Source organism: Oncorhynchus nerka, linkage group LG27 (assembly GCF_034236695.1).
Source record: "Oncorhynchus nerka isolate Pitt River linkage group LG27, Oner_Uvic_2.0, whole genome shotgun sequence".
Lineage (NCBI taxonomy): Eukaryota > Metazoa > Chordata > Actinopteri > Salmoniformes > Salmonidae > Oncorhynchus > Oncorhynchus nerka.
In genome coordinates, this window is record NC_088422.1 from 100,143,299 (window position 1) to 100,287,477 (window position 144,179).

At 43.8% G+C, this 144,179-nt stretch overlaps 9 protein-coding genes and 1 long non-coding RNA gene across 12 annotated transcripts in view; 4 read left to right on the forward strand and 6 right to left on the reverse strand.

The window, feature by feature from the left end:
• LOC135565422 (C-C motif chemokine 13-like) overlaps positions 1-12,455 on the reverse strand; it is a 13,669-nt gene extending 1,214 nt beyond the window's left edge. Inside the window, exons 1-4 of one of the 2 annotated variants that reach the window (XR_010461620.1) lie at positions 12,237-12,455; positions 11,337-11,454; positions 10,799-11,092; positions 1-815 (exon numbers count right to left, since the gene is read on the reverse strand). The exon at positions 1-815 is cut by the window's left edge and continues 1,214 nt beyond it. Coding sequence is in view for 1 of the 2 variants with exons in the window: in XM_065012461.1 (XP_064868533.1) it covers positions 10,999-11,092; positions 11,337-11,454; positions 12,237-12,300 (276 nt within the window). In the remaining variant the exon portion in view is untranslated. Of the gene's footprint in view, positions 816-9,915; positions 11,093-11,336; positions 11,455-12,236 lie in introns of those variants that run through there. The other variant, XM_065012461.1, reaches the window with a different exon arrangement.
• LOC135565421 (C-C motif chemokine 13-like) lies at positions 823-3,903 on the reverse strand. Its single transcript, XM_065012460.1, has 3 exons — positions 1,617-3,903; positions 1,303-1,420; positions 823-1,058 (listed from the first exon to the last, which is right to left on the reverse strand). Exons 1-3 carry the CDS (start codon positions 1,681-1,683, stop codon positions 965-967), a joined length of 279 nt encoding a protein of 92 aa, XP_064868532.1. The 5' UTR covers positions 1,684-3,903; the 3' UTR covers positions 823-964.
• LOC135565423 (uncharacterized) lies at positions 8,846-13,822 on the forward strand. Its single transcript, XR_010461621.1, has 2 exons — positions 8,846-9,576; positions 13,342-13,822. It is a non-coding gene; the product is annotated as an uncharacterized LOC135565423 (long non-coding RNA).
• A 7,784-nt stretch (positions 13,823-21,606) lies between these two features.
• LOC135565425 (C-C motif chemokine 13-like) lies at positions 21,607-24,343 on the reverse strand. The gene is made up of 3 exons (XM_065012463.1): positions 23,818-24,343; positions 23,486-23,603; positions 21,607-23,241 (listed from the first exon to the last, which is right to left on the reverse strand). Exons 1-3 carry the CDS (start codon positions 23,882-23,884, stop codon positions 23,148-23,150), a joined length of 279 nt encoding a protein of 92 aa, XP_064868535.1. The 5' UTR covers positions 23,885-24,343; the 3' UTR covers positions 21,607-23,147.
• Positions 21,607-39,382, reverse strand: LOC135565424 (C-C motif chemokine 13-like). Of its 2 annotated transcripts, none has more exons than XR_010461622.1 (4): positions 38,983-39,380; positions 38,752-38,869; positions 38,213-38,507; positions 21,607-22,998 (listed from the first exon to the last, which is right to left on the reverse strand). XR_010461622.1 is itself a non-coding variant. In XM_065012462.1 (4 exons), exons 1-3 carry the CDS (start codon positions 39,047-39,049, stop codon positions 38,414-38,416), a joined length of 279 nt encoding a protein of 92 aa, XP_064868534.1. In that variant the 5' UTR covers positions 39,050-39,382; the 3' UTR covers positions 37,101-37,318; position 38,413. The 2 variants fall into 2 exon arrangements, 1 of the variants encoding a protein (XP_064868534.1); XM_065012462.1 differs by lacking the exon at positions 21,607-22,998 and adding an exon at positions 37,101-37,318 and having other exon boundaries at positions 38,413-38,507; positions 38,983-39,382.
• Positions 39,383-52,615: 13,233 nt separating this feature from the next.
• Positions 52,616-53,788, forward strand: LOC135565426 (C-C motif chemokine 3-like 1). The gene is made up of 3 exons (XM_065012464.1): positions 52,616-53,045; positions 53,212-53,338; positions 53,481-53,788. Exons 1-3 carry the CDS (start codon positions 52,979-52,981, stop codon positions 53,590-53,592), a joined length of 306 nt encoding a protein of 101 aa, XP_064868536.1. The 5' UTR covers positions 52,616-52,978; the 3' UTR covers positions 53,593-53,788.
• A 4,536-nt stretch (positions 53,789-58,324) lies between these two features.
• Positions 58,325-73,368, forward strand: kiaa0895l. Its single transcript, XM_065012465.1, has 7 exons — positions 58,325-58,512; positions 59,320-60,911; positions 65,527-65,670; positions 69,476-69,608; positions 70,064-70,369; positions 70,667-70,764; positions 71,020-73,368. Exons 2-7 carry the CDS (start codon positions 59,364-59,366, stop codon positions 71,179-71,181), a joined length of 2,391 nt encoding a protein of 796 aa, XP_064868537.1. The 5' UTR covers positions 58,325-58,512; positions 59,320-59,363; the 3' UTR covers positions 71,182-73,368.
• Positions 73,369-92,836: 19,468 nt separating this feature from the next.
• On the reverse strand, positions 92,837-113,566 carry LOC135565144 (casein kinase II subunit alpha'-like). The gene is given in 12 exon segments (XM_065011205.1): positions 92,837-93,314; positions 93,627-93,711; positions 95,713-95,852; positions 96,698-96,794; positions 97,559-97,589; positions 100,334-100,444; positions 108,057-108,140; positions 108,311-108,370; positions 110,125-110,175; positions 111,065-111,166; positions 112,004-112,115; positions 112,502-113,566. Coding segments are annotated over 11 exon segments (963 nt in total). The 5' UTR covers positions 112,606-113,566; the 3' UTR covers positions 92,837-93,314; positions 93,627-93,640.
• A 2,473-nt stretch (positions 113,567-116,039) lies between these two features.
• Positions 116,040-122,726, reverse strand: LOC115120297 (zinc finger protein 319-like). Its single transcript, XM_065012466.1, has 2 exons — positions 122,147-122,726; positions 116,040-119,786 (listed from the first exon to the last, which is right to left on the reverse strand). Exon 2 carries the CDS (start codon positions 119,598-119,600, stop codon positions 117,801-117,803), a length of 1,800 nt encoding a protein of 599 aa, XP_064868538.1. The 5' UTR covers positions 119,601-119,786; positions 122,147-122,726; the 3' UTR covers positions 116,040-117,800.
• Positions 122,727-132,618: 9,892 nt separating this feature from the next.
• On the forward strand, positions 132,619-139,611 carry LOC135565427 (uncharacterized). Its single transcript, XM_065012467.1, has 5 exons — positions 132,619-132,750; positions 132,927-133,032; positions 134,932-134,976; positions 135,273-135,399; positions 138,400-139,611. The coding sequence occupies exons 1-5, from the start codon at positions 132,684-132,686 to the stop codon at positions 139,609-139,611; spliced, it is 1,557 nt and encodes a 518-aa protein (XP_064868539.1). The 5' UTR covers positions 132,619-132,683.
• The last annotated feature ends 4,568 nt before the right edge of the window (positions 139,612-144,179 follow it).

A 144,179-nucleotide genomic window follows, 5' to 3' on the forward strand; every position in this document is an offset into this window, starting at 1 on the left:
CTAGTTACAACCCATCAATATCTATATCAGTATAGTAGACCTAGTTACAACCCATTAATATCTATATCAGTATAGTAGAATAGACCTAGTTACAACCCATTAATATCTATATCAGTAGAATAGACCTAGTTACAACCCATTAATATCTATATCAGTAGAATAGACCTAGTTACAACCCATTAATATCTATATCAGTATAGTAGAATAGACCTAGTTACAACCCATTAATATCTATATCAGTATAGTAGAATAGACCTAGTTACAACCCATTAATATCTATATCAGTAGAATAGACCTAGTTACAACCCATTAATATCTATATCAGTAGAATAGACCTAGTTACAACCACCAATATATATATCAGTAGATTAGACCTAGTTACAACCCATATATATCCATTAATACATGAATTGAATCATATTAACCACTCTTTCACAGGATATTTGAAATTTTAACGGCTTTACAAAATATAAAATATTAAATAGGTTACTGAATAGTTACATGTCAAATATGTTTTACAGTTATTGAAAAATAAACAATTAGTATATCCTAGACCTAGTACATTACATTGAACCTCCTCTATACCAATCTCAGATAGCATATTAACCTAGTACATTACATTGAACCTCCTCTATACCAGTCTCAGATAGCATATTAACCTAGTACATTACATTGAACCTAATCCATACCAATCTCAGATAGGATATTAACCTAGTACATTACATTGAACCTAATCCATACCAATCTCAGATAGGATATTAACCTAGTACATTACATTGAACCTCCTCTATACCAATCTCAGATAGGATATTAACCTAGTACATTACATTGAACCTAATCCATACCAATCTCAGATAGGGTATTGACATGCATGACAAGGTTTGCGTCACTAATGGCAACCTATTCCCTTTATAGTTCACCAACAAGGGGTTGGAGTGTTAGGGGGTGATGGTGGTTGATGACATCATTGTGGTCTGCTCTCAATCTTGGTCACATGACTCTGGACCCAGGCTTCAGAAGGGTCAACACAAAATGTCTTCCCTTTCTTTGTGGTGAAACTGCAACAGATACACAACACATTGTCTCTCAGAACATCCAGTCTGTAATATGAACGGCTCCGTCTTGTCTTGTACAGTGTAGCCTGGATGTAGCCTGGTTCCAGGTGTGTTTGTGCTATCATACCAACTCCTTGTCACTCCTGGTCGTGTTTGGCATGACAAGGAGTTGACGTGAAGTCACAAACAGATCTGGGACCAGGCTAGCCCAGATGTTTACAGTTTACAGTAGACTATGCTTACTTACATCAGTGCTTTGCGAGGGCAGCTACTGGAGGTTGTTCTGAGAGAAACCACTTGTTGAAGAGGGATCCTCGCGCTGAATTTCATACAGCAGTCAGTTGACGTTTCCAACGCGATGACACCTGCAAACAAATGATCATAAACCACAGTTAACATAAAGATCACCAGGTGTGTCTCCAACAGTGTATTACACAGCATTGCTACACACACACACACACACACACACACACACACACACACACACACACACACACACACACACACACACACACACACACACACACACACACACACACACACACACACACACGCACGTACCCTGTGCAGACGTCATATGCAGGGAGCAGAGCAGTCCCAGGAGGAGTAGAGCAGTCAGGGTCTTCATGGTTCAGAGATGGTTGAGATGCTGAAGATTGTATTGTCTGAGATGTTTTCTGATGCTGTGGTCTCTGATGTTGTGGTCTCTGATGTTGTGGTCTCTGATGTTGTGGTCTCTGATGTTCTGGTCTCTGATGCTCTGGTCTCTGATGTTCTGGTCTCTGATGTTCTGGTCTCTGATGTTCTGGTCTCTGATGTTCTGGTCTCTGATGTTCTGGTCTCTTATGCTCTGGTCTCTGATGCTCTGGTCTGGTTCTGTGTCAGAAGTCTAGCTGATGCTCTGGTTCTATGTCTGAGGTCTGGTTCCTCTTCCTCAATTCTCTGTAACTCTGTTTCCTCCAGGATGTTCAGCAGCGCTGCTATTTTCTGAAATACTCAGAATACATTTACTGGAGAATTGCATATCAATGGAAGGATATTAAAGTGGACTATATACTATATGATACATTACATCAAATACAAGAACAATTAAGATTAAATTAAATTCTCTACATCATAACCAACTAGTTTGTAAGTCATTCGTGAAATCAACTATGTGTCTTTCAACTTTTAAATGCAGATTTTAGGATGTGTGTATTTTGATTTAAAACCTGTAGCATACTGTTAACCTTTACATCATAGTGAAATTAAATCATAGAGTCTTTTTATATCAATTCATCTCAGATGTAGTGTGGTGTGGTTTGTGTCTTCCCTCAGTTTGGAAGGTTGGTGGTTTGATCCCTGGTCGAGTCATAACAAAAACATTCTACAGTTGCTATATCCATTATTGGACTAATAAATTAATGATATACACGCATTGATTCTTGAAGAATATAACTTCTAAATGCTTCTTGAGTTTAGTTGAACTGTCATAGGCTTATTTTACTATAATTTAAAACATAGGAAATGTAAACACCCACTGTATATCCTGAGAACATGGTTAAAACTATCATGTTGACATCATGGATGGTCAGTCCTTCCATCCGTAGCTCTGTCTATGAATGTGAGAGTGGTTACATTTATCCAAACCCATCCCTGGCTTTTCACAAAACAAGGACAGGAAATGTTTTGTTATACTATGGGCAGACTACTGTACTCTCCCTACACTCACACCAACTTCACTAGACTACTGTAGACTCAGTATCTCTCCCCACACTCACACCAACTTCACTAGAGTACTGTAGACTCAGTATCTCTCCCCACACTCACACCAACTTCACTAGACTACTGTAGACTCAGTATCTCTCCCTACACTCACACCAACTTCACTAGACTACTGTAGACTCAGTATCTCTCCCCACACTCACACCAACTTCACTAGAGTACTGTAGACTCAGTATCTCTCCCCACACTCACACCAACTTCACTAGACTACTGTAGACTCAGTATCTCTCCCTACACTCACACCAACTTCACTAGACTACTGTAGACTCAGTATCTCTCCCCACACTCACACCAACTTCACTAGACTACTGTAGACTCAGTATCTCTCCCCACACTCACACCAACTTCACTAGACTACTGTAGACTCAGTATCTCTCCCTACACTCACACCAACTTCACTAGACTACTGTAGACTCAGTATCTCTCCCTACACTCACACCAACTTCACTAGACTACCGTACTCTCCCCACACTCACACCAACTTCACTAGACTACTGTACTCTCCCTACACTCACACCAACTTCACTAGACTACTGTACTCTCTCCACACTCACACCAACTTCACTAGACTACTGTACTCTCCCTACACTCACACCAACTTCACTAGACTACTGTAGACTCAGTATCTCTCCCTACACTCACACCAACTTCACTAGACTACTGTACTCTCTCCACACTCACACCAAATTCACTAGACTACTGTAGACTCTGTATCTCTCCCCACACTCACACCAACTTCACTAGACTACAGTAGACTCTGTATCTCTCCCCACACTCACACCAACTTCACTAGACTACTGTAGACTCTATCTCTCTACTCTATCTCTACCCACACTCACACTCACTCTCGCTTCACACTGAGCAGAAACAGCCTTTCACTGTAAAATATAATTTCAAGAAATTCTAGAAAAATGATTCCATTATATGTTCTGTATTCAAAATGACAGAAGACTTCCTGTAGGCCTGATATGTAATCATACTGACTGACCCATCTGTCTATACAATCATACTGACTGACCCATCTGTTATACAATCATACTGACTGACCCATCTGTTATACAATCATACTGACTGACCCATCTGTCTATACAATCATACTGACTGACCCATCTGTCTATACAATCATACTGACTGACCCATCTGTTATACAATCATACTGACTGACCCATCTGTTATACAATCATACTGACTGACCCATCTGTCTATACAATCATACTGACTGACCCATCTGGCTCTACAATCATACTGACTGACCCATCTGTCTCTACAATCATACTGACTGACCCATCTGTCTATACAATCATACTGACTGACCCATCTGTTATACAATCATACTGACTGACCCATCTGTCTCTACAATCATACTGACTGACCCATCTGTCTCTACAATCATACTGACTGACCCATCTGGTATACAATCATACTGACTGACCCATCTGGCTCTACAATCATACTGACTGACCCATCTGTTATACAATCATACTGACTGACCCATCTGTCTATACAATCATACTGACTGACCCATCTGTTATACAATCATACTGACTGACCCATCTGTCTCTACAATCATACTGACTGACCCATCTGTCTCTACAATCATACTGACTGACCCATCTGGTATACAATCATACTGACTGACCCATCTGGCTCTACAATCATACTGACTGACCCATCTGTTATACAATCATACTGACTGACCCATCTGTCTATACAATCATACTGACTGACCCATCTGTTATACAATCATACTGACTGACCCATCTGTCTCTACAATCATACTGACTGACCCATCTGGTATACAATCATACTGACTGACCCATCTGGCTCTACAATCATACTGACTGACCCATCTGTTATACAATCATACTGACTGACCCATCTGGCTCTACAATCATACTGACTGACCCATCTGTTATACAATCATACTGACTGACCCATCTGGCTCTACAATCATACTGACTGACCCATCTGTTATACAATCATACTGACTGACCCATCTGTCTCTACAATCATACTGACTGACCCATCTGTCTCTACAATCATACTGACTGACCCATCTGTTATACAATCATACTGACTGACCCATCTGTTATACAATCATACTGACTGACCCATTTGTTATACAATCATACTGACTGACCCATCTGTTATACAATCATACTGACTGACCCATCTGTTATCTTTCTAGGGAGTTTTTCCTAGCCACCGTGCTTTTACACCTGCATTGTTTGCTGTTTGGGGTTTTAGGCTGGGTTTCTGTACAGCACTTTGAGATATCAGCTGATGTACGAAGGGCTATATAAATAAAATTTATTTGATTATACAATCATACTGACTGACCCATCTGTTATACAATCATACTGACTGACCCATCTGTCTCTACAATCATACTGACTGACCCATCTGTTATACAATCATACTGACTGACCCATCTGTCTCTACAATCATACTGACTGACCCATCTGTTATACAATCATACTGACTGACCCATCTGTTATACAATCATACTGACTGACCCATCTGTTATACAATCATACTGACTGACCCATCTGTCTCTACAATCATACTGACAGACCCATCTGTCTATATAATCATACTGACTGACCCATCTGTTATACAATCATACTGACTGACCCATCTGTCTCTACAATCATACTGACTGACCCATCTGTTATACAATCATACTGATTGACTCATCTGTCTCTACAATCATACTGACTGACCCATCTGTTATACAATCATACTGACTGACCCATCTGTTATACAATCATACTGACTGACCCATCTGTTATACAATCATACTGACTGACCCATCTGTCTCTACAATCATACTGACAGACCCATCTGTCTATATAATCATACTGACAGACCCATCTGTCTATACAATCATACTGACTGACCCATCTGGCTCTACAATCATACTGACTGACCCATCTGTCTCTACAATCATACTGACTGACCCATCTGGCTCTACAATCATACTGACTGACCCATCTGGCTCTACAATCATACTGACTGACCCATCTGTCTCTACAATCATACTGACTGACCCATCTGTTATACAATCATACTGACTGACCCATCTGTCTATACAATCATACTGACTGACCCATCTGGCTCTACAATCATACTGACTGACCCATCTGTCTATATAATTGTACTGACTGACCCATGTCTCTCTATCTATATAATTAATTAGGGTTCAGTAGAAGATAGATATTTAGCTGACACACGCACTGAACCAAGTATCCTGTTTCAGTTCAGATCAGAAAGATTCAAGTAAAGAGAGACGTCTCTTTTTAATATAACTCTCACTTCCCCGTTCTGTCACCAGAACTTCGTATGATGCAAATGACTGCGGCTTTTCTAAGAACAAACACTGCAGCGCTCTTCGCTCATTGTTATTCTCAAAATGTTTGTAATAACTTGAAGCCAGAGTTCACAGTACTGCACAGAGTTACTGGTGGAAACAGGGAGGGACTGACAGTAACTGAACTGGCACGCAAATAACAAACATATTCATTAAGAAACAGGGTATTTTATAATGTGCTTTGACCATTTCTTTGTGTGCAACCGTTTCTGAGAGTGTCGTTCCAGTTGTAGTGTTCTGTTGTGTGATGTCATAATAGTGTTCTGTTGTGTGATGTCATAATAGTGTTCTGTTGCGTGATGTCATAATAGTGTTCTGTTGTGTGATGTCATAATAGTGTTATCTTGTACACTGCCAGTATGAAGTCTTTAAATGATCTGCAGCATCTGACATGGGAGAAACATAACTATTTCTCTTGTTAAAAAATATATTTATGATAGTAACAACTTGGTTGACTTTCTGTTACAATGTAACATGTTTGCTGAATAACTTTGAGGCTTGATTGTGACGGCTGTCGTGGGAAGAAGGTGAGGACCAATGCGCAGCACCTGTTCATCTTTTTAATAAAGTAAACTGAACACTGAATAACAAAACAACAAAGAAACAACCGAAACAGTTCTGTCTGGTGCAGAAACACAAAGACTGAAAACAGAAATAAACACCCACAAAACCCAGGTGGAAACAGGCTACCTAAGTATGATTCTCAATCAGAGACAACTAACATTTACATACATTTACATTTAAGTCATTTAGCAGACGCTCTTATCCAGAGCGACTTACAAATTGGTGCGTTCACCTTAAGACATCCAGTGGAACAGCCACTTTACAATAGTGCATCTAAATCTTTTAAAGGGGGTGAGAAGGAGAGAGAAGGTGAGAAGGATTACTTTATCCTATCCTAGGTATTCCTGAAAGAGGTGGGGTTTCAGGTGTCTCCGGAAGGTGGTGATTGACTCCGCTGTCCTGGCGTCGTGAGGGAGTTTGTTCCACCATTGGGGGGCCAGAGCAGCGAACAGTTTTGACTGGGCTGCGCGGGAACTGTACTTCCTCAGTGGTAGGGAGGCGAGCAGGCCAGAGGTGGATGAACGCAGTGCCCTTGTTTGGGTGTAGGGCCTGATCAGAGCCTGGAGGTACTGAGGTGCCGTTCCCCTCACAGCTCCGTAGGCAAGCACCATGGTCTTGTAGCGGATGCGAGCTTCAACTGGAAGCCAGTGGAGAGAGCGGAGGAGCGGGGTGACGTGAGAGAACTTGGGAAGGTTGAACACCAGACGGGCAGCGGCGTTCTGGATGAGTTGTAGGGGTTTAATGGCACAGGCAGGGAGCCCAGCCAACAGCGAGTTGCAGTAATCCAGACGGGAGATGACAAGTGCCTGGATTAGGACCTGCGCTGCTTCCTGTGTGAGGCAGTGTCGTACTCTGCGGATGTTGTAGAGCATGAACCTACAAGAACGGGCCACCGCCTTGATGTTAGTTGAGAACGACAGGGTGTTGTCCAGGATCACGCCAAGGTTCTTAGCGCTCTGGGAGGAGGACACAATGACGACACCTGCCTCTGATTGAGAACCATACCAGGGCAAACTCAAAAACCAACATAGAAACCCAGGTGGAAACAGGCTACCTAAGTATGATTCTCAATCAGAGACAACTAACGACACCTGCCTCTGATTGAGAACCATACCAGGGCAAACACAAAAACCAACAGTGAAACCCAGGTGGAAACAGGCTACCAAAGTATGATTCTCAATCAGAGACAACTAACGACACCTGCCTCTGATTGAGAACCATACCAGGGCAAACTCAAAAACCAACAGTGAAACCCAGGTGGAAACAGGCTACCTAAGTATGATTCTCAATCAGAGACAACTAACGACACCTGCCTCTGATTGAGAACCATACCAGGCCAAAACTCAAACCAACATAGAAAAACAAACATAGACTGCCCACCCCAACTCACGCCCTGACCAACTAAAACAAAGACAAAGGTCAGGAACTAAGGTCAGAACGTGACATTGAAAATGATACAATGTATCTCTCTCTCTGTAATGGGTGTCGTGGGAAGAAGGTGAAGACCAAGGTGCAGCGTGGTGATACGTGTTCATGTGATTTATTCTGACTGAACACTGAATACAAAATAACAAAAGAATAGCCGAAACAGTTCTGACAGGTGCAACAAACACTCAACAGAATATAACCACCCACAACTAACAGTGGGAAAACAGGCTGCCTAAGTATGGTTCTCAATCAGAGACAACGATAGACAGCTAGCTGCCTCTGATTGAGAACCACACCCGGCCAAACACACAGAAATCCCAAACATAGAAAATGAACATAGAATGCCCACCTTAGTCACACCCTGGCCTAACCAAGGGAGTGACTCTCTCTCTCTCTCTCTCTCTCTCTCTCTCTCTCTCTCTCTCTCTCTCTCTCTCTCTCTCCTCTCCCGGAATTAAATTCATTTCAAAGGGCTTTGTTGGACTTTATTTGACTAATTATGTGACTTCTGAAGGTAATTGGTTTCATCAGATCTTATTTAGGGGATAAATAGCAACAGGGGTGGATATATATGCACGCACCAGAATTCTGTTTTTTATTTTTGGGAAAAACTTGAAAGAAGTTATTTTTGGACTATTTTGTGTACGTCCATTACATGAAATCCAAATTAAAATCTATTTAAATTACATGTTGTAATGCAACAAAATAGGAAAAATGCCAAGGGGGATGAGGGGGATGAATACTTTTGCAAGAACCTGTACTTCTCCATAGTCAGTTGAACTTGTTGTTTTTATGTTTCTGTGTCCAGTATGAAGGAAGTTAGAGGAAGTTTCGCGAGCCAATGCTAACTAGCATTAGCACAATGACTGGAAGTCTATGGGTATCTGCTAGCATGCCTGCAGTAGAGAAAGGACATCATTGCAAAAATCCCGAAGTATCCCTTTAAGCCCTTATTCATCTGACTGTAACAGAACTTTATTGCAGAAATCTCTCACTGTCCCTTTAAACGTTGATCTGTACTGATGAAGAGTGAATCTCTCACTGTCCCTTTAAACTTGATCTGTACTGATGAAGAGTGAATCTCTCACTGTCCCTTTAAACTTTGATCTGTACTGATGAAGAGTGAATCTCTCACTGTCCCTTTAAACTTGACCTGTACTGATGAAGAGTGAATCTCTCACTGTCCCTTTAAACTTGACCTGTACTGATGAAGAGTGAATCTCTCACTGTCCCTTTAAACTTGACCTGTACTGATGAAGAGTGAATTGGAAAGAGATGGTCTCCTGACTACCATGTTCTGTGTCCCTCAGATCCAGTGCTGAATGAACAGACCATCTCCAACACAGACACCAAGGCAATAAGTGGATCCAATGCAACATGATGGACAGAGAGGAGGTAACATACAGACACACAGAGTTCTCCCCCAAAGAATGTTCGAGCGGCGCCACCTGGTGGACTGACAGCACCATTATGTAAAATAAAATACTTCAATATTTATTTATTTGTCGTGAAGAAGGCACCACAACGCCTCCACATGTTGACTCCAATGCTTCCCACAGTTGTGTCAAGTTGGCTGGATGTCCTTTGTGTAGTCGACCATTCATGATACACACAGGAAACTGAAAATCCAGTAGAGTGGCAGTTCTTGACGCACTCTAACCGGTGCGCTTGGCACCCTCTATCATACCCCATTTAGAGGCACTAAAATCAAATGTTAAAATTAATATCAGAGAATTCTTCAGAAGCCGTCATTTATTAATAAAACGACAGAACGGTTGAAAGTATCATAGAAAAATACAATATCTGTGTTAGTAGAATAGACCTAGTTACAACCCATCAATATCTATATCAGTATAGTATTATAGACCTAGTTACAACCCATTAATATCTATATCAGTAGAATAGACCTAGTTACAACCCATTAATATCTATATCAGTAGAATAGACCTAGTTACAACCCATTAATATCTATATCAGTAGAATAGACCTAGTTACAACCCATCAATATCTATATCAGTATAGTAGAATAGACCTAGTTACAACCCATTAATATATATATCAGTAGAATAGACCTAGTTACAACCCATTAATATCTATATCAGTAGAATAGACCTAGTTACAACCCATTAATATCTATATCAGTAGAATAGACCTAGTTACAACCCATTAATATCTATATCAGTAGAATAGACCTAGTTACAACCCATCAATATCTATATCAGTATAGTAGAATAGACCTAGTTACAATCCATTAATATCTATATCAGTATAGTAGAATAGACCTAGTTACAACCCATTAATATCTATATCAGTAGAATAGACCTAGTTACAACCCATTAATATCTATATAAGTATAGTAGAATAGACCTAGTTACAACCCATCAATATCTATATCAGTATAGTAGAATAGACCTAGTTACAACCCATCAATATATATATCAGTATAGTAGAATAGACCTAGTTACAACCCATTAATATCTATATCAGTATAAAATATCTAGTTACAAAAAATGAATATCTGTAAATTCATTAATTGAATAACATGAACCACTCTTTCACAGGATATATCAAATTTGTTTACAGTTATTGAAAAATAAACAATTAGTTTAATCTAGACCTAGTACATTACATTGAACCTCCTCTATACCAATCTCAGATAGGATATTAACCTAGTACATTACATTGAATCTAATCCATACCAATCTCAGATAGGATATTGACATGCATGACAAGGTCTGCATCACTAATGGCAACCTATTCCCTTTAAAGTGCACCAACAAGGGTTGAGGTGTTAGGGGGTGATGGTGGTTGATTACATCATTGTGGTCTGCTCTCAATCTTGGTCACATGACTCTGGACCCAGGCTTCAGAAGGGTCAACACAAAATGTCTTCCCTTTCTTTGTGGTGAAACTGCAACAGATACACAACACATTGTCTCTCAGAACATCCAGTCTGTAATATGAACGGCTCCGTCTTGTCTTGTACAGTGTAGCCTGGATGTAGCCTGGTTCCAGGTGTGTTTGTGCTATCATACCAACTCCTTGTCACTCCTGGTCGTGTTTGGCATGACAAGGAGTTGACGTGAAGTCACAAACAGATCTGGGACCAGGCTAGCCCAGATGTTTACAGTTTAGAGTAGACTATGCTTACTTACATCAGTGCTTTGCGAGGGCAGCTACTGGAGGTTGTTCTAAAAGAAACCACTTGTTGAAGAGGGATCCTCGCGCTGAACTTTATACAGCATTCAGTTGACTTTTCCAATTTAATGACACCTGTAAACAAATGATCATAAACCACAGTTAACATAAAGAGCTCCAGCGTATTACACAATATGGGTAGTCATCCACTCCCCAACACACACACACACACACACACACACACACACACACACACACACACACACACACACACACACACACACACACACACACACACACACACACACACACACACACACACACACACACACACACACACACACACACACACACACACACACACACACACACACACACACACACACACACACACACACACACACACACACACACACACACACACACACACACACACACACACACACACACACACACACACACACACACACACACACACACACCCACACACACACACACACACACACACACACACACACACACACACACACACACACACACACACACACACACACACACCCAACACACACACACACACACACACACACACACACACACACACACACACACACACACACACACACACACACACACACACACACACACACACACACACACACACACACCACACACACACACACACACACACACACACACACACACACACACACACACACACACACACACACACACACACACACACCCTTCACACACACACACCCCTTCACACACACACACACACACACACACACACACACACACACACACACACACACACACACACACACACACACACACACACACACACACACACACACACACACACACACACACACACACACACACACACACACACACACACACACACACACACACACCTGCAGACGTCATATGCAGGGAGCAGAGCAGTCCCAGGAGGAGTAGAGCAGTCAGGGTCTTCATGGTTCAGAGTTGGTTGAGATGCTGAAGATTGTATTGTCTGAGATGTTCTCTGAGATGTTCTCTGATGTTGTGGTCTCTGATGTTCTGGTCTCTGATGTTGTGGTCTCTGATGTTCTGGTCTCTGATGTTGTGGTCTTCTATGTCTGAGTTCTGTTCTGATCTCTCATTATATATGAACAGCTATTACATAACAACTCAACCATGAAAAGCCCATCCCTCAATTTCTGTTCCTCTTCTCTGGTCAAAAGTAGGACTCACTTCTTCATTGCTGACAATAACAACTTGTGTAGAATTGCTTGCTCAGCATTCATATGTACATTATGCATTGGTTCTGACATTCTTGAAAGGAATCAAAATAAGTTGTTGGTTAAATCTCAGAGTTATAGTCCTGTTAGGTTGTTGGTTAAATCTCACAGAGTTATAGACCTGTTAGGTTGTTGGTTAATGTTAAGAGTTACTGACATGTTAGGTGGTTGGTTAATGTTCAGAGATATTTTACCTTTATTTAACTAGGCAAGTCAGTTAAGAACAAATTCTTATTTTCAATGACGGCCTAGGAACACTGGGTTAACTGCCTGTTCAGGGGTAGAACAGCTCGGGGATATGAACTTGCAACCTTTCGGTTACTAGTCCAACGCTCTAACCACTAGGCTACCCTGCTGCCCCCTGTTAGGTTGTTGGTTAAGTTCAGAGTTATAGACCTGTTAGGTTGTTGGTTACAGTTCACAGAGTTATAGACCTTTTAGTTCGTGGGCTAAAGATCACAGCTTTTGGTCCGTTAGGTGTCAGAGGAAGGCCCATTATGTAAAATAACATTCTTAAATATTTATGAGTAGATTGCAGGAAATGTCAGTTACAGGTGTGGAAAACACCTGCTCAGCTGCACCACCTTGATAAATAATCCTGGGGAGAACCCTGACATGTACACATTCTCACACCTGTCCACACACACACACCTGCACTCGCACAGAAACACCCAGATTGTAACAAGCCCAGACTTCCATTCTTTTGATCGTGTCTCTATTCCTTCTTGCCGTCCAGGAAAACCTTTGTTACCTCAACTTGTGACCCTTTCGTGGCAGAAACGATCTGCCTCCAAGTCTACAGCCATACTGGAGCAAGAAGTCAACTTGCAACACACACAACACTCTTGGATTAAACCTAAATCTTTCACAACGTGGGTTCTAGCGTTGCTTGGCCCCAGTCACACACAACGTCTCGGATCCAAGCTATGAGGTGTGATATTGCCTCCTAGAACTGCCCCCCCCCGAAATCCCTGCCCGCTCCCCACCCCACCCAGCTCAACTCCCCTGTTTTCAAATAAGCTGATGTCAGATGTGATACAGAGACTGACTCCAGGTCAGTTTGGCACTGGTGTTGTGCTGTGAGATGTGTGTTGGTCAGTATGGAGCTGCACTGGCCTGGGGTCAGATCTATAATAGCACTGAGTGGCATGGAGGCTCTTTTCTGCTATGGATAGAACAAATACTATATTAAAGAGAATAAACCATTTTTATTTAAATGTTTTTGTTCATGTTTGTTGTTGATGTATTGATTTCTGATTGATTGATCTGTAGAAATATAAATACCTAAATATCAAAATATGAACACTTCTCAAATCAGTATCTAATAAATCAAATCAAATCAAATCAAATGTATTTATATAGCCCTTCGTACATCAGCTGATATCTCAAAGTGCTGTACAGAAACCCAGCCTAAAACCCCAAACAGCAAGCAACGCAGGAGTAGAAGCACGGTGGCTAGGAAAAACTCCCTAGAAAGGCCAAAACCTAGGAAGAAACCTAGAGAGGAACCAGGCTATGTGGGGTGGCCAGTCCTCTTCTGGCTGTGCCGTGTGGAGATTATAACAGAACATGGCCAAGATGTTCAAATGTTCATAAATGACCAGCATGGTCGAATAATAGTAAGGCAGAACAGTTGAAACTGGAGCAGCAGCATGGCCAGGTGGACTGGGGACAGCAAGGAGTCATCATGTCAGGTAGTCCTGGGGCATGGTCCTAGGGCTCAGGTCCTCCGAGAGAGAGAAAGAAAGAGAGAAGGAGAGAATTAGAGAACGCACACTTAGATTCACACAGGACACCGAATAGGACAGGAGAAGTACTCCAGATATAACAAACTGACCTTAGCCCCCCGACACATAAACTACTGCAGCATAAATACTAGAGGCTGAGACAGGAGGGGTCAGGAGACACTGTGGCCCCATCCGATGATACCCCCGGACAGGGCCAAACAGGAAGGATATAACCCCACCCACTTTGCCAAAGCACAGCCCCCACACCACTAAATGTAAATTATAGAAAGTTATAGACCTCAGTTTTAATGTCTGGAATCCCAGATTATTTCCAGAACATACATTGTTCAACATTCATGCAATACAAATGATAAAAGAGTAATGATTAAAATGCAGTCTACAGAAGTCTAACTTCAGCAGGGCTGTGTTCAGCAGGTAGAAACGCTTTGAATAGAGCTGACACAATTCCACGACGTAGTGTCCTACTGAACGCAACCCAGGTGAGTTCTAATCTAAACCCATCCATGGTAGCATATTATCTCAGCGGCCTGTCCCTTTACATAAGGGTGTGTTCCTCTGCCCAGACGTTGGACCAGTTGTGTGCCCCCCTACGGGACTCCCAATCACGGCCGGTTGTGATACAGCCTGGAAGATACATTTCTATCTGTTCTGACTGGTCTGAACATCCATTGGCACTTGGTAGTTTCAGCTTCTTTAGATTCTTAGTGTTCTTTACCTGGGTTCTGGAATAGAACTGAGTTCTCCTTGGTGTTCTTTACCTGTGTTCTGGAATAGAACTGAGTGCTCCTTGTGTTCTGGAATAGAACTGAGTGCTCCTTGTTCTTTACTGTGTTCTGGTTCTTTACTTGGGTTCTGGAATAGAACTGAGTGCTCCTTGGTGTTCTTTACGTGTGTTCTGAAATAGAACTGAGTTCTCCTTGGTGTTCTTTAACTGAGTTCTGGATTAGAACTGAGTGCTCCTTGGTGTTATTTACCTGTGTTCTTTACGTGTGTTCTGGAATAGAACTGAGTGTCTCCTTGGTGTTCTTTAACTGTGTTCTGGATTAGAACTGAGGTCTCCTTGGTGTTCTTTAACTGTGTTCTTTAACTGAGTGCTCTGGTGTGTTCTTAGAACTGAGGTCTCCTTGGTGTTTTTTACCTGTGTTCTGGAATAGAACTGAGTGCTCCTTGGTGTTCTTTACCTGGGTTCTGGATTAGAACTGAGTGCTCCTTGGTGTTCTTTAACTGAGTTCTGGATTAGAACTGAGTGCTCCTTGGTGTTCTTTACGTGTGTTCTGGAATAGAACTGAGGTCTCCTTGGTGTTCTTTAACTGAGTTCTGGATTAGAACTGAGGTCTCCTTGGTGTTCTTTAACTGAGTTCTGGATTAGAACTGAGGTCTCCTTGGTGTTCTTTAACTGAGTTCTGGATTAGAACTGAGTCCTCATTAGTGTTCTTTAACTGAGTTCTGGAATAGAACTGAGTGCTCCTTAGTGTTCTTTACGTGTGTTCTGGAATAGAACTGAGTGCTCCTTGGTGTTCTTTACCTGTGTTCTGGAATAGAACTGAGTGCTCCTTAGTGTTCTTTACGTGTGTTCTGGAATAGAACTGAGTGCTCCTTGGTGTTCTTTACGTGGGTTCTGGAATAGAACTGAGTGCTCCTGGTGTTCTTTACATGGGTTCTTGAGTAGAACTGAGTGCTCCCTGGTGTTCTTTACCTGTGTTCTGGAATAGAACTGAGTGCTCCTTGGTGATCTTTACATGGGTTCTGGAATAGAACTGAGTGCTCCTTAGTGTTCTTTACGTGTGTTCTGGAATAGAACTGAGTGCTCCTTGGTGTTCTTTACATGGGTTCTGGAATAGAACTGAGTGCTCCTTGGTGTTCTTTACCTGTGTTCTGGAATAGAACTGAGTGCTCCTTGGTGTTCTTTACCTGTGTTCTGGAATAGAACTGAGTGCTCCTTGGTGTTCTTTACCTGGGTTCTGGATTAGAACTGAGTGCTCCTTGGTGTTCTTTAACTGAGTTCTGGATTAGAACTGAGTGCTCCTTGGTGTTCTTGGTGTTTTACTGTGTTCTGGTGTGTTCTGGAATAGAACTGAGGTCTCCTTGGTGTTCTTTAACTGAGTTCTGGATTAGAACTGAGGTCTCCTTGGTGTTCTTTAACTGAGTTCTGGATTAGAACTGAGGTCTCCTTGGTGTTCTTTAACTGAGTTCTGGATTAGAACTGAGGTCTCCTTGGTGTTTTTTACGTGTGTTCTGGAATAGAACTGAGTGCTCCTTAGTGTTCTTTACGTGTGTTCTGGAATAGAACTGAGTGCTCCTTGGTGTTCTTTACATGGGTTCTGGAATAGAACTGAGTGCTCCTTGGTGTTCTTTACCTGTGTTCTGGAATAGAACTGAGTGCTCCTTGGTGTTCTTTACCTGTGTTCTGGAATAGAACTGAGTGCTCCTTGGTGTTCTTTACCTGGGTTCTGGATTAGAACTGAGTGCTCCTTGGTGTTCTTTACATGGGTTCTGGAATAGAACTGAGTGCTCCTTGGTGTTCTTTACCTGTGTTCTGGAATAGAACTGAGTGCTCCTTGGTGTTCTTTACCTGTGTTCTGGAATAGAACTGAGTGCTCCTTGGTGTTCTTTACCTGGGTTCTGGATTAGAACTGAGTGCTCCTTGGTGTTCTTTAACTGAGTTCTGGATTAGAACTGAGTGCTCCTTGGTGTTCTTTACGTGTGTTCTGGAATAGAACTGAGGTCTCCTTGGTGTTCTTTAACTGAGTTCTGGATTAGAACTGAGGTCTCCTTGGTGTTCTTTAACTGAGTTCTGGATTAGAACTGAGGTCTCCTTGGTGTTTTTTACCTGTGTTCTGGAATAGAACTGAGTGCTCCTTGGTGTTCTTTACCTGGGTTCTGGATTAGAACTGAGTGCTCCTTGGTGTTCTTTAACTGAGTTCTGGATTAGAACTGAGTGCTCCTTGGTGTTCTTTACGTGTGTTCTGGAATAGAACTGAGGTCTCCTTGGTGTTCTTTAACTGAGTTCTGGATTAGAACTGAGGTCTCCTTGGTGTTCTTTAACTGAGTTCTGGATTAGAACTGAGGTCTCCTTGGTGTTCTTTACGTGTGTTCTGGAATAGAACTGAGTGCTCCTTGGTGTTCTTTACGTGTGTTCTGGAATAGAACTGAGTGCTCCTTGGTGTTCTTTACCTGTGTTCTGGAATAGAACTGAGTGCTCCTTAGTGTTCTTTACGTGTGTTCTGGAATAGAACTGAGTTCTCCTTGGTGTTCTTTACGTGGGTTCTGGAATAGAACTGAGTGCTCCTTAGTGTTCTTTACGTGTGTTCTGGAATAGAACTGAGTTCTCCTTGGTGTTCTTTACGTGGGTTCTGGAATAGAACTGAGTGCTCCTGGTGTTCTTTACCTGTGTTCTGGAATAGAACTGAGTGCTCCTTGGTGTTCTTTACCTGTGTTCTGGAATAGAACTGAGTGCTCCTTGGTGTTCTTTACCTGGGTTCTGGATTAGAACTGAGTGCTCCTTGGTGTTCTTTAACTGAGTTCTGGATTAGAACTGAGTGCTCCTTGGTGTTCTTTACGTGTGTTCTGGAATAGAACTGAGGTCTCCTTGGTGTTCTTTAACTGAGTTCTGGATTAGAACTGAGGTCTCCTTGGTGTTCTTTAACTGAGTTCTGGATTAGAACTGAGGTCTCCTTGGTGTTTTTTAACTGAGTTCTGGATTAGAACTGAGTCCTCATTAGTGTTCTTTAACTGAGTTCTGGAATAGAACTGAGTGCTCCTTAGTGTTCTTTACGTGTGTTCTGGAATAGAACTGAGTGCTCCTTGGTGTTCTTTACCTGTGTTCTGGAATAGAACTGAGTGCTCCTTAGTGTTCTTTACGTGTGTTCTGGAATAGAACTGAGGTCTCCTTGGTGTTCTTTACGTGGGTTCTGGAATAGAACTGAGTGCTCCTGGTGTTCTTTACATGGGTTCTTGAGTAGAACTGAGTGCTCCCTGGTGTTCTTTACCTGTGTTCTGGAATAGAACTGAGTGCTCCTTGGTGATCTTTACATGGGTTCTGGAATAGAACTGAGTGCTCCTTAGTGTTCTTTACGTGTGTTCTGGAATAGAACTGAGTTCTGGTTCTTTACCTGGGTTCTGGAATAGAACTGAGTGCTCCTTGGTGTTCTTTACATGGGTTCTGGAATAGAACTGAGTGCTCCTTGGTGTTCTTTACCTGTGTTCTGGAATAGAACTGAGTGCTCCTTGGTGTTCTTTACATGGGTTCTGGAATAGAACTGAGTGCTCCTTGGTGTTCTTTACCTGTGTTCTGGAATAGAACTGAGTGCTCCTTGGTGTTCTTTACCTGTGTTCTGGAATAGAACTGAGTGCTCCTTGGTGTTCTTTACCTGGGTTCTGGATTAGAACTGAGTGCTCCTTGGTGTTCTTTAACTGAGTTCTGGATTAGAACTGAGTGCTCCTTGGTGTTCTTTACGTGTGTTCTGGAATAGAACTGAGGTCTCCTTGGTGTTCTTTAACTGAGTTCTGGATTAGAACTGAGGTCTCCTTGGTGTTCTTTAACTGAGTTCTGGATTAGAACTGAGGTCTCCTTGGTGTTCTTTAACTGAGTTCTGGATTAGAACTGAGTCCTCATTAGTGTTCTTTAACTGAGTTCTGGAATAGAACTGAGTTCTCCTTAGTGTTCTTTACGTGTGTTCTGGAATAGAACTGAGGTCTCCTTGGTGTTCTTTAACTGAGTTCTGGATTAGAACTGAGGTCTCCTTGGTGTTCTTTAACTGAGTTCTGGATTAGAACTGAGGTCTCCTTGGTGTTCTTTAACTGAGTTCTGGATTAGAACTGAGTCCTCCTTAGTGTTCTTTACGTGTGTTCTGGAATAGAACTGAGGTCTCCTTGGTGTTCTTTAACTGAGTTCTGGATTAGAACTGAGGTCTCCTTGGTGTTCTTTAACTGAGTTCTGGAATAGAACTGAGTTCTCCTTAGTGTTCTTTAACTGAGTTCTGGAATAGAACTGAGTGCTCCTTGGTGTTCTTTACCTGTGTTCTGGAATAGAACTGAGTGCTCCTTGGTGTTCTTTACCTGTGTTCTGGAATAGAACTGAGTGCTCCTTGGTGTTCTTTACCTGGGTTCTGGATTAGAACTGAGTGCTCCTTGGTGTTCTTTACGTGTGTTCTGGAATAGAACTGAGGTCTCCTTGGTGTTCTTTACGTGTGTTCTGGAATAGAACTGAGGTCTCCTTGGTGTTCTTTAACTGAGTTCTGGATTAGAACCGAGGTCTCCTTAGTGTTCTTTAACTGAGTTCTGGATTAGAACTGAGGTCTCCTTGGTGTTCTTTAACTGAGTTCTGGATTAGAACTGAGGTCTCCTTGGTGTTCTTTAACTGAGTTCTGGAATAGAACTGAGTTCTCCTTAGTGTTCTTTAACTGAGTTCTGGAATAGAACTGAGTTCTCCTTAGTGTTCTTTAACTGAGTTCTGGAATAGAACTGAGTTCTCCTTAGTGTTCTTTAACTGAGTTCTGGAATAGAACTGAGTTCTCCTTAGTGTTCTTTAACTGAGTTCTGGAATAGAACTGAGTTCTCCTTAGTGTTCTTTAACTGAGTTCTGGAATAGAACTGAGTTCTCCTTAGTGTTCTTTACCTGTGTTCTGGAATAGAACTGAGTCCTCATTAGTGTTCTTTAACTGAGTTCTGGAATAGAACTGAGTTCTCCTTAGTGTTCTTTTTGGCAAAGTTGAACAATGTAAAGTTTCAAACAATGATCTCCACAAAAAGGAGACACACTGAGTGTCAAAACATTAAGAACACCTCTCTAATACTGTACTCCCTTCAGAACAGCCTCACCATGAACACTAGGTGTCCATAGCTTCCCACAGGGATACTGGCCCATGATGACTCTTATGCTTCCCACAGGGATACTGGCCCATGTTGACTGTTGTGCTTCCCACAGGGATACTGGCCCATGTTGACTGTTGTGCTTCCCACAGGGATACTGGCCCATGTTGACTGTTGTGCTTCCCACAGGGATACTGGCCCATGTTGACTGTTGTGCTTCCCACAGGGATACTGGCCCATGTTGACTGTTGTGCTTCCCACAGGGATACTGGCCCATGTTGACTGTTGTGCTTCCCACAGGGATACTGGCCCATGTTGACTGTTGTGCTTCCCACAGGGATACTGGCCCATGTTGACTGTTGTGCTTCCCACAGGGATACTGGCCCATGTTGACTCTTATGCTTCCCACAGGGATACTGGCCCATGTTGACTGTTGTGCTTCCCACAGGGATACTGGCCCATGTTGACTCTTATGCTTCCCACAGGGATACTGGTCCATGTTGACTCCTATGCTTCCCACAGGGATACTGGTCCATGTTGACTCCTATGCTTCCCACAGGGATACTGGTCCATGTTGACTCCTATGTTTCCCACAGGGATACTGGTCCATGTTGACTCCTATGCTTCCCACAGGGATACTGGTCCATGTTGACTCCTATGCTTCCCACAGGGATACTGGTCCATGTTGACTCCTATGTTTCCCACAAAGATACTGGCCCATGTTGACTGTTGTGCTTCCCACAGGGATACTGGCCCATGTTGACTCTTATGCTTCCCACAGGGATACTGGTCCATGTTGACTCCTATGTTTCCCACAGGGATACTGGCCCATGTTGACTCTTATGCTTCCCACAGGGATACTGGCCCATGTTGACTCTTGTGCTTCCCACAGGGATACTGGCCCATGTTGACTCTTATGCTTCCCACAGGGATACTGGCCCATGTTGACTCTTGTGCTTCCCACAGGGATACTGGTCCATGTTGACTCTTATGCTTCCCACAGGGATACTGGCCCATGTTGACTCTTCTGCTTCCCACAGGGATACTGGTCCATGTTGACTCTTATGCTTCCCAGAGGGATACTGGTCCATGTTGACTCCTATGTTTCCCACAGTTGTGTGATTTGGATGGTGGACCATTGTTGATACACACAGGAAACTGTTGAGGATGAAAATCCCAGCAGTGTTGGAGATTATTGTGGAACGGATTGAGGAAAACATTGTGTTGAAAGCGTTCCACATGTTGACTCCAATTTTTCCCACAGTTGTGTGAAGTTGTCTGGATGTTCGTTGGACCATTCATGATACACACAGGAAACCTTTGAGGAAGGAATATCCAACAGCGTGGCAGTCCTTGACAAAGTCAGACCGGTGCCCTTGACACCTACTACCGTACCCCGTTTAAAGGCACTTAAATCTAACACTGGAATGAATATCATAGAATTCTTCAGAAGGCTTCATTTATTTAAAAAACAACAGATGCACAACAGTTGACAGTATAGTAGAAAAATACAATATCTACATCAGTTGAATAGACCTAGTTACAACCCATTAATATCTACATCAGTAGAATAGACCTAGTTACAACCCATTAATATCTACATCAGTAGAATAGACCTAGTTACAACCCATCAATATCTATATCAGTAGAATAGACCTAGTTACAACCCATTAATATCTATATCAGTATAGTAGAATAGACCTAGTTACAACCCATTAATATCTATATCAGTAGAATAGACCTAGTTACAACCCATCAATATCTATATCAGTAGAATAGACCTAGTTACAACCCATCAATATCTATATCAGTAGAATAGACCTAGTTATAACCCATCAATATCTATATCAGTATAGTAGAATAGACCTAGTTACAACCCATTAATAGCTATATCAGTAGAATAGACCTAGTTACAACCCATTAATAGCTATATCAGTAGAATAGACCTAGTTACAACCCATCAATATCTATATCAGTATAGTAGAATAGACCTAGTTACAACCCATTAATATATATATCAGTAGAATAGACCTAGTTACAACCCATCAATATCTATATCAGTATAGTAGAATAGACCTAGTTACAACCCATTAATATCTATATCAGTAGAATAGACCTAGTTACAACCCATTAATATCTATATCAGTAGAATAGACCTAGTTACAACCCATTAATATCTATATCAGTATAGTAGAATAGACCTAGTTACAACCCATTAATATCTATATCAGTAGAATAGACCTAGTTACAACCCATTAATATCTATATCAGTAGAATAGACCTAGTTACAACCCATTAATATCTATATCAGTATAGTAGAATAGACCTAGTTACAACCCATTAATATCTATATCAGTATAATAGACCTAGTTACAACCCATTAATATCTATATCAGTAGAATAGACCTAGTTACAACCACCAATATATATATCAGTAGATTAGACCTAGTTACAACCCATATATATCCATTAATACATGAATTGAATCATATTAACCACTCTTTCACAGGATGTTTGAAATTTTAACGGCTTTACAAAATATAAAATATTAAATAGGTTACTGAATAGTTACATGTCAAGTATATTTTACAGTTATTGAAAAATAAACAATTAGTATATCCTAGACCTAGTACATTACATTGAACCTCCTCTATACCAATCTCAGATAGGATATTAACCTAGTACATTACATTGAACCTAATCCATACCAATCTCAGATAGGATATTAACCTAGTACATTACATTGAACCTAATCCATACCAATCTCAGATAGCATATTAACCTAGTACATTACATTGAACCTCCTCTATACCAATCTCAGATAGGATATTAACCTAGTACATTACATTGAACCTAATCCATACCAATCTCAGATAGGGTATTGACATGCATGACAAGGTTTGCGTCACTAATGGCAACCTATTCCCTTTATAGTTCACCAACAAGGGGTTGGAGTGTTAGGGGGTGATGGTGGTTGATGACATCATTGTGGTCTGCTCTCAATCTTGGTCACATGACTCTGGACCCAGGCTTCAGAAGGGTCAACACAAAATGTCTTCCCTTTCTTTGTGGTGAAACTGCAACAGATACACAACACATTGTCTCTCAGAACATCCAGTCTGTAATATGAACGGCTCCGTCTTGTCTTGTACAGTGTAGCCTGGATGTAGCCTGGTTCCAGGTGTGTTTGTGCTATCATACCAACTCCTTGTCACTCCTGGTCGTGTTTGGCATGACAAGGAGTTGACGTGAAGTCACAAACAGATCTGGGACCAGGCTAGCCCAGATGTTTACAGTTTACAGTAGACTATGCTTACTTACATCAGTGCTTTGCGAGGGCAGCTACTGGAGGTTGTTCTGAGAGAAACCACTTGTTGAAGAGGGATCCTCGCGCTGAATTTCATACAGCAGTCAGTTGACGTTTCCAACGCGATGACACCTGCAAACAAATGATCATAAACCACAGTTAACATAAAGATCACCAGGTGTGTCTCCAACAGTGTATTACACAGCATTGCTACACACACACACACACACACACACACACACACACACACACACACACACACACACACACACACACACACACACACACACACACACACACACACACACACACACACACACACACACACACACACACACACACGTACCCTGTGCAGACGTCATATGCAGGGAGCAGAGCAGTCCCAGGAGGAGTAGAGCAGTCAGGGTCTTCATGGTTCAGAGATGGTTGAGATGCTGAAGATTGTATTGTCTGAGATGTTCTCTGATGTTGTGGTCTCTGATGTTGTGGTCTCTGATGTTCTGGTCTCTGATGTTCTATTCTCTGATGTTGTTGTCTCTGATGTTGTGGTCTCTGATGTTGTGGTCTCTGATGTTCTGGTCTCTGATGCTCTGGTCTCTGATGTTCTGGTCTCTGATGTTCTGGTCTCTGATGTTCTGGTCTCTGATGTTCTGGTCTCTTATGCTCTGGTCTCTGATGCTCTGGTCTGGTTCTGTGTCAGAAGTCTAGCTGATGCTCTGGTTCTATGTCTGAGGTCTGGTTCCTCTTCCTCAATTCTCTGTAACTCTGTTTCCTCCAGGATGTTCAGCAGCGCTGCTATTTTCTGAAATACTCAGAATACATTTACTGGAGAATTGCATATCAATGGAAGGATATTAAAGTGGACTATATACTATATGATACATTACATCAAATACAAGAACAATTAAGATTAAATTAAGTTCTCTACATCATAACCAACTAGTTTGTAAGTCATTCGTGAAATCAACTATGTGTCTTTCAACATTTAATTGCAGATTTTAGGATGTGTGTATTTTGATTTAAAACCTGTAGCATACTGTTCATCTTTACATCATAGTGAAATTAAATCATAGAGTCTTTTTATATCAATTCATCTCAGATGTAGTGGGGTGTGGTTTGTGTCTTCCCTCAGTTGGGAAGGTTGGTGGTTTGATCCCTGGTCGAGTCATAACAAAAACATTCTACAGTTGCTATATCCATTATTGGACTAATAAATTAATGATATACACGCATTGATTCTTGAAGAATATAACTTATAAATGCTTCTTGAGTTTAGTTGAACTGTCATACCCCCATCAGAACCCAGAATATAGGCTTATTTTACTATAATTTAAAACATAGGAAATGTAAACACCCACTGTATATCCTGAGAACATGGTTAAAACTATCATGTTGACATCATGGATGGTCAGTCCTTCCATCCGTAGCTCTGTCTATGAATGTGAGAGTGGTTACATTTATCCAAACCCATCCCTGGCTTTTCACAAAACAAGGACAGGAAATGTTTTGTTATACTATGGGCAGACTACTGTACTCTTCCTACACTCACACCAACTTCACTAGACTACTGTAGACTCTGTATCTCTCCCCACACTCACACCAACTTCACTAGACTACAGTACTCTCCCTACACTCACACCAACTTCACTAGACTACTGTAGACTCAGTATCTCTCCCCACACTCACACCAACTTCACTAGACTACTGTAGACTCTGTATCTCTCCCCACACTCACACCAACTTCACTAGACTATTGTAGACTCAGTATCTCTCCCCACAATGACATCAACTTCACTAGACTACTGTAGACTCAGTATCTCTCCCCACACTCACACCAACTTCACTAGACTAATGTAGACTCAGTATCTCTCGCCACACTCACACCAACTTCACTAGACTACTGTAGACTCAGTATCTCTCCCCACACTCACACCAACTTCAATAGACTACAGTATACTCTGTATCTCTCCCTACACTCACACCAACTTCACTAGACTACAGTAGACTCTGTATCTCTCCCTACACTCACACCAACTTCACTAGACTACAGTAGACTCTGTATCTCTCCCTACACTCACACCAACTTCACTAGACTACAGTAGACTCTGTATCTCTCCCTACACTCACACCAACTTCACTAGACTACTGTACTCTCCCCACACTCACACCAACTTCACTAGACTACTGTAGACTACTGTATCTCTCCCCACACTCACACCAACTTCACTAGACTACTGTACTCTCCCTACACTCACACCAACTTCAATAGACTACAGTATACTCTGTATCTCTCCCCACACTCACACCAACTTCACTGGACTACTGTATCTCTCCCCACACTCACACCAACTTCACTAGACTACTGTAGACTCTGTATCTCTCTCCACACTCACACCAACTTCACTAGACTACTGTAGACTCTGTATCTCTCCCCACACTCACACCAACTTCACTAGACTACTGTACTCTCCCCACACTCACACCAACTTCACTAGACTACTGTAGACTCTGTATCTCTCCCCACACTCACACCAACTTAACTAGACTACTGTACTCTCCCTACACTCACACCAACTTCACTAGACTACAGTATACTCTGTATCTCTCCCCACACTCACACCAACTTCACTAGACTACTGTACTCTCCCCACACTCACACCAACTTCACTAGACTACTGTAGACTACTGTATCTCTCCCCACACTCACACCAACTTCACTAGACTATTGTAGACTCAGTATCTCTCCCCACAATCACATCAACTTCACTAGACTACTGTAGACTCAGTATCTCTCCCCACACTCACACCAACTTCACTAGACTAATGTAGACTCAGTATCTCTCGCCACACTCACACCAACTTCACTAGACTACTGTAGACTCAGTATCTCTCCCCACACTCACACCAATTTCACTAGACTACTGTACTCTCCCTACACTCACACAAACTTCAATAGACTACAGTATACTCTGTATCTCTCCCTACACTCACACCAACTTCACTAGACTACAGTAGACTCTGTATCTCTCCCTACACTCACACCAACTTCACTAGACTACTGTACTCTCCCCACACTCACACCAACTTCACTAGACTACTGTAGACTACTGTATCTCTCCCCACACTCACACCAACTTCACTAGACTACTGTACTCTCCCTACACTCACACCAACTTCAATAGACTACAGTATACTCTGTATCTCTCCCCACACTCACACCAACTTCACTAGACTACTGTATCTCTCCCCACACTCACACCAACTTCACTGGACTACTGTATCTCTCCCCACACTCACACCAACTTCACTAGACTACTGTAGACTCTGTATCTCTCTCCACACTCACACCAACTTCACTAGACTACTGTAGACTCTGTATCTCTCTCCACACTCACACCAACTTCACTAGACTACTGTAGACTCTGTATCTCTCCCCAAACTCACACCAACTTCACTAGACTACTGTACTCTCCCCACACTCACACCAACTTCACTAGACTACTGTAGACTCTGTATCTCTCCCCACACTCACACCAACTTAACTAGACTACTGTACTCTCCCTACACTCACACCAACTTCACTAGACTACAGTATACTCTGTATCTCTCCCCACACTCACACCAACTTCACTAGACTACTGTACTCTCCCCACACTCACACCAACTTCACTAGACTACTGTAGACTACTGTATCTCTCTCCACACTCACACCAACTTCACTAGACTATTGTAGACTCAGTATCTCTCGCCACACTCACACCAACTTCACTAGACTACTGTAGACTCAGTATCTCTCCCCACACTCACACCAACTTCACTAGACTACTGTACTCTCCCTACACTCACACAAACTTCAATAGACTACAGTATACTCTGTATCTCTCCCTACACTCACACCAACTTCACTAGACTACAGTAGACTCTGTATCTCTCCCTACACTCACACCAACTTCACTAGACTACTGTAGACTACTGTATCTCTCCCCACACTCACACCAACTTCACTAGACTACTGTACTCTCCCTACACTCACACCAACTTCACTAGACTACAGTATACTCAGTATCTCTCGCCACACTCACACCAACTTCACTAGACTACTGTAGACTCAGTATCTCTCCCCACACTCACACCAACTTCACTAGACTACTGTACTCTCCCTACACTCACACAAACTTCAATAGACTACAGTATACTCTGTATCTCTCCCTACACTCACACCAACTTCACTAGACTACAGTAGACTCTGTATCTCTCCCTACACTCACACCAACTTCAATAGACTACAGTATACTCTGTATCTCTCCCCACACTCACACCAACTTCACTAGACTACTGTATCTCTCCCCACACTCTACTGTACTCTCCCCCACACTCGTACACCAACTTCACTGGACTACTGTATCTCTCCCCACACTCACACCAACTTCACTAGACTACTGTAGACTCTGTATCTACTGTATCTCTCCCACACTCACACCAACTTCACTAGACTACTGTAGACTCTGTATCTCTCCCCACACTCACACCAACTTCACTAGACTACTGTACTCTCCCCACACTCACACCAACTTCACTAGACTACTGTAGACTCTGTATCTCTCCCCACACTCACACCAACTTAACTAGACTACTGTACTCTCCCTACACTCACACCAACTTCACTAGACTACAGTATACTCTGTGTCTCTCCCCACACTCACACCAACTTCACTAGACTACTGTACTCTCCCCACACTCACACCAACTTCACTAGACTACTGTAGACTACTGTATCTCTCCCCACACTCACACCAACTTCACTAGACTACTGTACTCTCCCTACACTCACACCAACTTCACTAGACTACAGTATACTCTGTGTCTCTCCCCACACTCACACCAACTTCACTAGTACTCTCCACACTCACACCAACTAGACTACTGTACTCTCCCCACACTCACACCAACTTCACTAGACTACAGTATACTCTGTGTCTCTCCCCACACTCACACCAACTTCACTAGACTACTGTACTCTCCCCACACTCACACCAACTTCACTAGACTACTGTAGACTCTGTATCTCTCCCCACACTCACACCAACTTCACTAGACTACTGTACTCTCCCTACACTCACACCAACTTCACTAGACTACAGTATACTCTGTATGTCTCCCCACACTCACACCAACTTCACTAGACTACTGTATCTCTCCCCACACTCACACCAACTTCACTAGACTACTGTACTCTCCCTACACTCACACCAACTTCAATAGACTACAGTATACTCTGTATCTCTCCCCACACTCACACCAACTTCACTAGACTACTGTATCTCTCCCCACACTCACACCAACTTCACTGGACTACTGTATCTCTCCCCACACTCACACCAACTTAACTAGACTACTGTACTCTCCCTACACTCACACCAACTTCACTAGACTACTGTATCTCTCCCCACACTCACACCAACTTCACTAGACTACTGTACTCTCCCTACACTCACACCAACTTCAATAGACTACAGTATACTCTGTATGTCTCCCCACACTCACACCAACTTCACTAGACTACTGTATCTCTCCCCACACTCACACCAACTTCACTAGACTACTGTACTCTCCCTACACTCACACCAACTTCAATAGACTACAGTATACTCTGTATCTCTCCCCACACTCACACCAACTTCACTAGACTACTGTATCTCTCCCCACACTCACACCAACTTCACTGGACTACTGTATCTCTCCCCACACTCACACCAACTTCACTAGACTACAGTAGACTCTGTATCTCTCCCTACACTCACACCAACTTCACTAGACTACTGTACTCTCCCCACACTCACACCAACTTCACTAGACTACTGTAGACTAATGTATCTCTCCCCACACTCACACCAACTTCACTAGACTACTGTATCTCTCCCCACACTCACACCAACTTCACTGGACTACTGTATCTCTCCCCACACTCACACCAACTTAACTAGACTACTGTACTCTCCCTACACTCACACCAACTTCACTAGACTACAGTATACTCTGTATGTCTCCCCACACTCACACCACCTTCACTAGACTACTGTACTCTCCCCACACTCACACCAACTTCACTAGACTCCTGTACTCTCCCCACACTCACACCAACTTCACTAGACTACTGTATCTCTCCCCACACTCACACCAACTTCACTGGACTACTGTATCTCTCCCCACACTCACACCAACTTCACTAGACTACTGTAGACTCTGTATCTCTCTCCACACTCACACCAACTTCACTAGACTACTGTAGACTCTGTATCTCTCCCCACACTCACACCAACTTCACTAGACTACTGTACTCTCCCCACACTCACACCAACTTCACTAGACTACTGTAGACTCTGTATCTCTCCCCACACTCACACCAACTTAACTAGACTACTGTACTCTCCCTACACTCACACCAACTTCACTAGACTACAGTATACTCTGTATCTCTCCCCACACTCACACCAACTTCACTAGACTACTGTACTCTCCCCACACTCACACCAACTTCACTAGACTACTGTAGACTACTGTATCTCTCCCCACCCTCACACCAACTTCACTAGACTACTGTACTCTCCCTACACTCACACCAACTTCAATAGACTACAGTATACTCTGTATCTCTCCCCACACTCACACCAACTTCACTAGACTACTGTATCTCTCCCCACACTCACACCAACTTCACTGGACTACTGTATCTCTCCCCACACTCACACCAACTTAACTAGACTACTGTACTCTCCCTACACTCACACCAACTTCACTAGACTACAGTATACTCTGTATGTCTCCCCACACTGACACCAACTTCACTAGACTACTGTACTCTCCCCACACTCACACCAACTTCACTAGACTACTGTACTCTCCCTACATTCACACCAACTTCACTAGACTACTGCACTCTCTCTACACTCACACCAACTTCACTAGACTACTGTACTCTCCCCACACTCACACCAACTTCACTAGACTACTGTACTCTCCCTACACTCACACCAACTTCACTAGACTACTGTACTCTCCCTACACTCACACCAACTTCACTAAACTACTGTACTCTCCCCACACTCACACCAACTTCACTAGACTACTGTACTCTCCCTACACTCACACCAACTTCACTAGACTACTGTACTCTCCCTACACTCACACCAACTTCACTAAACTACTGTACTCTCCCCACACTCACACCAACTTCACTAGACTACTGTACTCTCCCCACACTCACACCAACTTCAATAGACTACAGTATACTCTGTATCTCTCCCCACACTCACACCAACTTCACTAGACTACTGTAGACTCTGTATCTCTCCCCACACTCACACCAACTTCACTAGACTACTGTACTCTCCCTACACTCACACCAACTTCACTAGACTACTGTATACTCTATCTCTCTACTCTATCTCTACCCACACTCACACTCACTCTCGCTTCACACTCAGCAGAAACAGCATTTTACTGTAAAATATTTCAAAATAATATTCAAGATATTTCAAGAAATTCTAGAAATATTATTCCATTATGTTCTGTATTCAAAATGACAGAAGACTTCCTGTAGGCCTGATATGTAATCATACTGACTGACCCATCTGTCTATACAATCATACTGACTGACCCATCTGTTATACAATCATACTGACTGACCCATCTGTCTATACAATCATACTGACTGACCCATCTGGCTCTCCAATCATACTGACTGACCCATCTGTTATACAATCATACTGACAGACCCATCTGTTATACAATCATACTGACTGACCCATCTGTTATACAATCATACTGACTGACCCATCTGTTTTACAATCATACTGACTGACCCATCTGTCTCTCCAATCATACTGACTGACCCATCTGTTATACAATCATACTGACTGACCCATCTGTTATACAATCATACTGACTGACCCATCTGTCTATACAATCATACTGACTGACCCATCTGGCTCTCCAATCATACTGACTGACCCATCTGTCTATACAATCATACTGACTGACCCATCTGGCTCTCCAATCATACTGACTGACCCATCTGTTATACAATCATACTGACAGACCCATCTGTTATACAATCATACTGACTGACCCATCTGTCTATACAATCATACTGACTGACCCATCTGGCTCTCCAATCATACTGACTGACCCATCTGTCTCTACAATCATACTGACAGACCCATCTGTCTATCTAATTGTACTGACTGATCCATCTGGCTCTCCAATCATACTGACTGACCCATCTGGCTCTCCAATCATACTGACTGACCCATCTGTCTCTACAATCATACTGACTGACCCATCTGTCTCTACAATCATACTGACTGACCCATCTGTCTCTACAATCATACTGACTGACCCATCTGTCTCTACAATCATACTGACTGACCCATCTGTCTATATAATTGTACTGACTGACCCATGTCTCTCTATCTATATAATTAATTAGGGTTCAGTAGAAGATAGATATTTAGCGGACACACGCACTGAACCAAGTATCCTGTTTCAGTTCAGATCAGAAAGATTCAAGTAAAGAGAGACGTCTCTTTTTAAATTAACTCTCACTTCCCCGTTCTGTCACCAGAACTTCGTATGATGCAAATGACTGCAGCTTTTCTAAGAACAAACACTGCAGCGCTCTTCTCTCATTGTTATTCTCAAAATGTTTGTAATAACTTGAAGCCAGAGTTCACAGTACTGCACAGAGTTACTGGTGGAAAAAGGGAGGGACTGACAGTAACTGAACTGGCACGCAAATAACAAACATGTTCATTAAGAAACAGGGTATTGCGGACCAAACTGGATTTATTAGAGACAGATACTCTTCTGATAACATTTGCCGTCTTTTTGATATTATTGATCAAGTAAACGCACAAAAGACCCCTGTCCTGCTGGCTTCACTGGATGCTGAGAAGGCGTTTGACAGGATGGAGTGGAGCTTTCTGTTTTCAGTCTTAGAAAAGTTCAATATGGGCCCAAATTTTATTAAATGGATCAAATCACTATACTCTCATCCAAATGCCATGGTGACTACTAATGGACTGAACTCTGACAGATTCCCTCTGGAGCGGGGCACAAGACAAGGGTGCTCGCTGTCCCCGCTGCTCTACTTGTTGGGGGCGGAGCCTCTGGCAGAGCTGATAAGGAGCAATCCAAGTATTATGGGTGTTTCTGCAGGCGGCCTGCAGCACAAGATTTCGCTTTACGCGGATGATGTCTTGCTCTACATATCCAACCCTGAGAAATCCCTCCCTCTCATTTTAGACACAATTGCCCAGTATGGCAAGTTCTCAGGTTATAAGATCAATTTTAACAAATCCACTGTCTGCCCTCTCAATATTACACTCACCAGCTCTATGAAGACACTTTGTCCTTTCCAATGGAAAACACAGGGGTTTCAATACCTCGGGATCTTCATAACACCAGATCTGAATAGCCTTTTTAAGGAAAATTATCTTCCACTCCTGGATCGAATCAAGACCAATCTCCAAACCTGGATCTCCCTCCCAATTAGCTTAGTAGGAAGAATTAATGTAATCCGTATGAACGTCCTCCCTAGACTGAACTACTTATTTCAGATGCTCCCATGCTATCTCCCAGTTTCCTTCTTCAAAACAACTAACCAAAGCATCACCAAATTTATATGGGGCAATAAAAAACCTAGGATCAAGTTTTCCACTTTATCAAAACCCGAATCTAAAGGTGGCCTTGCCCTTCCCTCCCTTCAATTGTACTACTGGTCTGCCCAAATCAGCAACATGCTAACATGGATCACAAACAGACAAGAGTCAACGTGGATTCAGATAGAAGCCCAATCCTGTGGTTGATTGCCCTTAAGCTCAATTATATTCATTAATAACTTTAGTGAAGTGGGCAACATAGCCAAAACCTTTGTGATTTACAGCACCCTACTAGCGTGGAGGGACTGTAAGAAATACCTGGGCATTTCCTCCCAAATATGTTCTCACTCACCTATAGTAGGCAACCCAGACTTGCCAAAAGCCCTGAGGGATGCCAACTTTAATCTTTGGCATACTCTAGGAATCAGGACCTTTTCAGACCTATTTCATCAGAAAACCACTACACTGAAATCCTTTCAAGAGCTCTGCAGTGAATTCGACGTGCCAAGATCCCATTTTTTTTAAATATCTTCAAATTAGACATGTAATTTCCTCATTTACCTCCAAGAGGAGGTTTAGAACTCAGTTGAACGAAGTTGAAACCCTTCTTGTCACAGCACAATCCATTAAAGGCAAAATATCTTGCATCTATAGACTCCTTTCTGAGAAAGGAAGCTCCTCCTTTACTCCTTTGAAAATAATCTGGGAAAAGGACCTTGGTCTGACTATTAGTGATGAGTTATGGGCGGAGGTTTGCGACAAGGTATACTGCTCCTCTACCAGTGTAAAAATGAAAGAATCTAATTACAAATTTTTGTACAAATTTTATTATACTCCTTTGAGACTCCATAGAATGAAAACAGATATGTCTCCTAACTGTAAAAGATGTACCTCTGAATGTGGAACCTATATGCATGTATTTTGGAGCTGTAGGGAGATTGCCAGATTCTGGCAATCTGTACATACCGCTGCACAGAAAATACTAGAGGTACAGTTTGATATGACCCCATGTATCTATCTTCTTAATGCCCAGCAGGACTTTGTTCTTGATCCTGACAGAGAAAATTTGCTTATGACTATTACATACTTTGCTAAGAAATGTATTCTTCTATTGTGGGCCTCTAATACCCCCCCTACATTTAAAATGTGGATTGACCAGATTGTTGACTTCCTTCCTCTTGAAAAGCTCACTTATGACCTCCACAAGAGACAGCCCAAGTTTGATAGACTCTGGTCCCCACTATTCAACTATATTTCAAACTGGACAGAGTGAACGGGGTGACTAGGGAAATGCGCAGATACATTTTGTGTAAGGTACTGTAAAACCTAAAAACGAATTATTGGCCCATCGTCTCAGCGAATGCTTGAAATAGCTGATAAGAACCTTGATAGTGCTGCTGCAAGTGGTATGTTGTTTTTGTTTGTTGTGTGTGTGTTTTTATTTTAATTTAGTTTTTGAGTACGTGTGCGTATGTGTGTGTGTGTATGTATGTATGTATGTATGTATGTATGTATGTATGTGTGTGTGTATGTGTGTGTGTATGTGTGTGTGTATGTATGTATGTATGTATGTATGTGTGTGTGTATGTATGTATGTATGTATGTATGTATGTATGTATGTGTGTATGTATGTCTATGTATGTATGTATGTATGTATGTGTGTATGTATGTATGTATGTATGTATGTATGTATGTATATATGTATGTGTGTATGTATGTATGTATGTATGTATATATGTATGTGTGTATGTATGTATGTATGTATGTATGTATATATGTATGTGTGTATGTATGTATGTATGTATGTATGTATGTATGTATGTATGTATATATGTATGTATGTATATGTATGTATGTATGTATGTATGTATGTATGTATGTATGTATGTATGTATGTCTATGTATGTATGTATGTATGTATGTCTATGTATGTATGTATGTATGTATGTATGTATGTATGTATGTATGTATGTATGTATGTATGTATGTATGTATGTGTGTGTGTATGTGTGTGTGTATGTGTGTGTGTATGTATGTATGTATGTCTATGTATGTATGTATGTATGTATGTCTATGTATGTATGTATGTATGTATGTATATATGTATGTGTGTATGTATGTATGTATGTATGTATGTATGTATGTATGTATGTATGTATGTATGTATACAGGTACCAAGGAAAATATATAGATTAAGAAAAATAAATGCTTTTATTTGACTTTATCATTCATTTTAATTGTATTTAAATTTTTTCAAATGTATTATTATTTTTTTACTTTTTCTTTTTTTAAAGCCTGTCACATCTGTGAATGTGGAATGTGTTTTGTTGGTTGATTGAAAAACAAGAACTTAATAAAACTTTAAATTGAAAAAAAAAAAAGAAACAGGGTATTTTAAAATGTGGTTTGACCATTTCTTTGTGTGCAACCGTTTCTGAGATTGTCGTTCCAGTTGTAGTGTTCTGTTGTGTGATGTCATAATAGTGTTCTGTTGTGTGATGTCATAATAGTGTTATCTTGTACGCTGCCAGTATGAAGTCTTTAAATGATCTGCGGCATCTGACATGGGAGAAACATAACTATTTCTCTTGTTAAAAAATATATTTATGATAGTAACAACTTGGTTGACTTTCTGTTATAATGTAACATGTTTTCTGAATAACTTTAAGGCATTATAATGATACAATTTCTCTCTCTCTCTCTCTCTCTCTCTCTCTCTCTCTCTCTCTCTCTCTCTCTCTCTCTCTCTCTCTCTCTCCCTCTCAATTCAATTTTTCAATTCAAGGGCTTTATTGGCATGGGAAACATGTGTTAACATTGCCAAAGCAAGTGATACAATTTCTCTCTCTCTCCCTCTCTCTCTCTCTCTCTCTCTCTCTCTCTCTCTCTCTCTCTCTCTCTCTCTCTCTCTCTCTCTCTCTCTCTCAATTCTCAATTCTCAATTCAAGGGCTTTATTGGCATGGGAAACATGTGTTAACATTGCCAAAGCTAGTGAGGTAGATAATCTCTCTCTCTCTCTCTCTCTCTCTCTGAATTAAATTCATTTCAAAGGGCTTTATTGGACATTATTTGACTGATTATGTGACTTCTGAAGGTAATTGGTTGCATCAGATCTTATTTAGGGGATAAATAGTAACAGGGGTGAATATATATGCACGCACCAGAATCCTGTTTTTGTATTTTTTGGAAAAACTTGAAACAAGTTATTTTTGAACTATTTTGTGTACGTCCATTACATGAAATCCAACTAAAAATCAATTTAAATGACATGTTGTAATGCAACAAAATAGGAAAAACGCCAAGGGGGATGAATACTTTTCCAAGGCACTGTACATCTCCATAGTCAGTTGAACTTGTAGATACTATTTTTATGTTTCTGTGTCCAGTATGAAGGAAGTTAGAGGAAGTTTCGCGAGCCAATGCTAACTAGCATTAGCACAATGACTGGAAGTCTATGGGTATCTGCTAGCATGCCTGCAGTAGATAAAGGACATCATTGCAAAAATCCCGAAGGATCCCTTTAAGCCCTTATTCATCTGACTGTAACAGAACTTTATTGCAGAAATCTCTCACTGTCCCTTTAAACTTGATCTGTACTGATGAAGAGTGAATCTCTCACTGTCCCTTTAAACTTTGACCTGTACTGATGAAGAGTGAATCTCTCACTGTCCCTTTAAATTTTGACCTGTACTGATGAAGAGTGAATCTCTCACTGTCCCTTTAAACTTGACCTGTACTGATGAAGAGTGAATTGGAAAGAGATGGTCTCCTGACTACCATGTTCTGTGTCCCTCAGATCCAGTGCTGAATGAACAGACCATCTCCAACACAGACACCAAGGCAATAAGTGGATCCAATGCAACATGATGGACAGAGAGGAGGTAACATACAGACACACAGAGTTCTCCCCCAAAGAATGTTCGAGCGGCGCCACCTGGTGGACTGACAGCACCATTATGTAAAATAAAATACTTCAATATTTATTTATTTGTCGTGAAGAAGGCACCACAACGCCTCCACATGTTGACTCCAATGCTTCCCACAGTTGTGTCAAGTTGGCTGGATGTCCTTTGTGTAGTGGACCATTCATGATACACACAGGAAACTGAAAATCCAGTAGAGTGGCAGTTCTTGACGCACTCTAACCGGTGCGCTTGGCACCCTCTATCATACCCCATTTAGAGGCACTAAAATCAAATGTTAAAATGAATATCAGAGAATTCTTCAGAAGCCGTCATTTATTAATAAAACGACAGAACGGTTGAAAGTATCGTAGAAAAATACAATATCTGTGTTAGTAGAATAGACCTAGTTATAACCCATTAATATCTATATCAGTAGAATAGACCTAGTTACAACCCATCAATATCTATATCAGTATAGTAGAATAGACCTAGTTACAACCCATTAATATCTATATCAGTAGAATAGACCTAGTTACAACCCATTAATATCTATATCAGTAGAATAGACCTAGTTACAACCCATTAATATATATATCAGTAGAATAGACCTAGTTACAACCCATTAATATCTATATCAGTAGAATAGACCTAGTTACAACCCATCAATATCTATATCAGTAGAATAGACCTAGTTACAACCCATCAATATATATATCAGTATAGTAGAATAGACCTAGTTACAACCCATTAATATATATCAGTAGAATAGACCTAGTTACAACCCATTAATATCTATATCAGTATAGTAGAATAGACCTAGTTACAACCCATTAATATCTATATCAGTAGAATAGACCTAGTTACAACCCATCAATATCTATATCAGTAGAATAGACCTAGTTACAACCCATTAATATATATATCAGTAGAATAGACCTAGTTACAACCCATTAATATATATATCAGTAGAATAGACCTAGTTACAACCCATTAATATATATCAGTAGATTAGACCTAGTTACAACCCATATATATCCATTAATACATTAATTGAATCATATTTACCACTCTTTCACAGGCTTTACAAAATATAAAATATTAAATAGGTTACTGAATAGTTACATGTCAAATATTTTTTACAGTTATTGAAAAATAAACAATTAGTATATCCTAGACCTAGTACATTACATTGAACCTCCTCTATACCAATCTCAGATAGGATATTAACCTAGTACATTACATTGAACCTAATCCATACCAATCTCAGATAGGATATTGACATGCATGACAAGGTCTACGGCACTAATGGCAACCTATTCCCTTTATAGTGCACCAACAAGGGGTTGGGGTGTTAGGGGGTGATGGTGGTTGATGACATCATTGTGGTCTGCTCTCAATCTTGGTCACATGACTCTGGACCCAGGCTTCAGAAGGGTCAACACAAAATGTCTTCCCTTTCTTTGTGGTGAAACTGCAACAGATACACAACACATTGTCTCTCAGAACATCCAGTCTGTAATATGAACGGCTCCATCTTGTCTTGTACAGTGTAGCCTGGATGTAGCCTGGTTCCAGGTGTGTTTGTGCTATCATACCAACTCCTTGTCACTCCTGGTCGTGTTTGGCATGACAAGGAGTTGACGTGAAGTCACAAACAGATCTGGGACCAGGCTAGCCCAGATGTTTACAGTTTACAGTAGACTATGCTTACTTACATCAGTGCTTTGCGAGGGCAGCTACTGGAGGTTGTTCTGAGAGAAACTACTTGTTGAAGAGGGATCCTCGCGCTGAATTTCATACAGCAGTCAGTTGACGTTTCCAACGCGATGACACCTGCAAACAAATGATCATAAACCACAGTTAACATAAAGATCACCAGGTGTGTCTCCAACAGCGTATTACACAGCATTGCTACACACACACACAACACACACACACACACGTACCCTGTGCAGACGTCGTATGCAGGGAGCAGAGCAGTCCCAGGAGGAGTAGAGCAGTCAGGGTCTTCATGGTTCAGAGATGGTTGAGATGCTGAAGATTGTATTGTCTGAGATGTTCTCTGATGTTCTGGTTTCTTATGCTCTGGTCTCTGATGCTCTAGTCTGGTTCTGTGTCAGAAGTCTAGCTGATGCTCTGGTCTCTGATGTTGTGGTCTCTGATGTTCTGGTCTCTGATGTTCTGGTTTCTTATGCTCTGGTCTCTGATGCTCTGGTCTGGTTCTGTGTCAGAAGTCTAGCTGATGCTCTGGTTCTATGTCTGAGGTCTGATCTGACCTGTCTTTTATACAGAGAGCTGGTCCATCAGACCCATTGACACTTGATGGGGGAATCTCCCCTCTATTCCTTCATTCACTCTGAATATCTTTCTAAGAACCAACATGCTGCCCTTCAGGTTCCTCTTCCTCAATTCTCTGTAACTCTGTTTCCTCCAGGATGTTCAGCAGCGCTGCTATTTTCTGAAATACTCAGAATACATTTACTGGAGAATTGCATATCAAAGGAAGGATATTAAAGTGGACTATATACTATATGATACATTACATCAAATACAACTGTATTTGTATTTAACCCTAACCCTACAACTGTTCAGATTAAATTAAATTCTCTACATCATAACCAACTCGTTTATTTACACTTAAAACCTCTTAGGGAAGCTGCGAATTTTCGCAGCTTTTTGTTAAAAATCGCGCAACATTTCAGCGCCCTGCTATTCATGCCAAGAATATAGTATATGCATATGATTAGTATGTGTGGATAGAAAACGCTCAGACGTTTCTAAAACTGGTTAAATCACGGCTGTGACTATAACAGAACGTGCGTTTCATCGAAAAGTGCAGGAAAATCTGATCACTGAAAATGGAAAAAAATATCCATGCGCCACGTCCAAGAATTGTTAAAGGTGACCCAGATTAAATGAGGTCGAGGTTGCAATACCTACAGCTTCCACACGATGTCTAGAGTCTTGTCATTTGCTTCAGCTTTGTTTCTTGGTCAAACCGAAACAAGGGAGCCGATTTCCTCCGGTCTCCGACAGGATGTTTTGGTTGAGATTTATCCGGACATTATTTCCAGACGGACACCTATAGAATTTACATCGCCTCGTGATCAGTTTTATCGCTGATTAACGTGTACTAATACCTAAAGTTGCATTACAAAAGTATTTCGAAGTGTTTTGTGAAAGTTTATCGTCGACTTTTGAATTTTAAAAAATGACGTTACGTTAGAAAACGCTATTTTTTTTCCGTTGTTCACACAGTCTTCATAGATCGATATATAGGCTATATATGGACCGATTTAATCGAAAAAAGACCCAAAATGATAGGAGTGCCAAGAAAGAAGCTCGTCAAAGGTAATGAATGTTTTATATTTTATTTCTGCGTTTTGAGTAGCCCCCGGCTATCGCAAAATCTGTCGTTAGGTGACGTTGCAGTATTTTGGGGGATTTTGGGGGATACATGCTATCAGATAATAGCTTCTCATGCTTTTGCCGAAAAGCATTTTACAAATCTGACTTGGTGGATAGATTCACAACGAGTGTAGCTTTAATTCAGTACATTGTATGTGCATTTTCATGAAAGTTTGAGTTTTATCAACAACTATAGGTGGCGCTCTTGAACATTTCCGCTGATTGATGTTCCCACCACGGGACCACGGCCTATGTCTCTTTCAACTTTAAAATGCAGATATAAGGATGTGTCCATGTTGATAAGAACAATACCTGTATTGCTGTTCTCACTCAGGAGTCTTTCTAAGATCCCGTCTCGTCAGATCTCTCCTCCTCATCTTTCTTTTCAATGCCTCACTGTTGCAGCAAAATCCCTCCGACATATTACTGCTTATTATACATATTACTGCTTATTATACATATTACTGCTTATTATACATATTACTGCTTATTATACATATTACTACTTATTATACATATTACTGCTTATTATACATATTACTGCTTATTATACATATTACTACTTATTATACATATTACTGCTTATTATACATATTACAGCTTATTATACATATTACTGCTTATTATACATATTACTACTTATTATACATATTACTGCTTATTATACATATTACTACTTATTAAATCCATACACAGACTGTGGGTATTATTTCCAATTCATTCAGATATATAAAAAATGAATTTTTATTTAGAAGAATTATAAATAATGAAGGCTACAATAATTGGTCCCTGTAGGCTGCCCACATTCGGCAAACAAGCAATTTGCTCATCGGCTCCACGATGGTCCTCAAGGCAAGTGGCCCCAAGGCAGGTGAGGAGAAGAACTGTGTGCAAACCATGCCCCAAAATATTCTAATGAGCCCCCGCCTCAACACTATGAAGTAGCTGGCACTGGATGTGGACTAACCCGTTGGGTTGGTGTGGGCTTGGTGTGGATTAGCCCGTTGGGTTGGTGTGGGCTTGGTGTGGATTAGCCCGTTGGGTTGGTGTGGGTTTGGTGTGGATTAGCCCGTTGGGTTGGTGTGGGCTTGGTGTGGATTAGCCCGTTGGGTTGGTGTGGGCTTGGTGTGGATTAGCCCGTTGGGTTGGTGTGGGCTTGGTGTGGATTAGCCTGTTGGGTTGGTGTGGGCTTGGTGTGGATTAGCTCGTTGGGTTGGTGTGGGCTTGGTGTGGATTAGCCCGTTGGGTTGGTGTGGGCTTGGTGTGGATTAGCCCGTTGGGTTGGTGTGGGCTTGGTGTGGATTAGCCCGTTGGGTTGGCGTGGGCTTGGTGTGGATTAGCCCGTTGGGATGGTGTGGGCTTGGTGTGGATTAGCCCGTTGGGTTGGTGTGGGCTTGGTGTGGATTAGCCCGTTGGGTTGGCGTGGGCTTGGTGTGGATTAGCCCGTTGGGATGGTGTGGGCTTGGTGTGGATTAGCCCGTTGGGTTGGTGTGGGCTTGGTGTGGATTAGCCCGTTGGGTTGGTGTGGGCTTGGTGTGGATTAGCCCGTTGGGTTGGCGTGGGCTTGGTGTGGATTAGCCCATTGGGATGGTGTGGGCTTGGTGTGGATTAGCCCGTTGGGATGGCGTGGGCTTGGTGTGGATTAGCCCGTTGGGTTGGTGTGGGCTTGGTGTGGATTAGCCCGTTGGGATGGTGTGGGCTTGGTGTGGATTAGCCCGTTGGGTTGGTGTGGGCTTGGTGTGGATTAGCTCGTTGGGTTGGTGTGGGCTTGGTGTGGATTAGCCCGTTGGGTTGGTGTGGGCTTGGTGTGGATTAGCCCGTTGGGTTGGTGTGGGCTTGGTGTGGATTAGCCCGTTGGGTTGGCGTGGGCCTGGTGTGGATTAGCCCGTTGGGATGGTGTGGGCTTGGTGTGGATTAGCCCGTTGGGTTGGTGTGGGTTTGGTGTGGATTAGCCCGTTGGGTTGGCGTGGGCTTGGTGTGGATTAGCCCGTTGGGATGGTGTGGGTTTGGTGTGGATTAGCCCGTTGGGTTGGTGTGGGCTTGGTGTGGATTAGCCCGTTGGGTTGGCGTGGGCTTGGTGTGGATTAGCCCGTTGGGATGGTGTGGGCTTGGTGTGGATTAGCCCGTTGGGATGGCGTGGGCTTGGTGTGGATTAGCCCGTTGGGTTGGTGTGGGCTTGGTGTGGATTAGCCCGTTGGGATGGTGTGGGCTTGGTGTGGATTAGCCCGTTGGGTTGGTGTGGGCTTGGTGTGGATTAGCCCGTTGGGTTGGTGTGGGCTTGGTGTGGATTAGCTCGTTGGGTTGGTGTGGGCTTGGTGTGGATTAGCCCGTTGGGTTGGCGTGGGCTTGGTGTGGATTAGCCCGTTGGGATGGTGTGGGCTTGGTGTGGATTAGCCCGTTGGGATGGCGTGGGCTTGGTGTGGATTAGCCCGTTGGGTTGGTGTGGGCTTGGTGTGGATTAGTCCGTTGGGATGGTGTGGGCTTGGTGTGGATTAGCCCGTTGGGTTGGTGTGGGCTTGGTGTGGATTAGCCCGTTTGGATGGTGTGGGCTTGGTGTGGACTAGCCCGTTGGGATGGTGTGCTCTTCATGTGGTCTTGGTGTGGACTAGCCCGTTGGGATGGTGTGCTCTTTATGTGGTCTTGGTGTGGACTAGCCCGTTGGGATGGTGTGCTCTTCATGTGGTCTTGGTGTGGTCTAGCCCGTTGGGATGGTGTGCTCTTCATGTGGTCTTGGTGTGGACTAGCCCGTTGGGATGGTGTGCTCTTCATGTGGTCTTGGTGTGGACTAGCCCGTTGGGATGGTGTGCTCTTCATGTGGTCTTGGTGTGGACTAGCCCGTTGGGATGGTGTGCTCTTTATGTGGTCTTGGTGTGGACTAGCCCGTTGGGATGGTGTGCTCTTCATGTGGTCTTGGTGTGGACTAGCCCGTTGGGATGGTGTGCTCTTCATGTGGTCTTGGTGTGGACTAGCCCGTTGGGATGGTGTGCTCTTTATTTGTTCTTGGTGTGGACTAGCCCGTTGGGATGGTGTGGGCTTGGTGTGGACTAACCCATTGGGTTGGTGTGGGCTTGGTGTGGACTAGCCCGTTGGGATGGTGTGGGCTTGGTGTGGATTAGCCTGTTGGGATGGTGTGGGCTTGGTGTGGACTAGCCCGTTGGGATGGTGTGCTCTTTATGTGGTCTTGGTGTGGACCAGCCCATTGGAATGGTGTGGGCTTGGTGTGGACTAGCCCGTTGGGATGGTGTGCTCTTCATGTGGTCTTGGTGTGGACTAGCCCGTTGGGATGGTGTGCTCTTTATGTGTTCTTGGTGTGGACTAGCCCGTTGGGATGGTGTGGGCTTGGTGTGGACTAACCCATTGGGTTGGTGTGGGCTTGGTGTGGACTAGCCCGTTGGGATGGTGTGGGCTTGGTGTGGATTAGCCTGTTGGGATGGTGTGGGCTTGGTGTGGACTAGCCCGTTGGGATGGTGTGCTCTTTATGTGGTCTTGGTGTGGACCAGCCCATTGGAATGGTGTGGGCTTGGTGTGGACTAGCCCGTGCCCACATGGGGCAAATGGGGTCATGTTTGCTGGGTGGTAACTGTAGTTTGTTTCAATTCATTTATTCATAAATTCATTCATTTGTTAATTTATTTATTCCTTCATTCACTTCTCTGAGCAGGCATTTAAAAGTTATTCTGTATTTTAATGAAAATGTTTGTTATTTGCATGCCAGTTCAGTTACTGTCAGTCCCTCCCTGTTTCCACCAGTAACTATGTGCAGTACTGTGAACTCTGGCTTCAAGTTATTACAAACATTTTGAGAATGACAATGAGCGAAGAGTGCTGCAGTGTTTGTTCTTAGAAAAGCCGCAGTCATTTGCATCATACGAAGTTCTGGTGACAGAACAGGGAAGTGAGAGTTATTTTAAAAAGTGACGTCTCTCTTTACTTGAGTCTTTCTGAACTGAACAAAAATAGGATACTTGGTTCAGTGCGTGTGTCAGCAAAATATGCATTTTCACTTGAAACTTATTTACGTCACACCCTGATCTGTTTCACCTGTCCTTGTGATTGTCTCCACCCCCCTCCAGGTGTCGCCCATCTTCCCCATTATCCCCTGGGTATTTATACCTGTGTTCTCTGTTTGTCTGTTGCCAGTTTGTCTTGTTTGTCAAGTCAACCAGCGGTTTTGTGTCAGCTCAGCTCTTCCCTCGTCCTCCTGGTTTTTAACCCCTGCCTGTCCTGACGCTGTACCCACCTGTCAGACCACTCTGCCTGCCCCTGAGCCTGCATGCCGTCCTGTACCTTTGCCCCTTTTGCTGCTATAAACATTGTTACTGCGACACGGTCTGCATCTGGGTCTTACCTTGATCCCTGATAATTTAATGATATAGAAAGAGAGCCATCAGTCAGTATGATTGTATAGACAGATGGGTCAGTCAGTATGATTGTATAGACAGATGGGTCAGTCAGTATGATTGAATAACAGATGGGTGAGTCAGTATGATTGTATAACAGATGGGTCAGTCAGTGTGATTGTAGAGCCAGATGGGTCAGTCAGTATGATTGTAGATACAGATGGGTCAGTCAGTATGATTGTATAACAGATGGGTCAGTCAGTATGATTGTATAACAGATGCGTCAGTCAGTATGATTGTAGAGCCAGATGGGTCAGTCAGTATGATTGTAGAGACAGATGGGTCAGTCAGTATGATTGTATAGACAGATGGGTCAGTCAGTATGATTGTATAACAGATGGGTCAGTCAGTATGATTGTAGAGCCAGATGGGTCAGTCAGTATGATTGTAGAGCCAGATGGGTCAGTCAGTATGATTGTAGAGCCAGATGGGTCAGTCTGTATGATTGTATAGACAGATGGGTCAGTCAGTATGATTGTAGAGCCAGATGGGTCAGTCTGTATGATTGTATAGACAGATGGGTCAGTCAGTATGATTGTAGAGCCAGATGGGTCAGTCAGTATGATTGTATAACAGATGGGTCAGTCAGTATGATTGTAGAGCCAGATGGGTCAGTCAGTATGATTGTAGAGCCAGATGGGTCAGTCAGTATGATTGTAGAGACAGATGGGTCAGTCAGTATGATTGTATAACAGATGGGTCAGTCAGTATGATTGTAGAGCCAGATGGGTCAGTCAGTATGATTGTAGAGTCAGATGGGTCAGTCAGTATGATTGTATAACAGATGGGTCAGTCAGTATGATTGTATAACAGATGGGTCAGTCAGTATGATTACATATCAGGCCTACAGGAAGTCTTCTGTCATTTTGAATACAGAACATAATGGAATTATGGAAACATTTTTCTAGAATTTCTTGAAAATCAATTATACAGTTAAATTCTGTTTCTGCTGAGTGTGAAGTTTGTGTCAGTGTGGAGATTGTTACAGAGTCTACAGTAGTCTAGTGAAGTTGGTGTGAGTGTGGGGAGAGTACAGTAGTCTAGTGAAGTTGGTGTGAGTGTGGGGAGAGTACAGTAGTCTAGTGAAGTTGGTGTGAGTGTGGGGAGAGTACAGTAGTCTAGTGGAGTTGGTGTGAGTGTGGGGAGAGTACAGTAGTCTAGTGGAGTTGGTGTGAGTGTAGGGAGAGTACAGTAGTCTAGTGAAGTTGGTGTGAGTGTGGGGAGAGATACAGAGTCTAGTGAAGTTGGTGTGAGGGTGGGGAGAGTACAGTAGTCTAGTGGAGTTGGTGTGAGTGTGGGGAGAGTACAGTAGTCTAGTGAAGTTGGTGTGAGTGTGGGGAGAGATACAGAGTCTACAGTAGTCTAGTGAAGTTGGTGTGAGTGTGGGGAGAGATACAGAGTCTACAGGAGTCTAGTGAAGTTGGTGTGAGTGTAGGGAGAGATACATAGTCTACAGTAGTCTAGTGAAGTTGGTGTGAGTGTGGGGAGAGATACAGAGTCTACTGTAGTCTAGTGAAGTTGGTGTGAGTGTGGGGAGAGTACAGTAGTCTAGTGAAGTTGGTGTGAGTGTGGGGAGAGATACAGGAGTCTAGTGGAGTTTGTGTGAGTGTGGGGAGAGTACAGGAGTCTAGTGAAGTTGGTGTGAGTGTGGGGAGAGTACAGTAGTCTAGTGAAGTTGGTGTGAGTGTGGGGAGAGTACAGTAGTCTAGTGAAGTTGGTGTGAGTGTGGGGAGAGTACAGTAGTCTAGTGGAGTTGGTGTGAGTGTGGGGAGAGTACAGTAGTCTAGTGGAGTTGGTGTGAGTGTGGGGAGAGTACAGTAGTCTAGTGGAGTTGGTGTGAGTGTAGGGAGAGTACAGTAGTCTAGTGAAGTTGGTGTGAGTGTGGGGAGAGATACAGAGTCTAGTGAAGTTGGTGTGAGGGTGGGGAGAGTACAGTAGTCTAGTGGAGTTGGTGTGAGTGTGGGGAGAGTACAGTAGTCTAGTGGAGTTGGTGTGAGTGTGGGGAGAGATACAGAGTCTACAGGAGTCTAGTGAAGTTGGTGTGAGTGTAGGGAGAGATACAGAGTCTACAGTAGTCTAGTGAAGTTGGTGTGAGTATGGGGAGAGATACAGAGTCTACTGTAGTCTAGTGAAGTTGGTGTGAGTGTGGGGAGAGTACAGTAGTCTAGTGAAGTTGGTGTGAGTGTGGGGAGAGTACAGGAGTCTAGTGAAGTTGGTGTGAGTGTGGGGAGAGTACAGGAGTCTAGTGAAGTTGGTGTGAGTGTGGGGAGAGATACAGAGTATACAGTAGTCTAGTGAAGTTGGTGTGAGTGTGGGGAGAGTACAGGAGTCTAGTGAAGTTGGTGTGAGTGTGGGGAGAGATACAGAGTCTACAGGAGTCTAGTGAAGTTGTTGTGAGTGTGGGGAGAGATACAGAGTCTACAGTAGTCTAGTGAAGTTGGTGTGAGTGTGGGGAGAGTACAGTAGTCTAGTGAAGTTGGTGTGAGTGTGGGGAGAGTACAGTAGTCTAGTGAAGTTGGTGTCAGTGTGGGGAGAGATACAGAGTCTACTGTAGTGTAGTGAAGTTGGTGTGAGTGTAGGGAGAGATACAGAGTCTACAGTAGTTTAGTGAAGTTGGTGTGAGTGTGGGGAGGGTACAGTAGTCTAGTGAAGTTGGTGTGAGTGTGGAGAGAGATACAGAGTCTACTGTAGTGTAGTGAAGTTGGTGTGAGTGTAGGGAGAGATACAGAGTCTACTGTAGTGTAGTGAAGTTGGTGTGAGTGTAGGGAGAGATACAGAGTCTACAGTAGTCTAGTGAAGTTGGTGTGAGTATGGGGAGAGATACAGAGTCTACAGTAGTCTAGTGAAGTTGGTGTGAGTGTGGGGAGAGATACAGAGTCTACAGTAGTCTAGTGAAGTTGGTGTGAGTGTGGGGAGAGTACAGTAGTCTTGTGAAGTTGGTGTGAGTGTGGGGAGAGTACAGTAGTCTAGTGAAGTTGGTGTGAGTATGGGGAGAGATACAGAGTCTACAGTAGTCTAGTGAAGTTGGTGTGAGTGTGGGGAGAGATACAGAGTCTACAGTAGTTTAGTGAAGTTGGTGTGAGTGTGGGGAGGGTACAGTAGTCTAGTGAAGTTGGTGTGAGTGTGGAGAGAGATACAGAGTCTACTGTAGTGTAGTGAAGTTGGTGTGAGTGTAGGAGAGATACAGAGTCTACTGTAGTGTAGTGAAGTTGGTGTGAGTGTAGGGAGAGATACAGAGTCTACAGTAGTCTAGTGAAGTTGGTGTGAGTATGGGGAGAGATACAGAGTCTACAGTAGTCTAGTGAAGTTGGTGTGAGTGTGGGGAGAGATACAGAGTCTACAGTAGTCTAGTGAAGTTGGTGTGAGTGTGGAGAGAGATACAGAGTCTACTGTAGTGTAGTGAAGTTGGTGTGAGTGTAGGGAGAGATACAGAGTCTACTGTAGTGTAGTGAAGTTGGTGTGAGTGTAGGGAGAGATACAGAGTCTACAGTAGTCTAGTGAAGTTGGTGTGAGTATGGGGAGAGATACAGAGTCTACAGTAGTCTAGTGAAGTTGGTGTGAGTGTGGGGAGAGATACAGAGTCTACAGTAGTCTAGTGAAGTTGGTGTGAGTGTGGGGAGAGTACAGTAGTCTTGTGAAGTTGGTGTGAGTGTGGGGAGAGTACAGTAGTCTAGTGAAGTTGGTGTGAGTATGGGGAGAGATACAGAGTCTACAGTAGTCTAGTGAAGTTGGTGTGAGTGTGGGGAGAGATACAGAGTCTACAGTAGTCTAGTGAAGTTGGTGTGAGTGTGGGGAGAGTACAGTAGTCTTGTGAAGTTGGTGTGAGTGTGGGGAGAGTACAGTAGTCTAGTGCAGTTGGTGTGAGTGTGGGGAGAGATACAGAGTCTACAGTAGTCTAGTGGAGTTGGTGTGAGTGTGGGGAGAGATACAGAGTCTACAGTAGTCTAGTCCAGTCCAAAACTGCCCGTAGCGTTTGTTAACTTGTTTCTAGAGCATGAGCGCACAATTGGCCCAGCGTCGTTCGGGTTCGGCCGGTGTAGTCCGTCATTATAGATACGAATATCCCTTTTACTGACCTGCCTAGTTAAATAAAGGTTCAATTTACTTTGTTCACAAGCATTTGAGTCAAATAAGCTTATATTCACAGTTGAACGTAGCTCATGAAGCATTTACAGTTGAAGTCGGAAGTTTATATACACTTAGGTTGGAGTCATTTAAACTCGTTTTTCAACCACTCCACACATTTCTTTGTTAACAAACAATAGTTTTGGCAAGTCAGTTAGGACATCTACTTTGTGCATAACACAAATAATTTTTTCAACAATTGTTTACAGACAGATTATTTCAGTTATAATTCACTGTATCACAATTCTAGGTGGTCAGAAGTTTACATACATTAAGTTGACTGTGCCTTTAAAAAGCTTAGAGTATTCCAGAATATTATGTCATGGCTTTAGAAGCTTCTGATAGGCTAATTGACATCATTTGAGTCAATTGGAGGTGTACCTGTGTATGTGTTTCAAGGCCTACCTTCAAACTCAGTGCCTCTTTTGCTTGACATCATGGGAAAATCAAAAGAAAACAGCCAAGATCTCAGAAAAAAACATTGTAGACCTCCACAAGTCTGGTTCATCCTTGGGAGCAATTTCCAAACGTCTGAAGGTACCATGTTCATCTGTACAAACAATAGTATGCAAGTATAAACACCATGGGACCACGTAGCCATCATACTGCTCAGGAAGGAGACGCGTTCTGTCTCCTAGAGATGAACGTACTTTGGTGCGAATAGTGCAAATCAATCCCAGAACAACAGCAAAGGACCTTGTTAAGATGCTGGAGGAAACAGGTACAGAAGTATCTATATATAGAGTAAAACAAGTCCTATATCAACATAATCTGAAAGGCCACTCAGCAAGGAAGAAGCCACTGCTCCAAAACCGCCATAAAAAAGCCAGACTACGCTTTGCAGCTGCACATGGGGACAAGGATCATACTTTTTGGAGAAATGTCCTCTGGTCTGATGAAACTGTTTGGCCATAATGACCATCGTTATGTTTGGAGGAAAAAGGGGGAGGCTTGCAAGCCGAAGAACACCTTCCCAATCATGAAGCACGGGGTCATGTTGTGGGGGTGCTTTGCTGCAGGAGGGACTGGTGCACTTCACAAAATAGATGGCATCATGAGGTAGGGAAATTATGTGGATATACTGAAGCAACATCTCAAGACATCAGTCAGGAAGTTTAATCTTGGTCGCAAATGGATCTTCCAAATGTACAATGACCCCAAGCATACTTCCAAAGTTGTGGCACAATGGCTTAAGGACAACAAAGTCAAGGTATTGGAGTGGCCATCACAAAGCCCTGACCTCAATCCTATAGAAAATGTGTTTACAGAACTGAAAGAACATGTGCGAGCAAGGAGCCCTACCAACCTGACTTAGTTACACCAGCTCTGTCTGGAGGAATGGACCAAAATTCACCCAACTTATTGTGGGAAGCTTGTGGAAGGCTATCCTAAACATTTGACCCGAATTAAACAATTTAAAGGCAATGCTACCAAATACCAATTGAGTGTATGTAAACTTTTGACCCACTGGGAATTTGATGAAAGAAATAAAAGCTTAAATATATAATTCTCTACTATTATTCTGACATTTCACATTCTTAAAATAAAAGTGGTGATCCTAACTGACCTAAAACAGGGAATTTTACTAGGATTACATGTCAGGAATTGTGAAAAACTGAGTTTACATTTATTTAGCCACGGTGTACGTAATCTGAGTTTACATTTATTTAGCCACGGTGTACGTAATCTGAGTTTACATTTATTTAGCCACGGTGTACGTAATCTGAGTTTACATTTATTTAGCCACGGTGTACGTAATCTGAGTTTACATTTATTTAGCCACGGTGTACGTAATCTGAGTTTACATTTATTTAGCTACGGTGTACGTAATCTGAGTTTACATTTATTTAGCCACGGTGTACGTAATCTGAGTTTACATTTATTTAGCCACGGTGTACGTAATCTGAGTTTACATTTATTTAGCCACGGTGTACGTAATCTGAGTTTACATTTATTTAGCCACGGTGTACGTAATCTGAGTTTACATTTATTTAGCCACGGTGTACGTAATCTGAGTTTACATTTATTTAGCCACGGTGTACGTAATCTGAGTTTACATTTATTTAGCCACGGTGTACGTAATCTTCCGACATCAACTGTATAAGTTATATTCCTCAAGTATCAATGCGTGTTTATAACTATTTTGTTCATCCAAAAATGGAATTCACAGATTGCTTGGCACTCAGCATTAAAGGGGCAAAGAGGCTTTGGGCCCCATTTTTGGGGCTTTTGTTATGACTCGACCTGGGAACGAACCACCAACCTTCCTTCCACCAACCTTACTGGGAATGAACCACCAACCTTCCTGGGAACGAACCACCAACCTTCCTGGGAACGAACCACCAACCTTCCTTCCACCAACCTTACTGGGAACGAACCACCAACCTTCCTGGGAACGAACCACCAACCTTCCTTCCACCAACCTTACTGGGAACGAACCACCAACCTTCCTTCCACCAACCTTACTGGGAACGAACCACCAACCTTCCTTCCACCAACCTTACTGGGAACGAACCACCAACCTTCCTTCCACCAACCTTCCTGGGAACGAACCACCAACCTTCCTGGGAACGAACCACCAACATTCCTTCCACCAACCTTACTGGGAACGAACCACCAACCTTCCTTCCACCAACCTTACTGGGAACGAACCACCAACCTTCCTGGGAACGAACCACCAACCTTCCTTCCACCAACCTTCCTGGGAACGAACCACCAACCTTCCTTCCACCAACCTTCCTGGGAACAAACCACCAACCTTCCTGGGAACGAACAACCAACCTTCCTTCCACCAACCTTCCTGGGAACGAACCACCAACCTTCCTTCCACCAACCTTCCTGGGAACGAACCACCAACCTTCCTGGGAACGAACCACCAACCTTCCTTCCACCAACCTTCCTGGGAACGAACCACCAACCTTCCTTCCACCAACCTTCCTGGGAACGAACCACCAACCTTCCTTCCACCAACCTTCCTGGGAACAAACCACCAACCTTCCTTCCACCAACCTTCCTGGGAACGAACCACCAACCTTCCTGGGAACGAACCACCAACCTTCCTTCCACCAACCTTCCTGGGAACGAACCACCAACCTTCCTTCCACCAACCTTCCTGGGAACGAACCACCAACCTTCCAAACTGAGGGAAGACACAAATCACACCACACTAAATCTGAGATGAATTGATATAAAAAGACTCTATGATTAATTTCACTATGATGTAAAGGTTAACAGTATGCTACAGGTTTTAAATCAAAATACACACATCCTAAAATCTGCAATTAAATATTGAAAGACACATAGTTGATTTCAAGTATTACTTACAAACTAGTTGGTTATGATGTAGAGAACTTATTTTCATTTGAATTGTTCTTGTATTTGATGTAATGTATCATATAGTATATAGTCCACTTTAATATCCTTCCTTTGATATGCAATTCTCCAGTAAATGTATTCTGAGTATTTCAGAAAATAGCAACGCTGCTGAACATCCTGGAGGAAACAGAGTTACAGAGAATTGAAGAAGAGGAACCTGAAGGGCAGCATGTTGGTTCTTAGAAAGATATTCAGAGTAAATGAAGGAATAGAGGGGAGATTCCCCCATCAATTGTCAATGGGTCTGATGGACCAGCTCTCTGTATAAAAGACAGGTCAGATCAGACCTCAGACATAGAACCAGAGCATCAGCTAGACTTCTGACACAGAACCAGACCAGAGCATCAGAGACCAGAGCATAAGAGACCAGAACATCAGAGACCAGAACATCAGAGACCAGAACATCAGAGACCACAACATCAGGGACCAGAGCATCAGCTAGACTTCTGACACTGAACCAGACCAGAGGTTCAGCTAGACCTCTGACATAAAACCAGACTAGAGCATCAGACACTAGAGCATCAGACACTAGAGCATCAGACACTAGAGCATCAGAGACTAGAGCATCAGAGACCAGAACATCAGAGAACATCTCAGACAATACAATCTTCAGCATCTCAACCATCTCTGAACCATGAAGACTCTGACTGCTCTACTCCTCCTGGGACTGCTCTGCTCCCTGCATACGACGTCTGCAGTGTGTGTGTGTGTGTGTGTGTGTGTGTGTGTGTGTGTGTGTGTGTGTGTGTGTGTTTGTGTACAGTGTGTGTACAGTGTGTGTGTACAGTATGCATATGAGTGTATAGGAAGAAGCACCACAGGAGATGCCTGTGTTGACCAGTGAGTGTGATCATTCTTGGTTTCCAGCTGTCATGGGGATTTCAGCAATGACTGCCAGAGACTGCTGTGTGAAGTTCTCCCAGAGGAGGATCCCTCTTGGTGCAGTGGTTTCAGTTTCTAGAACCCCTAGTAGCTGCCCTCGCCAAGCACTGGTGTAAGTTAACCACCACACACACACACACACACACACACACACACACACACACACACACACACACACACACACACACACACACAGAGACACCACTAGGCTACCCTGCCGCCCCTAATATATGTGTGTTGTTTATTGGTTGCAGGTTTACAACAAAGAAAGGGAATAGATTTTGTGTCGACCAATCTCAGGCCTGGGTCCAGAGTCATGTGACCAAGATTAAGAGCAGATCCTTGTCTCTGCCAGGACAACGATGATGTCATCAACCACCGCCACCACAAACTCACTGCAATAACTGTCAAGAAAAAATATATTATATTTTTTGTTGTACATACAGTAATATTATTTCATTCTTATTTATTTACACTACTGTGAAGTAACTGTATTTTAAAATTGTTTTATCAACATTTTTTTTCTTCTTTTCAGCAATAAAGCTAAATAATTTTAACATTTTAATAACGAAGTTAATTGTATTCTTATTGTGGTATTCATACTTTGATTACAAAAGCTTCACATTTTGTGAGTGCGAGTTCTTCACAACTACTTGAGCCGTGCTGCCAGTTACATGGACAGATATCAACTATTTCCATAGACTAGAGACCAGCAGATTCAGCATGTTGGTTGTGTCTTCTTTCAGGAAACAGTTCATGTGTTAGAACTCATGGAACTACAGAGAACTCTGTTTCCAAGACAACAGAGGTCAACAGTCAGGAACACAGAAACAGAATAAACTGTTCAACTCAACTCCAACAAAACTCTTAGATATATGTTTAACTGTCACATACTCCAGATTGGTGAAATGTGCTGTCTTTCACTTTCCCTTCCTCATTGCCAAGTTGTGAAATTTAAATCACAACCTAACAGGTCTATAACTCTGAACATTAACCAACAACCTAACAGGTCTATAACTCTGAACATTAACCAACAACCTAACAGGTCTATAACTCTGAACATTAACCAACAACCTAACAGGTCTATAACTCTGAACATTAACCAACAACCTAACAGGTCTATAACTCTGAACATTAACCAACAACCTAACAGGTCTGTAACTCTGAACATTAACCAACAACCTAACAGGTCTATAACTCTGAACATTAACCAACAACCTAACAGGTCTATAACTCTGTGAACATTAACCAACAACCTAACAGGTCTATAACTCTGTGAACATTAACCAACAACCTAACAGGTCTATAACTCTGTGAACATTAACCAACAACCTAACAGGTCTATAACTCTGAACATTAACCAACAACCTAACAGGTCTATAACTCTGAACATTAACCAACAACCTAACAGGTCTATAACTCTGAACATTAACCAACAACCTAACAGGTCTATAACTCTGAACATTAACCAACAACCTAACAGGTCTATAACTCTGAACATTAACCAACAACCTAACAGGTCTATAACTCTGAACATTAACCAACAACCTAACAGGTCTATAACTCTGAACATTAACCAACAACCTAACAGGTCTATAACTCTGAACATTAACCAACAACCTAACAGGTCTATAACTCTGAACATTAACCAACAACCTAACAGGTCTATAACTCTGAACATTAACCAACAACCTAACAGGTCTATAATTCTGTGAACTTTAACCAACAACCTAACAGGTCTGTAACTCTGAACATGAACCAACAACCTAACAGGTCTGTAACTCTGAACATGAACCAACAACCTAACAGGTCTGTAACTCTGAACATTAACCAACAACCTAACAGGTCTGTAACTCTGAACATTAACCAACAACCTAACAGGTCTATAACTCTGAACATTAACCAACAACCTAACAGGTCTATAACTCTGAACATTAAACAACAACCTAACATGTCTATAACTCTGAACATTAACCAACAACCTAACAGGTCTATAACTCTGTTTGACAACCTAACAGGTCTGTAACTCTGTTTGACAACCTAACAGGTCTGTAACTCTGTTTGACAACCTATTGTAAGATCTTGTGAGAATGTTAGAACCAATGCATAATGTACATATGAATGCTCAGCAAGCAATTCTACACAAGTTGTTATTGTCAGCAGTGCTGAAGTGAGTCCTACTTTTGACCAGAGAAGAGGAACAGAAATTGAGGGATGGGCTTTTCATGGTTGAGTTGTTATGTAATAGCTGTTTATATATAATGAGAGAACAGAACTCAGACATAGAACGCGACTAGAACATCAGATACCAGATCAGACAATACAATCTTCAGCATCTCAACCATCTCTGAACCATGAAGACCCAGACTGCTCTGCTCCCTCCATATGACGTGTGTGTGTGTGTGTGTGTGTGTGTGTGTGTGTGTGTGTGTGTGTGTGTGTGTGTGTGTGTGTGTGTGTGTGTGTGTGTGTGTGTGTGTGTGTGTGTGTGTGTGTGTGTGTGTGTGTGTGTGTATATCTTGATTTTTTTGGTCTTCACCAATTCATTTTTATTTGTTTTCTGAGGTCAAGCGGCAGATTCATGATCTATTGTCTGAATGATCTGCTTTCTACCATTTAGCGAGAGGCAGGACCTGTTTCTATAGAAGAAAAGTCCATTTTAATTCTCAGCTTCTCAGCTAACTCATCAATGTGTTTTATAAAAGACAGCTTTTCATCTATCCAGATGCCCAGGTATTTGTGAGCAGGTACACGATCAATATGAAGAACCATCCAAAGTACATATGCTGAAATCATCGTAGTTGTTTTTATGTGCTCTAGAGAACAACATGTATTTCGTTTTTTACTTGCGTTCAATACTAATTTCAGGTCAATTGAGAGTTGTTCTGTAAGACAATGAAGGCAGACTGTGGTTCAGATAGAGGTCAACGTTGGGGTCAATAGCATACACAACACTATCAACGGCATACAAGTGTAGGTTACAGTTTGTTTTACAGACAAGTCAATATTTTTGATACAAACAGTAAAGAGTACAGGACCCAGAATCGACCCCTGTGGGACACCTTTCTTAATATCAAGGAAACCCGATTTAGCATCATCCGTAGATACACATTGAGCTCTATCTGTCAAGTAATTGTTTAAACCAGTTACATGCAGCCTGGTCTAGGCCAACTGAGGAAATTAGCAATGAGTGATCAATAGTATCAAATATTCTACTAATCTATACTAGCCTACTTATATTGATTAATCGTTACATGAAATTAAATTAACCAAAATGTGAAATCATACACGAACCAATGTTATTTTATAAACTTACCTCTGAAATAAAACTCATTTTGAGGATCTTTCTATCCTATGCAGAGTGATTGTAGTAAGTAACATAGCTTACATTTGGTTGATTAAATTATTATGCTGTTAAAAGGGGCAGTACAGTGAAAAACGTGATTGTCCTATTTATTTTTTAAATTATATTTCCACTCTATGAGGTCGAAATAACACTGAAATTGTGAACATTACGATAATGCCTTTTTAGTGTCATCTTTTTGGAGAGAGAGAAGAAAAAAAAAATTGCCTGGAATTTCATTCTGTTTTGGCGGGATGGAGTTATTGGCTCACAGCAATGACATCACAATCAGATTATTATGACCAATGACCAGTCATCTTTTATTTGCATATGTCTCCTCCTACCTTGAAGGGGTCGGCTCTAGACCAGAGCCTGGAGGATCCTATTCTCCAGCATATTAACATGTGTATCGGCGGAGACATACAATCACATTGAGCATTTCAATGGCAAAAGGAATCTCAGGAAAATAAATGATAAATAAATAAAATATATGAAATAAACACACAATGATATATTAGACAAAGTTATTTAAACATTGAATTAAAAAGACTGCATGGGGGCTTAATTGAAGACCTTTGGATTGGAAGGCTTCTGGGGACCGTTTAACCATAGGTCTATTGACTGATAGATAGAAACACCCAGAGCCTTACAGTGATTTCGGAAAGTATTCAGACCCCTTGACTTTTTCCACATTTTGTCACGTTACAGCCATTTTGTAAAATTCATTAAATTGTTTTGTTTTTTCCCCTCATCAATCTACACACAATACTTCATAATGACATCACAATACCCCATAATGACATCACAATACCCCATAATGACAAAGCAAAAACAGGTTTAGAATTTGTTTTCTCATTTATAAAAAAATATATCAAATTTACATAAGTATTCAGACCCTTTACTCAGTACTTTGTTGAAGAATTATTTTGCTGCGATTACGGAGTCTCTGGGTATGACGCTACAACCTTCTCCCCCGATGGCTCAGTTTGGCCAGGCGGTCAGCTCTAGGAAGAGTTTTGGTGGTTCCAAACTTCTTCCATTTAAGAATGATGGAGGCCAGCTGTGTTCTTGGGGACCTTCAATGTTGCAGAAGGTTTTTGTACCCTTCGCCAGATCTGTGCCTCAACACAATCCTGTCTCTGAGCTCTACGGACAATTCCTTCGACCTCATGGCTTGGTTTTTGCTCTGACATGCACTGTCAACTGTGGGACCTTATATAGACAGGTGTGTGACTTTCCAAATCATGTCCAATCAATTGAATTTACCACAGGTGGACTCCAATGGATGATCAATGGAAACAGGATGCACCTGAGCTCAATTTACAGTCTCATAGCAAAGGGTCTGAATACTTATGTAAATAAGGTATTTCTGTTTTTTGATACATTTGCAAAGATTTGTTTTTAACGGTTCTTGATTTGTCATGCGGTATTGTGTGTATGTAGATTGCTGAGATTTAGTTGTTGTTGTCATTTAATCCATTTTATACGTAAAAAAAATCTAGAAAAAGTCATGGGGTCTGAATACTTTCCGAAGGCACTGTATATCTCAATATATGGATTTCACTATGAAGACTCTAACCGTTATATTTATGTGGGGCTTATGTGAACCTCCGGGAACGTAGCCTACGTGCTCCTCATTGCTCCGTTGCCTCCGAGAGATGCCACGTGCGTAAGGACGCAGAATAGCGGCACGCACTGCGCATGGCACTTTCGAGTTCATCAGCTGTGCCGCCGCGTCATATCTTCCAACACAGTCCGAATTTCCTCGCGTGCCTCTCCGGGCGGCCCAACCACTATAGCTGCTCATATCCAATGAGCATTTTTCACCGGGCGCCACCGGAAACCTCCCCGCGGCTCAGTGTGGAGAGAACAAGCAGAGTTGGGCGTCATGAATTAAAGAAAAGCCTGCATTTACAAATCTGATCACCAAACCCCGCTGCAAGGTAAAAACATTTATGAATACGATTATTGGAGTTTCGGTTATTGTCTTGTTTCATTCATCCTCGATTTATTATCTGATTCTGAAGATCAGATCAGAAGAAAACTACACATGTTGATAGAAAACCGTTATTTTTTGTCGATTCATCCTTTACTGTCATTGAATACAATATATTGACAATTATGGCTATTGGCATGACTATAATAATAACACGGTGTCATAAAAACGTGTTGCTGTACTCTACAACAGACTATTTGTTCCATTACATTACGACAATGTCACAATAACGGAGAGATATCCTGCAAATGTGTATGCAATACACTGGTCCGAATGGATCATTAAACCTCAATACAATACACAGCAGAAGTCGCGATCGCCTTGTGTAAATACAGGCTACATATGTAGTAGGCTAAAACATCTATATGATTCGGATCTTTAGTTTTTTTGTTTTGAAGTCATTACTAGTCCCATATATGGGATGACTGGAGCCCGTCCCGCCGTCCCGACCACCTAGTTTCGTATTCAGCAGCACAGAAACCCCGCCCCTGACTGAGCCCTGTCTATGTTGCAGGGCAGGCCGATTCAAATCGGAGGTATACTTGCGCAATCAGACCGTTGGACATGTGTGTCCCTGTCCAGATGGCTCCTAGGCCAGTAATGGATTCATGTAATCCAGTTAAAGCAATGGCACAAATGTTTTTCAACTTGTTGTCACCTGTTCCTGACACAAGCACTGACTGCATTAAAAAGGTCATACCAATCAATGGGTAATTTGTGACAGACCCTAAAGCTGAGCGTCTTGTGTTTGCAGTGTGGTGTGGTTGGACCATCGGCAGCAGAGCTGTTGCAGTGGAGATGGTTTTGGACCCGGGTGAGGACTGTATGGATCGGACGGGCGTCGACGGGGTCGGAGGGAGCAGCAGCACCACAGACCTGACGGGTCCAGAACCAAGACCGGACCCTCGCAAAACCACCACAACCGACAGCACCGGACTAGAAAACACCAGTCCAGAGCCTCCCAAAACCACCACCAACAACAGCACCGGACTAGAAAACACCAGCCCAGAGCCACCCAAAACCACCAACAACAACAGCACCAGACTAGAAAACACCAGTCCAGAGCCTCCCAAAACCACCACCAACAACAGCACCAGACTAGAAAACACCAGTCCAGAGCCTCCCAAAATCACCACCAACAACAGCACCAGACTAGAAAACACCAGCTCAGAGCCTCCCAAAACCACTACCAACAACAGCACCAGACTAGAAAACACCAGCTCAGAGCCTCCCATAACCAATAGCACCGGACTAGAAAACACCAAACCGGATGCCCCCAAAACCACCACCAACAGCACCCCCACTAGAACAGAAGAGACCAGGCCTGACACTACCAAAACCACCACCAACAGCACCCCCACTAGAACAGAAGAGACCAGGCCTGGGACTACCAAGACCACCACCAACAGCACCCCCACTAGAACAGAAGAGACCAGGCCTGGCACTACCAAAACCACCACCAACAGTACCCCCACTAGAACAGAAGAGACCAGGCCTGGCACTACCAAAACCACCACCAACAGCACCCCCACTAGAACAGAAGAGACCAGGCCTGGCACCGCCAAAAGAACAGAGGAACCAACAGCGGATCCTCCCACCACCACCAACACTAGGCTCCACGCCAGGACAAGCCGTGTCACTAAGAGGGAGCGGGTATCCAACTCCCACAATGGACCCCAGCCTCAACCTCAGTCGTTGGTGGCAGATGTCAGCCTTACCCCCAGCCCTAGGGCCAGTGTTGGCTCCTCTACCAACTCCTCTCGCTCAGTTTTGCCATACGATGGACCGGTTGTCTCTCTGCGGCGGGACGTCACCGTGGCAACGGCCTCGTCTCGGAATAAGGTGGCGACCAGACCCGCTCTCCGCCGGCCTCTCAGCCTGGACGTGGCGCCCCTGCGCCTCCGTGGCTCCGAGCCCGCTCTTGACCGTGGGGTCCTACAACCCCCCTGGCGCAGCACTGGTGGTCCCTCCACTGCCCCCTCGCCCCCAGCACGCTCCCTCACCAGCCCCAGCCTGGGCCCCGGAGGCTGGATGCGCCGCAGCGAGAGCACCTGTACCGTCAACAACTCCTCAATGGGCCTCCGGGCCACCAGGGGGCGTATGCGTCCAGCCACCTCCCTTCCCCATATTGCCCGGGGGTTTGGAGGGGCCTCCCCGCTGCCCTTGCCCTCCACACCGCGAGGCCCCTGTCTCCTTGTGGCCCTAAGACCCATTAACCTAGACCAGGAGAGGCAGGCCTTCTTCCAGTCCGACTATAAATACGACCCCCAGTTTGAGTACTCGACCCCGGAGCCCAGCGCTGTGCTGGAGAAATACAAAGATGGATCTGACCTCTTCCTCGCACAGGTAGGCCTCTCTGTCTGGCAAAGATCTTATCTGACCTCTTCCTCGCACAGGTAGGCCTCTCTGTCTGCCAAAGATATTATCTGACCTCTTCCTCGCACAGGTAGGCCTCTCTGTCTGGCAAAGATATTAGATGGTAGGAAGATAACCCACTCTGGGGATTTCTGCATTTTTAGTTATTATGTGTGTTTTGTGGCAAATTAACTTGAAATGTCTTCCTCCTGACATATTGTATCTTAATAAACTCTCTTTCGCTGGATGTTTCGCTCTCTCTCTGTCTTTCTCTCTCTGTCTCTGTCTCTGTCTCTGTCTCCGTCTTTCTCTCTCTCTCTCTCTCTCTCTCTCTCTTTCTCTCTGGGTGTTTCTCTCTCTGTCTCTCAATTTCAATTTAAGGGGCTTTATTGGCATGGCAAACATATGTTTACATTACCAAAGCAAACGAACAGTAATGAACAGTAAACATTACATCACAAAAGTTCCAAAAGAATAAAGACATTTCAAATGTGATATTATGTCTTTATACAGTGTTTTAATGATGTGCAAATAGTTAAAGTACAAAAGGGAAAATAAACAAGCATAAATATGGGTTGTATTTACAATGGTGTTTGTTATTCACTGGTTGACCATTTCTTGTGGCAACAGGTCACAAATCTTGCTGCTGTGATGCACACTGGTATGTCACCCAATAGATATGGGAGTTTATCAAAATTGGATTTGTTTTCAAATTCTTTGTGGATCTGTGTAATCTGAGGGAAATATGTGTCTCTAATATGGTCATACATTGGGCAGGAGGTTAGGAGGTGCAGCTCATTTTGTGGGCAGTGAGCACATAGCCTGTCTTCTCCTACGAGCCAGGTCTGCCTTCGGCGGCCTTTCTCAATAGCAAGGCTATGCTCACTGAGTCTGTACATAGTCATAGCTTTCCTTAAGTTTGGGTCAGTCACAGTGTTCAGGTATTGTAATCAACACTGCTAGCTAGCCAGCTAGCCCCCGAATAGCAGCACTGTAAAAACTATTACACTCAACGGAACGACTTGATTAGTGTAGTGTCAACAACGCAGCCACTGCCAGCTAGCGTACAAAGTCAACAACGCAGCCACTGACAGCTAGCCTACTTCAGCAGTACTGTATCATTTTAATCATTTTAGTAAATACGATTCTTGCTACGTAAGCTTAACTTTCTGAACATTCGAGACGTGTAGTCCACTTGTCATTCCAATCTCCTTTGCATTAGCGTAGCCTCTTCTGTAGCCTGTCAACTATGTGTCTGTCTATCCCTGTTCTCTCCTCTCTGCACAGACCATACAAACGCTCCACACCGCGTGGCCGCGGCCACCCTAATCTGGTGGTCCCAGCGCGCACGACCCATGTGGAGTTCCAGGTCTCCGGTAGCCTTTGGAACTGCCGATCTGCGGCCAACAAGGCAGAGTTCATCTCAGCCTATGCCTCCCTCCAGTCCCTCGACTTCTTGGCACTGACGGAAACATGGATCACCACAGATAACACTGCTACTCCTACTGCTCTCTCTTCGTCCGCCCACGTGTTCTCGCACACCCCGAGAGCTTCTGGTCAGCGGGGTGGTGGCACCGGGATCCTCATCTCTCCCAAGTGGTCATTCTCTCTTTCTCCCCTTACCCATCTGTCTATCGCCTCCTTTGAATTCCATGCTGTCACAGTTACCAGCCCTTTCAAGCTTAACATCCTTATCATTTATCGCCCTCCAGGTTCCCTCGGAGAGTTCATCAATGAGCTTGATGCCTTGATAAGCTCCTTTCCTGAGGACGGCTCACCTCTCACAGTTCTGGGCGACTTTAACCTCCCCACGTCTACCTTTGACTCATTCCTCTCTGCCTCCTTCTTTCCCTCCTCTCCTCTTTTGACCTCACCCTCTCACCTTCCCCCCTACTCACAAGGCAGGCAATACGCTCGACCTCATCTTTACTAGATGCTGTTCTTCCACTAACCTCATTGCAACTCCTCCAAGTCTCCGACCACTACCTTGTATCCTTTTCCTCTCGCTCTCATCCAACACTTCCCACACTGCCCCTACTCGGATGGTATCGCCGTCCCAACCTTCGCTCTCTCTCCCCGCTACTCTCTCTCCTCTTCCATCCTATCATCTCTTCCCTCTGCTCAAACCTTCTCCAACCTATCTCCTGATTCTGCCTCCTCAACCCTCCTCTCCTCCCTTTCTGCATCCTTTGACTCTCTATGTCCCCTATCCTCCAGGCCGGCTCGGTCCTCCTCTCCCGCTCCGTGGCTCGACGACTCATTGCGAGCTCACAGAACAGGGCTCCGGGCAGCCGAGCGGAAATGGAGGAAAACTCGCCTCCCTGCGGACCTGGCATCCTTTCACTCCCTCCTCTCTACATTTTCCTCCTCTGTCTCTGCTGCTAAAGCCACTTTCTACCACTCTACATTCCAAGCATCTGCCTCTAACCCTAGGAAGCTCTTTGCCACCTTCTCCTCCCTCCTGAATCCTCCTCCCCTCCCCCTCCTCCCTCTCTGCAGATGACTTCGTCAACCATTTTGAAAAGAAGGTCGACGACATCCGATCCTCGTTTGCTAAGTCAAACGACACCACTGGTTCTGCTCACACTGCCCTACCCTGTGCTCTGACCTCTTTCTCCCCTCTCTCTCCAGATGAAATCTCGCGTCTTGTGACGGCCGGCCGCCCAACAACCTGCCCGCTTGACCCTATCCCCTCCTCTCTTCTCCAGACCATCTCCGGAGACCTTCTCCCTTACCTCACCTCGCTCATCAACTCATCCCTGACCGCTGGCTACGTCCCTTCCGTCTTCAAGAGAGCGAGAGTTGCACCCCTTCTGAAAAACCTACACTCGATCCCTCCGATGTCAACAACTACAGACCAGTATCCCTTCTTTCTTTTCTCTCCAAAACTCTTGAACGTGCCGTCCTTGGCCAGCTCTCCCGCTATCTCTCTCAGAATGACCTTCTTGATCCAAATCAGTCAGGTTTCAAGACTAGTCATTCAACTGAGACTGCTCTTCTCTGTATCACGGAGGCGCTCCGCACTGCTAAAGCTAACTCTCTCTCCTCTGCTCTCATCCTTCTAGACCTATCGGCTGCCTTCGATACTGTGAACCATCAGATCCTCCTGTCCACCCTCTCCGAGTTGGGCATCTCCGGCGCGGCCCACGCTTGGATTGCGTCCTACCTGACAGGTCGCTCCTACCAGGTGGCGTGGCGAGAATCTGTCTCCTCACCACGTGCTCTCACCACTGGTGTCCCCCAGGGCTCTGTTCTAGGCCCTCTCCTATTCTCGCTATACACCAAGTCACTTGGCTCTGTCATAACCTCACATGGTCTCTCCTATCATTGCTATGCAGACGACACACAATTAATCTTCTCCTTTCCCCCTTCTGATGACCAGGTGGCGAATCGCATCTCTGCATGTCTGGCAGACATATCAGTGTGGATGACGGATCACCACCTCAAGCTGAACCTCGGCAAGACGGAGCTGCTCTTCCTCCCGGGAAGGACTGCCCGTTCCATGATCTCGCCATCACGGTTGACAACTCCATTGTGTCCTCCTCCCAGAGCGCTAAGAACCTTGGCGTGATCCTGGACAACACCCTGTCGTTCTCAAATAACATCAAGGCGGTGGCCCGTTCCTGTAGGTTCATGCTCTACAACATCCGCAGAGTACGACCCTGCCTCACACAGGAAGCGGCGCAGGTCCTAATCCAGGCACTTGTCATCTCCCGTCTGGATTACTGCAACTCGCTGTTGGCTGGGCTCCCTGCCTGTGCCATTAAACCCCTACAACTCATCCAGAACGCCGCAGCCCGTCTGGTGTTCAACCTTCCCAAGTTCTCTCACGTCACCCTGCTCCTCCGCTCTCTCCACTGGCTTCCAGTTGAAGCTCGCATCCGCTACAAGACCATGGTGCTTGCCTACGGAGCTGTGAGGGGAACGGCACCTCAGTACCTCCAGGCTCTGATCAGGCCCTACACCCAAACAAGGGCACTGCGTTCATCCACCTCTGGCCTGCTCGCCTCCCTACCACTGAGGAAGTACAGTTCCCGCTCAGCCCAGTCAAAACTGTTCGCTGCTCTGGCCCCCCAATGGTGGAACAAACTCCCTCACGACGCCAGGACAGCGGAGTCAATCACCACCTTCCGGAGACACCTGAAACCCCACCTCTTTAAGGAATACCTAGGATAGGATAAAGTAATCCTTCTCACCCCCCTTAAAAGATTTAGATGCACTATTGTAAAGTGGCTGTTCCACTGGATGTCATAAGGTGAATGCACCAATTTGTAAGTCGCTCTGGATAAGAGCGTCTGCTAAATGACTTAAATGTAAATGTATTCTGCCACTGTGTACTCTCTGTTTAGGGCCTGTGTTTTTGCTCTGTTTTTTTGGTAAATTCTTTCCAACGTGTCAAGTAATTCTTTTTTGTTTTCTCATGATTTGATTGGGTCTAATTGTGTTGCTGTCCTGTGGCTCTGTGGGGTCTGTTTGTGAACAAACCTCTCTCTCTCCCTCTCTCTCTCTCTCTCTCTCTGGGTGTTTCTCTCTCTCTCTCTCTCTCTCTCTCTCTCTTCTCTCTATCTCTGGGTGTTTCTCTCTCCTCTCTCCTCTCTCTCTACAGGCTGTTGGGATTATGGAGTGTATTCTGAGGAAGTTTGGTAACTATGAGAACTTTGAGGAAGTGACGGGAGGAAGTATTTTACCAAAGAGTCGAGTCTGGGCTGCTGCACGCAAGTACCTGCAGAAAGAGAACTGTGTAGGAGAGGTGAGTGAGGTTTCACATGTTACGGGTAGTGTGTTGGAGGGTTGGTGTGTTGGAGGGTCGGTGTGTTATGGGTAGTGTGTTGGAGGGTTGGTGTGTTGGAGGGTCGGTGTGTTATGGGTAGTGTGTTGGAGGGTTGGTGTGTTGGAGGGTTGGTGTGTTACGGGTAGTGTGTTGGAGGGTTGGTGTGTTATGGGTAGTGTGTTTGAGGGTTGGTGTGTTATGGGTAGTGTGTTACGTGTGGTGTGTTGGAGGGTTGGTGTGTTATGGGTAGTGTGTTGGAGGGTTGGTGTGTTATGGGTAGTGTGTTGGGGGGTTGGTGTGTTGGAGGGTTGGTGTGTTACGGGTAGTGTGTTGGAGGGTTGGTGTGTTATGGGTAGTGTGTTACGTGTGGTGTGTTGGAGGGTTGGTGTGTTGGAGGGTTGGTGTGTTATGGGTAGTGTGTTGGGGGGTTGGTGTGTTACGGGTAGTGTGTTGGAGGGTTGGTGTGTTGGAGGGTTGGTATGTTACGGGTAGTGTGTTACATGTGGTGTGTTGGAGGGTTGGTGTGTTACGGGTAGTGTGTTAGAGGGTTGGTGTGTTACGGGTAGTGTGTTGGAGGGTTGGTGTGTTGGAGGGTTGGTGTGTTATGGGTAGTGTGTTACGTGTGGTGTGTTGGAGGGTTGGTGTGTTGGAGGGTTGGTGTGTTATGGGTAGTGTGTTGGGGGTTGGTGTGTTATGGGTAGTGTGTTGGAGGGTTGGTGTGTTGGAGGGTTGGTATGTTACGGGTAGTGTGTTACATGTGGTGTGTTGGAGGGTTGGTGTGTTACGGGTAGTGTGTTAGAGGGTTGGTGTGTTACGGGTAGTGTGTTGGAGGGTTGGTGTGTTGGAGGGTTGGTGTGTTACGGGTAGTGTGTTGCGTGTGGTGTGTTGGAGGGTTGGTGTGTTACGGGTAGTGTGTTACGTGTGGTGTGTTGGAGGGTCGGTGTGTTATGGGTAGTGTGTTACGTGTGGTGTGTTGGAGGGTTGGTGTGTTACAGGTAGTGTGTTGGAAGGTTGGTGTGTTATGGGTAGTGTGTTTGACGGTTGGTGTGTTAACAAGATGTCTTTGTGCAATGATGATGATGAAGGTAATGATGATAACTTTGTCTAGGTGGTGGTGTGTCTGATGATGATGATGATGATGATGAAGGTAATAATGATGATGAAGGTAATGATGATAACCTTGTCTAGGTGGTGGTGGTGTGTCTGATGATGATGATGAAGGTAATGATGATGATGAAGGTGATGATGATAAACCTTGTCTAGGTGGTGGTGGTGTGTCTGATGATGATGATGAAGGTAATAATGATGATGAAGGTAATGATGATAACCTTGTCTAGGTGGTGGTGGTGTGTCTGATGATGATGATGAAGGTAATGATGATGATGAAGGTGATGATGATAAACCTTGTCTAGGTGGTGGTGGTGTGTCTGATGATGATGATGAAGGTAATGATGATGATGAAGGTGATGATGATAAACCTTGTCTAGGTGGTGGTGGTGTGTCTGATGATGATGATGAAGGTAATGATGATGATGAAGGTGATGATGATAAACCTTGTCTAGGTGGTGGTGGTGTGTCTGATGATGATGATGAAGGTAATGATGATGATGAAGGTGATGATGATAAACCTTGTCTAGGTGGTGGTGGTGTGTCTGATGATGATGACGATGAAGGTAATGATGATGATGATGATGATGAAGGTAATGATGATAACCTCGTCTAGGTGATGGTGTGTCTGATGATGTAATGATGATGAAGGTGATGATGATGATGATGATGATGAAGGTAATGATGATAACCTTGTCTAGGTGATGGTGTGTCTGATGATGATGATGAAGGTGATGATGATAAACCTTGTCTAGGGAGTAGAAGTCAACCGATTATGATTTTTAAACGCCGATACCGATTATTGGAGGACCCCCAAAAAAAAGCCGCTGCCGATTAATCGGCCGATTTTTATATATATTTTTGTAATAATGACAATTACAACAATACCGAATGAACAATGACCACTTATTTTAAGTTAATATAGTACATCAATAAAATCATTTTAGTCTCAAATAAATAATGAAACATGTTCAATTTGGTTTAAATAATGCAAAAACAAAGTGTTGGAGAAGAAAGTAAAAGTGCAATATGTGTCACGTAAAAAACATTTAAGTTCCTTGCTCAGAACATATGAAAGCTGGTGGTTCCTTTTAATATGAGTCTTCAATATTCCCAGGTAAGAAGTTTTAGGTTGTAGTTATAGGAAATATAGGACTATTTCTCTATATACCATTTGTATTTCATTTACCTTTGACTATTGGATGTTCTAATAGGTACTTTAGTATTGCCAGCCTAATCTCGGGAGTTGATAGGCTTGAAGTCATAAACAGCGCAAAGCTTGAAGCACAGCGAAGAGCTGCTGGCAAATGCAGGAAAGTGCTGTTTGAATGAATGCTTACGAGCCTGCTGCTGCCTACCACCGCTCAGTCAGACTGCTCTATCAAATCATAGACTTAATTATAACATAATAACACACAGATTAGGTCATTAATATGGTCAAATCCGGAAACTATCATTTCGAAAACAACGTTTATTCTTTCAGTGAAATACGGAACCGTTCCGTATTTCATCTAACGGGTGGCATCCCGAAGTCTAAATATTGTTGTTACATTGTACAACCTTCAATGTTATGTCATAATTATGTACAATTATGGCAAATTAATTACAGTCTTTGTTAGGAAGAAAAGGGCTTCACACAGTTGGCAACGAGCCAGGCGGCCCAAACTGCTGCATATACCCTGACTCTGCTTGCACAGAACGCAAGAGAAGTGGCACAATTTCCCTAGTTAAAGAAATTCATGTTAGCAGGCAATATTAACTAAATATGCAGGTTTAAAAATATATACTTGTGTATTTATTTTAAGAAAGGCATTGATGTTTATGGTTAGGTACACATTGGTGCAACGACAGTGCTTTTTCCGTGAATGCGCTTGTTAAATCACCTGTTTGGCGAAGTAGGCTGTGATTCAATGATAAATTAACAGGCACCACATCGATTATATGCAACGCAGGACAAGCTAGATAAACTAGTAATATCATCAACCATGTGTAGTTAACTAGTGATTATGTTAAGATAGATTTTTTAAATAAGTTTAATGCTAGCTAGCACCTTACCATGGCTCCTTGCTGCACTCGCATAACAGGTAGTCAGCCTGCCACGCAGTCTCCTCGTGGGGTGCAATGTAATCGGCCATAATCGGTGCTCCAAAAATGCAGATTACCGATTGTTATGAAAACATGAAATCGGCCCTAATTAATCGGCCATTCCGATTAATCGGTCGACCTCTACTAGGGGGTGGTGGTGTGTCTGATGATGATGAAGAGTATGGTGGTAACTTTGTCTAGGTGGTGGTGTGTCTATGTGATGATGAAGAGTATGGTGTTAACGTTGTCTAGGTGGTGTGTCTGATGATGATGAAGAGTATGGTGGTAACGTTGTCTAGGTGGTGGTGTGTCTATGTGATGATGAAGAGTATGGTGTTAACGTTGTCTAGGTGGTGGTCTGATGATGATGAAGAGTATGGTGGTAACGTTGTCTAGGTGGTGGTGGTCTGTGTGATGATGAAGAGTATGGTGGTAACTTTGTCTAGGTGGTGGTGTGTCTATGTGATGATGAAGAGTATGGTGGTAACTTTGTCTAGGTGGTGGTGTGTCTGTCTGAGGAGCTGCTGTCCCAGGCGGTGATGATGATGATAGTGATGATGATGATGAAGAGTATGGTGTTAACTTTGTCTAGGTGGTGGTGTGTCTGTCTGATGAGCTGCTGTCCCAGGCGGTGATGATGGTGGAGAGTTGTCGTCCCACTCTGACTATCAACCTGTCTGGAGCACGACAACACTGGCTGGAGGGCATGCTCAGGCATGAGATAGGTACAGTACGCTGACTGCACCATACAGCATGTGTTTACTGTGGGGGATCTGGGATGGGAGATGGGGGTATGGGATGGGAGATGGGGGATCTGGGATGGGAGATGGGGGTCTGGGATGGGAGATGGGGGTATGGGATGGGAGATGGGGGATCTGGGATGGGAGATGGGGGGTCTGGGATGGGAGATGGGGGTATGGGATGGGAGATGGGGGTATGGGATGGGAGATGGGGGGTATGGGATGGGAGATGGGGGTATGGGATGGGAGATGGGGGGTATGGGATGGGAGATGTGGGATGGGAGATGGGGGGTCTGGGATGTGTGATGGGGGTATGGGATGAGAGATGGTGTTTATCATCCACACAGCATCATAAATTAGTTCTGAGTTATAATTTGCGTGTCCTACTAGGTACACAGTGCCTCAATTACATCATGTTATTCCATCTCTATCCCTCCCAGGAACCCACTACCTTCGAGGTGTGAACAACAACCTCCAGCCCTGGTCTACTTCCGCAGGCAGGAAGCAGTATGGCCTCAAACCGGCCAATCCCACGGAAGAAGGCCTGGCCAGCCTGCACAGTGTGTTGCTACGGAAACAGCCCTACCTGTGGCGCGCCGCTCTGCTCTACTATACGGTGTATCACGCCACCAGGATGGGCTTCAGCCAGCTCTTCAGCCACATCGCTCAGTTCGTCCAGGATCCCGCGGTGCGCTGGGAGTACTGCCTCAGAGCCAAGAGGGGACAGACGGACACCTCGGAGCCTGGTGAGAGAGTGTGGGTGTGTGTGTGTGTGGGTGTGTGTGTGTGGGTGTGTGTGTCGTGTGTGTGTGTCATGTGTGTGTGTCGTGTGTGTGTGTGGGTGTGTGTGTGGGTGTGTGTGTGTGTGTGCGTGTGTGTGTGTGTGTGTGTCGTGTGTGTGTGTGTGTGACTACACTAACCATTGCACATGTACCAGTTGTAGATCTATGCACCCAAAAGAATCTTGACTTTTTTTGTAAACATTTTTTTAAAGGATTGGTAGTCTCTGTGTTGACTTGATTGTTTGTGTGGTTGTGAATCAGGCTGTTTCAGTAAAGATCAGGTGTACCTGGACGGAATCCTCAGGATTCTACGACATCGGAGGAACATCGACTTCAAGATGCTGACCTCGCTAGGCAAGGTCAGTCGTCATCCTCCCGTACAGGATCGGTTCATGTTTATTTCCCCCCCACGGCGATGATATATAGTTTGGTTGTTTCATGGTGGACACATTTGCAGCGAAGAAAAATCTGAATTGTAGTTTATACATACCTCATAATAGAGCACAGCCAAGGCTGTTGTAATATCAGATGGGTTTGGAAAGAGGTTGAGTCTGTAAATTTGCCACCGATGTGATGATGATGATGACGTTAACCTTCTTCTTCTGGTCCTCCAGGTGTCGTTTGAGGACGTAGAAAGGCTACAGCACATCGCTGTCCTGCGCCGGACCAGAATCCCTCACTTCATGCAGGACCAGGAGAAATACCTTCAGAATCTGGACCACATCGTCACGGTCAACGAACTGAGCGACGCTCAGCTTAGAGAACTCCTTCCCTGACTGACCGACCGACCGACCTTCAGCTGAGCGCGGTAGATCACCTGCTGGGCGTCAACAAAAGTGGCGATTCAACATGTAGAATGGTCGGGAAATTAATAGAAAATGGCGGATGATGTTCGGTGGTCAGAGGCGTTAAGAATGGTCACCTGCTGCTAATTACCTCTGGTGTAGCGTGGTCTGTTTTCCCCTTGACTGACTGACCCCCTCTGGTCTAGACTGGCCATCCATCCTTGACTGACCCCCTCTTGTCTAGACTGGCCATCCATCCTTGACTGACCCGCTCTGGTCTAGACTGGCCATCCATCCTTGACTGACCCCCTCTGGTCTAGACTGGCCATCCCATCCTTGACTGACTGACCCCTCTGGTCTAGACTGGCCATCCCATCCTTGACTGACCCCCTCTGGTCTAGACTGGCCATCCCATCCTTGACTGACCCCCTCTGGTCTAGACTGGCCATCCCATCCTTGACTGACTCCCTCTGGTCTAGACTGGCCATCCCATCCTTGACTGACTCCTTCTGGTCTAGACTGGCCATCCCATCCTTGACTGACTCCCTCTGGTCTAGACTGGCCATCCCATCCTTGACTGACTCCCTCTGGTCTAGACTGGCCATCCCATCCTTGACTGACTCCCTCTGGTCTAGACTGGCCATCCCATCCTTGACTGACTGACCCCTCTGGTCTAGACTGACCCTAAGTGTCATTCATCACTCTGCTGTTGGAAAGCCCTGGAAAATGAAGGCCAGCGTCTGACAGACAGAGTTTGTGGAACGAACAGATCAACACTCAGATCATATCTACTACGCTTGGATCATATTCACTATGGCTGAGTCCTAAACGGCACCCTATTCTCTGTATAGAGTCATATGGACCCTGGTCAACAGTAGTGCACTACCCTATGGACCCTGGTCAACAGTAGTGCACTACCCTATGGACCCTGGTCAACAGTAGTACACTACCCTATGGACCCTGGTCAACAGTAGTGCACTACCCTATGGGCCCTGGTCAACAGTAGTGCACTACCCTATGGACCCTGGTCAACAGTAGTGCACTACCCTATGGGCCCTGGTCAACAGTAGTGCACTACCCTATGGACCCTGGTCAACAGTAGTGCACTACCCTATTGGACCCTGGTCCAAAGTAGTGCACTACCCTATGGACCCTGGTCAACAGTAGTGCACTACCCTATGGATCCTGGTCAACAGTAGTGCACTATAAAGGGAACAGGCTGCCATGTGGGATGCATCCTATATCATGGTCATACAGTCCAACAGATCAATGGATTGTTGTGATGACAGCAGTCCTGCAGGGAAACAGAACGGTTCTTCTGATACCTGGATGATGTCTACCTTGGGGTTCATATTCAACCCCCTGGATGATGTCTACCTTGGGGTTCATATTCAACCCTCTGGATGATGTCTACCTTGGGGTTCATATTCAACCCTCTGGATGATGTCTCCCTTGGGGTTCATATTCAACCCTCTGGATGATATCTCCCTTGGGGTTGATATTCAACCCTCTGGATGATGTCTACCAACCCCCTGGATGATGTCTACCTTGGGGTTCATATTCAACCCCCTGGATGATGTCTACCAACCCCCTGGATGATGTCTACCTTGGGGTTCATATTCAACCCTCTGGATGATGTCTCCCTTGGGGTTCATATTCAACCCCCTGGATGATGTCTACCTTGGGGTTCATATTCAACCCTCTGGATGATGTCTACCTTGGGGTTCATATTCAACCCTCTGGATGATGTCTACCTTGGGGTTCATATTCAACCCTCTGGATGATGTCTACCAACCCCCTGGATGATGTCTACCTTGGGGTTCATATTCAACCCTCTGGATGATGTCTACCAACCCCCTGGATGATGTCTACCTTGGGGTTCATATTCAACCCTCTGGATGATGTCTACCTTGGGGTTCATATTCAACCCTCTGGATGATGTCTACCTTGGGGTTCATATTCAACCCTCTGGATGATGTCTACCAACCCCCTGGATGATGTCTACCTTGGGGTTCATATTCAACCCTCTGGATGATGTCTACCAACCCCCTGGATGATGTCTACCTTGGGGTTCATATTCAACCCTCTGGATGATGTCTACCAACCCCCTGGATGATGTCTACCTTGGGGTTCATATTCAACCCTCTGGATGATGTCTACCAACCCCCTGGATGATGTCTACCTTGGGGTTCATATTCAACCCTCTGGATGATGTCTACCGTAGGCTTCATATTCAACCCTCTGGATGATGTCTACCTTGGGGTTCATATTCAACCCTCTGGATGATGTCTACCTTGGGGTTCATATTCAACCCTCTGGATGATGTCTACCGTGGGGTTCATATTCAAACCCCTGGATGATGTCTACCTTGGGGTTCATATTCAACCCTCTGGATGATGTCTACCTTGGGGTTCATATTCAACCCCTGATGATGATGTCATAATATTCCAGTGAACGACACATATATCCAAGGTTACTACTGCTGCTGCATTTCCCATCCCCTTGCCTTCCCTCTGGATGGTTACCTTGGGGTTCATATTCAACCCTCTGGATGATGTCTACCAAACCCCTGGATGACGTTTCCCTTGGGGTTCATATTCAACCCCCTGGATGATGTCTACCAACCCCCTGGATGACGTTTCCCTTGGGGTTCATATTCACCCCCTGGATGATGTCTACCAACCCCCTGGATGATGTCTACCTTGGGGTTCATATTCAACCCCTGGATGATGTCTACCAACCCCCTGGATGATGTCTACCTTGGGGTTCATATTCAACCCTCTGGATGATGTCTACCAACCCCCTGGATGATGTCTACCTTGGGGTTCATATTCAACCCTCTGGATGATGTCTACCAAACCCCTGGATGATGTCTACCTTGGGTTCATATTCAACCCTCTGGATGATGTCTACCTTGGGGTTCATATTCAACCCTCTGGATGATGTCTACCTTGGGGTTCATATTCAACCCTCTGGATGATGTCTACCTTGGGGTTCATATTCAACCCTCTGGATGATGTCTACCAACCCCCTGGATGATGTCTACCTTGGGGTTCATATTCAACCCTCTGGATGATGTCTACCTTGGGGTTCATATTCAACCCCCTGGATCATACGTCCGTCTGTATGGACCAGATACTGTACGTCACATAACTACATCTCCAGTGAACGACACATATATCCAATGTCTTTGAGGCATTTTCACCTGCCCATTAGGTTACTACTGCTGCTGCATTTCCCATCCCCTTGCCTTCACTCACATTCAAGTTACCTCAATATTGGAACCCAGGGGCCCGCAGTGATTTTATTTGGCCACACCCCCAATTTAAAATACTGTAAAAACACCAGCAAATCAGCTGCAAGAGATTTTAATTTTTGGAAACGTGTTCCATAGTATTCCCCAACACATAACAGAGATGCATGTGATCGTATATACAAATGTAAAAGGTTTGAAATGATTTGTTTTGTTTTTTTTTGTCAAATATATGTGTTGTGGCTTCTTGTGGTCAATTTGGCAGTCGATAAATCATTTCTAATGATGTTTTCCAAACCTCTGCTGAAGAATGTAAAAATGGTCCTGAGGCTGAATCTAGTTGATGTTCCCCTGCTGTAACCACCAGCTAACCTGGCTACAAGGTCGAGCTCAGTTCAGGAAGTACACTGAAATTCCAATTCTCTTCCATAAAGAACATTTGGAATTTGGTTTACTTTCTCTATTGACTGGAATTGAAATGGAATTGAGCCCAACCCTGTCTGGCTGTATCATATAAAATACCCACTGATTGAAATGGAATTGAGCCCAACCCTGTCTGGCTGTATCATATAAAATACCCACTGATTGAAATGGAATTGAGCCCAACCCTGTCTGGCTGTAAAATCTGATTGAAATGGAATAAAATACCCACTGATTGAAATGGAATTGAGCCCAACCCTGTCTGGCTGTATAAAATCACTGATTGAAAAATACCCACTGATTGAAATGGAATTGAGCCCAACCCTGTCTGGCTGTATCATATAAAATACCCACTGATTGAAATGGAATTGAGCCCAACCCTGTCTGGCTGTATCATATAAAATACCCACTGATTGAAATGGAATTGTATCATATAAAATACCCACAAGCCCTGTCTGGCTGTATCATATAAAATACCCACTGATTGAAATGGAATTGAGCCCAACCCTGTCTGGCTGTATCATATAAAATACCCACTGATTGAAATGGAATTGAGCCCAACCCTGTCTGGCTGTATCATATAAAATACCCACTGATTGAAATGGAATTGAGCCCAACCCTGTCTGGCTGTATCATATAAAATACCCACTGATTGAAATGGAATTGAGCCCAACCCTGTCTGGCTGTATCATATAAAATACCCACTGATTGAAATGGAATTGAGCCCAACCCTGTCTGGCTGTATCATATAAAATACCCACTGATTGAAATGGAATTGAGCCCAACCCTGTCTGGCTGTATCATATAAAATACCCACTGATTGAAATGGAATTGAGCCCAACCCTGTCTGGCTGTATCATATAAAATACCCACTGATTGAAATGGAATTGAGCCCAACCCTGTCTGGCTGTATCATATAAAATACCCACTGATTGAAATGGAATTGAGCCCAACCCTGTCTGGCTGTATCATATAAAATACCCACTGATTGAAATGGAATTGAGCCCAACCCTGTCTGGCTGTATCATATAAAATACCCACTGATTGAAATGGAATTGAGCCCAACCCTGTCTGGCTGTATCATATAAAATACCCACTGATTGAAATGGAATTGAGCCCAACCCTGTCTGGCTGTATCATATAAAATACCCACTGATTGAAATGGAATTGAGCCCAACCCCCTGTCTGGCTGTATCATATAAAATACCCACTGATTGAAATGGAATTGAGCCCAACCCTGTCTGGCTGTATCATATAAAATACCCACTGATTGAAATGGAATTGAGCCCAACCCTGTCTGGCTGTATAAAATACCCACTGATTGAAAAATACCCAACTGTATCATATAAAATACCCATTGAAATGGAATTGAGCCCAACCCTGTCTGGCTGTATCATATAAAATACCCACTGATTGAAATGGAATTGAGCCCAACCCTGTCTGGCTGTATCATATAAAATACCCACTGATTGAAATGGAATTGAGCCCAACCCTGTCTGGCTGTATCATATAAAATACCCACTGATTGAAATGGAATTGAGCCCAACCCTGTCTGGCTGTATCATATAAAATACCCACTGATTGAAATGGAATTGAGCCCAACCCTGTCTGGCTGTATCATATAAAATACCCACTGATTGAAATGGAATTGAGCCCAACCCTGTCTGGCTGTATCATATAAAATACCCACTGATTGAAATGGAATTGAGCCCAACCCTGTCTGGCTGTATCATATAAAATACCCACTGATTGAAATGGAATTGAGCCCAACCCTGTCTGGCTGTATCATATAAAATACCCACTGATTGAAATGGAATTGAGCCCAACCCTGTCTGGCTGTATCATATAAAATACCCACTGATTGAAATGGAATTGAGCCCAACCCTGTCTGGCTGTATCATATAAAATACCCACTGATTGAAATGGAATTGAGCCCAACCCTGTCTGGCTGTATCATATAAAATACCCACTGGAATTGAAATGGAATTGAGCCCAACCCTGTCTGGCTGTATCATATAAAATACCCAATTGAAATGGAATTGAGCCCAACCCTGTCTGGCTGTATCATATAAAATACCCACTGTATCATATAAAATACCCACTGGAATTGAAATGGAATTGAGCCCAACCCTGTCTGGCTGTATCATATAAAATACCCACTGATTGAAATGGAATTGAGCCCAACCCTGTCTGGCTGTATCATATAAAATACCCACTGATTGAAATGGAATTGAGCCCAACCCTGTCTGGCTGTATCATATAAAATACCCACTGATTGAAATGGAATTGAGCCCAACCCTGTCTGGCTGTATCATATAAAATACCCACTGATTGAAATGGAATTGAGCCCAACCCTGTCTGGCTGTATCATATAAAATACCCACTGATTGAAATGGAATTGAGCCCAACCCTGTCTGGCTGTATCATATAAAATACCCACTGATTGAAATGGAATTGAGCCCAACCCTGTCTGGCTGTATCATATAAAATACCCACTGATTGAAATGGAATTGAGCCCAACCCTGTCTGGCTGATTAAAATAATGGAATTGAGCCCAACCCTGTCTGGCTGTATCATATAAAATACCCACTGATTGAAATGGAATTGAGCCCAACCCTGTCTGGCTGTATCATATAAAATACCCACTGATTGAAATGGAATTGAGCCCAACCCTGTCTGGCTGTATCATATAAAATACCCACTGATTGAAATGGAATTGAGCCCAACCCTGTCTCATCATATAAAATACCCTGTATCATATAAAATACCCACTGATTGAAATGGAATTGAGCCCAACCCTGTCTGGCTGATTGAAATGGAATTGAGCCCAACCCTGTCTGGCTGTATCATATAAAATACCCACTGATTGAAATGGAATTGAGCCCAACCCTGTCTGGCTGTATCATATAAAATACCCACTGATTGAAATGGAATTGAGCCCAACCCTGTCTGGCTGTATCATATAAAATACCCACTGATTGAAATGGAATTGAGCCCAACCCTGTCTGGCTGTATCATATAAAATACCCACTGATTGAAATGGAATTGAGCCCAACCCTGTCTGGCTGTATCATATAAAATACCCACTGATTGAAATGGAATTGAGCCCAACCCTGTCTGGCTGTATCATATAAAATACCCACTGATTGAAATGGAATTGAGCCCAACCCTGTCTGGCTGTATCATATAAAATACCCACTGATTGAAATGGAATTGAGCCCAACCCTGTCTGGCTGTATCATATAAAATACCCACTGATTGAAATGGAATTGAGCCCAACCCTGTCTGGCTGTATCATATAAAATACCCACTGATTGAAATGGAATTGAGCCCAACCCTGTCTGGCTGTATCATATAAAATGGCTGTATCATATAAAATGACCCACTGATTGAAATGGAATTGAGCCCAACCCTGTCTGGCTGTATCATATAAAATACCCACTGATTGAAATGGAATTGAGCCCAACCCTGTCTGGCTGTATCATATAAAATACCCACTGATTGAAATGGAATTGAGCCCAACCCTGTCTGGCTGTATCATATAAAATACCCACTGATTGAAATGGAATTGAGCCCAACCCTGTCTGGCTGTATCATATAAAATACCCACTGATTGAAATGGAATTGAGCCCAACCCTGTCTGGCTGTATCATATAAAATACCCACTGATTGAAATGGAATTGAGCCCAACCCTGTCTGGCTGTAAAATACCCACTGATTGAAATGGAATGAGCCCAATAAAATACCCACTGATTGAAATGGAATTGAGCCCAACCCTGTCTGGCTGTATCATATAAAATACCCACTGATTGAAATGGAATTGAGCCCAACCCTGTCTGGCTGTATCATATAAAATACCCACTGATTGAAATGGAATTGAGCCCAACCCTGTCTGGCTGTATCATATAAAATACCCACTGATTGAAATGGAATTGAGCCCAACCCTGTCTGGCTGTATCATATAAAATACCCACTGATTGAAATGGGTATCATATAAAATACCCACTGATTGAGCCCAACCCTGGCTGTCTGGCTGTATCATATAAAATACCCACTGATTGAAATGGAATTGAGCCCAACCCTGTCTGGCTGTATCATATAAAATACCCACTGATTGAAATGGAATTGAGCCCAACCCTGTCTGGCTGTATCATATAAAATACCCACTGATTGAAATGGAATTGAGCCCAACCCTGTCTGGCTGTATCATATAAAATACCCACTGATTGAAATGGAATTGAGCCCAACCCTGTCTGGCTGTATCATATAAAATACCCACTGATTGAAATGGAATTGAGCCCAACCCTGTCTGGCTGTATCATATAAAATACCCACTGATTGAAATGGAATTGAGCCCAACCCTGTCTGGCTGTATCATATAAAATACCCACTGATTGAAATGGAATTGAGCCCAACCCTGTCTGGCTGTATCATATAAAATACCCACTGATTGAAATGGAATTGAGCCCAACCCTGTCTGGCTGTATCATATAAAATACCCACTGATTGAAATGGAATTGAGCCCAACCCTGTCTGGCTGTATCATATAAAATACCCACTGATTGAAATGGAATTGAGCCCAACCCTGTCTGGCTGTATCATATAAAATACCCACTGATTGAAATGGAATTGAGCCCAACCCTGTCTGGCTGTATCATATAAAATACCCACTGATTGAAATGGAATTGAGCCCAACCCTGTCTGGCTGTATCATATAAAATACCCACTGATTGAAATGGAATTGAGCCCAACCCTGTCTGGCTGGCTGATTGAAATGGAATCAACCCTGTCTGGCTGTATCATATAAAATACCCACTGATTGAAATGGAATTGAGCCCAACCCTGTCTGGCTGTATCATATAAAATACCCACTGATTGAAATGGAATTGAGCCCAACCCTGTCTGGCTGTATCATATGAAAAATACCCACTGATTGAAATGGAATCAATATAAAATACCCACTGATTGAAATGGAATTGAGCCCAACCCTGTCTGGCTGTATCATATAAAATACCCACTGATTGAAATGGAATTGAGCCCAACCCTGTCTGGCTGTATCATATAAAATACCCACTGATTGAAATGGAATTGAGCCCAACCCTGTCTGGCTGTATCATATAAAATACCCACTGATTGAAATGGAATTGAGCCCAACCCTGTCTGGCTGTATCATATAAAATACCCACTGATTGAAATGGAATTGAGCCCAACCCTGTCTGGCTGTATCATATAAAATACCCACTGATTGAAATGGAATTGAGCCCAACCCTGTCTGGCTGTATCATATAAAATACCCACTGATTGAAATGGAATTGAGCCCAACCCTGTCTGGCTGTATCATATAAAATACCCACTGATTGAAATGGAATTGAGCCCAACCCTGTCTGGCTGTATCATATAAAATACCCACTGATTGAAATGGAATTGAGCCCAACCCTGTCTGGCTGTATCATATAAAATACCCACTGATTGAAATGGAATTGAGCCCAACCCTGTCTGGCTGTATCATATAAAATACCCACTGATTGAAATGGAATTGAGCCCAACCCTGTCTGGCTGTATCATATAAAATACCCACTGATTGAAATGGAATTGAGCCCAACCCTGTCTGGCTGTATCATATAAAATACCCACTGATTGAAATGGAATTGAGCCCAACCCTGTCTGGCTGTATCATATAAAATACCCACTGATTGAAATGGAATTAGCCCAACCCTGTCTGGCTGTATCATATAAAATACCCACTGATTGAAATGGAATTGAGCCCAACCCTGTCTGGCTGTATCATATAAAATACCCACTGATTGAAATGGAAACCCTGTCTGGCTGTAAAATCTGATTGAAATGGAATTAGCCCAAAAATAAAACCCACTGATTGAAATGGAATTGAGCCCAACCCTGTCTGGCTGTATCATATAAAATACCCACTGATTGAAATGGAATTGAGCCCAACCCTGTCTGGCTGTATCATATAAAATACCCACTGATTGAAATGGAATTGAGCCCAACCCTGTCTGGCTGTATCATATAAAATACCCACTGATTGAAATGGAATTGAGCCCAACCCTGTCTGGCTGTATCATATAAAATACCCACTGATTGAAATGGAATTGAGCCCAACCCTGTCTGGCTGTATCATATAAAATACCCACTGATTGAAATGGAATTGAGCCCAACCCTGTCTGGCTGTATCATATAAAATACCCACTGATTGAAATGGAATTGAGCCCAACCCTGTCTGGTATCATATAAAATACCCACTGCCCAACCCTGTCTGGCTGTATCATATAAAATACCCACTGATTGAAATGGAATTGAGCCCAACCCTGTCTGGCTGTATCATATAAAATACCCACTGATTGAAATGGAATTGAGCCCAACCCTGTCTGGCTGTATCATATAAAATACCCACTGATTGAAATGGAATTGAGCCCAACCCTGTCTGGCTGTATCATATAAAATACCCACTGATTGAAATGGAATTGAGCCCAACCCTGTCTGGCTGTATCATATAAAATACCCACTGATTGAAATGGAATTGAGCCCAACCCTGTCTGGCTGTATCATATAAAATACCCACTGATTGAAATGGAATTGAGCCCAACCCTGTCTGGCTGTATCATATAAAATACCCACTGATTGAAATGGAATTGAGCCCAACCCTGTCTGGGCTGATTGAAATGTATCATATAAAATACCCACTGATTGAAATGGAATTGAGCCCAACCCTGTCTGGCTGTATCATATAAAATACCCACTGATTGAAATGGAATTGAGCCCAACCCTGTCTGGCTGTATCATATAAAATACCCACTGATTGAAATGGAATTGAGCCCAACCCTGTCTGGCTGCTGATTGAAATGGAATTGAGCCCAACCCTGTCTGGCTGTATCATATAAAATACCCACTGATTGAAATGGAATTGAGCCCAACCCTGTCTGGCTGTATCATATAAAATACCCACTGATTGAAATGGAATTGAGCCCAACCCTGTCTGGCTGTATCATATAAAATACCCACTGATTGAAATGGAATTGAGCCCAACCCTGTCTGGCTGTATCATATAAAATACCCACTGATTGAAATGGAATTGAGCCCAACCCTGTCTGGCTGTATCATATAAAATACCCACTGATTGAAATGGAATTGAGCCCAACCCTGTCTGGCTGTATCATATAAAATACCCACTGATTGAAATGGAATTGAGCCCAACCCTGTCTGGCTGTATCATATAAAATACCCACTGATTGAAATGGAATTGAGCCCAACCCTGTCTGGCTGTATCATATAAAATACCCACTGATTGAAATGGAATTGAGCCCAACCCTGTCTGGCTGTATCACTGATTGAAAAAATACCCACTGATTGAAATGGAATTGAGCCCAACCCTGTCTGGCTGTATCATATAAAATACCCACTGATTGAAATGGAATTGAGCCCAACCCTGTCTGGCTGTATCATATAAAATACCCACTGATTGAAATGGAATTGAGCCCAACCCTGTCTGGCTGTATCATATAAAATACCCACTGATTGAAATGGAATTGAGCCCAACCCTGTCTGGCTGTATCATATAAAATACCCACTGATTGAAATGGAATTGAGCCCAACCCTGTCTGGCTGTATCATATAAAATACCCACTGATTGAAATGGAATTGAGCCCAACCCTGTCTGGCTGTATCATATAAAATACCCACTGATTGAAATGGAATTGAGCCCAACCCTGTCTGGCTGTATCATATAAAATACCCACTGATTGAAATGGAATTGAGCCCAACCCTGTCTGGCTGTATCATATAAAATACCCACTGATTGAAATGGAATTGAGCCCAACCCTGTCTGGCTGTATCATATAAAATACCCACTGATTGAAATGGAATGAGCCCAACCCTGTCTGGCTGTATCATATGGAAAATACCCACTGATTGAAATGGAATTGAGCCCAACCCTGTCTGGCTGTATCATATAAAATACCCACTGATTGAAATGGAATTGAGCCCAACCCTGTCTGGCTGTATCATATAAAATACCCACTGATTGAAATGGAATTGAGCCCAACCCTGTCTGGCTGTATCATATAAAATACCCACTGATTGAAATGGAACCCTGTCTGGCTGTATCATATAAAATACCCACTGATTGAAATGGAATTGAGCCCAACCCTGTCTGGCTGTATCATATAAAATACCCACTGATTGAAATGGAATTGAGCCCAACCCTGTCTGGCTGTATCATATGAAAAATACCCACTGATTGAAATGGAATTGAGCCCAACCCTGTCTGGCTGTATCATATAAAATACCCACTGATTGAAATGGAATTGAGCCCAACCCTGTCTGGCTGTATCATATAAAATACCCACTGATTGAAATGGAATTGAGCCCAACCCTGTCTGGCTGTATCATATAAAATACCCACTGATTGAAATGGAATTGAGCCCAACCCTGTCTGGCTGTATCATATAAAATACCCACTGATTGAAATGGAATTGAGCCCAACCCTGTCTGGCTGTATCATATAAAATACCCACTGATTGAAATGGAATTGAGCCCAACCCTGTCTGGCTGTATCATATAAAATACCCACTGATTGAAATGGAATTGAGCCCAACCCTGTCTGGCTGTATCATATAAAATACCCACTGATTGAAATGGAATTGAGCCCAACCCTGTCTGGCTGTATCATATAAAATACCCACTGATTGAAATGGAATTGAGCCCAACCCTGTCTGGCTGTATCATATAAAATACCCACTGATTGAAATGGAATTGAGCCCAACCCTGTCTGGCTGTATCATATGAAAAATACCCACTGATTGAAATGGAATTGAGCCCAACCCTGTCTGGCTGTATCATATAAAATACCCACTGATTGAAATGGAATTGAGCCCAACCCTGTCTGGCTGTATCATATAAAATACCCACTGATTGAAATGAAATGAAATTGAAATGGAATTGAGCCCAACCCTGTCTGGCTGTATCATATAAAATACCCACTGATTGAAATGGAATTGAGCCCAACCCTGTCTGGCTGTATCATATAAAATACCCACTGATTGAAATGGAATTGAGCCCAACCCTGTCTGGCTGTATCATATAAAATACCCACTGATAATGGAATTGAGCCCAATGTATCATATAAAATACCCACTGATTGAAATGAAGAGCCCAACCCTGTCTGGCTGTATCATATAAAATACCCACTGATTGAAATGGAATTGAGCCCAACCCTGTCTGGCTGTATCATATAAAATACCCACTGATTGAAATGGATTGCTGTATCATATAAAAATGGAATTGAGCCCAACCCTGTCTGGCTGTATCATATAAAATACCCACTGATTGAAATGGAATTGAGCCCAACCCTGTCTGGCTGTATCATATAAAATACCCACTGATTGAAATGGAATTGAGCCCAACCCTGTCTGGCTGTATCATATAAAATACCCACTGATTGAAATGGAATTGAGCCCAACCCTGTCTGGCTGTATCATATAAAATACCCACTGATTGAAATGGAATTGAGCCCAACCCTGTCTGGCTGTATCATATAAAATACCCACTGATTGAAATGGAATTGAGCCCAACCCTGTCTGGCTGTATGGCTGTATCATATAAAATACCCACTGATTGAAATGGAATTGAGCCCAACCCTGTCTGGCTGTATCATATAAAATACCCACTGATTGAAATGGAATTGAGCCCAACCCTGTCTGGCTGTATCATATAAAATACCCACTGATTGAAATGGAATTGAGCCCAACCCTGTCTGGCTGTATCATATAAAATACCCACTGATTGAAATGGAATTGAGCCCAACCCTGTCTGGCTGTATCATATAAAATACCCACTGATTGAAATGGAATTGAGCCCAACCCTGTCTGGCTGTATCTGATTGAAATATAAAATACCCACTGATTGAAATGGAATTGAGCCCAACCCTGTCTGGCTGTATCATATAAAATACCCACTGATTGAAATGGAATTGAGCCCAACCCTGTCTGGCTGTATCATATAAAATACCCACTGATTGAAATGGAATTGAGCCCAACCCTGTCTGGCTGTATCATATAAAATACCCACTGATTGAAATGGAATTGAGCCCAACCCTGTCTGGCTGTATCATATTAAAATACCCACTGATTGAAATGGAATTGAGCCCAACCCTGTCTGGCTGTATCATATAAAATACCCACTGATTGAAATGGAATTGAGCCCAACCCTGTCTGGCTGTATCATATAAAATACCCACTGATTGAAATGGAATTGAGCCCAACCCTGTCTGGCTGTATCATATAAAAATACCCAACCCTGTCTGGCTGTATCATATAAAATACCCACTGATTGAAATGGAATTGAGCCCAACCCTGTCTGGCTGTATCATATAAAATACCCACTGATTGAAATGGAATTGAGCCCAACCCTGTCTGGCTGTATCATGATTAAAATACCCACTGATTGAAATGGAATTGAGCCCAACCCTGTCTGGCTGTATCATATAAAATACCCACTGATTGAAATGGAATTGAGCCCAACCCTGTCTGGCTGTATCATATAAAATACCCACTGATTGAAATGGAATTGAGCCCAACCCTGTCTGGCTGTATCATATAAAATACCCACTGATTGAAATGGAATTGAGCCCAACCCTGTCTGGCTGTATCATATAAAATACCCACTGATTGAAATGGAATTGAGCCCAACCCTGTCTGGCTGTATCATATAAAATACCCACTGATTGAAATGGAATTGAGCCCAATCATATTAAAATACCCACTGATTGAAATGGAATTGAGCCCAACCCTGTCTGGCTGTATCATATAAAATACCCACTGATTGAAATGGAATTGAGCCCAACCCTGTCTGGCTGTATCATATTAAAATACCCACTGATTGAAATGGAATTGAGCCCAACCCTGTCTGGCTGTATCATATAAAATACCCACTGATTGAAATGGAATTGAGCCCAACCCTGTCTGGCTGTATCTATAAAATACCCACTGATTGTATCATATAAAATACCCACTGATTGAAATGGAATTGAGCCCAACCCTGTCTGGCTGTATCATATAAAATACCCACTGATTGAAATGGAATTGAGCCCAACCCTGTCTGGCTGTATCATATAAAATACCCACTGATTGAAATGGAATTGAGCCCAACCCTGTCTGGCTGTATCATATAAAATACCCACTGATTGAAATGGAATTGAGCCCAACCCTGTCTGGCTGTATCATATAAAATACCCACTGATTGAAATGGAATTGAGCCCAACCCTGTCTGGCTGTATCATATAAAATACCCACTGATTGAAATGGAATTGAGCCCAACCCTGTCTGGCTGTATCATATAAAATACCCACTGATTGAAATGGAATTGAGCCCAACCCTGTCTGGCTGTATCATATAAAAAATACCCACTGATTGAAATGGAATTGAGCCCAACCCTGTCTGGCTGTATCATATAAAATACCCACTGATTGAAATGGAATTGAGCCCAACCCTGTCTGGCTGTATCATATAAAATACCCACTGATTGAAATGGAATTGAGCCCAACCCTGTCTGGCTGTATCATATAAAATACCCACTGATTGAAATGGAATTGGAAGAGCCCAACCCTGTCTGGCTGTATCATATTAAATACCCACTGATTGAAATGGAATTGAGCCCAACCCTGTCTGGCTGTATCATATAAAATACCCACTGATTGAAATGGAATTGAGCCCAACCCTGTCTGGCTGTATCATATAAAATACCCACTGATTGAAATGGAATAGCCCAACCCTGTCTGGCTGATAAAATACCCACTGATTGAAATGGAATTGAGCCCAACCCTGTCTGGCTGTATCATATAAAATACCCACTGATTGAAATGGAATTGAGCCCAACCCTGTCTGGCTGTATCATATAAAATACCCACTGATTGAAATGGAATTGAGCCCAACCCTGTCTGGCTGTATCATATAAAATACCCACTGATTGAAATGGAATTGAGCCCAACCCTGTCTGGCTGTATCATATTAAATACCCACTGATTGAAATGGAATTGAGCCCAACCCTGTCTGGCTGTATCATATAAAATACCCACTGATTGAAATGGAATTGAGCCCAACCCTGTCTGGCTGTATCATATAAATACCCACTGATTGAAATGGAATTGAGCCCAACCCTGTCTGGCTGTATCATATAAAATACCCACTGATTGAAATGGAATTGAGCCCAACCCTGTCTGGCTGTATCATATTAAATACCCACTGATTGAAATGGAATTGAGCCCAACCCTGTCTGGCTGTATCATATTAAAATACCCACTGATTGAAATGGAATTGAGCCCAACCCTGTCTGGCTGTATCATATTAAATACCCACTGATTGAAATGGAATTGAGCCCAACCCTGTCTGGCTGTATCATATAAAATACCCACTGATTGAAATGGAATTGAGCCCAACCCTGTCTGGCTGTATCATATTAAATACCCACTGATTGAAATGGAATTGAGCCCAACCCTGTCTGGCTGTATCATATAAAATACCCACTGATTGAAATGGAATTGAGCCCAACCCTGTCTGGTACTGTCTGGCACTGATTGAAATGGAATTGAGCCCAACCCTGTCTGGCTGTATCATATTAAATACCCACTGATTGAAATGGAATTGAGCCCAACCCTGTCTGGCTGTATCATATAAAATACCCACTGATTGAAATGGAATTGAGCCCAACCCTGTCTGGCTGTATCATATTAAATACCCACTGATTGAAATGGAATTGAGCCCAACCCTGTCTGGCTGTATCATATTAAATACCCACTGATTGAAATGGAATTGAGCCCAACCCTGTCTGGCTGTATCATATTAAATACCCACTGATTGAAATGGAATTGAGCCCAACCCTGTCTGGCTGTATCATATGAAAAATACCCACTGATTGAAATGGAATTGAGCCCAACCCTGTCTGGCTGTATCATATTGAAAATACCCACTGATTGAAATGGAATTGAGCCCAACCCTGTCTGGCTGTATCATATAAAATACCCACTGATTGAAATGGAATTGAGCCCAACCCTGTCTGGCTGTATCATATTAAATACCCACTGATTGAAATGGAATTGAGCCCAACCCTGTCTGGCTGTATCATATTAAATACCCACTGATTGAAATGGAATTGAGCCCAACCCTGTCTGGCTGTATCATATTAAATACCCACTGATTGAAATGGAATTGAGCCCAACCCTGTCTGGCTGTATCATATTAAATACCCACTGGACAAAAACTGGTTGAATCAACGTCATATACAGCATTTCAACAAAAGAAAAAGATCTGTGATGAAATTCAATCAATGTGGAAAACTGATTGGATGAGAAAGTTATCAACCAATGGGAATTTAGTCTATTTTACACCCATCTTTTAACCTAAATCCAATGTCATCGTGACATTTTTAGTTAATTTAACATTGGATTCATGTTAGTTGACAACAAAAAACAAAATATAAATGAAAACTAGACATTGAACTGACGTCTGTGCCCAGTGGGTACATAGCCTACATTATACCACTGCAGCCCATGTCTGTAAAACTGTGCTTCTGCTTCTTATACCTCTGGAAACAACCACAGGGTCATGTCATGGAATTTGTAAGTTATTTAATTGGTCTGTTTTTATTTTCAGGACAAAAAACAATGAATGTCTATGGTATTAGTTTTGTATCTCCTTTTCGTGGAGCTGATTGTTTTAAGCGTTTAGCTTTGCTAAAAAGAACACCAAGGAGAACTCAGTTCTATTCCAGAACACAGATAAAGAATAGCAAGGAGCACTCAGTTCTATTCCAGAACACAGATAAAGAATAGCAAGGAGAACTCAGTTCTATTCCAGAACACAGGTAAAGAACAGCAAGGAGAACTCAGTTCTATTCCAGAACACAGGTAAAGAACACCAAGGAGCACTCAGTTCTATTCCAGAACACAGGTAAAGAACAGCAAGGAGCACTCAGTTCTATTCCAGAACACAGGCACTCAGTTCTATTCCAGAACGTAAAGAACCAAGGAGCACTCAGTTCTATTCCAGAACACAGGTAAAGAACAGCAAGGAGCACTCAGTTCTATTCCAGAACACAGGTAAAGAACAGCAAGGAGCACTCAGTTCTATTCCAGAACACAGGTAAAGAACAGCAAGGAGCACTCAGTTCTATTCCAGAACACAGGTAAAGAACAGCAAGGAGCACTCAGTTCTATTCCAGAACACAGGTAAAGAACAGCAAGGAGCACTCAGTTCTATTCCAGAACACAGGTAAAGAACAGCAAGGAGCACTCAGTTCTATTCCAGAACACAGGTAAAGAACACCAAGGAGCACTCAGTTCTATTCCAGAACACAGGCAAAGAACACCAAGGAGCACTCAGTTCTATTCCAGAACACAGGTAAAGAACACCAAGGAGCACTCTGTTTTTTATGTGTGTTCTGGAATAGAACTAAGGAATTATTTTCCAGAAACCAGCTAAAGACAAACTATTGAGAGCCAATAGACTCATTCTGACTGGTCTGAATGTCCACTTAAAAAAATCTTCCCTGGTATTAGTTTCCACCACTATTTAACAACACATGTATCTTATTGTGTGGTTAAATCAGACCCAGTTCTGCTTGTTATTTTGTTGTGTTGAGCGAGAGCTCCCTTGGTGGGCTTCAAGCTCCCCTGATATCAGCGCTACTGTATTAATGTGATGTGACTGAGCTGAAGGCCTGAGCTTCCCTTGCCTCCGCCTCACGTGGGATCCTTTGTCTTCTATGCCAGGTCCATGGACGTTATCGGCCGCCTTCCCCTGCTCAGACATTGCTGGACTCAACCAATGGTTGAGTGCCACTTCATTGACTGTGCTGTCGGGCACCAGACCGATATAACATGATGTGGTTATCTGATCGGTTAAACACCTATCCAGGCGTTGAGAGATCTGGAATGCATCAGCAACATCTGGCCAGAGGAACACACCCATATATATAAAACGACAGGCCTCTGAGATACGCTACCATGGCAACCTTAATTCATCCTGTCAGGCAGCCAAAGCTGACTAATCACAGCAGCTTCCTCCTTTCCTCTGTTTGACAAGGAATGTGTGTGATTGGCTGTAGAGGAGAAAGGTGGAGTTGTGAGCGTGCCTTAGATGGGTTTTCGAATAGAACTCACCTGGGCTGCGTTCAGCAGGGCATGACGTTGTGGAATTGTGTCAGCTCTATTCATAGCATTTCTATCTGCAGTGTTCAGTATATTACAACCTGCTGAACGCAGCCCTGCTGAAGTTAGACTTCTGTAGACTGCATTTTAATCATTACTCTTTTATCATTTGTATTGCATGAATGTTGCACATTTTATGTTCTGGAAATAATCTGGGATTCACAGATTATTTATTAAAAACAACACATTAAAACTGACGTTGTCTATAACTTTCTATAATTTACATTTTGAAATGTATTAGATACTGATCTGAGAAGTGTTCATATTTTGACTTGGAGCATTCGGAAAGTATTCAGACCCCTTGATTTCCCCCCACATTTGATTAAGTTAGCCTTATTCTAAAATGGATGAAATACAATTCAAAAAAAAAATCCTCAAACTACATTTACATTACATTTAAGTCATTTAGCAGACGCTCTTATCCAGAGCAACTACAGACAATAACCCATAATGACAAAGCAAAAGTGACATTTTCGCTTAATTTATATTAAAAATAAACAGAATTACCTTATTTACTTAAGTATTTAGACCCTTTGCAATGAGACTCAAAATTGAGCTCATGATCATCCTTGAGATGTTTCTACAACTTGGAGACCACCTGTGGTAAATTCATTTGATTGGAGACCACCTGTGGTAAATTCATTTGATTGGAGACCACCTGTGGTAAATTCATTTGATTGGAGACCACCTGTGGTAAATTCATTTGATTGGAGACCACCTGTGTAAATTCATTTGATTGAGACCACCTGTGGTAAATTCATTTGATTGGAGACCACCTGTGGTAAATTCATTTGATTGGAGACCACCTGTGGTAAATTCATTTGATTGGAGACCACCTGTGGTAAATTCATTTGATTGGAGACCACCTGTGGTAAATTCATTTGATTGGAGACCACCTGTGGTAAATTCATTTGATTGGAGACCACCTGTGGTAAATTCATTTGATTGGAGACCACCTGTGGTAAATTCATTTGATTGGAGACCACCTGTGGTAAATTCATTTGATTGGAGACCACCTGTGGTAAATTCATTTGATTGAGACCACCTGTGGTAAATTCATTTGATTGGAGACCACCTGTGGTAAATTCATTTGATTTGAGACCACCTGTGGTAAATTCATTTGATTGGAGACCACCTGTGGTAAATTCATTTGATTGAGACCACCTGTGGTAAATTCATTTGATTGGAGACCACCTGTGGTAAATTCATTTGATTGGAGACCACCTGTGGTAAATTCATTTGATTGGAGACCACCTGTGGTAAATTCATTTGATTGGAGACCACCTGTGGTAAATTCATTTGATTGGAGACCACCTGTGGTAAATTCATTTGATTGGAGACCACCTGTGGTAAATTCATTTGATTGGAGACCACCTGTGGTAAATTCATTTGATTGGAGACCACCTGTGGTAAATTCATTTGATTGGACATGAAAGGCACACACCTGTCTATATAATGTCCCACAGTTGACAGTGCATGTCAGAGCAAAAACCAAGACATGAGGTCAAAGCAATTGTCCATAGAGCTCCGAGACAGGATGGTGTTGAGGCAACGATCTGGGGAAGGGTACCAAAAAATGTCTACAGCATTGAAGGTCCCAAGAACACAGTGGCCTCCATCATTCTTAAATGGAAGAAGTTTGGAACCACCAAGACTCTTCCTAGAGATGGCAGCCCTGCCAAACTGAGCAATCAGGGGAGAAGGGCCTTGGTCAGGGAGGTGACCAAGAACCCGATGGTCACTGTGACAGAACTCTAGATTTCGTCTGTGGAGATGGTTGTCCTTCTGGAAGGTTCTCCCATCTCTGCAGCACTCCACCAATCAGGCCTTTATGGTAGAGTGGCCAGACTTCAGTAAAAGGCACACGATAGTGCGCTTGGAGTTTGCCAAAAGGAACCTAGACTGACCAAAGACTGACCACGAGATACAAGGTTCTCTGGTCTGATGAAACCAGATTGAACTATTTTGCCTGAATGCCAAGCGTCACATTGGGGAAAAACCAGGCACCATCCATACGGTGAAGCATGGTGGTGGCAGCATCTTGCTGTGGGGGATGTTTTTCAGCGGCAGGGACTGGGAGACTAGTCAGGATCAAGGCAAAGATAAACAGAGCAATGTACAGAGAGATCCTTGATGAAAACCTGCAGCAGAGTGCTCTGGACCTCAGACTGGGGTAAAGGTTCACCATCCAACAGGAACTAGGTCAGACTGGGACAAGTATCTGAATGTCCTTGAGTGGCCCTGCCAGAGCCTGGACTTGAACCCGGTCAAACATCTCTGGAGAGACCTGAAAGTAGCTGTACAGCGATACTCCCCATCCAACCTGACAGAGCTTGAGAGGATGTGCAGAGAAGGGGAGAAACTTCCCAAATACAGGTGACATGGCTTGAGAGGATCTGCAGAGATACAGGTGTGCCAAGCTTGTAGCGTCATACCCAAGACTCAAGGCTGTAATCGCTGCCAAAGGTGCTTCAACAAAGTACTGAGTAAAAAGTCTGAATACTTATGTAAATGTAATGTCTGTTTTTCTTTTGTAATATTTTTTTAAAATAAATGTAAGTCTTTGCCTTGTAATTATGGGGTGTTGTGTGTTGATTGAACGGGGAAATCAATTTTAGAATAAGGCTTTAACGTAACAAAATGTGGAAAAAGTCTAGGGGTCTGGAATACTTTCCGAATGCTCTGTCAGTATTTAGGTTTCTACTGATCAATCAGAAAACAACATATAATAAAAAATAAAAACAGGCACAAAAACATTTAAATAAAAATGGTTTATTCTCTTTAATATAGTATTTGTTCTATCCATAGCAGAAAAGAGCCTCCATGCCACTCAGTGCTATTATAGCTCTGACCCCAGGCCAGTGCAGCTCCATACTGACCAACACACATCTCACAACACAACACCAGTGCCAAACTGACCTGGAGTCAGTCTCTGTATCACATCTGACATCAGCTTATTTGAAAACAGGGGAGTTGAGCTGGGGTGGGAGCGGGCAGGGATTTCGGGGTGGGGGGCAGTTCTAGGAGGCAATATCACACCTCATAGCTTGGATCTGAGACGTTGTGTGTGACTGGGGCCAAGCAACGCTAGAACCCACGTTGTGAAAGATTTAGGTTTAATCCAAGAGTGTTGTGTGTGTTGCAAGTTGACTTCTTGCTCCAGTATGGCTGTAGACTTGGAGGCAGATCGTTTCTGCCACGAAAGGGTCACAAGTTGAGGTAACAAAGGTTTTCCTGGACGGCAAGAAGGAATAGAGACACGATCAAAAAATGGAAGTCTGGGCTTGTTACAATCTGGGTGTTTCTGTGCAGGTGCAGGTGTGTGTGTGTGGACAGGTGTGAGAATGTGTACATGTCAGGGTTCTCCCCAGGATTATTTATCAAGGTGGTGCAGCTGAGCAGGTGTTTTCAACACCTGTAACTGACATTTCCTGCAATCTACTCATAAATATTGAAGTATTTTATTTTACATAATGGCGCTGCCAGTCCACCAGGTGGCGCCGCTCGAACATTCTTTGGGGAGAACTCTGTGTGTCTGTATGTTACCTCCTCTCTGTCCATCATGTTGCATTGGATCCACTTATTGCCTTGGTGTCTGTGTTGGAGATGGTCTGTTCATTCAGCACTGGATCTGAGGGACACAGAACATGGTAGTCAGGAGACCATCTCTTTCCAATTCACTCTTCATCAGTACAGGTCAAAGTTTAAAGGGACTGTGAGAGATTTCTACAATAAAGTTATGTTACAGTCAGATGAAAAAGGCTTAAAGGGATACTTCTGGATTTTTGCAAATTCCTTTAACTACTGCAGGCATGCTAGCAGATACCCATAGACTTCCAGCCATTGTGCTAATGCTAATTAGCATTGGCTCATAAATGCCTCCAACTTCCTTCATACTGGACACAGAAACATAAAAATAGTATCTACAAATTCAACTGACTATGGGGAAGTACATAAATAGCCTCTGACAAAATCCCAAAGTATCCCTTTAATTGGCAAAATCTGGAACCATCCCTTTAAGGGTTTCAACTGCTTCTAACTATTTACACAACATCACAAAAGTACATTTGCATAAATAATTGCATACTGGACACAGAATGAGTGCACTTCACTGCCTAGCATTGAGTCCATGGACAGGGATGGAGAGAGACAGCGAAAGACTTGAGGCTTTTAGTTGATGATATGTGGCGGCCAAGTTAAAAAAACTATTAGCTGATATGTGGCTGACAGAGGTCTGTTTGTGTCGAGTTCCAAAAATTCTGCCTTAAAAATGTTGGTGGAACAACGTACAGAGAGATGGAAACAGACCTCTGTAGGCTCTGTTAGAGTAGACTGTGTAGACCCCTTATGATCAACACACACAGCAGAAGATATGAGCAGAGTGGAGCGGAGCATGGAGAGGAGACCCATTTACAGAAGTATGGATGCTGCATGGCCTCAGGTAGACAGACAGGTGTGTATCTTACAGAAGTATGGATGCTGCATGGCCTCAGGTAGACAGACAGGTGTGTATCTTACAGAAGTATGGATGCTGCATGGCCTCAGGTAGACAGACAGGTGTGTATCCTACAGAAGTATGGATGCTGCATGGCCTCAGGTAGACAGACAGGTGTGTATCTTACAGAAGTATGGATGCTGCATGGCCTCAGGTAGACAGACAGGTGTGTATCTTACAGAAGTATGGATGCTGCATGGCCTCAGGTAGACAGACAGGTGTGTATCTTACAGAAGTATGGATGCTGCATGGCCTCAGGTAGACAGACAGACAGACAGGTGTGTATCTTACAGAAGTATGGATGCTGCATGGCCTCAGGTAGACAGACAGGTGTGTATCCTACAGAAGTATGGATCTGCTGCATGGCCTCAGGTAGACAGACAGGTGTGTATCTTACAGAAGTATGGATGCTGCATGGCCTCAGGTAGACAGACAGGTGTGTATCCTACAGAAGTATGGATGCTGCATGGCCTCAGCAGTAGACAGACAGGTGTGTATCCTACAGAAGTATGGATGCTGCATGGCCTCAGGTAGACAGACAGGTGTGTATCTTACAGAAGTATGGATGCTGCATGGCCTCAGGTAGACAGACAGGTGTGTATCTTACAGAAGTATGGATGCTGCATGGCCTCAGGTAGACAGACAGGTGTGTATCTTACAGAAGTATGGATGCTGCATGGCCTCAGGTAGACAGACAGGTGTGTATCTTACAGAAGTATGGATGCTGCATGGCCTCAGGTAGACAGACAGACAGGTGTGTATCCTACAGAAGTATGGATGCTGCATCAGGTAGACAGACAGACAGACAGGTGTGTATCCTACAGAAGTATGGATGCTGCATGGCCTCAGGTAGACAGACAGACAGTGTGTATCTTACAGAAGTATGGATGCTGCATGGCCTCAGGTAGACAGACAGGTGTGTATCTTACAGAAGTATGGATGCTGCATGGCCTCAGGTAGACAGACAGGTGTGTATCCTACAGAAGTATGGATGCTGCATGGCCTCAGGTAGACAGACAGGTGTGTATCTTACAGAAGTATGGATGCTGCATGGCCTCAGGTAGACAGACAGGTGTGTATCTTACAGAAGTATGGATGCTGCATGGCCTCAGGTAGACAGACAGGTGTGTATCTTACAGAAGTATGGATGCTGCATGGCCTCAGCAGGTCAGACTGCTGGTGGTGTATCTTACAGCAGCTTGTCCAGCAGGTCCAGGGCCTCAGGGGTCACCAGGTGCTGGTTCTCTGTCTGAACAAACTGCTCCCATGGATGCTGTCTGCCTCGGGGAGGAGAGGGGGAGGTGTGTATCCTTAAACTGGTCTGCAATAAGAAACAGGGAGGTACTGCTTAATCTGGTCCAATAAGAAAAGGATGGATGCTGCTTAATCTGGTCCAATAAGAAACAGGGAGGTACTGCTTAATCTGGTCCAATAAGAAACAGGGAGGTACTGCTTGATCTGGTCCAATAAGAAACAGGGAGGTACTGCTTGAATCTGGTCCAATAAGAAACAGGGAGGTCCTGCTTAATCTGGTCCAATAAGAAACATGGAGGTACTGCTTGATCTGGTCCAATAAGAAACAGGGAGGTCCTGCTTAATCTGGTCCAATAAGAAACACTATTTAGTTTAACATTTCAAAATGTAACGCTACGGTTGTGTTCCGAGGGGGGTATGTTGACACATCGCTTCACAAGTATCGCCGTTCCCAAGGGAACAAACATCCAATAAAAGGAGAGACTGGGGGGCTAAAATGTGAAGGTGATTGGATCTATACTTTGTATTCCATGTCCTTCAGGGTAACACAGAAACAACAGAACACTGGGATGTGGATTTCTACACAATCTATTTCTATCTGAAACATTCCACACGGTAGAGGCTAGCACAGTGGTATCTACAGAAGTAAACAAACAGTGCCCACCCACTGCACTAAAACGAATCCCAATAGAGCCACTGAATACCACCCCAGCAGCCCTCAACAGCAGCCCCACCCGAGTGACAGTGTTTCTGGCATGTCAGTGCTCTGTCAAATTGTTTGGCTTTTCAATGAGCAATAGACTTGACGAGAGCATGAACAGATGAAGGGGCCAGGCTAGCCCTGTGCTACACCCCTAGTGGTACTTACTGTCCCAGGAGGTCTTTGAAACGCGTGTCCAGCTCAATGTGGTACTTGTGTAGGTAGCCGAACAGCTCATCTGTCCCAAGAAACAGGGAGGGACCAGCTGGACACAACATGGGGACAGTCAGAGGAACGTTGAGACACACATCTAGCATACAGCCACACCTTCTACGTCAAAGATGAACCGTGTTCATAGTGTGTATTCATGTGGTCATTTAGTTGTAATTATATACAACTAGGTCCTGCATTAAATATATATATAAATAAAAAACATGGATGTTTGACAATAGAAGAAGTGATGACCTCACTAGTGACTGGTCCCACTCCCAATGACGCCATTTCACACTGTGGTATTACATACAAGCATAGTATCATGGACTAGTGTAGTGTGGAGCTGTGTGTGTGTGTGTGTACCTGATCGTAGTTGCCCTGTGTGTGTGTGTGTGTACCTGATCGTAGTTGCCCTGTGTGTGTGTGTTGTACCTGATACTGCCCTGTGTGTATTGTGTGTACCTGATCGTAGTTGAAACAACAGAACCTGTGATGTGTGATGTGTGTGTACCACGTAGTTGCCCTGTGTGTGTGTGTGTGTACCTGATCGTAGTTGCCCTGTGGTGTGTGTGTACCTGATCCCAGTTGCCCTGTGTGTGTGTGAGTGTACCTGATCAGTTGCCCTGTGTGTGTGTGTGTGTACCTGATCGTAGTTGCCTGGCATGTGTGTGTGTGTGTGTGTACCTGATCGTAGTTGCCTGTGTGTGTGTACCTGATCGTAGTTGAGCATGTGTGTGTGTGCCCTGTGTGTACCTGATCGTAGTTTACTGTCCCAGGAGGTACCTGAAACGTAGTGTCCAGTGTGTGTGTGTGTACCTGATCGTAGTTGCCCATCTGTCCCAAGAACCTGATCGTAGTTGCCACAACATGGTGTGACAGTCAGTGTACCTGAGAACACATGTAGCATGTGTGTGCCACCTTCTACATGTGTGTGTGTGTGTGTACCTGTTCATAGTGTGTATTCATGTGGTCCCTGTTGTCCATACAACTAAATTAAATATATATACAAAAACATGTGTTGATGTACCTGAATCGTAGTGTGTCCCACAGTTGTAAGTGTGTGTGTGTGTGTACCTGTATGTAGTTGTATGTGTGTTACTAGTGTCTACCTGATAGTCCACTTGTGAGCTGTGTGTGTAGTGTGTACCTGATCGTAGTTGCCCTGTGTGTGTGTGTGTACCTGATAGTTCCCTGTGTGTGTGTGTGTGTGTACCTGATCGTAGTTGCCCTGTGTGTGTGTGTGTGTGTACCTGATAGTAGTTGTCCTGTGTGTGTGTGTGTGTACCTGATCGTAGTTCCTGTGTGTGTGTGTGTGTACCTGATCGTAGTTGCCCTGTGTGTGTGTGTGTGTACCTGATCGTAGTTGTCCTGTGTGTAGTTGCCCTGTGTGTGTGTACCTGATCGTAGTTGCCCTGTGTAGTGTGATGTAGTTGTGTGTGTGTGTGTGTACCTGATCGTAGTTGCCTTGTGTAAGTGTGCCCTGATCGTAGTGTGTGTGTGTACCTGATCGTAGTTGATCCTGTGTGTGTGTGTGTGTACCTGATCGTAGTTGCCCTGTGTGTGTGTGTGTACCTGATCGTGTGTGTGTGTGTGTGTGTACCTGATCGTAGTTCCCATTGTGTGTGTGTGTGTGTACCTGATCGTAGTTGTCCTGTGTGTGTGTGTGTGTACCTGATCGTAGTTGTCCTGTGTGTGTGTGTGTACCTGATCGTAGTTGTCCTGTGTGTGTGTGTGTACCTGATCGTAGTTGTCCTGTGTGTGTACCTGATCGTAGTTGTAGTAGTTGTCCTGTGTGTGTGTGTGTACCTGATAGTCCAGTTGTCCTGTGTGTGTTGTCCTGTAGTGTGTGTGTGTACCTGATTAATAACGTAGTGTGTACCCTGTGTGTTAATGTGTGTACCTGATAGTCCCACATTGTGTGTAGTGGGAGGTGTGTGTACCTGTGTCTACCTGATAGTCCACATTGTGTGTAGTGTTGTAACTAGTGTCTACCTGATAGTCCACATTGTGTGTGTGTGTGTGTACCTGATAGTCCACATTGTCCTGTGTGTGTGTTAACTAGTGTACCTGATAGTCCCACATTGTGTGTGTGTTGTGTGTGTACCTGATAGTCATTGATGTAAGTAGTCAGAGGTTGTTATTAACTAGTGTGTACCTGATAGTCCACATTGTGTGTGTGTGTACCTGATCGTACCTGATGTCCTGTGTGTGGACCATAACAAGTGTCTACCTGATCACAGTTGTCCTGTGTGTGTGTGTTATTAACAAGTGTACCTGATCGTACATTGTCCTGTGTGTGTGTGTACCTGATCGTAGTGTCCTGTGTGTGTGTAGTGTACCTGACCTGATAGTCCACATTTGTAAGTAGTGTTATTAACTGTGTCTACCTGATAGTCCAGTTGTCCTGTGTGTTGTGTGTACCTGATGATGTCCATTGTGTGTGTGTGTGTACCTGATCTAGTGTGTCCTGTAGTCCACATTGTGTGTGTAAGTAGTAGTTGTCCTGTGTGTAGTGTCTACCTTAGTCGTATTGTGTCCTGTGTGTGTGTGTACCTGATCGTAGTTGTCCTGTGTGTGTGTGTGTGTCTACCTGATAGTCCACATTTGTCCTGTAGTGTTGTGTGTCTACCTGATCCACATTGTGAAGTGTCCTGTGTTGTGTGTGTGTACCTGATAGTCCACATTGTGTTGTCCTGTGTGTGTGTGTGTAACTAGTGTCTACCTGATCGTCCACATTGTCCTGTGTGTGTGTGTGTACCTGATCGTAGTTGTCCTGTGTGTGTGTGTGTACCTGATCGTCTAGTTGTCCTGTAGTGGTGTGTGTGTGTGATTGTCCTGTTGTGTGTAGTGTACCTGATGTAAGTTGTCCTGTGTGTGTGTGTACCTGATAGTCCACAGTTGTCCTGTGTGTGTGTGTGTACCTGAGTTGTAGTCCACATTGTGTGTGTGTTAACTAGTGTCTACCTGATAGTCCCTTGTGTAAGTAGTGTTACCTAACGTAGTGTGTACCTGTAGTGTGTGTGTGTACCTGATCGTAGTTGTCCTGATGTGTGTAGTGTCTACCTGAGTGTCTACCTGATAGTCCTGTGTGTAAGTGTGTTACCTTAACTAGTGTGTCCTGGCACATGGAAGAACGGCTCTTTCAGGAAGATCATGTTATTAACATGCAGCCTGAGTCCACATGTCCAGACTGTAGTGTTATAGCTACAAACACCAAGGACAGCACAGATGCATTGGTACACCTGTAAACATACTACTATTGAACATACTCATGCTAGCAGACAGATACATGTGTTGATGTAACCAGTATTAAAGCAAAACGTGCATCGTGATGTACTGCAGGGTATGTGGGATGTCCACATTGTGTAAGCAGTGTTAATAACTAGTGTCTACCTGATAGTCCACATTGTGTAAGTAGTGGGAGGTGTGTTAATAACTAGTGTCTACCTGATAGTCCACATTGTGTAAGTAGTGTTATTAACTAGTGTCTACCTGATAGTCCACATTGTGTAAGTAGTGTTATTAACTAGTGTCTACCTGATAGTCCACATTGTGTAAGTAGTGGGAGGTGTGTTATTAACTAGTGTCTACCTGATAATCCACTAGCAGCTCCGGTCCTTTAAAATAACGGGAGGCCACTCTGACGTTGTATTCCTGAGCTGGGTGGTAGAACTCAGCCAGACCCCAGTCTATGAGACGCAGCTGAGAGACAGAGAGAGACAGAGGAATTAGAGGGGGTTTTAGGGCAGTGTGACATCTACAGAAGCAGAGCTTCCTGTTTTGCATTGTGTTAACCTGCCTTCTAAGCCTTTTCAAAATGTCCTTCTGACCCACCAACTAGTGGACCATCTGGGAACTACGGATCTACAGTATGTTCGGGATCAATTTACATTTTGAAAAACAGTAAAAGGAGGTAAAGGAATTCAGTTGAAAATAGTCTGAATATTAAACAGATCATTTTAAATTTATACAATTGAACATTCAGTTGGTTATTGAAGTTGAAAAAAGGATTTAATCCATAAAGCTGCAAAAATGTCACTTCTAGGACGACCAGACCAAATTCACATAGAAACGTGTGTTACAGATCTGTCATTCTTAATTGAACGCAAGTCTAAGATCTATTCTATGGGTGCTATTTCTATGCTTCTAGTTCTTACGTTTCGTTTTTTTGCGTCTTTAACTTTCAGATTTGCTTCAAAAAACAGCTGAAAATACAATATTTTAGGTCATGAAAAATATGTTTCACTGCGGTTTAGATGCTACAGTGATTCTCTACACTCATCTTTAATTTGAAGGGATCCCGAGTGGCACAGCAGGTCTAAGGCACTGCATCTCAGCTCTAGAGGCGTCACTACAGACACCCTGGTTCGAATCTAGGCTGTATCACAACCGGCCGTGATTGAGAGTCCCATAGGGCTGCGCACAATTGGCCCAGCGCCGTTCGTGTTTGGCCGGTGTAGGCCGTCATTTCTAAAATAAGAATTTGTCCTTAACTGACTTGCCTAGTTAAATAAAAAGGTTAAAACCATTTTTAAAAATCTTGGCCTTCAGCTTTGTGTTTGCTTGCTGCAGCTCCATTACTGCCACCTGGTGGCGAAACAGAACCATGACAGCCTGCCCCACCCTGGACCCCCCCTCTCCATCTACACAGCGTTTTGGTGCCATACCCTGACCCATTTAGCACCTTCTGAAGTTCCCTCTCTGGATGAGACCCAATTATCTCTTCTTCCTCCCAAAGTGTGACCTTGTTTACTTCCCTTGACTGATTCTGAAAGGAAACGACAGGCGTAACAAATATGGTAGGAACTCCCACTAACCTATGCATCCACCAATCCAATTACATTACATTACAGTGAGAAGATGACTGATTACTGCTGAATTCGTGTAGCACAACAATGTAAGCTTTGTGAGACTTGCGGACGGTTGTAAGAGGGACAAATCGAGTGTACACTTCAGGTGATATTTGGGACACAGGTTCTGTGACCCTGCTGATAAAACAACAGTGTTGTTGCTCTGCTTCTGACCCAGGAGAAATTAGCTGCAGCTCCGGCTGCTATGAGGACAGCTATTTGGGAAACACTGGCCTAGATTAGTAGGGAACAGGGGCAGGAATGGTGTTTATTATAACATACATTATTAAAAAATGGGCGTCTTATATAGAAATAGGTCCTGCCTCTCGCTAAATAGTCGAAAGCAGATTATTCAGTAGATGTTCCTACCGGTTCTAGATTATGGTGACATCTATATCAGGGGTTTACAACCCTGTTCCTGGAGAGCTACCCTCCTGTAGGTTTTAACTCCAACCCTGTTCCTGGAGAGGTACCCTCCTGTAGGTTGTAACTCCAACCCTGTTCCTGGAGAGATACCCTCCTGTAGGTTGTAACTCCAACCCTGTTCCTGGAGAGGTACCCTCCTGTAGGTTTTAACTCCAACCCTGTTCCTGGAGAGCTACCCTCCTGTAAGTTGTAACTCCAACCCTGTTCCTGGAGAGGTACCCTCCTGTTGGTTTTAACGACAACCCTGTTCCACGGGTCATTAATATGACCAGGATTATCAACAACTACCACGGGTCGCTAATATAATATGACCAGGATATCAACAACTACCACGGGTCGCTAATATAATATGACCAGGATTATCAACAACTACCACGGGTCGCTAATATAATATGACCAGGATTATCAACAACTACCACGGGTCGCTAATATGACCAGGATTATCAACAACTACCACGGGTCGCTAATATGACCAGGATTATCAACAACTACCACGGGTCATTAATATGACCAGGATTATCAACAACTACCACGGGCCGCTAATATGACCAGGATTATCAACAACTACCACTGTTCCACTGGATGTCATAAGGTGAATGCACCAATCTGTAAGTCGCTCTGGATAAGAGCGTCTGCTAAATGACTTAAATGTAATGTAAATGTAAACTACCACGGGTCGCTACTATGACCAGGATTACCAACAACTACCACGGGTCGCTAATATGACCAGGATTACCAACAACTACCACGGGTCGCTGATATGACCAGGATTACCAACAACTAGCACGGGTCCCTAATATGACCAGGATTACCAACAACTAGCACGGGTCGCTAATATGACCAGGATTACCAACAACTACCACGGGTCGCTTATATGACCAGGATTACCAACAACTACCACGGGTCGCTAATATGACCAGGATTATCTACAACTACCACGGGTCGCTAATATGACCAGGATTACCAACAACTACCACGGGTCGCTTATATGACCAGGATTACCAACAACTACCACGGGTCGCTGATATGACCAGGATTACCAACAACTACCACAGGTCGCTGATATGACCAGGATTATCAACAACTACCACGGGTCGCTAATATGACCAGGATTACCAACAACTACCACGGGTCGCTAATATGACCAGGATTATCAACAACTAGCACGGGTCGCTAATATGACCAGGATTATCAACAACTAGCACGGGTCGCTAATATGACCAGGATTACCAACAACTACCACGGGTCGCTAATATGACCAGGATTACCAACAACTATCACGGGTCGCTAATATGACCAGGATTATCAACAACTAGCACGGGTCGCTAATATGACCAGGATTACCAACAACTACCACGGGTCGCTAATATGACCAGGATTACCAACAACTACCACGGGTCGCTAATATGACCAGGATTATCAACAACTAGCACGGGTCGCTAATATGACCAGGATTATCAACAACTAGCACGGGTCGCTAATATGACCAGGATTACCAACAACTACCACGGGTCGCTAATATGACCAGGATTACCAACAACTACCACGGGTCGCTACTATGACCAGGATTACCAACAACTACCACGGGTCATTAATATGACCAGGATTATCAACAACTACCACGGGTCGCTACTATGACCAGGATTACCAACAACTAGCACGGGTCGCTAATATGACCAGGATTATCAACAACTAGCACGGGTCGCTAATATGACCAGGATTACCAACAACTACCACGGGTCGCTAATATGACCAGGATTACCAACAACTATCACGGGTCGCTAATATGACCAGGATTATCAACAACTAGCACGGGTCGCTAATATGACCAGGATTACCAACAACTACCACGGGTCGCTAATATGACCAGGATTACCAACAACTACCACGGGTCGCTACTATGACCAGGATTATCAACAACTAGCACGGGTCGCTAATATGACCAGGATTATCAACAACTAGCACGGGTCGCTAATATGACCAGGATTACCAACAACTACCACGGGTCGCTACTATGACCAGGATTGTGCCTTTGGCTCCTGGACAAGGAAAGAAAGTTGATATAAAATAAATAGCCTCCAAGGATATGTTGTGATTGACTAGGCTACTTTGAAGCAAGGTAAGACATGCCTCATTGGTAGTAAAAAAGAAACCTAAACATTCAAGTCTCAAACAATTAAGTTAATGTTTCCTAAAACGCATACTGCCTCCAGCTCACTGCAAAGTGGTGTGTGAGGTGATGAAGCCTGCCTTCTGTTGCCGTTGGAGATGCTGTCCTGACAGACAATCCCCTCAAAGGCTCTGCATGTGTACGGTGTGATAAGACGCATAACGAATATACTGTACTACACCTCACCCCCGGGGCGGCAGGGTAGCCTAGTGGTTAGAGCGGTGGACTAGTAACCGGAAGGTTGCAAGTTCAAATCCCCGAGCTGACAAGGTACAAATCTGTCGTTCTGCCCCTGAACAGGCAGTTAACCCACTGTTCCTAGGCAGTCATTGAAAATAAGAATTTGTTCTTAACTGACTTGCCTAGTTAAATAAAGGTAAAATAAAAATATCCACTAAATTAACCACTAGACCGATAGGCAGGACTAGTCAAATGTGTTTCCATCGACTGGTATTACCGTCAATGAATAGGCTAAAAATAAGTATTATTTCTAAACCGGGATCTTCTTCTACCGGACAATTGGCCAGAGTGCCAATTTATATCCGTTTTTCAACAACATCAGAAATGTAAATTGGCCAAACGCCGGCTAACGGAAACCCTGTGCTCAACAGTTAATCAAACGGCTAACCAGACTATTTGCATTGACTCCCTTGTTTGCACTTACATTCTTCCACTGGCTCTATGCACACTCACTGGACTGTAGCCACACTCTGCTACTGTATTATCTATCCTGCCTTTTACCACCTAGCTACCCCTAGTTACCACCTAGCTACCCACTAGTTACCCCTAGCCACCCCTAGTTACCCCCTAGCCACCCCTAGTTACACCCTAGCCACCCCTAGTTACCCCCTAGTTACCACCTAGCCACCCCCTAGTTACCACCTAGCCACCCCCTAGTTACCACCTAGCCACCCCCTAGTTACCACCTAGCCACCCCTAGTTAGCCACCCCCTAGTTACCCCCTAGTTACCACCCACCTAGTTACCCCCAGCTACCCCTAGTTACCACCTAGCCAGCCACCCCCCCCTAGCCACCCCTAGTTACCCACATGTACATTGCCTTCAGAAAGTATTCATATCCCTTGACTTATTCCACATTTTGTTGTGTTACAGCATGAATTCTAAATGGATTCAATTATTTTTTTCTCACCTCTACACATACCATAATAACAAAGTGAAGGGTAGGGGGGGAATTACACGTTCGCAAAATGTATTGAAAATGAATCAGAAATATCTAAGTTACATAAGTATATTGGAACCGGTACTCCTTGCATGCAGCCTTGTTATTGTTATTTTCATTTACCTCTGCATTGCTGGGAGAGGAAACATTTCACAGTGAAGTCTACACCTGTTGTACTCATAACATAAAATGTTATTTGATTTATTTTTTGCGGGTCGACAGTTTTACTGCTCATCACCACATTCTCTACGGTGAAGTTGGTCTGGCCGTCTCTGATATCACGTAGGATGATACATTTCTGTGTTTTCATTCATAAAGCCTTTTAACAACAAAAAAAAACTCACTGTACCTAACATCATTACTAACCTCTAGACATGAGTGGATAAGTCTGGAAAATTCATTCGGTCTGTATTGAGTTATAGGTAAACCAGCTTGTAGTTTTTTTTCCTCCACTGTATTTGTGGAACAATATTCAAAAATGTGATGTGTTGGTGTCTCTGGGTCAATTCAAGAAGCTGATTGAGGACATTATTACTGATGAATGTGTTGGTGTCTCTGTGTCAATTCAAGAAGCTGATTAGACATTATTACTGATGAATGCCAAAAACTCCTCTGTTGGTGTCTCTGATGGTCAATTCAGAAAGAAGCTGATTATACATTATTACTGATGAATGTGTTGGTGTCTCTGGGTCAATTCAAGAAGCGGGCTGATTGATTGATGTGTTGACTGAACAGAGGTCAATTCAAGAACTGATGAATGTGTTGGTGTCTCTGGGTCAATTCAAGAAGCTGATTATCCACCTTCCGTTTTGCCATTTTTGATTACTGATGAATTGTTGGTGTCTCTGGGTCAATTCAAGAAGCTGATTGAGGACATTATTACTGATGAATGTGTTGGTGTCTCTGGGTCAATTCAAGAAGCTGATTGAGGACATTATTACTGATGAATGTGTTGGTGTCTCTGGGTCAATTCAAGAAGCTGATTGAGGACATTATTACTGATGAATGTGTTGGTGTCTCTGGGTCAATTCAAGAAGCTGATTGAGGACATTATTACTGATGAATGTGAATGTGTTGGTGTCTCTGGGTCAATTCAAGAAGCTGATTATACATTATTACTGATGAATGTGTTGGTGTCTCTGGGTCAATTCAAGAAGCTGATTATACATTATTACTGATGAATGTGTTGGTGTCTCTGGGTCAATTCAAGAAGCTGATTGAGGACATTATTACTGATGAATGTGTTGGTGTCTCTGGGTCAATTCAAGAAGCTGATTATACATTATTACTGATGAATGTGTTGGTGTCTCTGGGTCAATTCAAGAAGCTGATTGAGGACATTATTACTGATGAATGTGTTGGTGTCTCTGGGTCAATTCAAGAAGCTGATTGAGGACATTATTACTGATGAATGTGTTGGTGTCTCTGGGTCAATTCAAGAAGCTGATTAGGACATTATTACTGATGAATGTGTTGGTGTCTCTGGGTCAATTCAAGAAGCTGATTGAGGACATTATTACTGATGAATGTGTTGGTGTCTCTGGGTCAATTCAAGAAGCTGATTGAGGACATTATTACTGATGAATGTGTTGGTGTCTCTGGGTCAATTCAAGAAGCTGATTGAGGACATTATTACTGATGAATGTGTTGATTTCTCTGGGTCAATTCAAGAAGCTGATTGAGGACATTATTACTGATGAATGTGTTGGTGTCTCTGGGTCAATTCAAGAAGCTGATTATACATTATTACTGATGAATGTGTTGGTGTCTCTGGGTCAATTCAAGCTGATTATACATTATTACTGATGAAGCTGATTCTGGGTCAATTCAAGAAGCTGACATTATTACTGATGAATGTGTTGGTGTCTTTGGGTCAATTCAAGAAGCTGATTATACATTATTACTGATGAATGTGTTGGTGTCTCTGGGTCAATTCAAGAAGCTGATTGAGGACATTATTACTGATGAATGTGTTGGTGTCTCTGGGTCAATTCAAGAAGCTGATTGAGGACATTATTACTGATGAATGTGTTGGTGTCTCTGGGTCAATTCAAGAAGCTGATTGAGGACATTATTACTGATGAATGTGTTGGTGTCTTTGGGTCAATTCAAGAAGCTGATTATACATTATTACTGATGAATGTGTTGGTGTCTCTGGGTCAATTCAAGAAGCTGATTATACATTATTACTGATGAATGTGTTGGTGTCTCTGGGTCAATTCAAGAAGCTGATTATACATTATTACTGATGAATGTGTTGGTGTCTCTGCGTCAATTCAAGAAGCTGATTGAGGACATTATTACTGATGAATGTGTTGGTGTCTCTGGGTCAATTCAAGAAGCTGATTATACATTATTACTGATGAATGCGTTTGTTTTTTTATGACCATGTTTCTCATCTGTAAAAGAAACCTTGGTCTCAGTAGGACTCCCTGACAAAAATAAAAGGTTAAATATATATATTTTTTTAACCCTGTAGAGAACCAGGACAAAAAAGAGAATATTGTTTGGGGGCGGGGCCAACTTCCATCATGTATGAATAGAGGATGATGTCAGCGAAACCAGAAATCCTCAAAAATCAGGAAATGAAGAAACCCCAACCCTGGAGTGTTTGATGTTGCTCCTAGGTCTCTCCAGATTGTATCTCAATGAGAATAACCTGTTTAAATAAAGATGATCGGATGGCTACCTTTCTCGTCTGGTGGTCGATCATGACATTGTGTGGTTTGACGTCCCTGTGCATGATCCCCATGCTATGGCAGTAGTCCAGAGCCTGTAGGAGACAACACAAAGGACAACACAGTCTAGACGACACAGCCTTTATCTGAAGACTCAGGCCCTCTTGACCCCCCAAAACATGTCAATGGAAACAAATTGAAGCCAAATTATTTGAAAAGTGGGATGCAACAGAGCCAAGCAAGGGGACCTGCCAGTTTCCCTTACCTTGAGAAGCTCATACACATAGAAACGAATATCAAAGTCTGTTAACTTCTGGTAAAGTTCCTGTGAATGAAATTAAAACAAAAAGTTAACCTACAGTGCATTTGGAAAGTATTCATACCACTTGACTTTTTCCACATTTTGTTACAGCCTTATTCTAAAATGTATTAAAGAAAAAAAGAAATGTCCTCAATCTACACACAAGACCCCATAATGACAAACCAAAAACTGGTTTTGTTAAATTCGGAAATGTACATTTTTTTTTTACATAAGTATTCAGAACCTTTGCTTTGAGACTCGAAATATCTCAGGTGAATCCAGTTTCCATTGATCATCCTTGAGATGTTTCTACAGCTTGATTGGAGCCCACCTGTGGTAAATTCAATTGATCAGACATGCACACACATGGCTATATAAAACATGTCCGACAGTGGACAGTGCATGTCAGAGCAAAAACCAAGCCATGAGGTTGAAGGACATGTCCGTAGAGCTCCGAGACAGGATGGTGTCGAGGCACAGATCTAGGGAAGGGTACCAACAAAAAATGTATGCAGCATTGAAGGTCCCCAAGAACACAGTGGCCTCCATCATTCTTAAATTAAACAAGTTTGGAACCACCAAGAATCTTCCTAGAGCTGGCCGCCCGGACAAACTGAGCAATCGGGGGAGAAGGGCCTCGGTCAGGGAGGTGACCAAGAACCCAATGGTCACTCTAGAGCTCTGTCAGAGTTCCTCTGTGGAGATGGGAGAACCTTCTAGAAGGACAACCATCTATGCAGCACTCCACCAATCTGGCCTTTACGGTAGGGTGGCCAGACAGAAGCCACTCAGTAAAAGGCACAAGACAGCTTGCTTGGAGTTTGCCAATGGGCGCCTAAAGACTGACCATTTTCTCTGGTCTGATGAAACCAAAATGTAACTGATTGGTCTGAATTCCAAGCGTCACCTCTAGAGGAAACCTGGCACCATCCCTACAGTGAGGAATGGTAGCGGCAGCAACATGCTCTGGGGATGATTTTCAGCGGCAGGGACTGGGAGACGAGGCAGGATCGAGGGAAAGATGAACGGAGCAAAGTACAGAGAGATCCTTGATGAAAACTTGCTCCAGAGCGCAGAGGACCTCAGACCGGGGCAAAAGTTCACCTTCCAAAAGGACAACAACCCAAAGCACACACCCAACAGAACACAGGAGTGGCTTTGGGACAAGTCTCAATGTCCTTGAGTGGCCGAGCCAGAGCCCAGACTTGAACCTGATCGAACGTCTCTGTTAAGACCTGAAAATAGATGTGCAGCGACGCTTCCCATATCCAACCTGACAGAGCTTTGAGAGAATCTTCAGAGAAGAACGGGAGAAACTCCCCAAATACAAGTGAAGCTTGTAGCGTCATACCCAAGACTCAAGGCTGTAATCGCTGCCAACGGTGCTTCAACAAAGTATTGAGTAAATGGTCTGAATACTTACGTAAATGTGATATTTTGTTTTGTTTCGCAAAAAAAATGCTAAACATTTTGTTTTTGCTTTGTCATTATGGGATACTGTGTGTAGATTGTATTCTTTCTTCAAATGTAATGAATTTTTAGAATAGCGCTGTGACAAAATGTGGAAAAAGGTCAAGGGGTCTGAAACCTTTCGGAATGCAATGTTACTTTTAAAACATTTACAGATGAAAAAAGTATTTGTTAGATGATAGCAGTATATTTTCATGTCTTAACGTTTCAAACAGACAATGACCTTAGAGAGAGATCAGCAACTTTAAAAAAAATATAATGTTGTAGTGGTTTCACACAAATGCATGATATTCACCAAACATCAGTACCTTAAAATCTGTGTTATTGATGCACTCAAAGACAAGTGCCGGCGTTCTAGACTGCAGAGAGACAAGATGGGAGAATTCATCCTCCATTAATAAAGAACAAGATGGGAGAATTCATCCTCCATTAATAAAGAACAAGATGGCAGTGAGAGAGAGTTCTATTGTTGAGGACACAATCACCAGCATACATTTCAAACAGAAGCAGAGCAGCACACCACTAAAGGTAAATAAACTGGATGAGAGAGACATTACAATGAAAACAGTCTCACACTCATCTCTCTCCTTGCTTGTGGGATTTATCACCAACATTGTCCAAATAGCCTTCATCAGGGGGGGGAGTCTCTCATTCTAAAGTTTAACTTTGCTGATAGCGGGCTTTGAGAAAAAGTTTTACTTACTATGACTGTGATAGGTGGTTGTCTTACCTAGCTAACTGTGAGAGGCTCTGGATAAGAGTCTGCTAAATAACTGAAATGTAAAATCTGTTAGTCAGAACCTCACTGTGACGATGTGGGCTCATTAATTCCCTTTTCGTGGAGGGGAGGTCACACCCCTAAATGCAAATAAACATGCACCCAATGGAGCTGGGGCTTACCAGAGACCACAGATATATAATCTATAGAAGGGAGTACTGGGGCTGACCAGAGACCACAGAAACATAATCTATAGAAGGGAGTACTGGGGCTGACCAGAGACCACAGAAATATAATCTGTAGAAGGGAGTACTGGGGCTGACCAGAGAGACTACAGAAATATAATCTATAGAAGGGAGTATTGGGGCTGACCGGAGAGACCACATAAATGGAATCTATAGAACAGGCCAAATCATTGATGTCATTATGGGATGACTGGCAGCCATTGCCAGTTTACCAGTCAATTTGTGATTGTTTGAGGCTCTAAGCCCCTTCTAGAGATGATATTTCTACAAGAGAGAGAGACATACCACAGGATCCTTCACTGTGTCCACCAGGCGGATGATGTTGGTTCCACCACGCAAGTTCTCCAGGATCTTAATCTCTCGCTTGATCTTCTTCTTCTTGACAGGCTGAAACAAGAGTTCAATCATTTCCCAAACTTAACACAACAAAAAAAGACCCTCAAAGCCTGAAACAGGCAGGGTCGTAATTCTTCAGTACCAAACGGACACAATTGGACCGAAACTTAACTCTACACACTCTATTGGGGCGGCAGGGTAGCCTAGTGGTTAGAGCGGAGGGGCGGCAGGGTAGCCTAGTGGTTAGAGCGGAGGGGCGGCAGGGTAGCCTAGTGGTTAGAGCGGAGGGGCGGCAGGGTAGCCTAGTGGTTAGAGCGGAGGGGCGGCAGGGTAGCCTAGTGGTTAGAGCGGAGGGGCGGCAGGGTAGCCTAGTGGTTAGAGCGGAGGGGCGGCAGGGTAGCCTAGTGGTTAGAGCGGGGGGCGGCAGGGTAGCCTAGTGGTTAGAGCGGAGGGGCGGCAGGGTAGCCTAGTGGTTAGAGGGTAGCCGGAGGGGCGGCAGGGTGGCCTAGTGGTTAGAGCGGAGGGGCGGCAGGGTAGCCTAGTGGTTAGAGCGTAGAGGCGGCAGGGTAGCCTAGTGGTTAGAGCGTTGGACTAGTGACCGGAAGGTTGCAAGTTCAAATCCCCGAGCTGACAAGGTACAAATCTGTCGTTCTGTCCACTGTTCCTAGGCAGTCATCGAAAATAAGAATTTGTTCTTAACTGACTTGCCTAGTAAAATAAAAAAATTGTGTGTGTGCACTAACGAATATGACGCCGTTCAACTGAAGGCCAACTGTTTTAAGTCGGGGGGCCACATGTCTAGGTTGAGGGGCCTATTAACTCCATTGTATACACCTACGGGGAAAAAAAAAACATTCAAAACACATTGAAAAAATGACAGCAGCTCACCTTGAGGATTTTAACCACCACTTTCTCATTGTTACTGACGTTGACCGCTTCAAACACCTCGCTGTATTTACCCCGGCCCAGCTTACGCACCAGCTGGTAGTTGTCCTGGTTACTGGAGAGAGAAGAACAAGAGAATCCTGAGAAGAGACCAGGTTGTCCTGATTACTGGAGAGAGAAGAACAAGAGAAATCCTGAGAAGAGACCAGGTTGTCCTGATTACTGGAGAGAGAAGAACAAGAGAATCCTGAGAAGAGACCAGTGGGGGGAAATGGTAGGAGTACATGCATGCAGTAGGGTTATTCTCCAGATTATCTGGAAGGGATTAATACACATTTACAACAGGGTTCTCCTAACTCCTGTCCTGAAGAGCAACTGAGTGATAAACAGACGTTTGATCAAACCCTGTAGGCTTGGAATGAAAGCGTGCCGCACCCAACTCTCCAGAATTAGAGAACCCTAGTGACTAACAGTTAGTAGAATAGCTACATCCTTCTTTACCTCCAGCTTGGCACGTGTGCATCGTAGTCCCAGTAGTCCCTGGTCTTCTGCGTGTTGACATCGGTGTAGACCCGAGCTTTACTGCTGACCGTAGGAGGGGGCATCGCGAGCTTGGACGCCCGGTGCTGATGGGGCTCACCTTCCACAACAATACTACTCTTCTTGGCGCGAAATTGGAAGGCAGGGCACCGACTTTCGGGGACACTAGATTTAGTTAACTCCGTGTAAGATGGCCTAACATTGGTTTGGGCTACTTTCGTCCGTAGGTGGTGACCGCAGTCGGCAGCACTTGCTGTGCGGATTGTCAAAGCTACGATGAGCGAGTGCCTGATGCACCTGAACAGCCTGTTTGGCAAGATGCTATGGTGGACCGCCAGTTTCAGGGAGGCGACAGGAGAAAGGGGAAAGAGGACGAGGTAGACTAACACAATTGGCAATAAGGATTCAATATCGGACAGCTAGCTAGTAACTCAAATCGAGAAATGGTTTAAAAAGCTATTCACGAGGCCGAGAGCTGGGCAAGCTAATTGAATTTGACAGACCCCTCTGGTATAAGCAAGATAAGTTAGCTAGTTAGCCTAGATGCTAACCAGCTAAGTTGGGCCCCAGTGTTCATCACAATACTAACGTAAACGAATACGATAAGCCAACATAAGTACAATATCAAACAGCAAGCTTGAGTGGCGATAATAAGTTATTTAACAATGGTCAGTTGGTTTAGAAAAGACGTGAAATCCCGTCTCGCTACATGTACGTTACTGTAGAAATGATTGTCGTTAGCTAGCCTGCTACTGTTAGCTAGCTAGCAGCGCACTCGGGTAGGAAGTCCAGCGACATGTATTTGGGCTTGCGGTGGCACCCTGTCCAGGGCGCAAAGTTGGAGAAAAAATGCCTGAGAATATGACACTTGAAACCGCTCGAATATGTTTTTGAGTCTGGCTAATAGGTTTAGCTTAAATATTAATTCCTAAGAAGACTCCGTCGTTCAAGTCGTAGCTGCTGCTGCTGTGGACTCCGTTGCAACAAAAAAAAAAAACTCACCCGGAAGTAGTCGCCAGTGACCCCCCCTCCCCAAAACGCAACATTGGAGCCACTATTGGAGTCGTTGATGTAGCGGCCCAAAGATCACTACTCTGTCTTGTTACCGGCCACATTCTAACCAGCAGGGGTTCCATTTGTAGCGGGTTTCGTTTAAAGATATACCACACATTTTTAACCTAGCAATTGCTTTATTGAAACATAAACTATATCTTATTTGACTAAGTAAATGTATATAAACATTTCTGGCAAATATCTAGTGAAACTCTGAAATACGTACCAAAATAGTCACATGATCACTCTCAATATTCACATGCAGTTTCCTTTCAGGTGTGGTGTGTTGTAATTCCACCTCGGTACCTGATAATTAAAAAATGTGCACCTAGTGGACAACATTTCCATGTGCATTGAAGTATTGTGTTTGTGTATGAGACCATTTCCTGTTTTCTGTCAAGAACTTCCTTTTCTGTCAAGAACTAGTAGTACTTTGCCCCCTCTCGAATGTGTGGTAAGTTACTGTCCAGTGTATTTAAGCGAACACAAATACTGTAAAACAATAATATTGTAAGATGTGTTTATTTTGTTAGTGCAGTGTGTATATGAACATGATATACTGTACATATCATTCAAGATTGAATGTAGCCTACACAGACTAAGCCACAGAATGATGTCATCGTCTATATCTCCCAGTTGACAAAAATTGATGGCAGCAGAGGCAGACGCACAGACTGGGACATATTTGACCAGCGTTGGCATGCAGAAGGCCTGTCGAGAGCATCAAAACCGTGATGCATCATGGGGAAATGGTGACCGACTGACCGATCTGCAACTAACATTTGAGTAGTTACTTATGATTCAAGGTGATTTGTAGATTAGTCGTTCACGCCTTTAAAAAATGTTTTGGCTGCGATGTCAAACACGCTCATAGCCTAGCTGCAGACACAAGGGTCAAACACGCTCATAGCCTAGCTGCAGACACAAGGGTCAAACACGCTCATAGCCTAGCTGCAGACACAAGGGTCAGAGCTGCAGACACAAGGGTCAAACACGCTCATAGCCTAGCTGCAGACACAAGTGTCAAACACACTCATAGCCTAGCTGCAGACACAAGGGTCAAACACGCTCATAGCCTAGCTGCAGACACAAGGGTCAAACACGCTCATAGCCTAGCTGCAGACACAAGGGTCAAACACGCTCATAGCCTAGCTGCAGACACAAGGGTCAAACACGCTCATAGCCTAGCTGCAGACACAAGGGTCAAACACGCTCATAGCCTAGCTGCAGACACAAGGGTCAAACACGCTCATAGCCTAGCTGCAGACACAAGGGTCAAACACGCTCATAGCCTAGCTGCAGACACAAGTGTCAAACACGCTCATAGCCTAGCTGCAGACACAAGGGTCAAACACGCTCATAGCCTAGCTGCAGACACAAGGGTCAAACACGCTCATAGCCTAGCTGCAGACACAAGTGTCAAACACGCTCATAGCCTAGCTGCAGACACAAGGGTCAAACACGCTCATAGCCTAGCTGCAGACACAAGGGTCAAACACGCTCATAGCCTAGCTGCAGACACAAGGGTCAAACATGCTCATAGCCTAGCTGCAGACACAAGGGTCAAACACGCTCATAGCCTAGCTGCAGACACAAGTGCTTGACTACCTCATCATCCTACCCGGGTCAAACATAAAACTTCTTCCCAAGTTGCACCCTACTCCCTATAGCTTGCACTACTTTTGACCAGAGACCCTGGTATACTACATAGGGAATAGGGTGCCATTAAGGATGAATCCACCACATGACATTCTCACTGCTAACCTTTCAGTTTCATATCCTCATTCCAAATACACATTGTGAGCATACGGTTTCTTTTTTTTCTCCTTCCAAATACACTATCATAAAACAATATATAAAAAAAAAACATATGTATAAACTTGCATACATAATCACATACTATTTTTCTCCTTCTTCTCCACCTCAACATATAGACATACTAACATAAAAGTCCTCTCACAGCTATTTCAGGGGCAACTGAGGGAACAATTTGTGCAATTGGGACCCTAACTTGGCAGGGTTTACATGAAGACCTCCTAGGCACAAACCAAGGCCAACATGTCCAACTGAAAATCATGATAAAGAGATTGATTTTTTTAATTATTTTTTTTAAATCACATAACTGCTAGGTTGAAATCCAGATGTAGACATTACTGGTTTAAACAAAAACCAGTGGGCCGTTGTCTTACGACCAACTGTCTGCTCTGTGGGTTGAGGGACGAGCGTAGCGTAGGAGTGATCCCACCTGTCGGAGGACAATGCCACCGGACCGGAGGATGTCCTCCACACCCCTTTTTGCTTATTAAATACAAAAACACAAAACAATGTCAACTCAACTGGGTAGAAAAGCAGGTAGCAGAAGCAGTTCTTCAACACATTTTGACAACTTCTACCACTAAGTTTGTTAATATGTTAGCGTGTAATATTTATGTACAAACAGTACGTATAGGATTCAGAGGTTGTGAGCATCGTCGGCCCATTCCCTGTGCACATTTTATTTGATGTAACTAGGCAAGTCAGTTAAGAACAAATTCTTATTTACAATGACGGGCCTAACCCCCGGGCCAAACGCGGACCCCCCGGGCCAAACGCGGACGACACTGGGTCAATTGTGCGCCACCCCCTAAGGGACTCTCAATCACGGCCGGTTGTGATACAGCCTGGAATCGGACCAGGGTCTGTAGGGACACCTCCTAGCACTGAGATGCAGTTCCACTCGGGAGCCCCACGTTGACGGAGAGATATGGTATGTGTTTATTTCTATGACATAGGGAGCCAAAGTAGTCCAGAATGCGGGGAAATATTCCCATTGACACATACTACAGTAGTTGCTATTCATTATAGTACAAAGATGAGACAGTTTATCTACCACAGATTTTCCAAAGAGGACACAAGATATAACTTGTCACATTTTTTTTCTTCTTTTTTTTTTAAGCAAACCTAAGCTACTACAGTACAACAGTGATGCTAAATATAAACATATTTCACAATTAAAAATTGGGTGGTTCGAGCCCTGAATGCTGATTGGCTGACAGCCGTGGTATACTACAGGTATAACAAAACATGTATTTTAACTGCTCTAATTACATTGATAACCAGTTTATAAAGGCACCTCAAGGAGGTTGTGGTATATGGCCAATATACCACAGCTAAGGGCTCCGCATTGCATCGTGCATAAGAACAGCCCATAGCCGTGGTACATTGGCCATATACCACAACCCCTCGGGCCATATTGCTTAAATATACTCATGCAGAAACGTATATTTAAGTCTATGAGGGGTGGGGTTTATTGGGCATTACTAAACAGCCAACCAGATGGTTAAGGAGGAGTTCAACACGTAGTGTGGCCAAAACTTGAACCCAAACCACAGCAAAGAAATGATATGACCATAAAGGAGTCAGAGAATAAGATCCCCCCCCAATTTCCTTAAACAGTTCATTTCCATAAATGTTTTAAAAAGCAACTCCTAATTATTTGATGTTACAACGCATGAATACATTTCCAATGCCTTTTCAGATTGAAACATTCCTTTTCAAGTTGCATTTTTCCTGCATTCAACAAGGTGACCACAGTTGATCAGGATCATGGGTAGTTGATGTACTGTTTTCAGTTGATCTGGGATCATGGGTAGTTAATGTACTGTTTTCAGTTGATCTGGGATCATGGGTAGTTCATGTACTGTTTTCAGTTGATCTGGGTCATGGGTAGTTAATGTACTGTTTTCAGTTGATCTGGGATCATGGGTAGTTAATGTACTGTTTTCAGTTGATCTGGGTCATGGGTAGTTAATGTACTGTTTTCAGTTGATCTGGGTCATGGGTAGTTAATGTACTGTTTTCAGTTGATCTGGGTCATGGGTAGTTCATGTACTGTTTTCAGTTGATCTGGGATCATGGGTAGTTGGAAGTCACTAATGAAGGGCAGAACATGGGCACGATTACCTTGGTGTGAGGAAGAAGGTGTCAATAATAACTTCATGGTCAGGATTAAGCAGAGTTTTACCATTGTTTATGTATATACCATTATTATGTTTATGCAAAAGGAGTGGGGGAGGGAGGGGGGTGTGTGTAACTAAATGTAAATAATGGATGTGTGGTTATATACAAATAAGGTGTCAGGAAGAGTGTTGCTGCGTGCCTGGCGGGCAACGTTCCATGTCACCGCGTGTGTTCACACTGTACAGGCGCTCAACAGCAGCAGACCTGCTCACTGTATACACGGGGCTGTGGGATAACCGCCTCCTTCTGCAGTGTGCTGGACCGTGTGCTCCTGGAGGGCTCCCAGGTTCACAAAACGCTCCCCGCACCACACGCACTTAAACTGGGCTTCCCGCGAGTGCACCGCCTGGTGCTTCACCAGGTGTTCCCTCTGCTTGAAGCTCTTGTCGCAGCTGGAGCACTTGTAAGGCTTCTCTCCGGTGTGGACGCGGCGGTGCCGTTGCAGCTCCGAGGAATACTTGAAGCGCTTCTCGCAGTCGGGGCACTTCAGGGGCTTCTCCCGTGACGGGTCGCAGCGGTGCGTCACGAACTCAGACGGCGACAGGAAACGCCGGTTGCACAGGGAGCACTTCAGCGGCTTCTCCTGACAGCTGGAGTTCTGGTGGCGCTGGAGCGTCGACTTCTTCTTGTAGCCTTTGCCACACACGTCACACTTGTAGGGCTTCTCCACCGCCGGCGTGGCCGCGGTCACGGAGCCAGACGCCGACCCTGAGCCGGTGCATTTGTGCCGGAGCAGTTCACCGGATTGGCTGAAGCCTTTCTGGCAGGAAGCACACTTGAACAGGCTCTCCATGCCGTGGACGTGCTGGTGGTACAGCAGGTGGGAGGGCTGCAGGAAACCCTTGTCGCATAGGTTACACTTAAAAGGCCGGTCGGCCGGGTTCTTGTGAGTGCGGCGGTGACGAACGAGGGCGTACTGCTGCTTGAAGCTCATCTGGCACTCCTCGCACTGGAACGGGCGTTCCTCGGAGTGCGTGCGTTCGTGCTGCCGCAGATCCGAAGGCCGCTTGAAGCCCTTCCCGCACGAGCCGCAGCGGAACGGCCTGTCCAACGTCACTGTGGGCTGGCACTGGTGGTGCAGCAGCTCTGACGACTCCTTGAAGTGCATCTCGCACAAATTGCACTTGAACAGGTGTTCGCCGGAGTGGGCGTACATGTGGCGCACCAGGTGTGAGCGGTGCTTGAAGCACTTTTCACACACGGCACACTTGTAGGGCCGCTCTGAGCTGTGGGTGCGCTGGTGGTGGGCCAGGTGAGAGGACTGGCTGAAGCTCTTGTCACAGGTGTCACACTTGTAAGGCTTTTCTCCCGTGTGCACCCGCTCGTGTCTCGACAACTCAGACAGATGCCGAAAGCCCTTGTGGCACACCGAGCACTTGTAGGGCCTGTCCGGTCCCGAAGCCTCAAACGCCGTAGGGGCTGACGCTCCGCACGCCGCCCCGCCACTGGAGGCCTCGCCGGTGGACGGGTTGGCGGCGGAGGAGGTGGGGGTGTTGTTGCCAGAACCTGGGCGGTAGGTCTTCTCACAGATGGAACACTTCATGGGGTTGTTGCCGTTGTTGTGGGCGTTGTGGTGCTGTGCCAGCGAGGTGAGCAAAGAGAAACCCATCTTACACACACCACACACAAACGGCTTCTGCTCCACCTGTACACACTGATGCTCCAACAGATCAGTGGCCTGGCAGAAGATCTTCATACATTGGGTACACTGGAACGACCGATCCCCGGTCCCCATACACTGGTGCTCATGTGGATTAGCTAGGTGGGATATGTCATGGCCGCAGGCTCCGCACTTGTGCCCTCCCTCGCCTCCTACCTGTAGGGAAGGCTGCTGGGCGGGTACGGCATGCTGCTGGCCGTGCTGGGGCTGCTGCTGGAGGGATGCCACATCCGGCTGGAGGACGATCCCGTACACGGCACAGCCCAGGGCGCTGTCGGAGCCCGGGGGGAGGTTGTGCACCACGGTGGGTGGAGGGGCCACTGCGTGCTGCTGCCACGCCTCAGTCATCCTGCTGCTTCGCACGTATTGATTCAGTTTTGACTGTGTGAAGGGGAGGCCCAGGAGTATCCAATAAGGCCCGGCTATGGGGGCAGGTTTTGGTCGGGCTGGTGAGGTCCCACAGGTGTGTTTTCTACCGGCTCTTATCAATAGGTGATACACCTCTGGTCGTCCACTAGTAGAAGGGCAGAAACCCTACAGAGGGAAAGACAGAGGGGGTATATGAACATGATGTAAATGTAGCCGATACATATTTTATGCAATGGATCCATGTATGTTGTTTTATTTATTTAACATTTTATTTAACTACGGAAAGTCAGTTAAGAACATATTCTTATTTTACGACGGCCTACACCGGCCAATCCCGCACGAGGCTGGGCCAACGGCCTACACCGGCCAATCCCGTACGACGCTGGGCCAATTAGTCGCCGCCCTATGGGACTCTCAATCACGGCTGGTTGTGATACAGCCTGGAATCGAACCAGGGTGTCTGTAGTGACGCCTCTAGCGCTGAGATGCAGTGTTTTAGACCGCTGTGATACAGCCTGGAATCGAACCAGGGTGTCTGTAGTGACGCCTCTAGCGCTGAGATGCAGTGTTTTAGACCACTGTGATACAGCCTGGAATCGAACCAGGGTGTCTGTAGTGACGCCTCTAGCGCTGAGATGCAGTGCCTCAGACCGCCGCGCCACTCGGGAGCCCATGTGCATTGTTTTGAACTGCAACGCAATGATATTACCAAATCTATGGTATTAATAAACGACTGGATTTTATTTTTTATACATTTTTAGGATTGTATACATTTCCAGATGGACATAGACTACAGCTTAAAGGTTTAGCTACAGATTTTAAAACCAGATCATGTGATTCAACCCCCAAAGAATGGTTTCATTACATGGGTAGTTACAGGTGTCTATACAAAACGTCACCAGAGATTTGAACTAAACTGGTATTGGCGATACCATCTTCGTCCTCGATTAATAGTAAAATGTTTGTGTCCAGCTGCAGGGGGTCTGTTTAAATTGAGATAATTCTCCGTCATTGTTGGATGAATTCATGGAGCCCCACCAAAAAAATATTTATTTGAACAATGGAGCATTTTCTAGATTCAAACGGACATGGTCCTTCCCGTTTCCACGAATCGAGGACGACAGTCACCCAAGTCATAGACCGTTCTCTCTGCTGCCGCACGGAAAGCGGTACCACAGCGCTAAGACCAGCTCCAAAAGGGTCCTTAACCGCGTCTCACCCCCGAGCCATAAGACTGCTGAACAATTCATCAAATGGTCACCCGGACTATTTACATTGTTTATTTACATTGTTTTAATACTGCTGCTACTCGCTGTTTATTATCTATGCATAGTCACTTTACCCCTACCTACCTACATGTACAAATGACCTCGACTAACCTGTAACCCCCCCGCACATTGACTCGGTACCACATTGATTCGGTACCAGTACCCCGTGCATATAGCCACGTTATTGAAACCTAATCTTAGTGTTACTTTTTATTTTATTTTTTACTTTCGTTTATTTAGAAAATATTTTCTTAATTCTATTTATTGAACAGCATTGTTGATTTAAGGGCTTGTAAGTAAACATTTCACGGTAAGATCCTACACCTGTTGTATTCGGCGCATCTGACAAATACAATTTCATTTAATAGTATCGCCAGGTTAGTTGATAGATCTGACTTGTTTTGTATAGCCACACTTGTAACTACCAGTATAATGGTAAAACATATATATATATTTTTAGAGTTAAATCAAATGATCTGGTGCTACATAAAGGCGAGATGAGAGGAGATTGCAGCAGATTGTGTGTTTGTTGTTTTGTTTTGAGTCGTCTTTACTATATGAACGACAGCATCCTTCTTCAACTAGTAACAACATCACTACAACAGTTATCTGTTTCGCTAACTAGAGAGGCTGAGACGAGGTCCAGGCACTAAAATGACACTGAACTACATGTTCTCCCATTTAAACCTACAGTACATCAAGCGGCTATACAAGTGACCTATTAAAAACGATGCCGAAATTATAACTGGGTGTAAGATTATAATAAACTAACGTTAACTAGCTCGATAATAATAGTTATTAGATACATAGCATTAGGTGGCTAACGTCGGTTAGCTAAGCAAGTTACGTGGGTTAGCATGGCTAGTCGGTTTGCAAAAAACAGATGACTAATCTCAAAATATGAATGTATCATTTGTATTACCTAGTTAATAATATGTCTAGGCCTATAACGTCGCCGGCAAAAACACAGCTGTTGTTCGCCTAAAGTTACTGTCTTGTCTGCGAAAAGGACTAACCAGATGGCTAGCTACCAAGCTAATTGAGCTATTTCAGAAGGGGGAAAATAAAAATGGAAACGTCGAGGCCCCATCGATGGTCTCGGATTGTGCCATCCGCCGACCTAGGCCGCCCTACCGGAGCTATACACTCCACCTTTTATACAACCAAAAGCGGCGTAATACATTTTCATACAATCATAAATACAACATCATAAAAATATATATATATATATATAAGTCAACACGGTTGACAGCTTACATTTCGGTATGGCTCTCAGTCATCTTCCTCTGGCGACAGGACAGGAGTCGACCTTCCGATAAATATTTCGGCTGGCGGAGGACGGTGGCGAGATGAGAGCGGAACGCCATCCACTAATAATGTACACCGGAAATCTCCACAGCCTGCATCACTCCCCGGGGTGTAGATTCAAATGTTATAGCTACATTTCCCCTCCCTTCTGTATCATAATGTAAGGTTGTTCTTATTTTTCAGTCCGTTCAACCGTTCTCCTTCAATTTGGTATAACTTTGGTGTATAATTGTAACCCTCCTGCTGTGTTCCGGTCGAATTGGACCGATTTGTCCGAAGTTTTCTCCCGGACAAATGTAGTTCATTTATTCTGATTATCATAAGGTTTCATGACTTTGTCCACACAGGGCATCTGAACACACAAAATACATTTAGATGATTTTCATTAAGTTTTGGGTTGTTTTATTTAACCTGCGGTGTTCCCGGTCAAAAATGACCGTTCATTAGAAATTAATGGGTGACTACAATTAGTGTATAAAATTGAGATCAGGCACATGCCCATTCATCAGATGGACACACTTCCTCTCCCAGAAACCCACATGCATGTGTGTTTGACACACACACACACACACACACACATCACTCCCCTTTTTGGCTTCCATGGCAACCCCCACGGGAACCTTTCCCCAATAGAATCTTTCCTCCACGGAACCACACCTGTTGGCATTCTCACAAACAATCGCAACATTGTTTCAAAAATATATAGACGTTTTCTCGCAGCTCTGGTATATAATAAAGCTTTTTTGAGGCCTTGCTCACAATTCATTCTGTGGCAGCACAATGACCAAAACAATATATTGTATGTGAGGCTCATGATCATATCTTTGATCATGACACTGGTGAGGAGGAGAGAGTCCTTGTTAAACTTTGACACAAAGTAGTCTGGGGCGTGCGCAATACGTAGGGACGGAAAACATTCAGCCTAATGCACAGACACTATGGAGGCTTGTGTCTAGAGCGCCTGGTTACATCGTGTGAGCATTTTTAAACTCTTTAATGGTTTAAATGAGTGAGACATATATGTCGTTGTTTCAATAGTTTGAGTGGGAAACATATACTATCATGTTAAAATGACATGTTGAATTATTTATCCATATTTAAATGATTGTATATTGCGCTAATGTCCCTGATGTGGCCAGTTTGTGTTACTACCTTACACAAGCTTGTTTTTTCTCAAATATATACTGTATATATATATATATATATATATATATATATATATATATATATATATATAAATGTATTGCAGATAAACCAGTATACATACAAGAAGTATACAAACAGACAATGATAACATATGCTAGGGGGTACAACAAATGACCTGTTTGTTAACTTGGCTTTCGAAGACCTTACAACGGCAGGGTAGGATAGAATTAGGTCTGTAGCAGTTTGGGTCTAGAGGGTCTCCCCCTTTGAAGAGGGGGATGATCGCGGCAGCTTTCCAATCTTAGGGAATCTCAGACGATACGAAAGAGAGGTTGAACAGGCTAGTAATAGGGGTTGCAACAATTTCGGCAGATCATTTTAGAAAGAGAGGGTCCAGATTGTCTAGCCCAGCTGATTTGTAGGGATCCAGATTTTGCAGCTCTTTCAGAACATCATCTATGTGGATTTGGGTGAAGGGGAAATGGGGAGGCTTGGGCGAGTTGCTGTGGGGGGTGCAGGGCAGTTGACCAGGGTAGGGGTAGCCAGGTGGAAAGCATGGCTAGCCGTAGAAAAATGCTTATTGAAATTCTCAATTCTAGTGGATTTATCAGTGGAGACAGTGTTTCCTAGCCTCAGTGCAGTGGGCAGCTGGGAGGAGGTGCTCTTATTCTCCATGGACTTTACAGTGTCCCAGAACATTGTGTTCTTAATGTACTGCTCCATTTCCTTCTAGAAAACACAGAAGAGTGTTTTTTTATTAGTGAATTTACATTTATGAATATGAAATTTTGCCATTAGCACAATTAGATTTACGAGGTAAAATGGTTTTTCTTTGTCCTTATTAAGGTTAAGGAAACCGAGCAGCACATTCTCCCATTAAAAAAACTAAAGTCATCAAGAATATGAATAATTATAAAACTATGAATATCTTTCCATTATGTTTTTACATGTGGACAATGCCAAAATAAATGTGAAACTGTTACTGGATGCTCAACACAAAAAGTACAATCAATGTTAATGTCTTTTTTGAGTTTCTTCAGGTATTGATTCGCAGGGGAATACTTCTAGATCATTCTGAAAGAGACCTCTTTGACCTTGTTAACTAGCAGGTATTTGTGTGGTAATAACCAGACTTTTTTACAACAGATATTAGTGACAAATGTATTTTCAGTAAATTGTGACTTAAGGAATGGATACAATATCCCTTTGAAATAAAGCAGGTATCGATCTGTTGTTCTGAAGGAAACCTTGTATTTTCAACCCATAACATTTTTGTGTAACTACACATCCTTTTTTACCTCATACTGGCGAAGGGGAAAGGGGGATACCGTCAGTTGTAAAACTTAATGCCTCTTCCGCATTTAACCCTTAATCGACATCCACGTCTTCGGCGCCCGGGGGACAGTGGGTTAACTGCCTTGTTCAGAGGGCAGAACGACAGATTTTAACCTTGTCAGCTCAGGGATTCAAACCAGCGACCTTTCGGTTACGAACGTTTATATTCATCACGATGACATAATAATAGATTAGTTAAAACAGATCAATCAATATATGTTGTTTTGTACTGTTCACTTTGGGATGCGCGGGACTTAACGAAATGGCACGGATAATTCGGGGCAGTCCCGCTATAAAAGTCTCGGACATTCAAATGTATCGCTTAAATCGCAACCCTCTGAATGGTGTTAGTTTAAACAGCGATACACCCCCAAACGTTTACCCCCTGTTCTATTGATTTCAGGGTGATATCGATAACGTTATTAACAGTTATTTTTAATGCGTTACACTTGCCGCGTTGGCCAAACACTTTCATCAAAACGCAACACTTTAAAAAATGTAGCTAGAAGTCTTCTACAAATTGTCTTCTAACCAATGACGTACACATGATTCCCATATTCCGTTGTTTTGAGCTGTGTTAGTTTAAACCGGATGCGCAGCCTCATTTCCTCCTCTCGCGCCCATTTGATTTCAACGAGATATGTGTGATTGACAAATAAGTGCGTATTGCGTGTTTCTATTTCCGTTTTAGCGACCGCAAATGTAACGGTCTGTCTTCTGCAGGTTGTTCTCTAACCATGGAAAAAAAGATATCGAGTTTTCATGTGCTTTTTTAGTTGTTAGTTTCAATACCGCGCATCCTGAATTTTCCCCTAATCGATATTAGTGAATTATTGCCACGGTTTTTGGTGCGTATGCGGGTTATAAGGTGCTCGTTAAATATATATATACAAGTAATATGATTGCTATTGTTACACATGTATGTACATGTTTAGGTTTTCAATATATCCCGAACTGTTTGTGTATATTCGTTATTGTTTTGGACAGTTAAAACTCTGTTTTGACATTGGGCTATTTATCAAAATGTCCAACCAGCGTCTTATTAACAGGAAGAAGAGACTATCAACTTTCATTTCCAACTTTCATTTCCAATGGTATTGTACTTAATCAGATAAAAAAAAACAGCAAAATGAGTCCAAAAAACATGCTGCGTTTGAATTGCTTTTAATGATCTACCAGAAATCACGGGTTTGCTCTGCCACTGGTTTCCTCTGCCACGGGTTTGCTCTGCCACGGGTTTGCTCTGCCACGGGTTTCCTCTGCCACGGGTTGCTCTGCCACGGGGTTGCTCTGCCACGGGTTTCCTCTGCCACGAGGTTCCTCTGCCACGGGTTTCCTCTGCCACGGGGTTGCTCTGCCACGGGTTTGCTCTGCCACGGGTTTCCTCTGCCACGGGTTCCTCTGCCACGGGGTTGCTCTGCCACGGGTTTCCTCTGCCACGGGTTTCCTCTGCCACGGGGTTGCTCTGCCACGGTTTCCTCTGCCACGGGTTTCCTCTGCCACGGGGTTGCTCTGCCACGGGGTTGCTCTGCCACGGGGTTGCTCTGCCACGGGGTTCCTCTGCCACGGGGTTGCTCTGTCACGAGGTTCCTCTGCCACGGGGTTGCTCTGCCACGGGGTTGCTCTGCCACGGGGTTGCTCTGCCACGGGTTTCCTCTGCCACGGGGTTGCTCTGCCACGGGGTTGCTCTGCCACGGGGTTGCTCTACCACGGGGTTGCTCTACCACGGGGTTCCTCTGCCAAGGGGTTGCTCTGCCACGGGGTTGCTCTACCACGGGGTTGCTCTACCACGGGGTTGCTCTGCCACGGGGTTCCTCTGCCACGGGGTTGCTCTGCCACGGGTTTCCTCTGCCACGGGGTTGCTCTGCCACGGGGTTGCTCTGCCTAGGAGAATCCTCAGCATCCTCAAATATGTGGGCGGAACAGCCGGTTACTGCAACATTGTAGTAAAGTTATTATAGCTTCCACTCCCATTCCAGTCCACGCTGCATCACCAAACCAACAAGAACTAATACCACGTTTAGCTAACTAGCTACTGTACAGGACTACTTAGCTAGCAAACTTTATGTAGGGTTTCACCTCGCAATATTCATGAATGGTTGAATAGAGGTTTGAATAAATATTTCTCAATATGTCAAGTTTGAAGAAACGTCACTCGAAGTCCTCGGGAGAATCAGGCGTCCACGAAGAAGAGTTTTCCCCGATTGGAGGCAGTGCGCTCACCAACCCAACTGGCAGAAAGAAGAGTCAAATTGGCAGCATCTCCGGGGAGAACACAGTTGAACTGAAAATAACTATAACTATTGAATGGTGTTGCTATCATCGTGGGTAATATCATCGGTTCGGGGATATTCGTGACACCTATCGGGGTAGTGAAGGAAGCTGGTTCTGTCGGATTGTCGTCGATCATTTGGGCAGTGTGTGGGTTGTTCTCGACAGTGGGGGCCCTGTGCTATGCTGAATTAGGGACCACCCTCTCCAAATCTGGTGGAGATTATGCCTACATTCTTGAGGTCTATGAGTCTCTTCCTGCATTCCTAACACTCTGGATAGAACTGCTGATCATCCAACCTTCTTGTCTGTACATCATGTATCTGCTACTTATTAACTCCAACCCGTCTTCCCCTGCTCTCCAGGACCAGAGCATGTATCTGCTACGTATTAACTCCAACCCGTCTTCCTCTGCTCTCCAGGACCAGAGCATGTATCTGCTACGTATTAACTCCAACCCGTCTTCCTCTGCTCTCCAGGACCAGAGCATGTATCTGCTACGTATTAACTCCAACCCGTCTTCCTCTGCTCTCCAGGACCAGAGCATGTATCTGCTACGTATTAACTCCAACCCGTCTTCCCCTGCTCTCCAGGACCAGAGCATGTATCTGCTACGTATTAACTCCAACCCGTCTTCCTCTGCTCTCCAGGACCAGAGCATGTATCTGCTACGTATTAACTCCAACCCGTCTTCCTCTGCTCTCCAGGACCAGAGCATGTATCTGCTATGTATTAACTCCAACCCGTCTTCCTCTGCTCTCCAGGACCAGAGCATGTATCTGCTACGTATTTACTCCAACCCGTCTTCCTCTGCTCTCCAGGACCAGAGCATGTAGCTACATTGATCGCCTGCCAGTGTATATGTAAATCAGTTTGCTTTATAAAATACATATCTTATCTCTAGACTTTGAATGAACCTACGTTGAACCTAGTATTTCCTGTCTGGTTGCATCAGCTACAGCTACGCTTCATAAACGACAGGTGTAGGTAGACTAACAGTGAAACACGTCTCAAATCCCACGCTTCGTTAACGACAGGTGTAGGTAGACTAACAGTGAAACACGTCTCAAATCCCACGCTTCGTTAACGACAGGTGTAGGTAGACTAACAGTGAAACACGTCTCAAATCCCACGCTTCGTTAACGACAGGTGTAGGTAGACTAACAGTGAAACACATCAAATCCCACGCTTCGTTAACGACAGGTGTAGGTAGACTAACAGTGAAACACGTCTCAAATCCCACGCTTCGTTAACGACAGGTGTAGGTAGACAGGTGTAGGTAGACTAACAGTGAAACACATCAAATCCCACGCTTCGTTAACGACAGGTGTGTAGGTAGACTAACAGTGAAACACATCAAATCCCACGCAGGTTGTTAACGACAGGTGTAACAGTAGACTAACAGTGAGGTAACTAACGTCTCAAATCCCACCCTTCGTTAACGACAGGTGTAGGTAGACTAACAGTGAAACACATCAAATCCCACGCTTTAAACGACAGGTTAATGACAGGTGTGGGGCAAAAAGGTAGACTAACTTAAAAAGTGAGAGGCCTGTAATTTTCATCATAGGTACACTTCAACTATGACAGACAAAATGAGAAAAATCACATTGTAGGACATTGTAGGATTTTTTATGAATTTATTTGCAAATTATGGTGGAAAATAAGTATTTACCAACAATGCTGAGAGAAAGTAGAGAAATAATGGATAAGTAAAACATGTAATAATAAATACACGATGAGTAACGATAACTCTGCTCTATACATGGGATACCACGATGAGTAACGATAACTCTGCTCTATACAGGATGATGAGGTAACTCTGCTCTACACGGGATACAGTGAAACGATAACTCTGCTCTATCGGGATCAAAGTCGATAACTCTGCTCTATACACGGGATACCACGATGACACGATAACTCTGCTCTATACACGGAATACTAACAGTGAGTAACATAACTCTGCTCTATACACGGGATACCACGATGAGTAACGATAACTCTGCTCTATACACGGGATACCACGATGAGTAACGATAACTCTGCTCTATACACGGAATACCACGATGAGTAACGATAACTCTGTACACGGGATACCACGATGAGTGATAACTCTGCTCTAACGGGATACCACGATGAGTAACGATAACTCTGCTCTATACAGGATGTAAGATAACTCTAACAGTGAAACACATACACGGGACAGTGGGGATACCAAAACGATAACTCTGCTTTATACACGGGATCAGTAACGATAACACCAATTGATAACTCTGCGGGATACCAGTTCGGGATCCCACGATGAGTAACGATAACTCTGCCAAGATACCACGATGAGTAACGATAACTCTGCTTTATACACGGATACCACGATGAAACGATAACTCTGCTTTATACACGGGATACCACGATGAGTAACGATAACTCTGCTCTATCGGGATACCACGATGGTACGATAACTCTGCTCTAACGGGATACCACGATGACGATAAGACGGGAAAATGAGACGAAAATCACATTGATAACTCTGCTCTATAGGATACATTGTAAGATAACTCTTTTTTATGATAATTTATACACGGGATAACGATGGTGGATAAAATAAGATAATTTACCGATGAACGATAATACACGGGCGATGAGTAAGATAACTCTGATAACGGGATACCACGATGAGTAACGATAACTCTGCTCTATACAGATACCACGATGAGTAACGATAAACGGGATACCATGTAACGATAATAACGGGATACCACGATGAGTAACGATAACTCTGCTCTATACACGGGATACCACGATGAGTAACGATAACTCTGCTTTATACACGGGATACCACGATGAGTAACGATAACTCTGCTCTATACACGGGATACCACGATGAGTAACGATAACTCTGCTCTATACACGGGATACCACGATGAGTAACGATAACTCTGCTTTATACACGGGATACCACGATGAGTAACGATAACTCTGCTCTATACACGGGATACCACGATGAGTAACGATAACTCTGCTCTATACACGGGATACCACGATGAGTAACGATAACTCTGCTCTATACACGGGATACCACGATGAGTAACGATAACTCTGCTCTACACGGGATACCACGATGAGTAACGATAACTCTGATACACGGGATACCACGATGAGTAACGATAACTCTGCTCTACACGGGATACCACGATGAGTAACGATAACCACGGGATACCACGATGAGTAACGATAACTCTGCTCTATACACGGGATACCACGATGAGTAACGATAACTCTGCTTTATACACGGGATACCACGATGTGCAGGGGTACGAGGTAATTGAGGCACAGTTGAAATCTGAAGTTTACATACACCTTTGCCAAATACACTTAAACCCAGTTTTTCACAATTCCTGACATTTAATCCTAGTAAAAATTCCCTGTCTTAGGTCAGTTAAGATCACCACTTTATTTTAAGAATGTGAAATGTCAGAATAATAGTAGAGAATTATATATTTAAGCTTTTATTTCTTTCATCACATTCCCAGTGGGTCAGAAGTTTACATACACTCAATTCGTATTTGGTAGCATTCCCTTTAAATTGTTTAACTTGGGTCAAACGTTTTGGGTACCCTTCCACAAGCTTCCCACAATAAGTTGGGTGAATTTTGGCCCATTCCTCCTGACAGAGCTGGTGTAACTTGAGTCAGGTTTGTAAGCACCCACTTTTTCAGTTCCGCCCACAAATCTTCTATAGGATTGAGGTCAGGGCTTTGTGATGGCCACTCCAATACCTTGACTTTGTTGTCCTTAAGCCATTTTGTCACAGTATGCTTTTGTCACAGTATGCTTGGGGTCATTGACCCATTTGCGACCAAGCTTTAACTTCCTGACTGATGTCTTGAGATGTTGCTTCAATATATCCACTTAATTTTCCCCCTCATAACGCCATCTATTTTATGAAGTGCACCAGTCCCTCCTGCAGCAAAGCACCCCCACATGACGCTGCCACCCCTGTGCTTCACAGTTGGGATGGTGTTCTTCAGCTTGCAAGCCTCCCCCTTTTTCCTCCAAACAGAACAATGGTAATTATGGCCAAACAGTGCTGTTCTTGTTTCATCAGACCGGAGGATGTTTCTCCAAAAAGTAAGATCTTTGTCCCCATGTGCAGCTGCAAACCGTAGTCTGGCTTCTTTACGGCGGTTTTAGAGCAGTGGTTTCTTCCTTGCTGAGCAGCCTTTCAGGTTATGTCGATATAGGACTCGTTTTACTGTGGATATAGATACTTTTGTGCCTGTTTACTCCAGCATCTTAACAAGGTCCTTTGCTGTTGTTCTGGGATTGATTTGCACTTTTCGCACCAAAGTAGATTCATCTCTAGGCGACAGAACGTGTCTCCTTCCTGAGTGGTATGACGGCTGTGCGGTCCATGGTGTTTATACTTGCGTACTATTGTTTGTACAGATGAACATGGTACCTTCAGACATTTGGAAATTGCTCCCAAGGATGAACCAGACTTTTGGAGGTCTACAATTTTTTTCTGAAGTCTTGGCTGATTTCTTTTGATTTTCCCATGATGTCAAGCAAAGAGGCACTGAGTTTGAAGGTAGGCCTTGAAATACATCCACACGTACACCTCCAATTGACTCAAATGATGTCAATTAGCCTATCAGAAGCTTCTAAAGCCATGACATCATTTTCTGGAATTTTCCAAGCTGTTTAAAGGCACAGTCAACTTAGTGTATGTAAACTTCTGACCCACTGGATTTGTGATACAGTGAATTTTAAGTGAAATAATCTGTCTTATAAACAATTGTTGGAAAAATGACTTGTGTTATGCACAAAGTAGATGTCCTAACCGACTTGCCAAAACTATTGTTTGTTAACAAAGAAATGTGTGGAGTGGTTGAAAAGCGAGTTTTAATGACTCCAACCTAAGTGTATGTAAACTTCCAACATCAACTGTATCTACAATTCAAAATGTACAATACAACATGTATAATACCAAAATACAACAAGATTACAATGTCTGTGTGTATAGAGTGTGTGTGTGTGTGTTTGCACGTGTCTGTACCCCAGTGTGCGTGTGTGTGTGTGTGTGTGTGTGTGTGTGTGTGTGTGTGTGTGTGTGTGTGTGTGTGTCTGTGTGTGTGTGTGTCTATGTGTGTGTGTGTGTGTCTGTGTGTGTGTGTGTGTGTGTGTGTGTGTGTGTGTGTGTGTGTGTGTGTGTGTGTGTGTGTGTGTGTGTGTGTGTGTGTCTATGTGTGTGTGTGTGTGTGTGTGTTCACAGTCCCTGCTGTTCCATAAGGTGTATATTTATGTGTTTTCTAAATGATTCTACTGCTTGCATCAGTTACCTGATGTGGAATAGAGTTCCATGTAGTCATGGCTCTATGTAGTACTGTACATTACAAACGGATGCCCTTAGGACAGCAATTATTCTAGCCAGGTGGAAGGAACCAGCCGTCCTGTCTCATTGCCGTGTTCATCATTCTGTTTTACTGTGAAATGAAATAGAATGGTGAACGCAGCGATCAGGCTGGTTCCAACAGGCTAGCAATCCTCCCCTAACCTGAGAAATAAACCTGTCTGTCTGTCTGTCTGTCTGTCTGTCTGTCTGTCTGTCTGTCTGTCTGTCTGTCTGTCTGTCTGTCTGTCTGTCTGTCTGTCTGTCTGTCTGTCTGTCCGTCTGTCTCAGTGCTCTTGACAGCAGTAAACTGCTGGAGTGTGAAGGCTGCCACACGGGTCCAGAATGTCTTCACTGCAGCTCCTCGCTCTGGTGCTCATCATCATCCTCGGCTGTGTGCAGATTGGCAGAGGTGAGAAGTAGACACACAGACAGACTGAAGTGCTAGATACACACACACACACACACACACACACACACACACACACACACACACACACACACAGAAGTGTTGAATAAGAGTTTTTGTTTCGATCTGTCTGTGATATCTTCTTCTACTGTCAGTCACAAACGTTCATCTCTTTCCAGGAGGGACGGAGGGTCTTTGCCCAGAGAACGCATTCGAAGGGACAAGGACGGACGTTGGCAGCTTTGGGTTGGCCCTGTACAGTGGCATGTTTGCCTACGGAGGCTGGTAAGTAGGGAGGAGGAGGCTGGTAAGTAGGGAGGAGGAGGCTGGTAGGTAGGAAGGTATGGAGGGAGGAGGAGGCTGGTAAGTAGGGAGGAGGAGGCTGGTAGGTAGGTAGGGAGGTAGGTAGGGAGGTAGGTAGGGAGGTAGGTAGGGAGGGAGGGAGGGAGGGAGGGAGCTGGTAAGTAGGGAGGAGGGGACATAACTAGTGTTTGGGATAAATCTGTGTATCTGGCTCCCAGACCCAGATTAAACCTAGTCCTGGACTACAGAACACTTCTCTTAGTCTGGTCCAGTGTCTATGTATTCATTAGCATTTTAAACCACTAAAATATCTGTCTAGTTTGAATAAATAACAAACATTGCAAAGTAAGCTAGGTGGATGAAGAGGTCACCTGTAGACATGATGAATACAGCACTGTTCATAATGGTATAGGTCCTACTATCTGTCTGGCATCTCTAGTACAGTGGTTCATAATGGTATAGTGTCTACTGTCTGTCTGGCATCTCTACTGCAGTCGTTCATAATGGTATAGGGTCTACTGTCTGTCTGGCATCTCTACTGCAGTGGTTCATAATGGTATAGGTCCTACTGTCTGTCTGGCATCTCTACTGCAGTCGTTCATAATGGTATAGGGTCTACTGTCTGTCTGGCATCTCTACTGCAGTGGTTCATAATGGTATAGGGTCTAATGTCTGTCTGGCATCTCTACTGCAGTGGTTCATAATGGTATAGGTCCTACTGTCTGTCTGGCATCTCTACTACAGTGGTTCATAATGGTATAGGTCCTACTGTCTGTCTGGCATCTCTACTACAGTGGTTCATAATGGTATAGGTCCTACTGTCTGTCTGGCATCTCTACTACAGTGGTTCATAATGGTATAGGTCCTACTGTCTGTCTGGCATCTCTACTACAGTGGTTCATAATGGTATAGGTCCTACTGTCTGTCTGGCATCTCTACTACAGTGGTTCATAATGGTATAGGGTCTACTGTCTGTCTGGCATCTCTACTACAGTGGTTCATAATGGTATAGGTCCTACTGTCTGTCTGGCATCTCTACTACAGTGGTTCATAATGGTATAGGGTCTACTGTCTGTCTGGTCCATCTCTACTACAGTGGTTCATAATGGTATAGGTCCTACTGTCTGTCTGGCATCTCTACTACAGTGGTTCATAATGGTATAGGTCCTACTGTCTGTCTGGCATCTCTACTATAGTGGTTCATAATGGTATAGGGCCTACTGTCTGTCTGGCATCTCTACTACAGTGGTTCATAATGGTATAGGGCCTACTGTCTGTCTGGCATCTCTACTACAGTGGTTCATAATGGTATAGGTCCTACTGTCTGTCTGGCATCTCTACTACAGTGGTTCATAATGGTATAGGCCTACTGTCTGTCTGGCATCTCTACTACAGTGGTTCATAATGGTATAGGGTCTACTGTCTGTCTGGCATCTCTACAACAGTGGTTCATAATGGGTACTGTCTGTCTGGCATCTCTACTACAGTGGTTCATAATGGTATAGGCCTACTGTCTGTCTGGCATCTCTACTACAGTGGTTCATAATGGTATAGGGTCTACTGTCTGTCTGGCATCTCTACTACAGTGGTTCATAATGGTATAGGCCTACTGTCTGTCTGGCATCTCTACTACAGTGGTTCATAATGTTCATAATGGTATAGGTCTACTGTCTGTCTGGCATCTCTACTACAGTGGTTCATAATGGTATAGGCCTACTGTCTGTCTGGCATCTCTACTACAGTGGTTCATAATGGTATAGGTCCTACTGTCTGTCTGGCATCTCTACTACAGTGGTTCATAATGGTATAGGCCTACTGTCTGTCTGGCATTTCTAGTACAGTTAAGTGAAACAATTTATTTTATTTTGTTTTTTTTCACAGGAATAATTTAAATTTAGTCACAGAAGAGATGATTGAGCCGCACAAGTAAGTCACCTGTAATGCACTATATATATATACACGGTTATGTACAAAATGAGTAGCAAACTAAATAGCACAGTTGGTTAGTTAGGCCATAAAACGTCAGCCATCGCCTCTATACGGTAGACTAGGGTGCCATTTTAGATGTTCTCCTCCCCGTCACCTGTTACCATGGCGACAGGGAAGGAGGAAGTTTACATTTGACCTTTTCCTTGACCCTTGTTTCGTGTGTGTGTGTGTGTGTGTGTGTGTGTGTGTGTGTGTGTGTGTGTGTGTGTGTGTGTGTGTGTGTGTGTGTGTAGGAACCTGCCGCCGCGTGCCATCGTGATCTCCCTGCCCATGGTGGCGGTGGTGTATGTCCTTACTAACCTGGTCTACTTCACCACCATCAGCCTTGAGGAGATGGTGGCTTCAGAGGCCGTGGCAGTGGTGAGACTACGAGCATGATGACCACGAGCACACACACACACACACACACACACACACACACACACACACACACACACACACACACACACACACACACACACACACACACAAACACACAGACACACACACACGCTAGCACCCAAACCAAACACACAGACACACATATACACACACACACACACACACACACGCTAGCACATACACACACACACACGCTAGCACACAAACCAAACTCACAGACACACACACACACACGCTAGCACACAAACCAAACACACAGACACAGACACACACACACACACGGTAGCACACAGACCAAACACACAGACACACACACACGCTAGCACACAGACCAAACACACAGACACACACACACACACACGCTAGCACACACACATATACACGCTAGCAAACACACACACACACAGACACACACACACACACACACACACACACACACACACACACACACACACACACACACACACACACACACACACACACACACACACACACACACAGACAGGTACACAGACAGGTACACAGCCTTGCATAAGTATTCACCCCCTTGGTGTTTTTCCCATTTTGTTTCATTACAACCTGTAATTTAAATGTATTTTTTATTTGGATTTCATATAATGGACCGACACAAAATAGTCAAAATTGGTGATAAAATTTGTAAAAAAAAATGTTTAATAAAAATGTAAACAAATATGTAGATGGGAAAGTGGTGTGTGCGTATGTTTTCACCCCCTCTGCTGTGAAGCTCCTAAATCAGATCTAGTTTAACCAATTACCTTCAGAAGTCACATAATTAGTTAAATAAAGTCCACCTGTCTGCAATCGAAGTGTCACATGATCTGTCACATGATCTCAGTATATATACACCTGTTCTGAAAGGCCCCAGGGTCTGCAACACCACCAATCAAGGGGCACCACCAAGCAAGGGGCTCCACCAAGCAAGGGGCACCACCAAGCAAGGGACACCACCAAGCAAGGGGCACCACCAAGCAAGGGACACCACCAAGCAAGGGGCACCACCAAGCAAGGGGCACCACCAAGCAAGGGGTACCACCAAGCAAGGGGCTCCACCAAGCAAGGAGCACCACCAAGCAAGGAGCACCACCAAGCAAAGGGCACCACCAAGCAAGGAGCACCACCAAGCAAGGAGCACCACCAAGCAAGGGGCACCACCAAGCAAGGGGCACCACCAAGCAAGGGGTACCACCAAGCAAGGGACACCACCAAGCAAGGAGCACCACCAAGCAAGGGGCACCACCAAGCAAGGGACACCACCAAGCAAGGGGCACCACCAAGCAAGGGACACCACCAAGCAAGGGGCACCACCAAGCAAGGGGCACCACCAAGCAAGGGGCTCCACCAAGCAAGGGGCACCACCAAGCAAGGGGCTCCACCAAGCAAGGAGCACCACCAAGGGACAACCAAGCAGGGACACCACCAAGCAAGGGGCTCCACCAAGCAAGGGCACCACCAAGCAAAGCAAGGAGCACCACCAAGCAAGGGGCACCACCAAACAAGGGGCACCACCAAGGGACACCACCAAGCACCAGGGGCACCACCAAGCAAGGGGCACCACCAAAAGGGCACCACCAAGCACCACCAAGGGGCACCACCAAGCAAGGGCACCACCAAGCAAGGGCACCACCAAGCAAGGGCACCACCAAGCAAGGGCCACCACCAAGCAAGGGGCACCACCAAGCAAGGGGCACCACCAAGCAAGGGGCTCCACCAAGCAAGGGGCACCACCAAGCAAGGGGCTCCACCAAGCAAGGAGCACCACCAAGCAAGGGACACCACCAAGCAAGGGACACCACCAAGCAAGGGGCTCCACCAAGCAAGGGCAAGGGACACCACCAAGCAAGGGGCACCACCAAGCAAGGGGCACCACCAAGCAAGCGGCACTATGAAGACCAAGGAGCTCTCCAAACAGGTCAGGGACAAAGTTGTGGAGAGGTACAGATCAGGGTTGGGTTATAAAAAAATATCTGAAACTTTGAACATCCCACGGAGCACCATTAAATCCATTATTAAAAAATAGAAAGAATATGGCACCACAACAAACCTACCAAGAGAGGGCCGCCCACCAAAACTCACGGACCAGGCAAGGAGGGCATTAATCTGACAGGCAACAAAGAGACCAAAGATAACCCTGAAGGAGCTGCAAAGCTCCACAGAGGAGATTGGAGTATCTGTCCGTAGGACCACTTTAAGTCGTACACTCCAGAGAGCTGGGCTTTACGGAAGAGTGTCCAGAAAAAAAGCCATTGCTTCAAGAAAAAATAAGCGAACACGTTTGGTGTTCGCCAAAAGGCATGTGGGAGACTCCCCAAACATATAGAAGAAGGTACTCTGGTCAGATGAGATTAAAATTGAGCTTTTTGGCCATCAAGGAAAACTCTATGTCTGGCACAAACCCAACACCTCTCATCACCCCAAGAATACAATCCACACAGTGAAGCATGGTGGTGGCAGGATAAGGCTGTGGGGATGTTTTTCATCGGCAGGGACTGGGAAACAGGTCAGAATTGAAGGAATGATGGATGGAGCTAAATACAGGGAAATTCTTGAGGGAAACCTGTTTCAGTCTTCCAGAAATGTGAGACTGGGACAGAGGTTCACCTTCCAGCAGGACAATGACCCTAAGCGTACTGCTAAAGCAACACTTGAGTGGTTTAAGGGGACATTTAAATGCATTGGAATGGCCTAGTCAAAGCTCAGACCTCAACCCATTTGATAATCTGTGTTGATAATCTCCCCCAAAAAAATCCATTTTAATTCCAGGTTGGGAGGCAACAAAATAGGAAAAATTCCAAGGGGGGGTGTGAATACTTTCGCTAGACACTGTATATGCACACACACACCTCGCAGCCCACTCACCTCACAATATAACCTTCTAAAGTCAATACACACAGGTCAATTTACATGCAGTTACTGGGCACCTGTTTGTAATAGACTTCTCTCCATCTTTCTTTCTGTCAGGTTGTTTTTGGTAGGTTCACGAGAAGGTCACCTGCCCATTCTGTTGTCCATGGTCCACCTGATCCTGCTCACCTCTCAACCTTCACTCATCTTCACCGTGAGTCCTGTCATTCTCATTCAGTTGTCCATGGTCCACCTGATCCTGCTCACCCCTCAGCCTTCACTCATCTTCACCGTGAGTCCTGTCATTATCATTATCATTCTGTTGTCCATGGTCCACCTGATCCTGCTCACCTCTCAACCTTCACTCATCTTCACCGTGAGTCCTGTCATTATCATTCAGTTGTCCATGATCCACCTGATCCTGCTCACCCCTCAATCTTCACTCATCTTCACCGTGAGTCCTGTCATTATCATTATCATTCTGTTGTCCATGGTCCACCTGATCCTGCTCACCTCTCAGCCTTCACTCATCTTCACCGTGAGTCCTGTCATTATCATTATCATTCTGTTGTCCATGGTCCACCTGATCCTGCTCACCTCTCAACCTTCACTCATCTTCACCGTGAGTCCTGTCATTATCATTATCATTCTGTTGTCCATGGTCCACCTGATCCTGATCCTACTCACCCCTCAGCCTTCACTCATCTTCACCGTGAGTCCTGTCATTTCATTCTGTTGTCCATGGTCCACCTGATCCTGCTCACCTCTCAACCTTCACTCATCTTCACCGTGAGTCCTGCCATTCTCATTCTGTTGTCCATGATCCACCTGATCCTGCTCACCTCTCAACCTTCACTCATCTTCACCGTGAGTCCTGTCATTATCATTATCATTCTGTTGTCCATGGTCCACCTGATCCTGCTCACCTCTCAGCCTTCACTCATCTTCACCGTGAGTCCTGTCATTATCATTATCATTCTGTTGTCCATGGTCCACCTGATCCTGCTCACCTCTCAACCTTCACTCATTTTCACCGTGAGTCCTGTCATTGTCATTCTGTTGTCCATGATCCACCTGATCCTGCTCACCTCTCAACCTTCACTCATATTCACCGTGAGTCCTGTCATTATCATTATCATTCTGTTGTCCATGGTCCACCTGATCCTGCTCACCTCTCAGCCTTCACTCATCTTCACCGTGAGTCCTGTCATTATCATTATCATTCTGTTGTCCATGGTCCACCTGATCCTGATCCTACTCACCCCTCAGCCTTCACTCATCTTCACCGTGAGTCCTGTCATTTCATTCTGTTGTCCATGGTCCACCTGATCCTGCTCACCTCTCAATCTTCACTCATCTTCACCGTGAGTCCTGCCATTCTCATTCTGTTGTCCATGATCCACCTGATCCTGCTCACCTCTCAACCTTCACTCATCTTCACCGTGAGTCCTGTCATTATCATTATCATTCTGTTGTCCATGGTCCACCTGATCCTGCTCACCTCTCAACCTTCACTCATCTTCACCGTGAGTCCTGTCATTATCATTCTGTTGTCCATGATCCACCTGATCCTGCTCACCCCTCAGCCTTCACTCATCTTCACTGTGAGTCCTGTCATTATCATTCTGTTGTCCATGATCCACCTGATCCTGCTCACCCCTCAACCTTCACTCATCTTCACCGTGAGTCCTGTCATTATCATTCTGTTGTCCATGATCCACCTGATCCTGATCCTGCTCACCTCTCAACCTTCATTCATCTTCACCGTGAGTCCTGTCATTATCATTATCATTCTGTTGTCCATGGTCCACCTGATCCTGCTCACCTCTCAGCCTTCACTCATCTTCACCGTGAGTCCTGTCATTATCATTATCATTCTGTTGTCCATGGTCCACCTGATCCTGCTCACCTCTCAACCTTCACTCATCTTCACCGTGTGACGACCCTCCCACTCTGTCTGCCGTATTCTGTCTTTGTTCTTGTTTCCTTATTAGGATGCCGGTGGGCGGAGTTGAGAGGGTCGTCAGCTACATGGGAAACACCTGGGCCAGGTGTCTCCCAGGATAAATAGACCTCTTCCACATTCATGGAAGAGACTCTCTCCATGCAGACACCTTTGTAGATTGTGTTGTGGTTCTTGGTGGCCGTTTGTTTGCGTTGTCACCTTTCAACACCCTGCATTCTCACATTCATGCATGCAAAACACTCACTTACACTACTGATTACTGATTACACACACCATTGTATATTATACTTAGTTGCTTTAGTTAATAAATATATATTTTGCTACTCCTTATCTCCACGTTGTCTCCCTTTGTTACGGGCTTTGAGCCGGTTCGTGACAACCGTGAGTCCTGTCATTATCATTCTGTTGTCCATGATCCACCTGATCCTGCTCACCTCTCAACCTTCACTCATATTCACCGTGAGTCCTGTCATTATCATTATCATTCTGTTGTCCATGGTCCACCTGATCCTGCTCACCTCTCAACCTTCACTCATCTTCACCGTGAGTCCTGTCATTGTCATTCTGTTGTCCATGGTCCACCTGATCCTGCTCACCCCTCAGCCTTCACTCATCTTCACCGTGAGTCCTGTCATTATCATTCTGTTGTCCATGATCCACCTGATCCTGCTCACCTCTCAACCTTCACTCATCTTCACCGTGAGTCCTGTCATTATCATTCTGTTGTCCATGATCCACCTGATCCTGCTCAACCTTCACTCATTTTCACCGTGAGTCCTGTCATTATCATTCTGTTGTCCATGACCCACCTGATCCTGCTCAGTCTTCACTCATCTTCACCGTGAGTCCTGTCATTATCAACAAAGTTACACCTTCAGTATGAATATTTATTTATTTAACCTCTCAATTGTTTGACTCCTGTTGTTTGTATCAGATTTTGACTCCTGTTGTGTGAATCAGTGTTTGACTCCTGTTGTGTGAATCAGTGTTTGACTCCTGTTGTGTGAATCAGTGTTTGACTCCTGTTGTGTGAATCAGTGTTTGACTCCTGTTGTGTGAATCAGTGTTTGACTCCTGTTGTGTGAATCAGTGTTTGACTCCTGTTGTGTGAATCAGTGTTTGACTCTGGTACTGCTACTACTACTAGTACTGCTACTGCTACTGCTAGTACTAGTACTACTGCTACTGCTACTTATACTAGTACTACTACTACTAGTACTACTACTAGTAGTGCTGCTGCTACTACTACTACTACTACTACTACTGCTGCTACTACTACTAGTACTGCTATTGATACTACTACTAGTACTGCTATTGATACTACTACTAGTACTGATACTACTAGTACTACTAGTACTGATACTACTAGTACTACTGGTACTGATACTACTAGTACTAATACTACTAGTACTGCTACTACTACTAGTACACCTACTAGTACTGATACTACTAGTACTACTAGTACTGCTACTACTAGTACTGCTACTACTACTACTACTGCTACTACTACTAGTACACCTACTAGTACTGCTACTACTACTACTACTGCTACTACTACTAGTACACCTACTAGTACTGTTACTACTAGTACTGCTACTACACCTAGTACTGCTACTACTACTGCTACTACTACTAGTACACCTACTAGTACTGCTACTACTAGTACTGCTACTACTACTACTACTGCTACTACTACTAGTACACCTACTAGTACTGCTACTACTACTACTACTGCTACTACTACTAGTACACCTACTAGTACTGCTACTACTAGTACTGCTACTACTAGTACTGCTACTAGTACTGCTACTACTACTACTAGTACTACTACTACTAGTACTGGTACTACTAGTACTACTACTACTACTACTACTACTACTAGTACTGCTACTGTACTCTACTCTACTACTGTACTGAACTACTACGTACTACTACTACTACTACTACTACTACTACTACTACTGCTACTTTACTCTGGTACTACACTACTACTACTACTAGTACCACTAGTACTACTACTACTACTACTACTACTACTATTACTACTACTACTACTACTACTAGTACTGCTACTACTACTACTACTAGTACTGCTACTCACTAGGGTGTACTAGTGATGGGTGCACTAGTACTACTAGCTACTGCTACTACTACTACTAGTACTGCTACTACTACTACTAGTACTACTACTACTACTACTACTACTACTACTACTGCTACTACTACTACCACTACTACTGCTACTGCTACTACCACTACTACTGCTACTGCTGCTGCTACTACTGCTACTAGCTACTACTACTACTGCTTACTGCTACTACTGCTACTACTACTACTACTACTACTACTGCTACTACTACTACTACTACTACTACTACTACTATTACTACTACTGGTACTGCTACTACTACTGGTACTACTACTGCTACTACTACTACTGCTACTGCTACTACTACTACTACTACTACTACTACTACTACTACTACTACTACTACTACTACTACTACTACTACTAGTACTACTACTACTACTACTACTACTACTACTACTACTACTACTGCTACTACTACTAGTACTACTACTACTACTACTAGTACTGCTACTGCTGATGATGAAAGGGTGTACTAGTAGAGACGGGTTTCTTGCTTGTTGACCGTGTTCTGTCAGAAGCTGCTGAACGTGGTTCCTCAGGACTCATGAACTCATCCTTTTCTCCACTGCAACCCAAGCCGCTGTATCACCACTGAAGCAGTGCTGGACGGTCAATGTGTGTTCATCTCAGGCTGATCACTCTGAATACTCTATGACTTTTGACCCCTAACCAGTGGGGATGGGGGTTATTGTGTCCAGAAGAAAGGGGTGGGGGACCAACTAGTAAGTAGAGGCCTAACTATTTGGTTGTTTACACAGAACCCACCTTGCTGTCTGTTCTCTACATTTTCAAACGGTCTTTTCAGTATTTTGGTCTTTTGTTTATATTTCTTCCTATATTTAAATAGCACTTATGTGTTGTGTTTTTCTTATTTTGAGCGTGTCTTTAAATGTTAAACTGGGAAGTTCTAGAGGAGTACTAAGCAGGGTTGGGCTCCATTTCAATTCCATTCAGAAAGTAAACCAGTTTCCTCATTGAAATGCATTGAAGAGAATATTAACTTCATTGTACTTCCTGAATTGAAATGGAATTGACCCCAACCCGGATACTGTTCCCCGGGCGCCGAAGACGTGGATGTGGATTAAGGCAGCCCCCCCGCACCTCTGATTCAGAGGGGTTGGGTTAAATGTGGAAGACGCCATTTCAGTTGAATACATTCAGTTGTACAACTGACTAGGTATCCCCCCCCCCTTCCCTTACATAACTGGTTGTATGAAGGGAAGGTAAAATAGTGACTAGAATTCAGAATGAGAAGTCAGAGCTCTAGAGTCCCCAGGCTCCATTCCGAGAGAGAGAGAGAGAGAGAGAGAGAGAGAGAGAGAGAGAGAGAGAGAGAGAGAGAGAGAGAGAGAGAGAGAGAGAGAGAGAGAGAGAGAGAGAGAGAGAGAGAGAGAGAGAGAGAGAGAGAGAGAGAAGGAGGCGACCTACTGAACTGGTTATCTAATGTTATCATCGGGTTGTTACTGTCTGTATTCTACCAACAGGGATATTCCTGAAGATTTCTTGACACTTCCTGTGCCTTGTCTCGTTATTGTTATTATTTTTATTTTTAAATACTCTGTTTGCGCTGAATGTTTTCAAACTCTTATTTTTATATGAAATACCCAAGACATTGTTCGAAGTGTCCTTCCTGTGCTGCACTTTGAATGTGAATTTTTGGTTTTATAAATAAAGTTTTTGAAACAACCAATGATGACAGGAGTGAAGAGTGACTGGGGTTCTGAAGGTTGTTTTGTTGAGTGCTGGCTGACCTTTTTCACACTCTGGTTGTATTGACAG

Excerpts from the sequence above, each read along its gene's own strand:
- LOC135565421 (XM_065012460.1), bottom strand. The coding sequence starts at position 1,683 with ATGAAGACCCTGACTGCTCTACTCCTCCTGGGACTGCTCTGCTCCCTG. Across the intron at positions 1,421-1,616 it reads GCATATGACGTCTGCACAGG|GTGTCATCGCGTTGGAAACG; the intron begins GTACGTGCGTGT and ends ATTTGTTTGCAG. Across the intron at positions 1,059-1,302 it reads TGCCCTCGCAAAGCACTGAT|TTTCACCACAAAGAAAGGGA; the intron begins GTAAGTAAGCAT and ends TATCTGTTGCAG.
- LOC135565425 (XM_065012463.1), bottom strand. The coding sequence starts at position 23,884 with ATGAAGACCCTGACTGCTCTACTCCTCCTGGGACTGCTCTGCTCCCTG. Across the intron at positions 23,604-23,817 it reads GCATATGACGTCTGCACAGG|GTGTCATCGCGTTGGAAACG; the intron begins GTACGTGTGTGT and ends ATTTGTTTGCAG. Across the intron at positions 23,242-23,485 it reads TGCCCTCGCAAAGCACTGAT|TTTCACCACAAAGAAAGGGA; the intron begins GTAAGTAAGCAT and ends TATCTGTTGCAG.
- LOC135565424 (XM_065012462.1), bottom strand. The coding sequence starts at position 39,049 with ATGAAGACCCTGACTGCTCTACTCCTCCTGGGACTGCTCTGCTCCCTG. Across the intron at positions 38,870-38,982 it reads GCATACGACGTCTGCACAGG|GTGTCATCGCGTTGGAAACG; the intron begins GTACGTGTGTGT and ends ATTTGTTTGCAG. Across the intron at positions 38,508-38,751 it reads TGCCCTCGCAAAGCACTGAT|TTTCACCACAAAGAAAGGGA; the intron begins GTAAGTAAGCAT and ends TATCTGTTGCAG.
- LOC135565426 (XM_065012464.1), top strand. The coding sequence starts at position 52,979 with ATGAAGACTCTGACTGCTCTACTCCTCCTGGGACTGCTCTGCTCCCTG. Across the intron at positions 53,046-53,211 it reads GCATACGACGTCTGCAGTGT|CTGTCATGGGGATTTCAGCA; the intron begins GTGTGTGTGTGT and ends CTTGGTTTCCAG. Across the intron at positions 53,339-53,480 it reads TGCCCTCGCCAAGCACTGGT|GTTTACAACAAAGAAAGGGA; the intron begins GTAAGTTAACCA and ends TATTGGTTGCAG.
- kiaa0895l (XM_065012465.1), top strand. The coding sequence starts at position 59,364 with ATGGTTTTGGACCCGGGTGAGGACTGTATGGATCGGACGGGCGTCGAC. Across the intron at positions 70,370-70,666 it reads GACGGACACCTCGGAGCCTG|GCTGTTTCAGTAAAGATCAG; the intron begins GTGAGAGAGTGT and ends GTTGTGAATCAG. Across the intron at positions 70,765-71,019 it reads TGCTGACCTCGCTAGGCAAG|GTGTCGTTTGAGGACGTAGA; the intron begins GTCAGTCGTCAT and ends CTGGTCCTCCAG.
- LOC115120297 (XM_065012466.1), bottom strand. The coding sequence starts at position 119,600 with ATGACTGAGGCGTGGCAGCAGCACGCAGTGGCCCCTCCACCCACCGTG.
- LOC135565427 (XM_065012467.1), top strand. The coding sequence starts at position 132,684 with ATGTCTTCACTGCAGCTCCTCGCTCTGGTGCTCATCATCATCCTCGGC. Across the intron at positions 132,751-132,926 it reads CTGTGTGCAGATTGGCAGAG|GAGGGACGGAGGGTCTTTGC; the intron begins GTGAGAAGTAGA and ends ATCTCTTTCCAG. Across the intron at positions 133,033-134,931 it reads ATGTTTGCCTACGGAGGCTG|GAATAATTTAAATTTAGTCA; the intron begins GTAAGTAGGGAG and ends TTTTTTTCACAG.